The sequence below is a fragment of the Tursiops truncatus genome, chromosome 8 (genome assembly GCF_011762595.2).
Source record: "Tursiops truncatus isolate mTurTru1 chromosome 8, mTurTru1.mat.Y, whole genome shotgun sequence".
Classification (NCBI taxonomy): Eukaryota; Metazoa; Chordata; class Mammalia; order Artiodactyla; family Delphinidae; genus Tursiops; species Tursiops truncatus.
The window spans coordinates 85,440,720-85,570,714 of record NC_047041.1 but is presented as its reverse complement, the minus strand read 5'-3'; the positions used below and the strand labels follow the sequence as shown (position 1 = coordinate 85,570,714).

The 129,995-nt window shown below is 41.3% G+C and overlaps 1 protein-coding gene across 6 annotated transcripts; it reads right to left on the bottom strand.

The window, feature by feature from the left end:
• Positions 1–10,806: 10,806 nt before the first annotated feature.
• Positions 10,807–129,753, bottom strand: TRIM44 (tripartite motif containing 44). 6 transcript variants are annotated; one of them, XR_012333520.1, is made up of 8 exons: positions 128,755–129,753; positions 109,277–109,354; positions 79,830–80,069; positions 67,649–67,668; positions 49,667–49,733; positions 21,150–21,439; positions 15,613–15,693; positions 10,807–12,496 (listed from the first exon to the last, which is right to left on the bottom strand). XR_012333520.1 is itself a non-coding variant. In XM_019948347.3 (6 exons), the coding sequence occupies exons 1-5, from the start codon at positions 129,424–129,426 to the stop codon at positions 49,658–49,660; spliced, it is 1,086 nt and encodes a 361-aa protein (XP_019803906.1). In that variant the 5' UTR covers positions 129,427–129,753; the 3' UTR covers positions 16,833–21,439; positions 49,617–49,657. The 6 variants fall into 6 exon arrangements, 4 of the variants coding, with proteins under 4 accessions (XP_019803906.1, XP_073664877.1, XP_019803908.1 ...); XR_012333519.1 differs by having other exon boundaries at positions 10,807–15,693; XM_019948347.3 differs by lacking the exons at positions 10,807–12,496; positions 15,613–15,693 and having other exon boundaries at positions 16,833–21,439; positions 49,617–49,733.
• Positions 129,754–129,995: the final 242 nt, after the last annotated feature.

The window sequence follows — 129,995 nt, the reverse complement described above, 5'->3', positions numbered from 1 at the left end:
ATGGGTTTTCTGTTTAAGACTCCTTAGAGTAGCAAGAGGACTAGGTCAGCAGTGAGCAGGGCCGAGATCTAGGTGGCCCCCGCTCATGACCGGAGGCACAATAAACTGAGCCTGTGTTGTATGCCAGGCTGCCAGGCACTGTGCTAAAGGCTTCATGAACATCACAGCAAACTCTCAAAGGAACTTATTATTATTTTCATTCGCTGGCCCCAAAACAAAAACACAGAGAGGTTAAATTGCTTGTTAAATGTAGAAACATGATTCAAAATCAAGACTGGCTACAAAGGCCAAGCTCCTTCCTTTACTCCAGTGGTTGACTTTTGGAGGCCTGCAACCTGATTTTGACTCACTGAGACCTCAAGATTTTTGTAAAAAAAATGAAACCAGTGGCCAACATCTTAAAAGTGTGCAATTTCACATAAAAGCCTGAATGCTTGACTTCTGTTGAAAAATTGGAAGGTTGGAAATGCTGGGCCCACATTCTCACATGGCAATGATTGACTAAAACTGAGTAATGGCCGCCTCCTTTAAATGAAGGATTTGTTCTCATTGTTGCCACAGTCCCCACCACTCCCTATTGGCCCAACACTGAGGCTGAGAATCAGTTGCCATTTCTTATCTGTCTATACCATTGGTTCTCTTACACTCAGTCCACTTTCCTTATTTATGTTGCCTGCTTGGCTCTGGTAGGCATTTGGGTTTGTGTTTCCAAAGTGCCCACTTCACTGATGGTATAAGATCATCCACTGGGGTGAGAGAAGCAGATATTCGACCTTTTATTAATAGGTATGATCTCAATCATTTTAATGTTTATTTTTATGCTTTATAATATACTTAATATATCAATACAATAGTCATGGCTATATTTTATAAATAAATTATGCATATACATTCGGGGTATTTGTTCAGAATTCATCTTTCTGATAAGGCTCTGAGAAAGAAAAGTTTGAAGATCACTGCTCTTAATCACTACCTTTGTACTAGCTGTGAGACACTGTGAAAATCCCTTTGACTTTCTAGGCCTAGATTTTTTCCACTGGAAAATGGAGATATTGATACTATCTATCTTGAAGAGCTGTTTCAAAATTCTAACCCCCCAGCAACCAATAAAGTGCTGAGCAATAAAAGCAGAAAGTCACCCTCGGAGAAGTGACTTAGCACAGCTGGCCATGTGGTGGCAGCTCCTCCTCTGTGAATGTCAACCTGGAAGGGGAATTGGAAGCTTCCCTGTAGGGTGTCCAGTCATAAAGCCTGGGCTGCTGGCAACCTGGTCCAACCCCTGCACAGCAACAAGGATTGATTTTCAGGTTTACTAGTGCTGTTGATGTGCTCCTGGAGCAGACAACAGCTCTGCTCTCATTAAAGAGAAGCAGCTGCCCCATTTCTGTTCACCTTGCCCTCACCTCCAGCCTACACCTGGCATCCCAGGGAGAAGTCTCCCCATTTCCTTCATCCCCATTGGCCTCCTTTGTTCTTGGGTTCATTCTGGCTTGGAGAGAGTCAAGATTTAAAGGGGGGCTCAGAAACACAGGGGAGGGTGTCAGTGGAATGCTCGCCCTAGTATGGACATGTCAAAGCTCCCTCCCAAGAAAAGAGGTGATGCTGAGACCAGGCACTCCATAGATTCTCAAGGGCAGCTCTGCCCTTTGGTGGGCTCAGGGGGTTAGACAGACCCTGAGTGCTGACTGAGCTTCTGGAACAGGATGCTCCAGGCACTCACTTCGTTCCTTCCAATCACCAAGGGTGACTGCAGAATTGTTCAAATCCCCGTGGTACGGAGAGGTAATGTTAGCCAGGTCCACTGCCCACTAAGGAGTCTAGTGAAGATGACCAAATGCCCTGCTTTGCCTGGGACTGAAAGGTTCCCTGGGATGTGGGATTTTCAGTGCTAAAACTGGGACAATTCACGGCAAGCCAGAAAGATCGGACATCCCAGATGGAGCCACAGTTCAAACCCTCACCATCTGTCTCCAGAGCCCACGCACTGAACTGCTCCTCTGCAGTGCCCCGAGTGAGGACAGTGAGAGCCACTGGGGCATGTGCAGTGTGACAGGCAGTGAACACCTGCAGGAGGAAAGAGAAAGAGCCTCGAATATAGGGACAAGTTCTCCATGTTGCTTCTCCGTCTGGGAGTGGGGCAGGAGAGAGGAGAGAGGGTGGCCCTGTATCCAGGCTGTTTGCAAGATGAGATTCCAGTAGGAACTACTGTTTATGGAGCATCTTTACATTTATAACTTCAGTCCAAAGCCTTGGGAGGGAGGTTTTCGCAGATGAGGAAACTGAGGCTCTGAGATGCTCAGGAGTCTGCTCAATGCCTGCTACAGTCCCTTCAGGCTGCTATGACAAAATACCACAGACTGGGAAGCTGATGAACAGCAGAAATGTATTGCCCAGAGTTCTGGAGGCTGGAAGTCTGAGATCAGGGTGCTGACATGGTGGATGAGGGCCCTCTTCTGGGTCACAGATTTCTCATTGTATCCTCACATGACGGAAGGGGCTAGGGAAATACATGAGATCTCCTTTATATGAGTACTAACCCAATTCGCGAGGGCTGTACCCTCATGACCAAATCACTTCCCAAAGCGCCCCACCTGCCAATACTATCACCTTTAGGGGTTAGGATTTCAACATACGAATTTAGCAGGGAGGACACAAACATTATACCATAGCAGTACCGCTCCCCGCCACCCCCCTAGTTGAAAGTGGTGGAGTCTGCACTTGACCTCAGGTCTGTTTGCTTCCAGGGCCTGTACCTTTACCATGAGGCAACACTGTTTCTCCTTCTCCAGGAGGACTTTCTTAAAACATCAAATCATTTCAGGTGATTATTATAAGCCAGGAGCTGGCAGGGTTGGGAAGTAGGTGGTGGGAAGTTTTGTTAAATCTTTCTGTGCCTTTTGAGTATTCTCGAGTTTCCATTATTGGTTGGCAGGGAGAGTGAGGCTAACTTCAGTGTCTTACATTTCCTGCTTATTAACACCTGGTCAGGAAAGGTCGTCAAATCTGTTAAGGGCAACGAGGTCTTGGCGGTGGATTTCAATTAACCACCAGAAACTCTCCCATCCACAACAAACCCAGACAGTCTTTGGCTGAATTTAGCTCAGAAGATACAGGAGGTGGGAGGCTGCTTAAGCCTTGTCTGAACCTTTTCTAGTGCAGTGAGTGGTGTTACCACACATGTGCATGCTCTGGGTTTAATTTATCAGTGTTACTGATTGTAAAAAAAAAAAAAAAAAAAAAGTTATACTTTGCAACACTGCCTATGGGCAAGAATCAAAATTAAAGTGTTATTTAAAATACAGGAGAGAGATCAATAGTCACTTAAATAGCTTTAAAAAGTATAAGACCCCCCACTGGCTGTAAAATACTACCACCTTGGGAGATCCATTCCAAAGAAGAGTTTTTTCCTAGGTCCTGAAAATATACATAGATGCAGTCTTCTCATATCTGAGTAAAAGTTATTCATTTATTCATTTCACAAACATTTATTGAATGTCTCCTGTGGGCCGGGCCCTGAGCTAGGTGCTGTGAGGATATAAAGAAAGATGAAATTGACTAGGATCTTTCCCTCATCAAGTCCCCAATTCATTAAAGGGGATAAGACACAAAAATTAACATATTATTGGGTAGAAATAAAGAAATGGAGAGCATTCCAAGCAGGGGGAGTGGCCTGAGCAAAGATCTAGAGGAGGGAAAACAAGTACACTTGGAAAGCTAGTAAACTAGTCTGGCTCACAGAGCACAAGGGAAACAAATGAGAGAAAACGGCAGGAAAGAAGTACCCCCCTGATGTCAGACCTCATTCCTGAGGATATAGAGATGTGTATATAAGCCAGAGGTAGGTCCCAGGAAGACCTGATGATGGCCAACTTCAAGAGTCTTAAATGTTGATACATCAAAACCCAAAGAATGACACAAACTCGGGAAACTGCCAAACTGGGGGGCACAGATGACAAGGTCAGAAGTTCAGCTGAGAGACAGCTTGGTAGGGGCTGGAGGAGATGTAACGTATTTCAAGGGCAGAACAGGAATTTAACCTAGAGGTGGGCTTTGGAGGACGGAAAGAATTTCTTTGGTGGGAGAGGAGGGCCCAGGGCACCCTGAGCAAAGAAATTGCCCTCAAAGCGTGGGAAAGAAGGAGGGATGCCTGGGTCGGGTGAGTCCCTGGTCTGACAAGCACAGAAAGGGGCTGCTCTAACTTCTTCCCCTTTTGGACAAGTGACAGATTGGGGTGAGGAAGTGTGGCCCCGGTTTTGGAGGCAGACAGATCCAGGTTGGGCTCAACTCCAGCTCTGTCACTGATTCATTTTAAGGCACCTCTGTGTACCTCCCTTGGCCTTGTTTTCCTCATTTGCAGAAAGGCCTTAACCAGGCTTCCCTAGTGGGGTTGCTGTGAGGGTTAGAGCCTTATGTCAATTAGAGCATTTTGGGCACAGGTCATGGCGCGTCTGTCCCAAGTTGCCTTGCCTTCTGCTTTGCCTCCCCAGGTTGGCTTCCTCCTCGGGAGCCTGGGTCACCCAGGCACCTGTTGACCCAAAATTATTAAAACAGCAAATTATTTTCCTAGCAAAATTTTGCAAAGAATTGCAATTCAGGGACGTGCAATCTATGGTGAACCACAGGCATGCCCAGAGAACAAAGGAAGGGAGCCTGCTTTTATGGGGAAAAGCAGGGAATTAGGAGGGGCTGTTCTAAATGAAAGTTCATTGGAGAAAGGTAGAAGTTCAGGGTGGCAGTGGCTTCTCACTGACTGAACTGGGGTGTTTCTCATTGGCCGGGTTGTTGCTGAGCAAGGAGAAATTCTTCCCTGGGGATAGTCCAGTAGTTGCACTTCCTGCTTGGGGGTGCAAGGTATTCTTCTTCCTGTGGGCCATGCAATTGACCTTGAGTAGCAGGGCGTGAGAGCTCCCCTTTCTGGCCTCCTAACTCCATTTTAAATGGAGGTTCCTGTGTATTAATTTTCATACAAGAAATTGTATGAAAGAAGAGAGATGGGGCCTTGGGGTCTGGATTAAGGTAGCTCCCTTATAGAATGTATTTTCTGGGTAAACATGAAAATTGGATTAAGCCAAGCACGTCATTGTAGATAAGGAAAATCGGTGCCATGTGGGCTGAACTGTTTATAGTCTTAACTACAGAAATGGAGGAACTATTTATACCTGTGAGTTCTGCTGTCTCAAACCACGGCCATCCGCTCCTCGCTTCAAGTTCACATAGCCATCACTATGAAGAGTCAGTCACAGTGGGTGAAAAGCAACTAATGTCAGACCCCTGCTGGCCTAGTCTGGCACTGCATGGGGAAACACAGCCTCCTATTCATATTAAGGGGGAAATTAGCTACAGGGGCAAGACCTGAGATGGCAAGAATTCAGTCTTGCCTCACTTTCTTTGTAGGTGTCAATATTCATCAAAAAGTGTGTCAAAATGGGAGCTTAAGATCAGACTTGACTTACAACGGCTCTTAAGAGGCAGCCGGGGATAATAACCTCCCTTCAGGGCAGTTTGGAGCTTGAATCTGCCTGTCCGGCCAGCTTGCTCTTCATTGCTAACAGCATGTAGTGTAGCACTTGTTTTTCAACATGCTTTCAAACTCACTGCTTGTTGCATAGTTTAACCTCTAGAGGCGGCAGAGGTTTTCTCTCCAGCTTTTTCATTCTGCCTCATTTGCAAGGAGGAAGAACTCTGAAGGGTTACGGTCAAAATGGAGTGCTCAAGGATGTATATAATGGGGTCACTATAATAGGAAGTAGAGTTTGCAGGTATAAGGACTGCCCAGAGTTACAACGTGTTTCCTTCTTGTGGTCTGTGCTCTCTCCTCTTCTTTCATTAAACTGAAATAAAATGAAGGCTGCCCCTGCAAGGAAAGTGGGATCTAGGGAAAGCAAGCACAGAGCAGTCCAGGGATAGAGAGAAAAAACCCAAACAAAACAAGAACCTCAGATGAAGAGTGACAGCTCTTGTTTTGAGGAAGAGCATCTTGATTAGTGCTCCTGGCTGGGAGAAATCAGACACAGCAGGAATGAGGATTTCATTTTGGAGGAGCAGAGGTTGGAAAGTGGCAAAGTGGCTGAGGTGCCTGGCTCAACTCCCAAGCTAGTGTTTTTGCTACAGGGAACAGGTGAACCCCAGGGAGCAGACCAGGGGATTGGGATTGGGGGGCAGTAAGAGACGGGGAAGGTCATTCCACTTTTTCTATTTTAACATGGCCTAGGAGATGAATTTTTCTTCCTCTCATGGTAGAAAGCTCTGATGAGGGCTTCCAATGGCCAAAAGTGAGGTCCTTAACTCATTTGCTCTGCCCTAGTGGCCCCATGACTTAAAGGTCATAAGAAGAAGATGGGATTGCACCAGGAACCAGGGCATCTTTCAGCCAAGCCTCTTGATTCCTTCCTCTTCAGGGCTTGTGCCTCTTCAGTTTGTCTTGAGTGATGCAAATCCACTCTTCCCAGTAAAACGAAATCATCATCTCATTAGATCCCAGAGAATATTCTGTGATTGCAGGAAGGAAAGCTGTAATTGCCAATCTAAACATGGAGGCCTTGGTGATTTTCAAAAGCATTGCTGGCTGTGCTGAACAGGCAGTGCAAAACCCACCCTCGATTTTCTGTACAGTAGTCCTCTACATGGAAGAACTCTAAGATACTTAGCTAGTCTCCTATTGATGGATACTTAGGTCATTACCACATTTTTCCCATTAAATACGATGCTATATGGACATTCTTATGCAAAAATCTTTGTACATGTGCCATATTTCTTTCAGTTAGACTTCTAGACATGAGATTGGATAAAACTAAATTTCCTTTAAAAGGCTTTTTTGTACTTCATCAATCAATTTATAATAATGCTAATATCAATCACAGCTATCTTATTTCTTGAGGGGTTACTATATGGCAGGTGTTATACTAAGCACTTTTCATACATTATCTTATTGGTCATCTCATCAATCCAGAATGGTAGGTTCTATTATTATCCTCATTTTAGAGATGAGGAAATAGAGACACAAGGCATGTACGTTACTTGTTTAAAGTAACGTAATAAATGCCAAACCTAGGCATTCTGACCCATTATTTTACTCAAAAGAGAACCTACCTCTATTTTAGAAAGAGAGAACTTGGTAAAATGTGAGGTGAGCTTGGCAACCACTGCTGGGAAAGGAATCCAGTTGGAAGCATATTATTGGAAGTGTCACCATCTTGAGTCTTCATTAGCAAATCTTTGAGTTTGGTGTTAGTACAAGGACCTCAAGCTCAAGGTCACAAGAGGATTTCTTTCCAGCTGTGCCTATGAAACCTTTTTTTTTTTTTTTTTTTGCGTTACGCGGGCCTCTCACTGTTGTGGCCTCTCCCTGTTGTGGCCTCTCCCGTTGCGGAGCACAGGCTCCAGATGCGCAGGCTCAGTGGCCATGGCTCATGGGCCCAGATGCTTTGCGGCATGTGGGATCTTCCTGGACCGGGGCACGAACCCATGTCCCCTGCATCAGCAGGCGGACTCTCAACCACTGCGCCACCAGGGAAGCCCCTGAAACCTCATTTTTAAATGCATAATTCAATTGACCTAGTAGTTGTTCCATTTAATCTCTGCCAAACAATCGGTTGATTTTTTTTCCCTCCATTACCTGGCTGTCTTGGTGTTCTGTTGTGTAAGGCTATAGAGTACCTGAAGTGGGATGGTGGGTAAATCCAGTTCAAGGCCATAGGTTTTGTGCATTCTTAGAAACGGAATCTCTCCATAGGTGTGCAACATCGTGATGACAACTGGGGACCATTCAGGCAATAGCTTTTGTCCAGGCGTGTTTGTGTCCATGAGCTCCTCTGGACAATGCCTTTGTCCCTGGGAGAGAAAGGGTCAGAGGGGACTACGGAAAGGGGTGAGAAGAAGGAGGCAGAGGAAAGACAGCTGCTCCAGCAAGTGGGGATATTTATTCCTTACAATTGCTCAATGCTCTTGCTACATTCCAGTGGATATAATAACCTCCTAAGAAAATACTGCCCTGTGTCTCTTCCTTACTTGGAAGGCACTGAACTCAGTAGGAGAGAGCCTGTGACCACATGAGAGTGTCACACACACTTTCTATATAAGGAACAGGGTCATCACTAAATCACCAGCCTGATGATACACACACACATATACACATGACATATGACCAGTCTGTTCAGGGTGAGGGCTGGTGTAAAAACTTCACTAGAATTGTAATGAGGTCGAAAATTGTACTTTTTTTTTTTTTGCAGTACGCGGGCCCCTCACTGTTGTGGCCTCTCCCGTTGCGGAGCACAGGCTCCGGATGTGCAGGCTCAGAGGCCATGGCCGCTCTGCGGCATGTGGGATCCTCCCCGACTGGTGCACGAACCCGTGTCCCCTGCATCGGCAGGCGGACTGTCAACCACTGCGCCACCAGGGAAGCCCCAAAATTGTACTTTTAAGAAGTCCTTTCAGGGAGATAATGTGTGGAGTTGGAAGTCATTTGTTAGTGGATGGGGTGAGACTGCAAAAGAGTACGTTGGAATAACAACAGAGGATCCCTAAATGGTCTTTTCTAAAAAAGGGGGTCAGGGCTTTTGTCTCTATGAGTGTGGAATGCAGGTAGGGATAGCCTCGACTGCTTGCCCACCACACTCACAGAAAGGTGCCTACCACCCTTTCCTCTAAATAAATGTTGACCTAATATTTAAAGAATAGCAGTTTGGAGGGGTGCCAAGCCGGTATTCTTCCTGATGTGCCCACATCTCCTTCTGGTGTTGCCACACGTGTGCATGTGCACGCACATGCGCACGCGCACACACACACACATTCACTGGCATCTCCCACCCCTGTGCTGCTGCCTGCCACACTGATGCCCCCACGAGTGCACCTGAAGGTTCAAGGCTAAAGTGCCAAGGAAGGCATTTGAGAATGGTCCACAGTCAACTCCTTCAGAGGCCAGACACAACTGCCGTGACCCTTTTTAATAACCTTACACCTTAATTACCTAGTCCAGAAAATGGATGTAACCATTAAGCTGGAATAAAAGGTCTGGCCAACGCACAAGGCTTACTGAGCACCTTCACCCTGGTGCCTGGTGTACTGCTATGGTAGAGGTCTCAATCAAGCAGCCAGTGCTGCCTTTACTCGTCACAAAAGTGACCCCAGAATGCAGCCTGGAAAAGAGAACTGGGGTGTGGGAGAGGGAGAGAACCAGAGAGAGAGAAAACTATGTATATACACACACACAGAGAAGGAGAGAGAAAGGGAAAGCGAGAGAGAACCATAGCTTGGTTCCCGATGTTGCCACTCTGAGGAGGAAGTCTGCACTGTGCCGAACGCTAATGTCTGTGCAGGCCTGAGACTAAGAACTCCAGCCTATGCAACGCTTCCCTTTAGTATCAAAGAGGGAATCTTGGGGTGTTTCCTAGAATGTTCTAATGTAGGCTCTTGGGCCAATAAACAGACTTTCTCTTCTGGGAGACACTGGCCAAATCTGTGCAAGAACTCAGGCTTCCCAACAGCTATATGACCTTAGGCAAATCATTTAGTCTCTTTGGGCCTCAGTTTTTTCACCAGTTAAATGAGGTCAGTTGGACTCATCCCTAAATCAGTGTTTCCTAAAATTGTTAGACGGAATGCCAGAAAACTGTACTCTACCCCTTCCTGAAATTCCACAGTGCAACTGAACATATTAAGAGGTCTGAGAAGGCCCACAGAAAAGAAACCTGCTCAGCTTTGTTCAGCCCATTGTGCCACTTCCCCGTTTACTCGACTACGGTACCTTTGGTCATGGCTTATGCACATCTGGCGTCAGTCTGCTTGGCCTGCTGTAACAAACTACTATCAACTGGATGGCTCTTCAACAAGAGTTTATTTCTCATAGTTCTGCAGGCTGGAAGTCTGAATCCTGGTCAGGTTCTGGTGACAGCCCTCTTGTGGGCTGCAGACTGCTGACTTCTCCTTGTGTCCTCACATGAGAGCTCCACCCTCAGGACCTAATTACTCCATAAAGGCCCCACCTCCTAACACCATCACATCGGGGATTAGGATTTCAACACAGGAATTTGGGGATAACTGGAATATTCAGCCCAAAGCATTGGGGGAAATGTCACTCTCCACAGAGTCCACATGAGTCTAGCTCTCCTGGCCAGCCCCAGTTCACGTGTCCCCCCGGCCCCCTGAACCCCACTGCTGCTTGCACGTGTGCATGTACATGTGTACACATACGTGCACACACACAGAGGAAGAGAAGCTGGGATTCTTAGAGGAAGCATCTTGCCGTTCTCGCTGTCACTTCTTGCTTTGCTAAAATCTTACAATGTTAGATCTGGAAGAGGCAGAAAGATCCTCCAATCTAGTGGATTCTAGTCCTCATTTTATGAGTATTTAGAGAGGGAAATTGACCTGCCAAATGCTGCATAGCTTATTGGTGGCAGAGTAGGAATGGCAGTTAGGTTTCCTAACTCTCTTCCCTCTGTAGGTAAGTGACCTACTCTTCTACTCTAAGTGACTCAAAGACCTTTTGAGTGCTCTGGTCACTTATGCTGGGGCAGATGTAGCTAAAGGTGTTTCCCAGTTTTCTGCATCAAGATGTAATTAATACCTGGAGTAACTCTGGACACGAATGCTATCAAGATATCAGTCAGCAAGTCCACAAACATTTTTGAACATCTATTTTGGGTCAGGCAATTTCATCAACATTGCTAATACATCAGTGAACAAACAATACAAGCTTCAAAGAGGTACAGACAGTAACCATATGAACAAATAAATACATATAACTTGAGATCCTTATAACTGACATGAAAGCATAATTGGGTGGGTGTGGTAGAGAGGGCTAAGAAGTAGCCTTGGGGAGAAGGTAGAGGCTGCGCAGACAAGCCAGTGTGGGACAACATGAGGGCAGGCTCCATCTACAGCCCCAAGAGGACTCCAATTTGATGAGTGATGCTCATCACAATACACAGTGGTCATAAGCTACCACTTATAAGTTCCTCCTATGTGTCAGGCACTGTACTAAGCCCCATAGATCCAGCTGCTTCTTTAATTCCTCAGAGTTAGTTAAGGATAGAGCCAGTACTAGAACCAAGTCTGTCTGCTTCTGAAACCTAGTTATTTATTAGGAGAAAGCTCATTCCATTTTCCAAGGACAGAAGACCACACATTGTTCTTTTTCCTGGAGATGCAACACTGGGGTTAAGTGGTTCTTAACGTTAACAGTTCCTCCCTAACAACTTAGGCTACATTTTACTTTTCACTTCATTCCATCACTCTTAGTTCCATCCTCCAGAGACCCTCCCCCACACCACACACAAAATCAGTTACATCCTATTATCTGATGCCAGTTATGTTGATACCTCAGAAGGGAGAAAAGTATGTTTTTAGGAGTGGAGATTTTGTTTTTTTCCATTCTGTTCCCTCCCAGGAGGGAATCTCAATATTGTTTCTGAAATCAGACATTGTGTGTGGGTTTGGAACTGAGTGGGTAAGGGGATGGATATGTACCACACCTTATTTATTTTCTCTTCTGTGCAAGGAAGGGTCTCAGCTGTTTCTCCTCCCAAATTGAATTCTCTTACTCTTGAAGAATGACCCAAGCAAAGACATTTCCCAAACATCTGAAATCTGAGACTTGTGCCTGGAATCCATGAGGCTCATGGTTTCCAGATGGAGAGACCAGAAGAAGAGGAGGTGGGGGAACAGAGGAAGGAGGGCGGAGGATAAAAGGCAAGGGGAAGCCTGAACTCTGGATCACTCTGCCTGTGAACCGGGCCAGGCCTCTCATTTGTTCTGCAAGTCTGCCATCTGAGAACGTGCCAGGCCCAAAGAAACGCAGCAGCTGTGCACATCCTCGTGAGACTGTTCCAGTGATTACTAGGAAGTAAGTCATCGTGAAATTGTCCCTTCTGAGGGCGGTGACTAACCTCAGTAGCACAATACAAAAGAAAGCCCATGGCTTGGCTATGAAGAGGGGCATAAACACTCCAGACGGATTTCCTCACCATCTCGGAAACGACAAAACACAGACACTTCTAGAAATCTTGGCTTCTTTACACCACTTAACCAGATGCAACAGTGGACCCCCAGGTGACCTAATTCTTCCTCCACATGTCTTGTCCTCATGCCAGAGGTGGGGAAAGAGGTTTAAAAGGCAACCTAGTTTTGAGTAAATTAACAGGCAAGTATAGTTTGGCCATAAGTTGGCTAGGTATGGTCTCAGAAGGAATGCTCTTTTTTGATCAGACAGGCCAGTATCTTCTAGGGAAAAAAGGAGTTTGGGGAAAAGAGATCAGAACCCCTGTTAGCAGATGGAAATTGGTTTTTTAAGTGCTGAGAAAATACCCATTTTTATTGTTATCAGTGGTTTCTTTACCATCATGGCCACCCATAATCACCCCACTGACAGAGTCACCACCACCACCACCACCAAGCCAAAGAGCAATCTTACTTGTCTATCATGGTTCTTCCCACTTGGAATAGGGTGAATCTGATACTAGGATATAGCCATCCAACTGGGTCAAAAGGTCCTAGAAGCCTGAATGTGTGGAGAGAAACCAAATACAGAAAAGTTACTTCCAATTAACACCTGCAATCTCCAGATGTCCTAATAAAAATGGTGAGGCAGCAAATGGCGACCTTCAAGCCAGAGAACTACACTTGGACTCAATGTTTTCAAGAGCCAAGCCAAGTATTCAATCTCCTCATACCCTGATCTTCTGGCCTGGGACATGTAAGTGTTCAACTACATTCTGGCTTGGGGGAGAAAGCAAGCAGAGGTGAACGTATTCTGTACTGGCATGACTTCAACAGACCATTCATCTCACCCTGAGGTATGAAGGGATATTGCCTGCCTCCTCAGGCTGAGCAGTGCCCACAATTTATGAACTTCTTCACAGTATGATGTGAATCTGGGGCCTGAGCCAGGCATTATCATCAGGAAAAGGTGGACAATTTCCCTCTCCCTCCCCACTCCTTTTCCTATTGCTGATTGTACTGTTCAGACATGAACTATGATTTAACGCCTTCTGCTGCTAAGGGTGTTACAAAATATTGGTTGCAATGTAGTCATAAAAAGTGTTTAAGTAAAAGAAAGAGAAAGAAAGAAAACAAGAAAGTAGAAAAAAGAGAAAATTATAGCAAATGTCAAAACTCATCATTACCACAAGCACATGGATAGGCAGGGAAAAATCTTTGCCTGTGTACCAAACGGAATGCAGCTGATTAACTTACATCATTTCTATACACAATCAACAGTGTTGAAAGCAGTGCATCTTGCGATAAAGGATAGTTCCAGTCACATGTTTCTCAATTTCTTTATCTCAGGGTCATCGGATCAGGGCCAGATTGCCACAAAGGGCTCAATGACCCATGGGAAGTGAATCATGTTTTCATTCCAGGGTTTAATATATGCATTACATCACTATTAGAAGCAAGCGACTCTGTGGTCGATGGCTCCAACGTGGATTAAGGTCAAAAGTGGCCCTGGAGACCAAATTCCCTAGTGAGCGTTTGCCACACAGCTCCATGTGTCCTTTGCTTCTGAATTCTTCCTTCTCCTAGCAACAACTACTAAATACCAGCTTCCCAGGCTGGTATTATGTCCACATTAAGATTTATTTTTCTTTCAGCAAAGAACTGGAGAAATACAAGAAAGAACCTGGTATTACAGGTTAAATTGTGTTACACCCAACTTGTGGTGAGGGTCCAGTTTCTTCTTATTATACCCCAATTTTGCTGTAATGACTATTGCTTGAAATAAATGGGGAATTGACAGGGGCTGAGAGATAACAGGGATGCTTAAGTGATTTTTATAGTAGCAGTATTTGTTGTAACAGGATTTGACCTGTATTCTGGTTATTAGTTTTATTCATCAATTGGAAACTTGGCACTTCCATTGTTCATGCCATTATATGCAAAGCACTGTAGCATGAAAGTCACTTACAAAGCTATGAAAAAACTCTCTAAACAAGAGGCTCCTGGAACAATAAAACCTCAGGTGGGGGATGTTTTGTCTTAACTAGATGTTCTGGATAGTCCAAGGTTTATTCCTTTAACCCCTAAAAGGGGAATTTGTTTCATTTTTCTTTACCTTTGTGATAGAAATATTTCTAAAATGTTTGATATGCAAATTCTTGCTTTCTCCTGAGCATAACTTAGTTTCTTTAGGTGTGACGCTCAGGGTCATCACTTTGAGTATAATTACACAGTCCTATGATATGAGGTGTTTAGAAACTGAGATGTGTAAAGAGCTATTTTGGGCACTAAATGCCCCCCTAAAACAGAGCTTTTTGAGCTCTTCAGTCTACTTAAACTTTTTCTGTCTTCTCTATTGCTGTCAACTCCTTCTCCTTCTTGAGTTAAGTTTCCTCTAGAAATCTGTTTTGTGCCCTTAAATTTAATCTGCTGTAGGCTTGGAAACCAGACAGCAAACATTTAGAACTATGTGTGAAGCAGGAATAAATAGGTTCTGAGTAGGTGCTTTATGGGTAGACAGATGGCCTTTCTCTTATGTGTTTGCTTCATACTATTTATTTCAACTGGTCAGAAGTCTTGTTTACTCACTTCTTAGTTCTCAGTCATTTTTGAATGGGTCCAGCAGAGGTTTCAGATTTTTCCAGTTCTGTCTCAATTACTGTCAAACCACTTATGCAGATTTCATGTTTAAGAAATAGGGATAGGTGAAGCTGACTGAGCCATAGGTAAATGAGTTGTGACTGACTCCCTAAAATGGTATGAAGGTTGTGGGCCATTTTTGTAAGGCAAATGGTATGCTACAGCCATGAGGGTTCAACTCAGTAAATGAACTATAAAACAGACAAGCTCCCTCTGCAGTCCCTTTCCAAGAATATGAAGCTGGCCTACTGTCAAACTGTTGGAGACGCCTTCAACATGTTTAATTAAATTACAGGCTCAGTGCCAGAGTTGGCTGACTTTGGGGATTCTAAGACTATGGCAAAAGAAGCCATGGCTTTGCCTCTCCTGGTGATTTCATTATTTATGGCCTTGGAATAAAGGAGATAAAGCAAGTCTAAAAGCTTCCTCCTTCCAAAAGTGCAGTTTCAGGTCAGAAGAGAATTTCACTGCTCACCTTAACCCTCCTTCCCTCACTGTACACTGTACTTTGCAAACTGTACAAAACAAGACCTAAAAAAGACAAACTCCTTCGCCCCAAGGCCATACTGTATGTGTTTGCAGAGAGGGGGTGGATGGGTGAAGGTTATTCACCAGCATCAGCTGGAATCTGATGCAGATTCCAGCTAGGAGAGGAGAGCTTTAGAGCCAGGGTGTAAAGTCTGCTAGACCTGGGTTTAAATCCTAGCTTCCCATTTATTAGGGTGTGACCTTGGGCACCGTATTTAACTCTGATTCCTGAGCAATAAAATAGAGGATGATAATATTAGCGCTGTGAGAATTAAATAACATAAAAGGCAACTAGGACAGTGCCTGGCCCAGAAAAAGACCTCACTAAACGGTAGCTATTATTATTAACAAAATGAATGATTTAACCTGGAGACTCTAATATTTAACGAGTACAGATACTCAATGCAGCCAATTATTGACTTTAAGCCGCCTTTCGTTTTGTTTTCTTTTCTGTGACACCTTCTTCTCTTGTTAATACTGGCAGCCTGACTTTCTGTTGGGTGTACTTACCTCTGGTGCCTTGTTAAGGCCAGGAGATATTCTAGACCAGCTGCAATTTCACTTTTATGAGTGTAAAGGAAATGGGGCCACCTGTAAGTTGGACCAAGCAAAGATCAATGAAACAAAATAAAGAGTTGTAGCTTTCAGAGGGAAAGACAATAAAATGAAAAAGGGCTGAGGCAATGGGATGCGGTATTGAGACACTGGCACCAGGAAGTAGGGAAGAAAACCTCCAAACACATTGTGGTTTGTTAAAACACCGAGACTCCCAAGTACTACAGTGCCTGGCAATCCCATCCCACCAGGCAGAAGTGTGCTTAGCAACTGGGGAGGGAGGAAGTGGGCCTAATGATTGTTACAGGGGACAAGAGTCTCCCGGCCTGGCTTTATCAGCGTGGCTCACCGCATGACCTTGAGTGACTGACTCCCTCTAGAACCCTATCTTGAACAATTTCTCCAAAGTTCACATACAGCCTCTAGCTAACTAAAGGGGTTTGATGGAGACAAATCTGTTAAAAAATTTTTTTACAGCAGGGTTCATAAACTGCAGCTCCTCCAGACACTTGCTGGTGGGTTGTAAGGATGGATTTTAAAAATTGAATTGTAATGCCTTTAGGTAGGAATTGTACCTTCTAATTCATACAGTATCTACTATATTGAGTTTTCACATTTTGCCTCTTGATTTCAATGCATCCTCTGCTCCTGATATTACAAACAGGACTAGAATTGCTTCATTTAGAACTTAATTCTATCTCTTCATCAGTTATATCAAATGTGTACTTCTAAGGTTCCCCAAAGATGATTTTGCTGGCCTAACTGTAATTTGCTCTATGAAGGTTTTTTTCCTAGCAAATATGGTAAAAATTAAAGTTTGACCACCACTCTGGCTAATCCAAATTGTAAAGCTTTAACGTTATTTGAAAACATCATTCAGGACCAAGCATTCTTTACTTTATAATCTACTTTGCTCAGAAAATTTAACCTAGGCATGGATCACTTCACTTTGAGGAGAAAACATTTCTTTAAATAACAATGACTTTAAGTCTGTCCTTTTGCCACTCCCAGAGATCTCCTAAGCTATGCTAGAGAAGTCAGGGGCAAATGAGCGTCCCACCTCTCATAACCAAAACACCATCATCTCCAGCATGATCACAGTTAACAATGCCGATCACCATGAATGTTTACACCTAGCAGGGTCCTTTGTGCACAACTCTGAGAGACAAATGGTATTTCCAGTAATAGTTTATTGATTTCCAAATGCACAGGGGCACTGAGTCCAAACATCCTGGGAGAGCAGTAAATCTTTCTTACAAAATAATTTACAGTATGAAAATGATATACTGAAACATTAACTCAAATGTGTAATTCCCGTGAAAGACTGAGTGTTCCCTTGTTTAATGTAAAGTGTGAAAGAGGAAGGTGACTGAGGAGGGAATGTGACTGTGCACAGGAAAACAGGCAGAGGACAATGGGTTCGTTGGTTCTCCCTATCCACGCGGTGTGGCCTGTCACTGTAGAAAGATTGGTCAGGTTTAAGTCCCATTAAGTATAAATCTACTGTCCCCTCAAGGTCATATCAAGGCTAGCATGGGCTCTGCGGCACTTTTTGTACCAGTATACCCACTAGTGTCTTAATTTATTTTTATTTTCCTGCCCTGGCGCGAACAAGCGCGTGTTCTTGTGTGTTCTTGGTTCCAAATGCTACTGTTTTCCTAGGCAGTCCCCAAGGGCCTTACAACTCTTGGAATGGGCTGTGGTGGGGCTTCAGAAACACCGTTGGGTAAGGCAATATTAATGAGATCTGAAGTCTCCCCTGCAGGCCTGCAGGCCTTCTTTTCTCTCAGGGCTGGGCTGAGTCCATTCATAATGAGATAGATTTGTTTTTTAAACAGAAAATTCCAGTTGTGCTAGGCACACCGTAAACATGCAACTAATTTTCTTATCGAAAAGCATGTGTTGAAGAGCTACTGAGTGTGGCATTTCAGGTATTGGCAAGAGAATATTTTCTAGGTGGAGGAGAGGACTTCCTAAGCCCTGCCACTCCTATCGGTCGTGAATTCTGCAGCCGTGCCCTCAGGCCTGACTAGAGTGGTTAGACTCTCAGGTCACCCAAAATTCTGGGTGTCCAAATTTCCCATATCATTAGACACCTTGGAGTAGGGCTGGAGTGCGATTTCCCTCAGGGCTGTCACCTTGGCTCAGTGCTTTAGGAGCTGACAACCTTTGCCAAGGAGTTGCTCTTCTTGTTAGCATCTTGTAAGCAAGCAACTAAGCCCCATTATCTGGTGACACTTGTAATCAGGGCTGGCAGAAACCTCTGCGGTGGTATGCGAGATAATGAAGCAGCGGCTGCTCTGAATTTCTCTCACTTGTTAAACTGTGTGTGTGTGTGTGTGTGTGTGTGTGTGTGGGGTGTGTGTGTGTGTGTGTGTGTGTGTGTGTGTGTGTACACATCAGGTGTTAGCAGGAAAGTCTAGGTTCACAGGACTTTGAATTACCACATCCTCACAGACTGGCTAGGTTTACTAAAATATGAAGATTTCCTTTTCTGCAGCAGTGTAGCAGCTGACATTTTCAAATAAAGTTAGAGAGCAGAACACTCCTCACTTCTACTATTTCTGAGAAGTTCCATACTCCTGAAGGTCAAAGAACACTGTATTTATGGGGAATAGCACCAAAAAGGAAAGGTATCCTCCAACTTCTGGGGGCAGGCTCAAGTTAGCAATATGTACTTAATGTATCTGCTAAAGTAGAAGAATAAGGCTAACTTGCTGCCATTTCTGAGCCTCAACTATAGCCATAAAATGTAACTTTGAAAAAGAATCCATAGAGTGGAGTGGTCAGACTGCAGGGGGGGAACCTGCAGCCTTTTTCTCTCTGTTTTAGGCATACACAGAGTTAGGAAGAGCCGGGTACAAAACCTAGCTCCAATACTTCCTAGCTGCGTAACTCAAGGCAAGTGACTCTTGCCCTCCAAATCTGCATTACCATCTGAGAAATGGGTCCTCATAGTTGGTCCTCAATATTTTAAGTCATTTCCCTTTCTAGGCTGTCAGAGCAGAGACTCCAAGCAATTCTTGGAATTGTCCTGGATTTAATGACAATCAAATGAAAGGACAATCCCCCTCTTAGCCTCCAGATACCCAACCTTTGGAAGGGAGCCAGGGATTGCTGTGAGGACCCAATTCATTCTGAAGACATTCATTACCTGCCTCCCTTGATGACTTCTCCCTAGGGATTTCTGCAAACCCTGCAGCCAGTTAGGGCACAGTTGTGAGCAACTCTTACTGACCTGGTAGGAGGGAAGTCTCATCATGCTGGGGCTTAAGGCCGAGAAGCATGCTCCAGCTTTAAGGAAGCTGGTGCCACTGCAGGAAGCATCTTAGTTCTTACACTGATAAATGCTGCCGGCAGGAACTCAGGAGCCTGGGCAGAAGCTGCTGAGCTGTGTTTAATGCTTCCCTGGTTAAAGTTTTATCAGGTGCTGAAAACAGCAGGAGCCCACAAAGCAAATCTGAAATCCTTTCTAAGTAAAAGCAAAAGTGCTTTCCTTGAGGATTACAGAGTATGATAATTTATTGAGACAGGCTGGCATGTGTTTGTATTTCCATTCATATCCATTGCATGAATGCCTGGGTTTCCCAAATACTGATTTAAAGTAATAACGTATGATCTGGTACGGAGGAGCCAGTGATCTGTCCACTGCTAAAATAAGGCTACTACTTGGAGATTAAACAATACTTACTGGGGAAAGACAACACAAGCTTCCAAATCCTAAATTCTTCTTAATATTCTGATTTTTAAACTCTTTTAAGAATGGCCACTCGTCCTCCTTTAGGAGTAGTTTCTTTGGATGTGGTTGGGGGTTGTAATTAGTGGTATGCCCAAATCACCAGTCTTTGTGGGCAGAAAGGTAAAGCACCGAAAATGTCTTAGTCATTTGCTGGCCACCGGTTGGAGAGAAAAATACTTTTTTTTTTTTTTTAAACAGCCCAAACTACTCTCAGCCCCAATGTCCCAACAACATATTTAGCGAGCAAGGGTAATCCTAACCCAGAAGCATATATACCTGGTAGCTTCCTGGCCTCAAAGAAACAATCATTTCATAGCATGCACAGGACTGAACAGTGATATAGACAGGATTCCTATAGTAAGTAAGCATTGTTTCTCCCTCAAAACCATCCTGCACACACATATCGGTTGGCCCTAAAGCTCTGTGATAGGTATACAGGCAGGCAGGCAGGCAGGAAGAGGAACTCCCCTCAGTGCAGCTCCTTTGTTTCTGCCTCAGAGGCACTAGAAGTCTAGGTCCTGAGTCAACAGAAACCCTAAGGCTGCTTGGATGTAGTTCCAATTGTACTTCTCAGAAGCGAACACCAAAATACCACTAAAGGCAGAGGAGAGGGAACACAACCCCACTCGCTAATAAAAATTCTCTGTGAAGTCTCCTATTTTATCTTTACTGTTTATGTATACATTCTATTTCATAATATAATTGTGTTTGTTTTATCTAAAAATAATGTCATTCCCTGACTCCAAACCATTTGTTAAGTAAAACTCCTGTTTCAGAAGACGCATGTTTTTTAGTTTGCAGTTTTGTATTCCCTAGTACATCATTGCTTATTTAGGAGTAAAAAACTCGGTTGTAAGGAAATGTGCTTTGGGAGTGGGGAAAGACCAGAGTCCAACCACGGTGAGTCTCTGCTCACGTTACTTAAGAGGAGAGAGCCAGCGTGTGGGAGATGACCTGGAGGTGGGGAGAGCCAGGGGAAGAGGGGTCCCCGCTGGAGTAAAAGGAAGGTATATCTGCCAGGAGATGCAGCTCGATTCAACACACCACAGAGTGCCAAGAATTCTCCCCACACTGCATTTAAGCCAAATTAGGCTAAGCTGGGGGAGGGGGAGCAAAACCTACACTGAAAATTCCCATTTGTAATACACATTCCAGACTTTCATGCTGTGACAAGACCCATAAAACCTCAGAGTCCACTCAAATAATTCAGGTTCCATCAGATCCTTTAGTGACTATTTTGGAAACTTAGGCAGTTTGAGTTCAGAAATACTGATTTCGATTTCAACTTTTAGTCAGATCTCTTTGGTCCTTTTTTTTTGGGAAAAAAAAAAGTCATTTCTTTTCTATCTCTTCAATCTTTTTTTTTTTTTTTTTCATTTCCACAGCACTGAATTATGAATCTGAAATCCTGGATAACCTCATGTACTAAAAATATCTCTATATATTTCTAACTTTTAACTCTTTATCTGTTTTCAAGCCGTCCATATTATTTCATGAAACCACATTTTCACAGATGTATTAAATGGACTTTTAGAGACGAACTATGTGGGTTGATTCGCCCCTACTTTTCCCTCATTTATTCCATGCTTCAATATGAATAAAGTGTGGTTTTATTAGCAGGTAGGGAAACAAATTCTGACTGCCCTTCAAGATTATTCCAGATCCTTCTTAATGAAGTGATACTGTTTGGGTATACACTATGACAGGGGCTGGCTTTCCCGAGCAAGTTCAAAGCAGCCATCGAGGGATTTACCTGAAGGACCCTTTAATTGCTCCTGGTTGATCAAAGGGGCATTTTCCTTGACCTATCACGACAAGAGAATGAGAAGCACAGTCAGCAAGAGTAAAACTGGTCATTCCTTGGAGAGCTATGTGCCTGCTGTGGATCTGGGGAGGCATCTGGTGGAAGCACGTTTGTTGCTGGGCAGCTTTCACAGGAATCAGAAGCCATTACATATACGCCGTCACATACACACAAGGGGAAGGGATGATTTTCCACTGGGGATGGCAGGCCTTCATGTGTCTTCTTCTTCACTGGCACCACTACAAAGGAAAGGAGAACCAAGTGAGTTAAGACTTCACAAGAAGGGAGGCAGCCTAGTCTACTGACAGAAGGCACAGGCTCTGCTCTTAGACTCCCCTGGATTCCAGCCCTAACCCTACCACTGCTGGGCACTGTGGCCAGGGGCCAGTTACTTAGCCTCTCTATGTTCTGATTTCTTTATCTGACTGCAGAGATAATGATGATAATAAAACCTACTTTCTTAGGTTACTGGAGGAATAAATAATACATATAAAATGCCTGTGCCTGGTACACAGTAAGTGAATAGCTATTTAAAGGAGCAGGTGAGGGTCATAATATTTTTTTAACTTGACAAAATAAATTGCTGGTAAAAATCAGGAGTTTGACGTCCCCTAAGCCTTAAAGCCACCCATTGTTAGAAGAGAAAGGCAAAGAGAAGCCATCACTCTGCACACCAAACGGCACTTCTCACCTGGAATAAAGCCAAGGTTTTAATTCAGGCCACAGGGACAGTCACCGGGTTTAGATGTCACCTCCTCAGAGAAGGTATTCTATCTAAGTCAGGCTCCCTGGTTACTCTCCATCTCCATCTTATTTCTTTCATAGCCCTTATCATGTCCTATAAATCATCTGTTTGCTATTTACTCTCCCCTCTACCCCCACCAGAGCATAAAAGAATAGCAATATTGTCTATTTTATCGACTACTGTTTATCTACCACTAGGACTGTGCCAGGCATATAGAAGTGTTCAATAAATAGTTGTTGTAAAAAGACAGTGAGAAATAAAAACAGGAAGGGAGAGAAGGAAGGAGCTGAAAGAATGGTCAGTCATGACTGACTTGACCAGGGCATCCTAGACATCAGCAGTATTTCAGTGGCCAAAAAATGAGTTGTGAGTCTCAGAAGCATGGCTAGAACGTCAGCTGCTCAGGGTTAGAGCCTCCCTGGCTTGGTCCTGGGAGAGAACATTGTTGATACAAGCACTAGGGCAAGAAAAAGTCAGGGCCAGAAAAAGACTTACAAGGACACTTAGAAGGACAAAAGCAGCAAATGTGCCTAGTTTCTCCTCCTCCACTACTTCTAGAGGCCACTGTCCTTAAAATAATAACAAGAGCCAGCTTGATCAAGTGTGCCAGGGGCACTGAGCTAAGTGTTCCTCACCCATTCTTTCTATCAGTTCTCACAATAATCCTAGGATGTAGGGACTATTATTATTATTACTACTATCCCCATTTGGCAAATGAAGAAAGTGGAGCTCTGAGAGGTGTAAAATCCTCGGTCACATAGTAAGGCCTGCGTCCTTAAAACTTAAGGATTAGTTTCGGCTGGATAAAGTCTGAAGCAGGCAAGTTAGGGAGCTTGGAAGGGAGGTAAATCCCCCTTCCTCTGGTAGAGGCAGGAGTTAGGGAAGAGGACAGGCCTGGGGTGTACATCAGCGCCCTGCTATGACCTAGAAATGTTTTTTATCTCACAAGGGATTATCTACATCTATATAAAAATCTGTGCTTTTTTGCATCCCTCTGGGAAGGCCTTTAAGGGAAAATATCCTAGACAACGGACCTGTAGTACTTCTGCTCAGGGCAAAACATTTCGAGGCATGGAGCGTGAAATTAAGGCATGTGCACTCAGCAGCCAAAAGAACCAAGTCAGCAAGCCTCGCTATCCAAACTCTGCCCTATTTCCATTCCCTTTTCCTGCCTGCTGTCCGATCACGGGATGAAGGGTGCATGCTAGGAAGGGCTGGACAGTGGACCGTCGTTAAGGAGCAGTGCTTGGTGGCATCTGTCCCAAAGGGAACAAAAAGGGTCTTTCACGAAAGCGTCTCACTAGAATCAAGACCCCGTTGGAACCAGTGCCATTGTCTCCCCTTTGGTATTATAGCCAAAGCGAGCTCAACGTGCTTTTGTCAATTTTCCTTCAAACATGAGAGGTCTAGCACAAGCATGTGCCCCTTCCTTAAACTGCGGTTCATTATTTAGCATTCTTAACTTGAGATGCATAGTTTAAAGGGTTCATGAACCTACTGGAGTTGTACACAAAATTTTGTCTGTGTGTTCCTTGTCTGAGAGAGGCCATAATTTTCATCATATTCACGAAGAGGTCAACAACTCCACAAAATTGAGTATAATGAAATTATAAATAAACTAACTTCTTTTCGAGTTGCCAGGTCCCTTATTATAAGATGTGCAGAGTTGACTTGGGGAAAAGATCAGAAACCCTGACTGATAAAATCTTTTCTTATTATCCTAAAAGAGATCTGTTCTTGGGCCTGAATGACACAGCTCATCTCACAGTTTAAAAGCCTAAGACCTTGGAATTCTGGCATATCACTGGTTAATTTGACTATCTACTCTGTATTAGGCATAACACTAGGCACAACAATGAACAAGATGAAATCACAGTAGTTGCCCTCATGGACTTCAGAGCCTAGTAGCTGACAGAGGGAGGGGGAGAGAGAAAGAGAGATAGAAAGGGGAAGGGAGGGAGAGGGACATATTTTTGTCCAGAATAGCATCTTCAAATAAATCATACTCATTTTCATAATTAATGAAATTAATTAATTTTTTGCCACAATAAAGAAGAAAAAATCGTAACTGAATCTATAGCATACAGCTTTGTTCACCTTGTGTGTGTTCTCTCCTGGAGGGTCACACAGTATCATTAGTGTGAGATATCATCTGAATGTCCCTTCTTCACTCTGTATATAAGCTGATCTGTGTTCACAGGATTTTATCTTAAATAGTCTATAGGAGTCTACTTTCTCCAAGGGAAGTAACACAGCCTTCCACCTCAGCCACTTATCATCCTCCTCTGAAACATCTATCACTCACACTTACATTTATAATTGGAGTGATACTCAGAGGATATTGAAATTTTGAGTGTCTGTTCTGTTATTGTTGTTTTGAGAATAAACTAAGGGTGTTAGATAGATAGCCCATTCTGTAGTAGGTATTTACCATGAGAGAAGCAGCATTATATAATGGCTTTGAAGTCACCAAACTAAACTAGGTTCAAATCCCCGCTCTGGCACTAATGAGCTGTGCAACTTTGGATGAGCTGCTCAACCCCTCTGAGTCTCAGTTTCCTTGTGGTAATACTTACTGTATATCTTACAGGGTTATTGCGAGAGTTTTATGTATTTTATGCAATATAAGTACTTTAAAATGTTGGCTCCCTTCTTCAACCTGCTTTTCTTCTTATCCAGAATCAACACCTGCCTAACTTTCCTTCACCGTTGTTCTTCTGGCATCTGAAATGTTACATTCCAGAGCAAGTGCGCTCCTATCCCCAGATGTCCTTACATTTCTGGAATGCCCTTCTTTGCTTCCTTCGAGAGTTTTTAAAATGACAACTCCAGACCTACAGATACTAAATAGAAAGAAAGTCTGAATTCCATGGTTCTGACCCTTCTACTTGACAGGTCTCTTGAAAAGTCAGTCCCTGCCAAACACCGGTGAGGACATACTGAGCGAAGCCCAGTTAACTGGCCTCAGTCACAGACTGACCCAGTTTGAGAGTGCTAATGTGTCTAAAGGCAGCGGTTTTAAAACTGAGGTACACATACCTTTGTGGTACCTAATGATTTTCCAGGAGGTATTTGGTCATTGGTAGTTCAAAGGAAATTAATGTCCAGATCCTTACCTTCCATACATACTCATTGTTAAAACTGACCTCTCTAAGGGCTTCCCTGGTGGCGCAGTGGTTGAGCGTCCGCCTGCTGATGCAGGGGACGCGGGTTCGTGCCCCGGTCTGGGAAGATCCCACATGCCGCAGAGTGGCTGGGCCCGTGAGCCATGGCCGCTGAGCCTGTGCGTCCGGAGCCTGTGCTCCGCAACGGGAGAGGTCACAACAGTGAGAGGCCCGCATACCGCAAAAAAAAAAACCCAAAAAACTGACCTCTCCTGGAACGTGCTTGTGATCTACAAGTTCTCTCTTCAGCCACTCTCACTTTTTACAGTCACCTTACTCCTACTTCAGAAGAGAAATGCATACCCCTCATCCTCCCGAATCTCACCATGGGACAATTTTAGAATGCCTTGCTTCTAAGAGGAGTCCTATGAGAACAGGGTAAGAAATAGTGAAGGATATAATCCCTTATTCCATCCAGGTAATAAACTCTTGGCAAAGCTGTGTGCCCCTATCTGTCCATCCACAGATCTAAGAATTCATATTCAGAAATGAGATGGTTGTCATGAAGTGTGTACTAATATGTTTACTTTAATTGACAAAATGAAATCAGACTTGGATCTGACAGAAAGCAAGACTGATTTGGCTGGATGGTTTGACCATGAAAACCATCTTTGCCAATGAGATTACACAGTGAATCTCGCCTGGAAATTTAATATGCTAAATCTGCAGTGCCGAAGTTTTGACAAAAATGTATATAAAGCTCGTACTACGCAGTACGTCAGAGTTAACATCCTTCTCAACTATCTAAACTTGACATATAATTGCAGGAGTTAACTTAAAATGGGCAAGGAGGCACATAATGTTTTCTAAATTATTTTGGGGGGTATAAGAACAAAAAGTGTAGCTAAAGGAACTGAGAGTTCCTAAATCATGACCGGGAGAGTGATGTGACACTTAACACCCCCTAGGGGTAGGGGTCCGGGTGACAGAATGGGACGAAGGAGCCCAGCCAGCAGAATGCAGCGTCCCCTCTGCCAGTTGGGCACGCTGCCTCATGAGCAACCCTTTCTGTCTTGTTGTGCCTGTGAAATTGAACTGTTAGAGGCACGCCCCAAGCCCCAGTCCTATTCAGCCCCTAAGCACATGCTCATAGAGTGATTAAGATCAAGGAGTGTTTTCACTGCCTGACAAGCTTTAAGACAGTCCATACAGATAGGCAGCTCCGTTTTTCAGCTTCCGTCCCCAGAGATGGACACTTATAAGAGGAAGTTAATAAATGAGGTGGGTAGGCACTCTGATCTCGCAAGTTAGTCTCTTTTCCTGAGAATACAATACAACTTAATTTGATTTGGCATCACTTATATCGCTGAGTCCTTGGCTATTTATTCATTATTGATGTAAAAAGGATTATTCACTTAAGAGGATGGAGAAATTAAGAGGTATCAACAAGGAAGGAAGGCTAGATTCAGTTGAGATGCAAAAAGACAGATGTAGTATTCTCCAGAAAGGACGCCACATAGGTGTCTTATGAGGAAATAATGGGAAGTCTCCATTCACCATCTGAGGCTGCAGCTGCTCACTTCCAGTGAGAATGTGATCGGCCTAGCTGGGGGACGGGCCAAACGCCCTGACCCGGAAACACTCCTCCACCAGACAGAGCAGAGCTGCTACTTTTGTCTCCCATGTCACCTGTCCCAGTAGCCTGGGCTGAAAGTGAGGGGTTACTGTGCTATGAGGAATCAGAACTTACATATTTAGCTGCTGCCTGTGGAACTAATATAAATTAGTTTTAAGAGATGTAAGTGTACCTTTAAAAGAGATACAAGTACAAAATAAAGTAAAATGTCCTCCCCATTTATCCTGGGTTAACTGAGAAAAACATCAGAGGACTTCACAGCTCTAGTCCTGGCTTTGCTGTGTGACTCCGGGACCCAGTTTCCCCAGCAGAGAAATTAGGACACCTCGCGTTATAAGTGAAATTTACAAAAATTCAAACCAGACAAAAGCGAAGCTCCTTTCTGACTTACACATTTGCTGAGCTAATTAATTAGAGCTCATTTATACTGTTTTTTTCTCTTGCTTCCTATGCACTGCCCTCTTTCCCCATTCCTCTCCAACTCAATCTGAAGGCTGACCTCAACATTCCAAGTTCTTTCACCTCTTTTTCTGGCTGGGCCTAAATGCCAGGTTGATGAATTGTACTATTTGATCAATACCTAGTACACACCCTAGTACAGTGAGCTCTATGGGCAAATGATTTCCTGTGATTTCCCAATTCGTGGTTCTTAAAGTCTAAAGTGGTACCAACCCTTGTTGTGCCTTCCTTCTCAAATCACAGGAAACAGGGAGAAGGGCTCTTCTCTCTCTAGATCACGTTATACTTGATCTCATGAATCTTCTCTCCTTCAGTATGACCACTGTTCACAGACGGCCGACTTAATGTTCCAGGCACTGTGCTAAGCAATTTATATACACAATCTCACTAAGCCCTAACAGTAGCTTTAGGATAAGTATTATCATCTCCATCCTACAGATCAGAGTAGTGAGGCCAAGAGAAGCTACGTGACTTCTTTGAGGTACACAGCTTGTAAATGGTAGTTCCAGCTTATGCAGACTCCAGAACCCTCAGATATGAAAATGCACTCGTGTAAGAAGACAGACATAAACCTGATCTTCTGACCCCTGGTTACCCAGACAATAAGTGACAGCCACTGAAGATTAAGATCTCTGAGGTTCAATTTTTTACCTGAAAAATGGGATGATAATATCTATTTCCAAGGGGTGTTGTAATGAGTTGGAAAGTACTTGCAAGTTCTTCTTTAAGATGAAAAAATGCCAGAAAAGGGTAGGATGACTACAGAAGGAGAAGGAAGTAGACACTGGGTTTGTCTTTCAGCCCTCACAGCTGCCTCTGCCCCTATAGACCGACACAGGCACCTGTGAGACAGGTCTGGGGCTCCAGGGCGGCCGCAGGTCCACACATTGACCACAGTGCTAAGTTTTGATCTCCATGTACCTTGCAACCTGTTTACCGTTTTTATAGGGGGCTGCCCCTCTTGCACTCCACTTGGGGTGGTGGCCCGTTTCTATGGAGGATGGAAAGGCGCCAGCGGGCCTGTTCAGGCAGGGCCCTTTGATAGGGAGACACTTGAACAGAAGTAACAGGCAGGCTTCTTAGCCTGCCAGTGTCCCATGTGCTCTCAGAACTCCCTTCCTTAGGATTGAGTCTTCTGTTACTGCTACTGCTGGATTTATAATGGGATCAGTTCCAGTCTTTTTTCTTTTAATTCAAAAAGCAACTTTTTGTTTTTCGCTGATCTGTATTTTCTGTAGCAAACACGTATTGCTTCTATAAAAAGTAAAAAAAACCCATAGTGTTATCCACTGGTGATAATCAACATTAACACATTGAAATATATTCATCTATACCCCTCCTATGCATATGTAAAAATATATACTTCACAGGCTCTTTCATAATCTATTTTTTCATTCAACTATCAATCACGAATACCTTTATCAAGAAAGGTATTTCTGTAAGATTATGGTTCATGATTGAGTTGTATGGATTTATCGTACCTAATTACTGGACACAAATTACTTCTACCTTTTCACCATAACCTACACCTCTGTGACACATATTTACGTTGGTGAATCTCTAGGTTCACCCTTAATTATTTCCAAAGAAAAAAATTCCCAGATGGGAAAACTCCTGGGTCAAAGTAAAAATTACAAAGATAGTACAGAGGGTTCCAATATCTAGTTTCCTCTATTATTAACATCTTACATTAGTGCATTTGTTAGAATGAATCAACAAATTTGGTATACTAGTATTAATGCTAGTATTAACTGAAGTCTAGATTTTATTCAGATTCCTTTAATTTTTCCCTAATGTCCTTTTTCTGTTCCAGGTTTCACCTGAGATACCACATTATATTTAGTCATCAGGTCTCCTTAGTCTCCTCTTGGCTTTGACTGTTTCTTAGACTTTCTTGTTTTTGATGACCTTGACAGTTTTGAGGAGTATTGGTCAGGTATTTTTGTAGAATGTCCCTCATTTGGGATTTGTCTGATGCTTTTCTCATGATTAGGCCATGGTTACGGGCCTCGAGAAGGAAAAATCACAGAGGTAGAGCACCATTCTCATCACATCGTACCAAGGGCACATACTATTGATGACTTAGTGCTGTTGATGTTGACCTTGATTACCTGGCTCAGGTAATATTTGTTAAGGTTTTTCCACTGCAAAGTTACTTTTTTCCCCCTTCACATACTGTACTCTCTGGAAGGAAGTCACACCTAAGGAGTGAGGAGTTATGCTCCCCCTGGTTGAAGGTAGAGTATCTACAAAAATTATTTGAAATTCTTCTGAACATGAGATTTGTCTTTTATTCATTTATTTATTTACTGATCATTTGTTTGTATCAGTATGGACTCATGGATACTTATTTTTACACTCTGGGTTATAATCCAATACTACTTGATTTATTTTGTTGCTCTAACTGTTCAGCTTTGGCCTCTGGAAGCTCTTTTAGTCCACTCCTGTGGCCCCCGACAGGCCCTCACCAATGTAAGGGTTGTTCTGAGGTTTTGGGGGAGCACTTCTTTACTTTCTGACACTACAAAATGCTCCAGGCTCATCTTGTATATTTTCTGCTGCAGTCCTAGAATCAGATATTTCTCCAAGCAAAGGCTATGTATTGAATATTTTTAAAAGGATTTGACATATCCCTGTTAAATTGCCCTCCAGAAATCAACTTGCACTGATTTACAATCATTACTCATACAGGTATGAGAATGCCCATTCACCCACATCCTCGCGAATGTCTGGCGATGGGGGGGGGGGGGGTGTGGTGGTGTGTGTGTGTGTGTGTGTGTGTGTGTGTGTGTGTGTGTGTGTGTGTGTGTGTGTGTGTGTGTGTGTGTGTGTGTGTGTGTGTGTGTGTGTGTGTGTGTGTGTGTGTGTGTGTGTGTGTGTGTGTGTTTCTCCTGTTTCTCCTCTCTGAAAGAACTTCTATGTTATTATTTGGTTTCCTGTTGAACTTCAAGAGGAAAATGCCATGGGGGCTGCAAGCTTTCCCTTTTCTCTGCCTTTCTGTTGGTCTTCTCCAACCTCCCTTCCCTTCCCCACCACAGAACTGACGACCTCCTGTTGTGAGGGCTGAAAGGAACCCTTCTCAAAGCCTCTATTAGTGCCCAGGCAATTCCAGGGGGTAGGGGAGTGAAATGCAGAAAACAGCCCAAGGGTTTACCTTCCCTGTTTCCTGCACCTTCAGGAATTCCACCCGACCCAGTTTCCTCATCTTTTCTTGGCAAGTGAACAATGGAAACCAAATCTCAAGCAGTTTCCCTCCACAGAAATCTTAAACATAAGATTTAATAAAATGCTGGACTTCAAATTTCCTGTTGCCTCAGCTACTGTATCTTAGAAGTTACCAAAGAGGAGAAAAAATCAATCAATAAATACACTCTTGACATTAATCTCTAATCTCTGAATGAACAGTAGGCTTTTTTTTCAAGTGTCCCTTATTAGTTCTTAGTAGTTTTGAGTCCCATGGTGACCTTAAACTGAGGTCCAGAAGTTGTAGAAAGTCAGAAATTGGAAGGACACCAACTCTCAAAACCTACTTCTCATGTCACAGAGGGTTATGAATATGCATTTAAGAGACAGGAACACCTAGGTTTGAGTCACAGCTTTGTCATTTGCTAGCTGTGGGATTTTGAGTTCAGTGCTCTTACCTGGAAATGGAGGACAACTTAGTATCTACCTGAAAGAGTTACTGGAGATTAGATGAGGACTGACATATAGAGAGAGTGCTGGACATATAGAGAGAGAGCTTGGAATGGTACCGGGCACCTAGAAAGTGCTCAATACATTTTATGGTTAGATGAAGAAATCAAGGCTAAGAGACGCTAAAAGTTATACAGGGAGTTGATGGCGGTGAGATTAACTGAAAATCAGAGTTTCTGGTTCCTGAAAACACCATCATACCTGCAAGCCTCACTTATTAACAAAAGAGAAGAGCTGACCCTGCTGTCACACATGCACTACAGGCATCATTTTGTCAGTGAATGGGTTCAAGACTGCTTCTCAAGCCTGTTCTCTTGGTGTTTGATAATAGGCCGTTCGCTCATAACAATGGTCAAAAGCTATAATTAATTTATTGAGTGCTTTATATGTGCCAACCACTGTGCTCAAAACCTTAGAAGCACCATCTCCCTCTCCCACTGAGTCCACCAGCAAGTTCCGTCCACTCCCACCACACTTCTATCCTATGTCTATCCATTCCTCTTCTCCACTGCCACCACCATCTCTTGCTTGAACTGCGGCAGTTGACTTCCGACTGGTTTTCCTACTTCTATTCTTACTTCACTACTGTTTAGCTTTCAAACTGCATTCAGAGTAATATTTTTTAAATGTGCAACAGATTATGTCACTGCTCCACTTAAAAATCCTTCGATGGCTTCCTATATCCTTAGAATAAAGCCCATGGCCCACAAATCCCTACATGATTTGGCCGCTGCCTATCTCTAACCTATTTCACGCCACTTGCCAGACACATTGGCTGTCTCTCTGCCCCTCAAATAAGCAGAGTTTGTCCCTGTCTTAAGGCTTTTGCATTTGCTGTTAAGTTTCAAAAGCTCTCCCCTCACAGCTTGGAATGCTGGCTCCTTAACACTTGGGTCTCAGCTCCAATGTCACCTTCTCTGAGGCTCTCCCTGACCAAGCAATCTAGAGCAGCCACCCACCCTACCCCTGCGCTATGACTTTAGACTATTGTATTGTCTTCACAGCACTGATCACTATCTAAATTGTTTTGAGATGTAAGGGTCCTTAACTATTTTGTTCCCTGCTATATCACTAGTACCTGATAATGTGCCTGCCACCAGTAAAACCTCAACAGTTTTTCTGAGTGAATGATCAGAACAGCCCCCAAAAGAATTCTTGTTCCAGAAACATTCCAAGTCTTCCCAGGCAAACTGTGGGCAACTTGCTGGTCTCAGAGATACTGCCCAGGAATCTCACGGACAGCTTACTATATAGTAAGCCCAGGCTCCACTGATTTTCCAGCTCTCACTGCAATCACCAGGCACATACAGCCACTGGGGAGACCAGCTGTGGATTAAATGCTGTATCACAAGCGATGATTACTCTTACAAATGACTAAGCCTTACTGGTAAAGGATGTGTGTGTTTGATGGACAAGGAATGCTGTGTCACTGAGGGCAAAGCATAAGTAGTTCATGTCCAGCCCTTCCCAAGCAAGGACACTTGAAGAACCAATTCACCTCCATGAGGAAATGTTCTCACCTCCCTTATAAAACAGCTGCACGTTTGGCAACTTCCAGCCCTCTACAATCCAGCTGACTCAAGGCAGTCTTGGATTCCAAGACTTCAACCATTCGCCCCCTCACCCTAATGGTCTATGGAGGGAGAGACTCATCCAGGCCAAGATGGAAATAAAGGGATGTTTATTCACTGCTCCTCTCCTTCCTTTGGATGAAACATCAGCTGAGGTGCAGATCCAGGAGTGGGACAGCTGTGTTAGTTATTGTGGTGGTAGCGACAGATAGTGGAACACACAACTAAGAATCAGAGACATGGCTTCAAACCTCATTCCAGTACACAACAGCAGTATGACCTTGAGCGAGATGCCTCTTTAAACTAAAGTTTCCATGTCTGTAAAATGAAGATAATGATACCTATAAGTACTCGCTAAACGGATGCTACTATTATTTACTAGGCCCTGAACTAATCACTTCACCAACATTTTCACATTCAGTTTTCATAATAATAACCCTGTATAATAGCATTACCACTCTATTTTACAGATGAAAGAAGTGAGGAGTAGAGAAATGAATAACATCCCAAGTTCCACAGCTGGCAGAGCTGGAACTAGAGGGCCTGGTCCTTGTTTTTAACCATGGATGGTGGACTCAATGTTGAGTGAAGGCAGCTACGAGGGGACTTGTGAAACCAGCTTGGCTGCATTTATCCAGCTAGGTTACTGGTAATGCCTCATTACCAGTAGCATAGACGGTAACCTCTGGTGATTGCTAAAGATTTTTCCAAGGCCTCGGCAGACTCAAACTCTAAACCGTGTACTACAAAACTACCTCCCTGCTATGGGGGATCCCAATAGTCTTTTAAAGAAAGGTACAACCAGATGTTTTCAGTTTTTTCAACCACAGCCAGTCTGTGACTTTCCTATAGCAACCTGGCTGCAAGTTAGCCATTTCCCTCCGATTCTCACCTCAGTTCTTGTGAGCTCTAGCAAACAAGAGTCATGCAACCTTTTGCATGACTGCCGCCAAGTCACCATCCCCTGGACGGAGTCTCTCTGGGTCAGACATCAGTTTCAATTTCATTTGTCCTGAGGTGACAGGCACCCAGGTCTCACTCATTTAATTAGGTTACATAGAAAATATCTTTCAAGGCCTCAGCTGATTTTCACTGCACTGAACTAGAGAATAAAATTGGCATTAAGTCGAGATAATGCCTCCTTGTCTGCCTTCAGGGAACCGGTGATGAGGGTGGTCTGATAGATGCCTGCTTTGCCCTTGCAGCCTCCAGGGGTTCAGAGACTCAGCATGCCTACACGTGGCTGTATTGTAAATGCCAGTCTTTGCCACTTGAACTCCTCGGAGGCTGGGTCTGTTTCTCATTGACCATTTTACCTCGAGTGTTTAACAATATACCTGGCATTTAGGACACATCCGGTGGCTGCACACAGCATCTCTCACTACCTGCCTTGGCCTAGAAGGGATTTAGCTGGTGAAATGAAAGCTGGGGAAGGCTGACCTTCAGGGAAGAAAGCGGGTGCAGCAGGAAAGCAGACCTTCCTCCTAGGAGCGCTAAGACCTGCCTGCTAGGAGAGCGCCTGACGGAGGAGCACGGCATGCGAAGATCGCCCACTTTGAGGAAGGACCAGAATTCCCACCCAAGCCCGCTGAGCTGCATTGACTATAGCAAAGCATTTCAACCTCCCTAAGTCTCAGCCTCTTACCTGTGACACAGGTAATCATTCATTCGCTCTCTCAGTGAACCAATGTTTATCGAGTACTCACAATATATTAGGTACTGCAACAGGTGCTGGCGTTACAGTAGCGAGCCAGACTGACAAAGTCTGGTTCTCACGAAGTTTAATTTCTAGTAAAGAAGGCAACTAATAAGGGAGTAAACAAATTAATAATTTCAGATAGTGGAAAGCACAATGAAGAAAACAAAGCAGGATGCTGAGATAGAAAACGGTGGGTGCGTGTGTGTTGGGGGGCAACTCAGGAAGGCGAAACTATCAGGGTCTACTGCTCAGAGTTGAAAAGTATTAAATGAGATAATGGATGCAAAATATTTAGCATACTTACTAACAAGTAATGAGTACTCCACCAAAATTCAACTGTTGTTATATTACTTCCTCCTGAGTCAGCTGCCCCTCTTTCACCTCGCAGTGGCCGAGCCCCTACTACACGCCGGGGAGGGGCATGCAGAGGGGAATCAGACAGGAGCTCACAGTCTGGCAAAGAATGTAGCCTATGTGCTATGAGCAAAGGATGAAGTGGTAAATTCCACCTATGGAGTCAGAAAAGACTATCACTTAATGTTGACAGATGGATTGGTATTTTCCAGGAAGACTACAGAGCCAGAAGAAGGGCATGTCAGGTGGAAGGAAGAGCTTGAAAAAACTCCTGAAGATGAGAAACAGCCTGGCACGTGCAGAGAGCTGTGGAAAACTCAGGCTGAAGTGGGAGCGGGCACACTGAGAGAAGAAGTATCTCATCAGCAGCTTTTAATGCTTATCTTCATGGGTCATGCTTAAAGTGTCTCCTAAGAAGATGGGGTCGGGGGGATGTGGATGGGAAAGAACAGGAGATGAGAAGCGTGTCAGGGCTCCATACGGCATCTACCACATTGCTAACACTCCATAATGTGAATAAGGGCTATGTTGAAGATGTTCAGCCTGAGGTCTGTGTGACACTACCCAAGGCAGCACAAACAGATGTGTCAAGGGGGGAAACCAAACACCCAGTGGTAACTCAAAATAAATCCTGTGTCAGGGGAAGGCAGGCGTCAGGCTGCTCAAATGTGACTACATCATCAGCACAAGTCTGAGACTCAGCCTATAAGAGGAATGCAGGTGCCAGCGCATGATGCTGGGGGTCTGGAGTGAACGGACTCTTGCTCCCAAGCAGAGCCAAGGACTCCCTCTTTGCCAAAGCCAGACCCACTTGTCCAAGAGTCTAAGGCCCAGGCTGGGGACATGAGAGGGCCCTGTAATAGGGAAACAGGAAACTACAAGGAGGTTTCTTGTGCCAAGTTAATAACTCAGGCATCTCTGCCAGCACATTTTCTCTGAGATGAGTGTAACTGCAGAGGAGATGTTTGTGTAAGGGAACCATTCAGATAGAGCCCCGGTTCCCTGCCTGTTTACTACTCTGTCCTATCCCTGCCCTTGCAGTAAATGCTCTTGTCATGAGTCTCCCCAGGAAATGGAGAAGAAATTAAGGAAGCCATCTCCACCCCCAATATTCCAAAAGCTTATAATACAGGCAACAGGTCTGGACTGTAGGAATCTGCCCCTGCTGGGAGGAAGGCTGCTTAATGCAGACAGCCAAAGAGATGAATATCACATCCACTGTGCATTCAGCCAGTCTTACCAGAGGCTCTCCTTGGACTCCAGGTTAGTGCTGTCAGATGAGAGAGGGCACTAGTCTGGCCAGAAGAGAGGAAGATGACCCAAAACACATGAATAGACCAAGCGGGAGAGCCAAAGCAAAGTGAGAAAAGAGGAACTGAACACTACAGGTCTACATCCGTTTGCATGCCATTGCCCAATCACAAGACTGAACAAAGCCCACTGCTCTGACTCAAAGGGCTGCCCTAGGCAATGGAGGAAATCACATACACCCAACATGGCATCATGCAGAAAGCAGTCCAGCCTTTGTCACATTCAAAAGATCTCTGCATAAGTCAGTGAGTGTAAAGACCGTATCAGAGTCGTTCCTTTAGTCTAAGGTACTGCACTTTTGGCTTAGCCTCCAGAGTTAAAAATCAGTAGATATTACAAGACAAGAGTAGGCCATGGGATCACCGTAAGCCCCTTGAGCACACGTGAGTTTCTGGGTGAGTCAGCTGTCATCTCAGAAGCTGATGGGTTAAGATGGATGGTTAAGTTTTGCTGGGGAAAAAGAAGTAATACTCTTTAAAGGACCAGGACTAGGGTATAAGTATAGGATAATGAGGGAAGCAGATAAAGATTATTAAAGACACATTCTGCCTTCCTCCTAGGTTTTCCTGAAGCCAGCTCTGCTGTGACACTCCAATGACATAATCCTACCACTTCAGACCTGTTTCATGCATCTGCAGAAGAACCTGTTTATGGCTCAGTCTCAACATAAATCAGGTGTCATTAAGGTTTATTTATAATACCCAGAAAGCGACTGTTCTCAACTGGTCCAGTAATAGGGCTCAGCCGGAGCAGACAATCCAAACACCCCACCAGCCACCAGGGGGATGTTCTCCTTGGTATCGAGTAAGGCCCAGTCACCCTCTAGGCCTGCGTAGTCGAGGGGCATCTGCCAGCAATCTAGATGGCTCCCTGCTGCCAGACTCTCAACCCTGGCTTTCAGACTGAGAGGCGCAGGAAGGGCACAGAGAAACCAAGGTTTGAATCCAGTCCTTCCACTTATTACCTGGGTCCCCCTGGACAAAACTTACTCCACCGGGCCTCAGTTTCCTCATCTGTAAAACAGGGTTCATGGCTCACAGGTTTTTCATGAATGTAAGAGCATATGGCACATGGTAAATGCTCATCAAGGGACCGCTCTTGTCATGAAATGGTGCGCAAGACAGTGCCTGCACGTACCCAACTTTCCCCACATGTGGCTCGGTTCCCTTCTTCTTGCCTGGATTAGATCCTCTCTCAGGCTCCACATTCAAAGTCCCAATCAGAATTAAAGTTTATACACGACAGTAAGCATATCAGATGGCTCTTCTACACCAGCATGAGAAGTTAACAAAAGTGCATAGACCTTTTTCTTCTCCCACCCACTCCCCCGCTCACTACTTAAAACACGGCACAGGGTCCTCACCCAGCCCAGCACAGATGGGTCGTAGGGGCGGGGGGCGGGGGCGGGGAATGACAACAAAATAAATATTTCAGCTCACCACTTTGGGGAAAAGATGCGAGAATTTCTTTAGGGGTTATTTTTAAATTAAAAAACATTTGCTGTTAGACTATAAAGCCACTCCTCCCTAAAAATTATTTTTAGGGCCCTTGGCTGAAATCTATACAAAAGGAAAAAAAAGAAGTTAAAAAGAAGATGATAATTCTGTATATAGGAGTTTAAGAAAAGCCTATGGAACTACCTGTTTTATGTTCAGCTAGAAAGAGAAAGCTCTATTCCTTCTCAAAGTGCTTCTCCAATCTCTCTGAAGGCTGATTTCTTTTTTGTTTCACCAGCTTCACTCAGATATCACTGACATATCACATGGTGTAATTTAAGGTATATAATGTGATGATCTGATACATGTGCATATTGTGAAATGTTTACCACAATAAGGTTAGTTAACACATCCTTTACCTCACATTAATTACCATTTTGTTATTGTTGTTATGATCTAAGTCTGATTTCTGCTCAGAGCCTGGTGGGATGAAGGATTCTGGTGAGTACTCAGATGCCTCTTCTTGCCCACTGACGAGGATGGGCTCTGAAAACGGGGTTGGATGTGGGGACCAAGGCTGGAACCACTGGTCTATAAGAAAGACAATATGATCACCCACTCAACTTACTCATTTTAAATGGCATGAATGGTCACATGTGGCTGTAAAGGGCAACCTTGCTAGGGGTCAAAATGAGACTCTCAGATGAGGCCTAGCACAAGAATGTAAAACTCGTCTGGAGGAGGAGAGGAGGATAACTCCATGAATCTGACATAACTCCATACCAGAGGCTTTATTTTTTCTCTTTCATTCCAACTCCTCCCTCCCCTCTCCTCTGGTAAAGAACAGTAATAGCACTGAAATCCACAGATAATCCTTCAATCTCTGTGGCAGCTCCACTTCTAAACTCCTCCTTCACACTGACGGTTTTAACAGCTGCTAACAAGTCGTAACAAGGACCTCTCTTGCTCCAGCCTGGAATATCGATATCCCTTCTCTTTCCCTACTCAGATCATACCAGCGTTCAAGTCTACGTCTTTCATGAGGGTGTGATGACCCTCCAGCCTACAGAGACTACTCATCATTCCCCCTCAGACTCTCAGAGTCTGGGTCCTGCCTGTAGGGCCCAGGGGAACTTAGCGATTATACTGTTCATGGGGGAGTGGTAGAAACGCAGGATCCTGAGGGCTGGTGAGACCAGGTGAGATAAAAGCAACTAATTAAGAGAATATGCATGAAAACTGCCACGGAGGCAAGGCTAGAGGGGCAGAGTGGCAGCTGGAGCAGTGAGCCACGTCCGTAAACAGGATCATTCATTACAAAGTCCAACCTTCAGAAGGTCCAGGAAGGCTAGAAAGTAGAATGCAAGGTGGGAAGGACTGAAGCATTCAGGAGGGAGGCTGTGAACATGATGGGCACGGGAAGGCGGTCCTGGCTGTGTGGTTCGGGTCAAAGCGCCTGAAAGGTTCAAGAAAGTCACACAAGACTGGGCACGAAGCACTTAATGTGAAATCCATGTCCCTGGCATTGATCCCCACCACCACAGGCATCTCTTGTGGTGCTATTAACGTGGTGTGAGGCTTGCCTTCTTCTCCTCTGGATAGCGAGCAGCCCCTCAAAGGCATGTACTGCGACTTATCCCAACTCAGATTAGCAGTTTTGTGTCTAAGACTTGTGAAATGAAGATAAGGGCTTTGCATTTTTCCTCCATTTCCTGTACGTCAATCACCTTCCCCTTGGTGAAGACAGTCGGAATCAGAAGGTTAAAAAAAGTGGGAGGCAGTCTAGACGCCCTGGGGTGGGGGTCAGGCGGTGGGATAATGGCTGGTGGGCTCCAGTGTAGGCAGGATACTCCTAAGGGCACTGCACGCCTCTCACAGTGATAACACAGACACTGCAGAAATGTACTTCAAGCTGCCCTGTGTTCATTATCTTTGCTTTCATTTTGTTTTGGGTTGGTGTTGTTTAAGAATGTGGAAGTTTACCTGCCCCATAATCCTCTACTGATTATACTTCCACACTGGATAGAGGTGGCAAAAGGTGTGAGAGGAATCTTTGGAGCCACTCCTCCAGCTGCCTGCCAGTTGCTCTGGGATCCATCATCTTTGCTTTGCTGGAGCAGAGCCTGGCTCTCTCCTCTAGTCCCCACTGCTTTCCCAGAGGTCAGCCACAAGTTCACATCAAGCAACAAGCAGGGATTACAAACTGTGTGCCTGCTGGGAATATCTTTCTAGTGTCAAGCAACCATTAAAAGCACTTAAGGAAATCACAAGAGGGAGATGAGAGAATACTTTGGGGAGGCATGGTATAGGGAGGGCAGAAGGGAAAGCATCAGCCCACCTCCTGCCTTGGAGGGAAAAACAGGCCATAAAAAGCAAATTGGTTCTAAAGAATGGGGCTTCCTTAGGAAAACTACAGAACATTGTATCTTTCAACCAGTCTCCTGCTGGGGCCAAAACACTTCAGGGTGCCTGGGAAACTTTTGCTAATACAGAGTAAAATGACATTTTAAGCAACTATGTATTTAAAAAAAAACTATTCAATGAGCATGTATTATAATAGGTTCTAACATACAGTCTCTCATCCCATTTGGACTGCATCTTTGTGAAGAAGACACTATGATTCCCCATTTTACAGATGTGGAAACTCAGGTTCAGAGAGGTCAGTGGCTCAACCATGTTTGGAGTTCAGGTTTGTCTGACTGCAAAGCCAATATTCTTCCTACCAAAAAAAATATTGGGCTGTGACTCCTTACCAAGTCTGTATCATTCTGACCTACCTGTTGTTATGCCTGGATTAATTAGGTACTAGCTTGGGTGGTCTGTAGAGCCCAGTGGCCTTTCCTGTCCACTGATTAAAGGAAGAGTAAACCTATCTGTCTTAAGTGGGCTAACTGAGTCTCTGTGATGGAGTCTTTCTTCAATCTCTAGGTGTCAATAACCATCTAAAAGGGAAGGACTGGTTCTGAGATAAGCAGATAAGGTAACCTTGGGAAAGTCACTTTGCTCTCTGAGTTTAGTATCCTCATCTGTAAAATGGGTCTAATAAAACCTATGTAATACTAAATAAGACACCTTATTAAAAGCCTTAATATTATATCTGGCACAAGGTAAATACTTTATAAATGACAGCTATTATTGTAATTTCTGTTTTATTTCAGATCAACAGTTTTGGAAAATACACAGGTTTAGCATCAATTTGTTCCCATTCAGTAGACGCTGTTTATTGTTGAAAACTTTTTTTAAATCTTGAGTTTGTTTCATACCTAAGAACAACTATAACAAAAGAATGGCAGTGGAAGCACAGACAACTTGAGTTGAAGAAAGAGAGACATATTGTCTCTGGGGCTGGTCCTCTCCCTTTCTGTTCAGTCATCTTAGAGCAGACTATAAGCACAGGTATTTAGAGACTAGAAACTTATGCTATATACACATATGGCAGGAACCTTGAGCACTTTAGGAGGGGAAAGACATGTGTAGGATGAATTAATGCAAATGGCTTTGCTTCTAATTATATAGTCCCCTGAAGGCCCATTTGCTAGAGGAACTCTCTTAAGATGGGCAGCTCCTGGGGAGGGCAGTTCAGGCTGGTTCCCTGGCTTGCCAGCCATCTTAATCGAGCAGGTAGCAGCAAACTGAAGGAGAATCAGGCTGACGCTGTGTCCTCGCCCTTGCTCCTCACTCTGACCCCAACAGGGGCACAAAGACCCAGAGGTTCTTGGTGGGTTTTAATCTCCTGTACTCAAAGCTGCTCTGGTGGTAAACTGCGTCTTCTTCTGTTCTCTGTCCATGGAAACTTGAAGCCACTGCTGCTGGAGACAGCTTCTATCTGCATCCTCATTTCTGCACCCGTTTCAGAAAGGCTTTCTAGGTTTGAAGCAAGACTAAACCCTGCCAGGGCAAAAGTAAACTGTGCTTCAAATCACTGGCCCTGAGGAAATGGTGAACGATTTTTCTCTTAACTGTTTTACCGCTTTTCTTTCAGAGGATACAGCAAGCCATTCCAGTCATTTGAATTTGCAAGAATGGAGAATTTGGGACTCAGAGATTCAACTCACAGCTAGATACATTTGCGTTTTAACTAATCCCCCAAACAGTATATTTGGTTCTACAGAACTTCCTGTAAAATAGTGGGCTTTTCAGTATAGGACAAGTGCTAGTAGCTTTTTGGCATGAAGGAAGGAAAGAACAATAACTTCTTTAAGGTTATTGCACTGGTCTTAACTGGGCTTATATCTGTAGGTAGATTTGGGGAAACTAGTTCTCTCAAGTCTGTCTTTCAGGTATTGACAGAAGAGTCAGGTGATGCAGTATGTAAAAATTAAACCTCCAGAGACTCAGAGGAAACAAAGAAGGACAGGCATTGAAATTCCACAGCCTAGTTTTTTGATAGAGATTTTCAGCAATAAAAAGCTGGTGAGATGTAAGATTACTTAGAGACCTAGAAAGACATTTTGCTCTCCCCCAAGCGAAATTTTAGTCTTGCTTGCCGTTTTTTGTTAAAGGCAAAACCAAACATTTCCAGACCCCCTAATGGATTGCATACTGCAAATGTGTGTACAAACACACAAGCACACATGCACACACCCATACCCATTCTAAATTCAGTTTGCAACCTCTACTCCTTTAATTTGCCTTGCAACCACTGAGTCAGTAATCTTAAACTGAGTAACCAATTTTTATTAATGGGCAACTCCTGCATATCTAAAAGACTTAGCTGGAATAGGTGTGGTATAAAAACGTAGGATTTTACAGAAATTTAGGATACTCTTACATTCTGTAAACCACCACATCACCTCCTTTTAATTTCTAGAAACTTCGAATGAGGACTCACAATATTGGGCCTCCCAGGTTATCTTCCAGGTACCCTTTAAGGGCTAAGATCCCAAGTCTTGGAAAGGATATGTTTGTCATAGATATATCTAAAAAGATATCACCCCAAGAACCCCCTGCAGGCTGCAGGCTAAATGTCTGGCACCTTACGGCCTACATATTGTTTCAAACATAGGGGAGGCCGTTTCTCGTTTCTCGCATAGCTGAATACCCCACCCTCTCTGCACGAAGGGGCTACATTCTGCCACAGTCTGGCATTTCAGACTCTGTGACTAGTTACCATCCCTCTACTTCATAGACAGACTCTCATCATAAAGATCAGGTCACATAACTAAACCCAAACTGAGCACATTCTGCTCCCTGGTTGGCCTCACTATTTACCCTCAAAGTCAAAAAGGCTGTGACCGTGTGTGGCTGACTGATGGGGTGATTTGCTGTTACCAAGCATATCAACCTCGCTGGCTGTGCACATGAAGGCAAGAAGATCTTGGGGTACCCCCAAACCTGGCTCCCTCAATCAGCAAGGCTTTCCCTCTGCCTTTCTAACAACACCTGACTGTAATTTGTGCCCATTAAGTAGGCCCTTCTATTCCTAAGGAAACCTGCTTGTGCAGGTTTGCTGATGTGCACAGCACATTACTTCCAACGTGCCCTTCCAGGAAAGGGCCTGACTCCCACTTCTGGTGCACAATTCATTCTGACCCAAACATCCTATCTGCTGCATGAACGCAAAAACATATGCACACACACAGGGCATCCCTCGTTTTCTCTGGAGTAATGGGAGCCTGGGCAATACTTTATTCATTTACCCACATAAATTAGAATGGAGCACTGAAAACACCAGTGACATCTACACAGATAACAAAATGTATTCATTATGGTCGGTGCTATTACAGTGACAGGAAATGCATTCCTAATGGAGGACATTTGAAATAATGTGTTGCTGGATTCTGTGTCCATAAAAGCAATAATGAAGAAACAGGAGTGGGTCAAATAAAAGGAGTAAGAGGGGCACGGGGGGGTGAGGTCTGGGCAATGTCAGTGAGACGGCACATCCACTGGATTCACGGGAAGAGAGTTATGATAGTTTAAAGGCAGGAGAGGCAAGAAGGGCATCTGGCTGACATTCTGGAGAACTGAGGTTTGAATCCTGGCTCTGCTATATGCCAGCTGTGTGATCCTGGGGCAAGTCATGTCAATACCCCCTTAGTTATGTCAATATCCAGACTGCTCAGTTTTAAAAGGAGGAGCTACCTCACAGGACTGCATGAGGAGGACATGAGAGAGCATATGTAAAGTGCTCAGCTGCTCTGGTGGTAATAAGCATATGATCAACATTAGCTTTCCTTTTTCTTCTGGTTATCACGAAATAAATGCACAGCGCTGTGATTTCAGGCATCATCTAGCTCTCTGAATCTCCAAATCCAAGTTTCTTCTTCTGCAACGTGGAGCTAATAACACCTGCTCTCCCTACTGCGTGAGCTTATTATGAAGAGCAAGTGAAATGGAATGTTTGGCATATACTATTGATTGGCTGACTTAGTCATTCTCAACTCACTCTCCCTGCTGCGTTCTATTCTGGAGTGTGGAAGGGTTAAATATGTGCATACCGAGCCTGTACTGCAGTGGCGGGATGCGGACATGGAAGGAGCCCAGTTCAAGCCTGACACAGAAGGATAAGTCTTCCGGTGGTGGGCGGGGGCTGTGTGCTGGGAAAGCGTTTACTTTTCTGATTAATACAGACATGGCCCTTCTTTTGACCCCTTCTCCATGCTTGAACGTGGATATGACACCCAAAGCTGCAGCCCTTTTTCAATCATAAGGCAACAATCACGAAGGAAAAGCCCAGGGAGTCTCAGAGGCACATGGCAGTACTGACATCATTAGCCACTGAACCAAAGCCAGCAGTCACCTCCCTCCACACTTATTATGTGAAACAAATAAACCTTTGTTTGCTTAAGCTACTGATACCAGAGTTCTCTCTTACTCAAAGCTGAGCACAATTCCAATACAGTGCATTAAGTACTCCGGAGTATTAAAAGCCCCATATATATAAAGTACACAATCTTCCCTCTGCCAAGAAGTTCATTCCCTTGGACCCGTCTGGCTAATTTATATATATCCTTTAAGCATAGGTTTAGTAGTATCTCTTCTAGGAAGCTTTCCAATACCCTATCCCTCACATTTTTCCCACCCTTTGGACTTCTCAAAGCCTCCATACCACCCCTATCAGTGCACGTTACACTGCTTTGTAATGATCCGTTTACTTGTCTCTTTGCTCCACCAGTTGCTTAAAATGTCTCAACAGCAAGGATCCCTATTTTAGCCATTTAAAAAATTTCGTACCACTTGTCATAATACCTGGCACACAGTAGATAACTCATTAAGGATTTGTTGAAATACTGAATAAAACAACGAAAGAATGACCTGAAAGGGCATGAGGTAAATGATAGCCTGTGTAGCCTTAGTATCCATTCATATTTTTGAAACACTGCAAATAGCTTTCTAATTCCTATTATTACTTTCAGGGTACCTAGGTTGGGAAAGCATAGGTCTAGACAGTGATTTACCGTTTTCAGTCATTCCACTTGATCCTTATTTGAGTTCATGACATTCCCTTATTCCAGCCTCCTAAATTATTTTCTGCTGCATATTTATTGAGTCCATACTTATCTACACAAAACTAATTTTATTTCCTTCCTTGTTGTTTTAGAATTTACCCTTGTGATAACCAAAGACATCCTGGGAATAAATGTTATTTGGCACCAAAATAAATGTTCACACCATCCAGCAGCTCCCTTCCTAGGTGTCTTGAGTTCTGTCTGTGTGACTGGAGCTTCTGGAGGCGTCCTGCTGTCTCTGCCATATCTGTGTCCTTACCATCCTTGGACGCACAGTGTGCAGGTCCTCAGGCTGAGCCTAAAGTACGTGGTTCTCCAGCAGGAAACAGATGTAAACTCTCGTGTCCTCTCTCTTCCAATAAAGCCAGCTTGTCTCCATTACTTATATAGATCACAGTCTTCTTGAAGTAACATTACTAATCCCATTGCAAAATATCCAGAAAAATGCATTATGATTCAGATTATAAATCAGAAACATGTTCTATTATTAGGCACATTACATTAAAAAAAAGTCTAAAAGGTGAAGTGGTCTCCCTGTGACAGTCACCAGTGGCCAGCCTCAAGTCTGAACTCCCGTTCCCTTTGCCTCTGATGTTCACCATGCCCATTTTTGCTTGGCTGGCCCCTTTGTTCAGTCTGGTTTCAGCTGAAAAGTGACCTCCTTAGCCCTTCTTTGAACACCTTATCTGTAGCAGCTTCTTCTCCCCAGCTCCCTTCTATCGAGTCACCCTGTTTCATTTCCTTTCTAACACTGCTATCTGAAATTATTTTCTTTATTTAGTGGTTTACAAGTTTTTTGTCTATCTCTTCCCACTTGAATTAAATTCCACCAGAGAAGGGATCTCATCTGTCTTGTTCGCCCTGTATCCTCAGCAACAAGAGCTGTGTCTGGCATAATATAGGTGCTTAATAAACTGTGTTGAAAATGAATAAGAAGAAAATGGACAGTGTGTATTCACTCAGTGAATCCATTTTGCTGCCCTTTACTTGAGTTTCCCTTTGGGAGTGAGGATGAAGATGGGGTTGAGGGCTATCATGAATCCTTAGAGGTGGTGAGGTTAGCTTTGGGAGGCTATGTGGAGTTACGGAAAGAGCTAGAGTTCTGGTTCTGCCACTTTACTAATTGCAACATGTCCCTTACTCTCTCTGAGCTTCAGTTTTGTCATCTGAATGGTAAATTGTTTCAGAAGATCAGTATAACAATTAAATGAGACAGCGATGGCACATAGTAAATAAGTTAGTCCCCCTTTGCCTGTCCCTTAAGGCTGTAAAAAGAGGAAGTAGTCCAGGAGCCACAGGAAAGTGGTCTAATGCTTTTTCCCATTCTAGCAGTCACCTTAGCAACCGCGACGATTCTTCACGGAGATAATGTCAACCTGCTGTATCACGGAGGTTAGCCCACAGGCCAATTTTGAAGTCCTGAGTATATTCTCAAAACACTGAGCATGAGTCTACTTTGAAAGATTATTAGAAATTTATTCCTCTCTTCTCAACCTTACATCAACTTACATTAAACTGAGGCTGATGTTATTTCACAGAGGTAAGCTTATAAATCTGTTTTAAAGAGCTTTGGGTACTGATCCTGCCACAACGTGTGCTTCTTGTAGTGTCATCAAAAGCACACATTCAAAGCCATCAAAAATTTGTGGTCTCCAGGCCTGCTAGAGAAACTTCTGGTGACATCTTCTTTGATAGATATTTACTTGTTTGAACTCATGTAATTCCTTACACTCAATTTATTCTACCCATTCATTTGTTAACTCAACATGCATGAACTGAGCGCCAATTGCATGTTTAGCCCTAGTAGTAAGAGTTACTATATCCTAGCAGTTATTAAATGTTAAACACTGTGCCAAACCCCTTATGAGCATCAGGTCACCCCACGGGCATTATGATTATCCCCATTTTACAGACAAGAGAGCTAAACTGAGGAGTTTACATAAATTGCTTATGTGGACAATTAATGGTGGCTAGTACTTTAACCTAGGTCTTTCTGACACCAACCCCATTCTGTTTCACAATACTCTAGCAAGCAGGTCTTGAAAATACACTTGGTACTTATCAGGGTCTTAGATACATTCCTGAATTAAAAAGAAACAAGGCTAGACGACATGACCTTTCTCACGGTAGGCACTCCATCTTATTCTTCTTTGTATTCCCACCCCCTTAAACAATAATGAGAATGTGGCTCCTGTTTGCAAAGATGTAGTAGAGTCAAATAGACAAGTTTGCATGAAAGACCTTAAGAAGAAGCCCAAGACACAAAACTGTACAGGGTACAAAATGTGTGAGTGATTATAGCTAGAGAATGGGTTTTACTCTATAACCAAACAACAAAATGAGGAGACTGGATTAGCCTGGGCATTAGAGACTCAAATGCTTACAGGGGCCTAGTAGGTAATATGAATGAATGAAGTGAATAAATTGGGCCAGGTGGAGTCTGGTAAATTGCAAAGTACATACCCCATCTAAGGAGCCAGCTGGTCAATGTCATGGGTAAATATAGATCCAGTATTGTCAGAAATTTTGAATTTCCAAAAGAAGCTGAAAAAAATCTGCTTTTTGACATGAAATCTTTCAATTTTTAAATGCTGGTCAGTAATTCATAAATTCAAAAAAATACTTTATAAGGCAAACAAAACATATCCTTAGGCTAGATTTGACTGATGACCCATCAGTTTGCGGTTTTTGAATTAGACTATATTTCATAATCTTTTCATCACCAAGGATCCCCACGTACCCTCCAAAGGTTTCAGAATTTGGAACTCTGTCTAACATACAACGTTTCTGAATATTTAATTAGTTTTCTTGCACGAATTAAATAATCAATAACTGACAAATTAGGTCACCATGGGGGAAAACAGCTAACATAACTCTGCCCTGTTGCAGTTAAATGTAAGATTTCCCACTATAAGTTTTGAAATATTGAAAATAGTTCATAGACTTTTATTTCTATCTTCATAGATCCTTCTGGGGTCTGAAGAGCCCAGTTAGAAATTAAACATGTAGATTTCTAAGATCTGGTGACAGTGAGGCATAGTGGGAAAATGTGGGAACTGGAGTCAAACAGAATTGGGTTGAATCCTAGCTCTCCAGCTTAGTAGCTGAGTGAAGGTCAATAAATTATTTAGCATCTTTTACTTATTTGCAAAATGGGAATAATTTGTGATCCATGTTTTTCTCTTACCGTCACCATCTAATTAAAAGAAGCAGCCCAGGTAACAGCCCACTTAATACCATTATGATGATTAAAATAGTTCCAGCTCACAAATGAACAAAACAAAAGGTCATCTATCATGAACAGGAGCTATGATGACATGCACACTGATGGAGGAGGAGCACACCTATGACCTTCTATTACACCTTTCATCCAAGGAACTCCAAGTGCTTGATGACAGCCCGAAGTTAGAGCTGGAGAACCAGAAACTTGGTGTGTTTATGAGTCTTGCCTAAAGTCGTGCCCTGCCTTAGGTGAGCAGATGCCAGAGGGTCTACGCCTTAGTACCTCTTGCTAACTAACAAAAAAACTGCATCTTTGTTGCCACCACTAACATATGTATTAATAACTGAACTCATCACTATACGATTTTATTATTCACAAAATCATTCTCACAAAATCATTCAACACACATTTATCATGTGCTCCTCACAAGCACCCAGGCTGGGGAGGCACACGTCAGCCCCATTTTGTGAATCAGAAAACAGGTTCTAAGAAGTTGGAACTAGTTTATGGACCAAACTAGTTTATGGACCAAATTAGTAAGAGGCGGAAGTAACTCCAGTGACCTCAAATTCATGGTTTTTCTCATTAACCCGACCTATAAGAGGCCACAGCAAATGAGAAACAGGGGTGCTGTTAGGAGCCACGTGCTAGTTGAGTGAGCACTATTCTGTTTATCTGTGAAGTGCTAGGTGTATAAGAAATGGAACTTGTTCTGGGATGAACAAGAGATACAGGCACTTAGGGGCACTCTGTTGTCTAACTATAAAAAACTGTGTTAAGAAAAACTAAATTGTCATCTTAGATTACACACTAGCTTGCCTCTGTAGGGTCGCAGAGCAGAACATTGTTCAATTGTGCTTACCTTTTCCAATTTACCCTCCTGGCCTGCCCCCACCTGGGAGAAGAGAAGCCCTACAAACCACATGACTCCTCGGCCTCCCTGCCCCCCAACCTTTCCTACAGTAACTGACTAGACAGGCATGACCACCTAACTCAAGGGCAGCTAATTAATAGACATGAATTGGCTATATTTTCTCTTGGGACTGTGGTGAGGCAATGTTGAATCCTGCATCAGAAAACTGCTATATAGCAGGGGCCAAAGCGCTGCCAGGACAAGCTGAAATTATAAGGAAAGCAAACAGAGGATGCTACTCTGTGGGGTGGAGAGTAAAGCAGGAAGCAGAAAGAGACAAAGAAAGAACAGAGACTGAGAGAGCAACTTCTGGTCTTAACCAATTCCCACGCCTATGCCCATCAGGTACAGAAGTACTTCCTTTGATTGGGTCCTGTGAAATGCACCATGTCCTTTCCATACCCCATTGTGTTATCTGAGCGAGTGTGGGTGGATTTCTGTTCCTTACAATCAAATAGTCTCTGATTAATACAATAAGAAACAGGAGCCACAGTTATATCACAGAACAACTAAAAGAGTAAGAAATGGCTAAAAAAAAATCAAATCTTTCTTTTAGATCATACAGAAAGAGAGGAGAGAATGAATGAATGAGTCTTCAAAGTTGAAAAGACTCTATATTATGGCTGCCTCAAAATACTCCAAGTTTATTTCCATTATATCTATACTCTTTTTAGATATCTATACTCTTTTTAGAACGAAAAGGATTAAGGTTGGCAAAGCTCTCTTCTTATAAAATAAAGCACAATGCTGAGGACTTAAACAGTGATACAGTACATACTTTCCCCTCGCAAACCACAGTTCAAAATTCCCTTGTTACTCACAGAGTGTACAATTATGATGTCCATTCTCCACCTGCCATCAATCAACTTACTGCTGTATAGCTCTGTTCAGGGTACTGGTTCAAATGGGTCAACAACTGTGAAATCTTCTCTGATTCCCTAGGAAGAATTAGTTACTTTTTATTCTGCTTCCCATTGCACTTCACGCATCTATGTGGGTTCTCACACTGGTATATTATAATTCTTTGCTCATTTCTCAATCGGACTACAAGTGCTTTGAGGGCAGTGCCCATGGCTCATTCTTTAACCCTGTTGTGCCTCGCACAGTGTCTGACTTACAAGCTGGTGGAATAAATCAAGGCTCATTAACTTTGCCTCATGGGAGACTTCCTGGAAACAGTAATTAAGATTAAAAATTTTTTGTAACAAATCAACTGAGGTTACAACTACGCACACAAATTGTGTTTAACCATTTCAACTGAGTTAGCCTATAATTTTAGTTTCAAAAGAAGTACCAAAAGCATGTCAAAATTTAAATACCTGCTGAAAAGTTGCATTGCAAAACACTGCATGGAGTTGGGGATAGGAAGGAGGTTAAACACCTCAAACTGTTAAGTACAGCTCTCATCTTTGGTGAGCTCAGACTGTACCATTAATTTAATACTGAAAATTTAACTAAAATGACCACATGAAAAAAGTGCTGAACCCAGCATTTTGGCTGAAGTGGTTAAAATGCCAGGATATAGAGGTGGACTGAGTTTCCTGGAAACAAAGTTAATGGGACAAGCAGACACGGGTTGTTGGCAACTCAGCTTTGTAAACTACTTCTTATGATGCACGGTGAAACACTCACCTCTTTAATAACTGTACTTTCCTACTAGCAAAGCTGAGGGAGGGGGATAGGAAGCCATTAGCAAGTGTGAGGTGATGCTGAAAGGGTTCTGCTGAAGAACCCATGGTGTCATTTGTTCACTGTGTATTCTGCACTTTCAAACAAGGAGAGCAGAGACTTAAGAAGCTAAACTATGATCAAGGTACTACTTTTTTTAGTGGAGACCCAAATAATAAAGTAGAGTGCTGAGATTTCAAGGCTACAGTAGGTGCCTCCTGCCACCTCTCCCACTAAATTAAAGTTATCTGAATCCCAGGGAAGGAGCAACTTGACTTACTCATCTAGTCATTGATGGAGAAGTTGGAACAAAGACCTACCTGGGACCAGGAGAGACAATTCCTTCCTAATCTGCTTATGGAGAGCAAAGGGCAAGGAAGGTCCATCCTGCCTGAATCAAGTGATCCAAGAAGCAAAGGAGAAGAAAGATACGGCCATGTTGTTTTTTTTCAATGCAGTGACTGTTACATTAACCCTGCACAACAGAGAAGAGAGGCCAAATGACTACCAGACTCTCACCAATCAGACAAGTTACTCCTCTTCCCAAGGGAAGGAGTGAGTAAAGGATAAAAGAGAGGCAGAAGCATTCCCTTGAGAGGGAGGAAGAGTGGCAGAAATTTCTGATTCTGTGCATATGTGGTATGTGGTGGGAGAGGATAAGGTTTCTCTTCAGACACCCAGGCTGACATTGTGAAGGTATTATCATAACATGAAATACACTGGAAGAAGTGTAGAAAGATGTCAGGATACCAAAAGATGCTGGAGAAACGTTGTGCATAAGGCTACATTAGTCCCATGACCTCAAGGCTCTATGTGTTCCCAAGGACCCCACTTTGGAGATGAAAAATAAATTCTATCTCCTTTTTGGATTCACAACAAACTCAAGGAGAAAGTGACCTACGAGCAAAGGCAAAGAGGAAAGGCACGCAACCCAATGGGCTGAGACAAATGCAAACTGGAGTCATTATAACATCTTTCTCTCTAAGCCAACCTTCCCTCCCATAAACATCACTCCCAGTAGTCTGTGGTCTCCTAAGACAAAGACTCCAGAGTCTTAGCGCCAGAGAGGGATAGAGCTAGAGGGAACCTCAGGGGTCACATCAAATTCAGGTCTTTCATTTTATAAATGTTAAACTCAAGCCCAGAAGGTTCAATGACTTGCCTGAGTTTACATAACTAAGTAGCAGCAAAGCGAGGCTTGGAAGCCAGCGCTCTTGATTTAGATCTTTCTCTTTTATTTCTCAAATACAGCCACTCACTAAGTCCTCTCCAGTCCCCAAACCCACGTTTCCCCCACCTATTCTTTTCTCCCCACTGCTACTGTTCTAATCCAAGCCTAGAATCCTAGAACTTCAAGATCTTTCATGTGAATCACAGCAACGATATTCTAATCTTGTGGACCTTCGGGACTCTTCTCTCGATCTGAAGTCACTTCTCACTTGCCTCTAAAGTGATCCCCTGCTCACTGGGGTGGGCTGCACCATTTTGCCCCTGCTCTTTTCCCCTTGCCAGCATGTCCCATGCAGGGGCTGCTCTTTAGCCTTTGCCTTAGAATGAAGGAGAAGGGAGCAGAGCTGAAGCTGATCCACAGTGGACATGCAGTATGTGAGAGAAGTAAATGTTTGTTGTCACTGAGATTTCAGGGGCACTTACGTACCCATGCAGTTAGAACAGGGCCTTGCTCAAAGAAGGCACTCGGAAGATTTTTTTTTAACTGAATGAATGATCTCACTAATCCTCACAGTAATCTTATTTTAGATACTATTATCATCTTCCTATTGCAGATGAGAAAAGCAAGGCCTAAGGAATTTAAATAGCAGGGCTAGGGTTATATAGCTAGTAGGTGATGAGGCTGGAATTCAGACCCAGAACCTCTGACCCCAAAGCCCATATTCTTTAACCAGTGCATCACACTAATTCTGAGAACTCTTAAAACTGCTGGAGTCTAAAATACACATTCAGTTTTTAATTACGTATTATCTTAAAGCTGTCTGATTATTTCATATACTATATCATGCCTTGATATCCACAGGGAATTGATTCCAGGATGCCCCTCAGATACCAGAATCCATGATGTGCAAGTCCTTTATTTATATATAATGGGGTAGTACACACATATAATCTTCTGACTATCCTTTGCCATTTCCCCCTGGTTGCAGGCAAAGATTCCCTCCTAAAGACTTCTTTACTGACTGATGATGGTTGATTCAGGACAAGAGCTCACCCTTTACTTCCAGTTCTCAGGGAGTCAGAAGGCTGGCTTGAGCACTCCTCACCTTGACTCAAGAGCTCCAGAGGCAAAGACTGAATTTTAAACAGCTTTCAGGTCTGATGGAGATATAACTTTTGAAGGAGTAGATCACTTCCTTCTTCCCAGATGTCAGCCCTATCACTCAAAGGCAGGGAAGAAGAGAAATGCCTTCTAGAAAGATTGTTTTAAGGGAAGAAAGAGGAAACAGTCAGGCCTCAGTTAGAAAAGCAAGAGTCAGCACAAAAAATCTGTTTATTTTGGGAACTATCTCAGGATGACACATTTGAGTTTGCACCCTGCTTTTCCAGACAGCAAGCAGCCTGCACTACTGCTGGCTCAGACAGGCCGCTGTTCTCCAACCTCATCATGGACAAGGCACACAAGTCTGCAGCTGAAAGGGTGGCCACTGACATGAAAGCACCTCTGCAGCCCATCACTTGCCAAGGACAGGGAAAGAGCACTGCCCAAATCTCTCCACAGTCCTGAGTGCACAGTTTGCCCCATCCAAAGCTCTCACTGCTGCAGCCCTACCCTTCTCAGAAGGCTCAAGCAGAGCAGACAGGGCATGTGTGTAGCTTTAAGTGAAAAGAGCAAAGAAACTAGCCTGGAATACTTAAATTAAAACCCTTCATTAGAGCAGGTGTACATGGGTGAACTTTTATTTTTTTAATATTTATTTACTAAATTATCTATCTATCTACCTACCTACCTACCTCAGTGTAAGCCTACAGTGGTGATTTGAGAAGGCAGTAGAGAGAGTTGGCTAAGAATACAGACTCTACAGCCAGATGGCTTTGGTTCAAACCCTGGCGCTCTATCATTTACTGGCTATGTGATCTTGGGCAAATTATTTGGTCTTTCTGTGTTTAATTTTCCTTTCCTGGAAAATGGGGATAGTAACAGCCTCTACCCCTATGGGGCTATTATAAGGATTAAATGAACTCATGAAACGCAACACTCTTAGAAAAGTGCCTGGCACACAGCAAGACCTCAATCAGTGTTCGCTATTATGGCCATGATCATTATTATCTAAAGAAGAGCCAAGGATTCATGAGTCCTGGTCAGTCATTTTCCAAGTCTGGAACACAGCAAAGTACTGCTCATGTATATAGTTATCAAATAGTGTAACAGACTTGCTATGCCTACTACTGAGATAAAGAAAAATCAAGTACAGATGCTGCCATTCAGAAACTCACAGGCTGTTGGTGGATAACAAACGCAGATTCACAAATAACAGCTGCAGGTAAATGACCTGCACAAGGTGACAGACTGAGAATATAATCAAGTGAATCTAAGGTTTTCCTATTCCAAACGAGGGTTCTCTCTACAACTTTGAAAACAGGTTTTGCATAGCTATTTGTTTATTCAAAAATTAACTGAGTCCCTATAATGTTCTAGGCACTAACAGTACAGTGGTGAAAAAGACAAAGCTTTTACCCTCATAACATTTATTTTCTAGTGGGGAAGAAAGAAAATAATAAGTTAAATACATTTTCATGCAGTGACAAGTATATGCAGAAAACCAAAGCAGGTAAGGAAGGAATGAAGGTCTGAAGAGGCAACATTTCAGCAGAGGCCTAGATAATGTGAGAGAAGGAGCCATGTGAAGATCTGGGGATAAGCATCAGGTGGAAGGGAACCCAAGCACGAAGGCCCTGAAGTAGGAAGGAATGTGACCTCTGTCTGAAGGAGAGTAAGAAAGCTGCATAGCTGGAGTGAGCCGTGGGGTGAGCAGCAGATGTGAGGATGGTGGGAATCTCATCTTGTGTGACTTTATCGGTCCTCCTCCCCCCAGGTTACTCTGAAGCAAGTTCCAGACATGATATATGCATACTGGAGCATTCTAAATAGAATAATTACATGACTTCCTTTGTATCCTAAAAGATCATTCTAGCATCTATGTGAATAATGGAATGGAGGGGTTACAGTGAGGGGAAGGATGAGTAACAGTGGCAATGAGGGAACGACAGTAGAATTCTTGGAGAGAAATTACGTGGCCCGGACCGGTATAGTGAGGGAGTGGAGGTGAGAAGTCCTTATAGTTGAGGGTAAATCTGACAAAATTTGTTGATTAATTGGATTTGCAATGTGAAGAAAAGAGAGATATTGAGTATGACTCTTAGGTTATTGGCCTGAGACAAGATGATGCCATTTACTGCAAAGGAGAAGTCAAGGTCAGAAGCATGCTGGAGAGGGAGGAGAACGAGTTATGTTTTGAACAAAAGCAGCTATGAGAGCAAAGGCACAGGATGTATAACAAGAAGGCGTCACTCCAAGTCCTGACTCTTGCCACTCCTAGCTCTAGCTGGGCCACGTTGGACAGGTCACTTACTCTCATTCAATTTCCTCATCTATGTAACATGGGGATAGCAAAACCACCTCTCAGGTTTGCTCAAATAAGGAAATGAGATGTCTGTGTACACCCTGTAAATTGTAAAGGTGCTGAATCAAGGGTAATCTTCCTGTTTCCTTTGTTATTGCTGATAAATATTTGTTTAAATGACTCATACATGAACCTCAGGTTACAAACACAATTATGTCTTAACAAATAACATTATGAAAAGACAACTTTATATCACCCAGTTCTGTTTTGCTTGTTTAATGCTTATACTTTCTAAGGGTATAGGGCATCATTTGCATTTCTTATTTGCATACCTTACTATCATTCATGTAGGTTATCGCATTTGATCCTTAATATAGACAGAGTGGGTACTAGATGACTGATGAGAAAACTGAGGGACAGAGAAGTACTATCAAAGGCCTGACATCCTAGTCTTACTGCCTTCCTCTCTTGGTCTGTAAGTCAGAATACTGCGATCCTGGCGTATAATCCACTTGGCATCAGGGCCTGGTCATATCAGGGAAATTTCTGACACACAGAATGCTGAGCACCTCCATGACCACTGGTAAAAGAAACAAACACAACTACTTAGATGCAGCACTTAACAGTTTGCAAAATACTTTTATATATATTTTTTCTTAGTTCCTCCAACCTGTGGTAGGCATATGATAGCTATTAGATGTAAGAGGCACTGTCATGTAACAGAAGGATACGCCCACTTTATACACTGACTTAAAATAGGAAAAATGATATTTTTCTGTATTGCTTTGTATTTAGTAATGTTCCTCGTCACTGTCTGTTTCAGTCATTCATTCAACCAATATCTGAGGGTCTACTCCATACTAGGCAATGTGCTGGGTGCTTGGTATACACTGGAACTAAAACTTTTTTATTGTTAAAAAATGACACAAATTATGTTATTAAGACGAAAAGAACAAAAAACTTATTTATGATGGCTATTTTATTTTTGAATGGAATCACGGACATCCAAGATTCATTTTCATTTCAATTAAAAAAAAATATCCCAGTGGCCCTCTCTAGACTTTCTTTTGCCAGGAATCTGTACCAGTTTCAATTATTTGTACCTCTGATAGCTACACTCCCATTTGTATTAGACATAAATTACCTCAATAACAGTAGAGAAATGGTTCAGAAGACCTAGTTTTTTGGAGTACAACAAGATTTCAACCTAAGAGATGTGGACTCTTACTATATATTGCCTTACATTTCTTATACTCTCTTTCTAGATGGCAAATCATCAGCAGTAGGTCTCAACATCTAGTGGACGATGAGCCACATCCATTGAGGAACACTGTTTCTAAAGGATATTTATGTGATAGGGGTTAAAGGATCCTTATGGTCAATAAGTTTGGAAATGCTGGGTTAAACAAAGTAAATAAGTCTCATTATCACAGGACTGCTCGAAGACTTTATTATACCATGGTACTTGTGGAACTCCAAGAGGTGGGTAAATAAGCAGCATTTGCCAGACTTATTGGACCACGGAACCCTAGTTTAAAAGACTAAGTCAACAACTCAATCAGTGTTCAGTCTAATATACCTGGGAAGGCTCTGCACTGGGGGATTTCCATTTATAACTGCACATGACATGCCTCTTTTTAGTAGGGTGCTGATTCTTTAAGCTTGGGGAGAGCTGAGCAGACACAGAACAGATGTATGGCCCTGAAATGTGGAGGAGAGACCAATCACTATATAGTAAGCACCGTGAAAAAAGGGACCGTTTTTGGTTCTGATTTCTATGATAGTTGCAACACCTAGCGCTGCCTGGCACATAGCAGACATTGGAAATAATTTGTTAAATAAATGGCTAGATGGAATGAAACCTACAGAAATGAAAGGAGCTTATGTCAATTTCAGAATGAGTGGCTACATTGTTTTTCTGTCTTCAATGATTTTGATTCACATATCTAGACTCCTAGTCAGTGCTTAATTTATTTTCTTAGAACAAGACTGAGAATTATTCCAACCGCCTTTTGCATCATGACCCTACACTAATCTAATAAGAGAAAGGTTACATTGCTCTTTGTAGATGAACAGCACATTAATGAGATCTTCTTGAAATGATCCCACTTCCATTATGCAGACAAAATTACATTTTCCAGCACAATTATTGTGTCAGTCGAGCTCCCAAATTTTGATATTGTTTCACTTGCAAAGGCAACAACAACTTATTAGTTTGTCAAACCTCTGGAAAATCAAGGGGAAGCTCATAGTTTTAAGTAGTGATTATCAACCTATACTTCTCCTGCATTCTATCTTTTACACATTTTCCTACCAGCCAGAAGGACTAGGCGAGTTTTATTCCCTGTATTAGGTTTTAACAGAAGAAGTAATGGGTTTCTTTAAAATGTGTTTTTAAATTACATACCACTTACATTCCTCAATCCTTACTTGAGACTCTAGACTACAAGTTCTTTGAGGGCATGGACCTTGAATGTTTTGTGGAAAACTGTATTCTGAGCACCAAAGACAATGCCTGGAACAAAGTATGTGATCTGTAAATACTGCTGAATGAGCACCATGCTTCTCCTTTCACTGAGACTCGCTGTTTTAAAGGAAAATCTTCCTCCCTCTCCTTCTCTCTTCCCCCCCTTCTTCCCACCCCACCTCTCTCCCCCACCAACTCTCTCTTTGTCTCTCTTTCATACACACACGTGTACATTACACATACACTCTGGAATACAGGGAGGTCTTGCTACACACTGTGGCATTTTTCCCATGAACAATACATAAAACATGGAAGTTTGGTGAAAATATATCATCAGAGGAGTTTTGGACAGTCACTTTGCATTGTGTAATGTCATCTCCTCTTCTAAGCCTTAACATGCCCTGAGCCACAGAACAAGTTAGGAAGAAATCCTGACTCACACTTATTCATCTGGTCAGAGCTTGAGACACAGGGCTAACCTGTGAACTATGAGTCTGACAGATCTCAAACACATGATAGGACATTCTCCAACACTGCTTATCTAGTAATTTTTATTTTGTAGCTTACATTTATTCTACTAGAAAAAATATTATTTTCCTTTTTATTGTAAACTGTTTAATCTACTTAAGTCTGATATTATTCTAGATTGGGACCACGACTTCCCCATAGAGTAGTAGAGGTTTTATTTTAAAAACACAAATCAATAGGATAACAGGACTCAGTATATTGACTTAGTAGCTCTGTTACCTTGGGCAAAGTGCTGAACATGTCTAAGTCTGATATGAGAATAATAACAGCACTGTCCTCCTAGGTGGCTGTAAGGCTTAAATGAGATAGATGATCCATGCGGAATGCTTAGCTTACGTTCACTATTGCAATCTCTGAGGGGTTGATAGACTACTAGCCGTGATGATCAAGGACCTAAACAAGTTCATCATCTCCGCAAGTCTTCTTTTTATTTTCTTTCCAATATGCCACTCTCCCCTCATTCCATCCACAGAAGCAGAAACTCACAATGGGTAGGCCTTGTGGGTCCTGTTTTACCTCCAAGCGTGAATTCTTCCTGCAGAGTTTGGATAGCGCTTCTGGCTCGGTAATGTCATTTAGGGTAGTCATTTATCTGGTCCCCTGCATTTCTTTTTACAGCATATGTAACTTCCTCTTTCTTTATTTGGTTCCTTAAAGAGTCTTGATTGGCTGGGAACTCGACCCTTCATTTTCATTTATCAAAAATTCCTAACCAGAGGGGATGAGTGCTGAATCCCAAGGGCATGCTGGGCTGGAGCATCTGTGCCTGGCCTTTTTATCTATGCAGCTGGCTGGTAATTGCTAAGTTTTCCCTTCTGAAACAATTATCCCCCCATTTCTCTCCCCACCTCCACCCCACCCCCAGTTAATTATCAGTTCTAGAATTAAACTGCTTGCCTCTCCTGCTGTTGTCATGACAACAGTTGGCCTGCACCTGCCACTGGGTGAACAGTGGCTCTTTCAGAAGAGGTGATGGCAGTTGCCCGCTCCACAAAAGCCAGGGAGCAAACTAACGTTTACCTGTCTGGGGAGAGAAGTTCCTATTCATTCCACCTTAGGCATTTTCCTGGCAAGTTCCACCTCAACTTCTGTCTCATACAAACTGCTTGTTGGCACTCAATAAAGAAAATGAAAAAAATTTTTCTGATAAAAATGCCAAATCCCTGTTGGCTTGTCACAATTCCATCCATTAACTTTACTTATTCCCAGCCAAGATGTTGGAAGATGTGAATCTTCCATCTCCTGAGAAAGGCAGGGTAGTGTAGTGGTTGAAGGCACGGAATTTTAAGCCTGACAGATCTGGGTTCTAATCCTGGCTGACTTACTTTCTAACTGTGTGACCACGGCTTAGTCACTTAACTTCTTATAATATCAATTTCCTCATCTGTAAAAAGAAAATGAGAATAACTATATTTAACAGGTTTTTTAAGCTTTGAAATAATATACATAGGTCTAGCTCCTATTTTATGTTCGACACATAAGCAGGTATCACTATTAGAGCTGTTTAGCTGCTAGCCCTGAACAACCCTGAAAGTCAGGGCAAAGTTGGCAGCTTGGTCAGTTTTAACTGGTTCTTGTCTGAGTGGCAATACCTGCGAGATGGAATAAGACTGCACACTGCCCCACAGCATCTGGACCAAGATGCATCTGGCAGCCAGGGACAGCTGAGAAATGCTTCTTTGCCTACCTTCTCTGTAATTCTGTCAGCCCCTCCCTCTCTGTACAGTTTTTCTCATGCTCAATCTCACTTCCCTTTAAACAGAATTGATAGAACCAGAGGGGAAGGAGACATGTACTCACCAAGGAAACAAAATGCTTTTCTGTTTTACAACCACATTACAACCTACAGGGAACAACTGGTAGTGGTGCTAAGGAGTGGGGGAATGAGGCACTTATGTAAGAAAGTGTTTTTCTTCCCTAAAACGTCTGCTTGTGGCTAAAGAAGTATTTTTTTTTATGACCCTATAACCACTCATAGTAGGTCCTAGGTCCAAACAGGACAGGCCCTTGAATATTGGTCCTTGGCAAAGACCTCACCATTTAGGGTACCCCAGTTTTATCACAGCCTTTGGATACCTTTCTCAATGTTCTGAAACTACCTTCTTGCAGTTCTAATTTTAAAGAAACCTGCACTCAATGACTGTAAACTTCATACCGTCTTGAAAAGAAAAAAGAAAAAACCTAAAACAAAACAAAAAAACACACCCGCTTCTGCTCCCAACATCTGGTACAGACACGTGCTGTGGGTTTCCGGGTAAAGAGGTGAATGCAGTTCAGCCACATGGAACTTACAAAAAAAGGAAGGCTCCTTGGAAGTTATTGGGGAAATGGAATTATTCACCTCTTGCCTGCCTCTCACTGACAGAAAGTGAGAAGATGCTAGAGACCAGCACATTTCTCCTAAAATGAAAAGGACACCACTAACAACATTTTGCCGTGGCTGCCACAGGTGAGGGAGGGCATAACCAATGACATCAAATTTAGTTATTCTTAAGACACAGACTGGAGTTTTTTGACTTCCTAAAATCTATTATGCTTAGTGCCAGTCCAAAATGGCTACGAAGATAAACCAGGAAGAAGAGAACTAGGCTCCAACCAGGCTCTTCAGCACCAGATCTAACTCAGGGACAAATGTGACATCAATTTAATTCTTTGACTAGTTTCTAAGAAATATCTGTAGACTTAAATCTATTTGGAAAATGTTGGTGCTTTAGTATTCCTTATCTCCATCAATTTAGAAGGAACTGGGTATCTACTCTCCAAATTTGATTGTAAGTTAGAGGAAGGCTGGAGCTGTCAAAACAAGGTATAAATAAGATAAAAATCAAACAATTTCCTTTTATAATTACTTTATCCCAGTTGCTTGCTTTTCCATATAAAAGAAGAAACCCAAAAGGAGAACACTTTTAATGCTTCATAAAATACTTGTCCTTTAAGTATAGTAAAATGTGCTGCTTGATGGAGAAACTGAGGCACAGAGAAAGCAAACAATTTACACATAACTCATGAGATGTGACTACCGGAAGAGATCCATAAGATTCAAAAGTCCATCCATTTCTTCTATGAATAGGACCATGCTGTAGTCAAGCGGTAAAGCCTAACAGGAAACGGTACAAACCTTTTGGTGCCTCAAATGACACACAAGACCCTGTACAAGGGAGACTCAGCCTCCCTCTTCTCATCCCCTGCCAACAGTCCAGTCATGTAGCTCCTCACCATTCCCCATATAGCACATGCGTTTTCATTCCTCTGAGCCTTTAGAAATGCTGATCCCTGTGCTTGTATGGCCTTCCTACCCTTTGCATCTGCAAAACCCTACCCCTACACCCATCCTTCAAAGTCCAGCACAAATGCTATCTTTTCTGATTCTCTATCCTGAGTTAGTTGTATCCTATTCTACATCCAACATATTTATTATAGAGAATCTTTATACTGTAGTGGTTAAGAGCCCACATTCTCAAGTCAGCCTACTTGAATTTGAATTACTGGCTCTACCACTTTTTAGCTGAGTGACCTCGTTAGTGTATGTATAACCTCTCTGCAACTCAGTTTTCTCATTTGGCTGAGAAATGAAGATAATGTATTAGCCACTTGTTAGGACTGTTGTGAGAAATAAAAAATGTTTAAAATACTTCGTGGTACATGGTTGGCAATCAATAAATGCTTCCTTATAGTAATTTATAATTATAATAATAATTATTATATTGTACCTAAATGTGAAATTGTTTACTTAGTTCTCTCATTTGAACTAGACTTTGATATCTTTAAATGCAGGGACAAAGTCTTTTTCATCTGCGTATCTCTGAGGCCTAGCATGGGGCCTGGCAACACAGTAGACAATTGAAAATGAATGAAAAAATTCCTCTGCAATTTTTCTTGCTAAAGAGATTAGGAAACAGAGCTCCTAGAGGTAAATGTTATCCTGATAAGCTCTGAGGTCAAAGACATAAACAAGGTTAGCCTGTCAAGCATCATAACTACATATTGGATGGCAAACAAAAGTTGATTAGCATAAAACCACACCATGGAAAGTGACATCCAGGTCTCTTCCCACTGGGCCTTTTTTCTTAGCATTATGAAGCCAGAAAAGGCAGGCAGGTGTATGTCAGAATACAGGCTGCTCCTAGCTGGCATTTCCACTGTGAGGCAGATGAAATAAACTAGAGGTACCTCAGCTGACTTTTCCAGCTGTGAATGGATTCTCTGGTTATAGGCCAATATGCACAAAATAAAATAAAGTTGTGACTCTCGCAGGTAAATATCTGAAAATCAATTACTTTCAGAAGAAGGTTTGCTTTTATTATAGATAGGCAGTACAATGCATAGCATGGCTTCATCCTTCATCTGAGTGAGTAGAGGATAAATAATTCATATCAGCAGAGGAAAACAAAGTCAGCTCAGGCTCCATAAGAGGGAAATGTGACAGCTAAGAGACTCTCTGTACTGAAGACAAACTTAGATGTTGGAACCCCACTTCTGGATAACACACAGCCCTGACAGTTCCACTCTATGTCACAGGTATCAGAGACATTTTCTTTGGCTTCCAGCTAGGTTCTTCTGAAATGAAGATAATGTAAAAACAAAACCATACATTTGCAATCGGAGGACAAAAGAAACCTAAGCATATCACTGACTTAGACCCCTCTTATCTCTACAAACTAAGTCATCAGGAAGAGAAATGTCATATCTAAGAACATATATATGATTGTTATTTTAGAGGGGAGAAAAAGAGTACCTAGTATATAGCCCCAAGAAAATGTTTAAAGAAACAAAATTGAGAAATGTACAAAAAAATCTACCAAATTACAGAACCTAGAAGCAGATTCTTTTCATTTCATATTTAATATATGACTGTATTCCTCCACATATTTAATATATGATTGTATTCCTCCACTGTATTTATATCCCAAAAAACTGGGTGCAGAGTGGGGGAAAGAAAGGCTAGTATTTACAGGGAAGTAAAAACAGACTACAAAGAAGCAAGGAGGTTAAAGGACTTGCCCAAGGTCACACCGTTGGTCCCAGGTAAACCAAGGATAGAAGGCAGGTCTGCTGACTCTCCTTGAGCTCCTATTCCTTCAGAACTCATTGCCCATTTGATCAGAGAATCAGCATGGGTCAGATTCACACTGATCTCAGCAGGAGCTTTTTGCCTGAATAAGAGCCAGCTCTAAAGATGAAAAGTTCTACCAAAATCTTAAGTATGGCTGTTACTGTTAAAAAGCCTTTTTCTTCTTAGTTAAAAAAAATTCACAGAAAATCTCAATCGCAAATCAAAATTTAAAACTGACCTTGCTCCTGTGTCCTCTGAACACAAGAGTTTAAGGGTCCTTCCCTCTCTGACTTCCTTCCACTACACAACAGCTCTAAGGCAGCAGAGCCCACTGCCACCCCCTCTCCGTGAACATACATTACTTCTCAGCAGGCTCCGGCAGGAGCACAGAAGGAGCCAATCTGCGAGGGCGCAAACACAACATCTCCCATAATAGCACGAGGAGACAGAAAATTGCTGTCAAAAGTGTAAACTGCTTTTTTTTTGCTTGGAAAAAAAGAATCACTCTGGGCTTCAAAGACACCCTCTTCAAAGGTGACTCTACAGTGGTTAATATCCACGTTCCACATATTAGGACTTTTGCTCCTCCATACGCTCCAAGAAACCTTGTCATCTGCACGACTGTATCATGAGTGTGAAGAGTAACTACTGGATGGAGGGGCAACTGGCAGCTAATTCTGCAGGGTCAAAGGAAGGCTTGCTTACCTGTTCCCCCGGGAGTCTAAAAGCACCCCTTTTGCTGCTGACCCTCAGGGGACACTGTGTGAGGATGAGATGAAGAAATATCCCCTCATAATGACAGAGGCTAAGGAGAGGAGAGGTAGCGTGCAGCAAACAGAGGCCACATCATTTCAACGTCAAAGCCAGTAAGAACTCCTAGGTGAGAGGAACAAGACCAAAGTGATGTGCTGACAAGTGGGCGTGAATCCTCTTATTCATTCAGGGTCACAGAGAGAAGTGTGCTGGCCTCTCAGAGACAGGTGGTTGAAGGCATGAGCTCTGAAGCCAGACTAGATTCAAGTCCTAGCTCTGCTTCTACTAGCTGTGTGATCTAGGGCAAGTTAATCTTTCTGGGCATTCATGTCCTCATTTTACAAGTAGAATAATAACTACATCATTAGCTTTACATGAGGGTTAAAAGAGAATATATATAAAACACTGTACGTAGTAAAACTTAAACAGCAGCTTTGCCTATTATTGTTGTTAATTACAGGACAAATACACAATAAAAATCAGAACAAGGCACAGACATGACCAAAAGCACAAATACTTGGCCACCTCACGTCAAACAGCTTGGGAAGTCAAAACTGAAAACAAAAAAAAAAGGCAGGGAGACTCTAGCTGGTAGAATGGAGAAAAATACAGATCTATTATAGACAAATAATTTTCAAAAGGATAGGAATTTTCCTTTGTTCTGACCACCATGGAGAGTGGCTGGAATTCAATTCTCCCTGGACTTCTGTGCAGACAGCAGGGAAGTGGCTGTGTGGAAAGAATACTAGCAAAGGAGACACAGGCATGAAAATCCAAGCAGACCTGGAACGCAGGGTCTCCAGATTCATTTCTCTTCCATCCCCTGTGCAGGCAGACCCACACTCCTTCCTGTTTTCCTTACACATCAAACTCTCATTTAACACCGTCAGCAATACAAAAGCCTTTGGAACAAAACTCTGGCTTACTGAGACAGTAAAGTATATCATAAAAGAGAAATTTCAGATCAAAGGCAATCTGCCCTGAAGTGTTAATTGGAAGAAACTGAGCCAAATGGTAGTTCAGCACAAACTGAATGGAACCAACAAGTATGAATTTAAAGGGTAAAAGGAAAATTCGACTCATCTTTCCTCTTTCTGCCAAATTGGAACATGATTTTTTTCAAGTGCTCATTTTACCAATAAAGTCCCAGTCCAAGAGAATCCCTACTGATATCCACGGCAGCCTGGCTCGAGGGAGACAGCGTGACATCTTGGTTGCTAGTAAAGAAACTCTATACTTCACCACAATCTTGTCAAAATGACAAGAAGGAATCTGCAATTAAACTCTGAAGCCAGTATCTCACACTGAATAGTATCTTTGAAGGGAGTTAATCTCTTCACAAGGTCCCTGTATTCTTCTAATCAACATGACTCTGGCATGTAGCCATAAAGACAAGATGAACATGTCCATCCTTATCAGGCTCTCCCAAGACAGAAATGCCATTTCTATCCTGTGGAGTCTGCTCGCTACATCTGCTAAGGTGTTTTCTTTATACTGGTCTTGTTTGAACTCTCTTTCTGAGGAAGAAAAGGTCTAGGGCTCTGCTTGGTCTGGATTTTAAGGAGCTGGAGCTAGAGCTAGTTTTGAGCGAAGAGGCAGAGTGCCAAGGAGATAATTTAAAGAGTTTATCTAAACCAAAGGTCTGTGTAAAATGGTGAGAACTTGGTCAATAGCTAGAGAAGATGTTGATATAAGCTCCCATCACTAGCCTAATCTAACTAGTCTCCCAGGCTCTGACCCACCTCCAATTCATTTCCCATCCTGCAGGCAGAGGAGACTTCCTAAATGCAAATCTCCTCAGGTTAATCCATGTTTTAAATTATTTAATGCCCTCCCACACTCTGCGGGAGAGAAGGAGGCCTGTAAGGCCCTCAGTGATCTGGACTCTGCTTTCTTTCCTCCGCTCTTCTCTTGTCTGGAGCTATTACACAAGTTGTTTCCTATCCATAGGACAGCTCTATCTCTGCCTCTCCTTTGTCTGCCTTCTCATCCTTCAGACCTCCGTTTACACATAACCTTTTCTGGTGAGCTTCCCTTCCTAAAGCAGCCTAAACTTCACTTAATCATAGTACACTCCCCAAAGTAGAAGTGCCCAGTTATATGCCTGTCTCTCCTACTAGACTTAGGATCCACAAGGCAGGGACCATGTCTGTCTTAATTTTCATTATATGCCCAATATATAGCACAGGACCTATACACTGGGTCATGAGAAAGGGAGGAAGGGAGGAAAAAAATGAACCACAACATAAAGGGAGCCTGTTCCTGAGAATGGGGGGAGGATGGAATTTAAAGGGATTCCCTGAAGCTCTGCAGGTTTAAAGCGGGATGCCTGTAGCTTTAGCCACAGAGGACAAGGAACAAGATCTAGGCTGAGAACTACAGTTCTCAAGGGAAGGAAGCAGCAGGAGATGCTTTTGGCACTAACATTTGGCACTAAGAGAGAGGATCAGGATATGGGGAGGGAGAAAGGAAAAAGAAGAAACTGTATTTGTTGATTTGTAAATAAAACCAAAGGGCCAAATCCTGGCTCCAGTAAGGTAACCTTGGACAACTCATTAAGCTTCTTTCAATGAGAAGCTTGAATTAGATAAGTGATCTTCTTTTTTTTTTTTTTTTTTGCGGTACACAGGCCTCTCACTGTTGTGGCCTCTCCCGTTGCGGAGCACAGGCTCCGGACGCGCAGGCTCAGTGGCCATGGCTCACGGGCCCAGCCGCTCCGCAGCATGTGGGATCTTCCTGGACCGGGTCACGAACCCGCGTCCCCTGCATCGGCAGGCGGACTCTCAACTACTGCGCCACCAGGGAAGCCCTAGATAAGTGATTTTCAAACTGAGTTCTCAGGAACCCTAGGTTTCTGCAGCAGCCCCTCAGGCTCTATTGGAAGGAAGAGAGAAGTTTCACCAGTAGATGTGGCCCCAACTTTAACCAAACAAAAAAAATGTTTTGCATACATTGGAGTTCTACTTAAAGCCCATTTGAAAAAAAGGTGTTTCTACTAAAACTAAAGTTTGAATAGCTGTGGCCTGGATGAATGTTCTGATACCTCCCAGACTTAACAGTCCTGGATCCTACATGACAGAGGGGACCCAACTGGACACGGCATTTTACTTTGTACAAATGCCCCTTGATTGTGTTCACAGCATAGCTATAGCATTTCCTAGAGCTTGTTCTCACTGCCTGAGCAGAAAGACAGCAAAGGTAAGTAAACTAAAGTCCAGGTTCACTACAAGCCTGAGGCAATGATAAAATGCACTTTTAAATTTCATGTGGTGAAACAGAAGCACAAAGAAACATTTTTTTTTTCCTAAACAAAGTTTTGTATACCTATGACCTCAGATTCACTGTATAGGTGTCTTGAGTCAGACCCAAGGATGTTACAGGTCAGAAATAAAGAATATTGAAACCAGAGTCCATTAAAAGAAAAAAAAAAAAAAGGCAATCCAATTCCAATCAAGAAAGAACAATGCAAAAGTTTACCTATTCAGTCTACCTGATACCTAATTACCATTCAAATATAGTACCTACTTGTTTCAACAAGGTATTCTGAAGGTGCTACAGAATAAAGCAAAGTTACTGTCATTACATACTTTAAAGACTATCTTTATCTGAAGGTTACAGACAGGAAATGGCATAGATGGGGAGGGAGATGGGAATCTTACAAAATAAGATCTTCAAAGCCCTGGAATAAGATGGAGATCCCTTTTCTGTGCTGGTCCTTGGCTGGTCATATTTCACGGGGGCATTAGAAGGCCACAAATGTCACTCTACTTCAATTCTGAGAACAGACAAACAACAATAATGTGATCTTACCTGGGTCCTTCCTCGTCGCCCTGAAAGAAAGAGAAAGAAACAGCATAAGAAATCAGGATCAGTAGAGACTGATTTAGATTTCTTTCTTTTCCCTCTTCCCTCCCAACCCGAAAGCAAGGCTTGTACATTTATTGTAACAGAGACAAGCCAGTAGACATCTAAGGGCTAAGACAAGGGCTAATATAACCCAATGTTCAAACCGCCCAGCAGAGATGAACTAATAATTTGCCCTTGTAAGCAGAGAGGTGAATGCATAGACCTAGGAGGCCTAAATAATAGCCTTGCCTTTTTATTTGTATGGCTGGCAGTATTTAGTTCTGAGCAAACTGACAGCCCAAAATAGCAGCAGGTCTTAAGCAAAAGCTGACCAGCTCCAAAAGCATCAAGCTGTTTCCCTAAAAGACTCACCTCTGCCTTGGCCTAGCATTTTTTTTCTCCAAACAAGAACGCAGAAAAACTCTAATGTAGAGCACACTATGGTGCAAAAGGCTCCGAACTGGGACTCAGGAAATTGGAATTCTACTCCAAGCTCCATTATTTATTAGCTATGTGCTCTTGGGCAAGCCGATTAACTAATTAATCTGGACCTTGGTCTTCTCCTTTGTAAAAGGACAGTTCTGACGTTTGATGATCCACATCATTCTTCAGCCAAACAATGACTTTTTTCTTTTTCTCATTCACTCTTTACAAAAACAATGTGTGAGGGCAATTTTACCAGGTACTGTATTCTGTGAGCCTAACTTTAACAGTGATCACAGCAGATTTCTTTGAGCCTCTTTTTCGGACCAAACCAGATTTTTCAAATGACACTCAAGCCTTTTCCAAGGGACCTCACTCATCCTTTTGGGGACAGAGCATCTTTTACATCCTCCTCTTTAGTCATTCAGGATTGGTTTCAATAGACTGTATCTCCTAGTTGGAGATAACTCCCCAGACAACTTATTTGATTGATGGATGGACTGATTGGATGATTCTATAGGTAAGGTATAAAGGAGAATGAGCTCTGGAGTCAGACACTGGATTCAAATCTTGACTCCATTATTGCTTGCTGTGTTACCCTGGTCAAATTATTTTGCCTCTCTTAACTACAGTTTTCTAATTTGTAAAATAGGGGTAAAAATTGTCCCTATAACACAGGATGAGTATGAGGATTAAGTGAAATAATGTGCACAAATGTCAAGCACAGTGCCTAAGATACAGAATGCACTTAATAAAGGTTATTATCAATATCACTAACAATTCAGTATGATTCATTAAGAAGCTATTACGTGCGGGTGCTGAGGGTAAAAGATAAAACACCCATAATGATCTATCCTTCTAGGAGCTCCCATTCCGGAGCAGGGGAAACAGACAGAAAATGAACTATGACTAAATGTCTTAAGGGTGCTACCAAAGACATAAACTGAATGCTGAGGAAGTGATAAACACTGCCTCTCCTGGAGAAGGGGGAGAAGGCTTTACAGAGAAGGTGACATATATACTGTCACTTGAGGGATAAGCAGGATTTTCCCAGGCCAACAGAAGATAAATGGGAAGAGCACTGGAGTAGCAAGAGCAAAGGCACAGCAGTTTAAAAAAATGTAGGTTTAAGGAATTCTGAGTTCTGTGAAACTAGAGTACGGGGATGTATACGTGTGTGTCTTGGGCAGGGGATGTGGAGGTGGCAGTGGTGTGGGGCTGAGGGGCTGGGAATGCAACAGAGGTAAAGGGAGATTGCCAGGGCACAGGCCTATAAAGGGCCCTGGCAGCCAAGAAGGTGATTTGTAACAGATTATATTCAGTACACCGGAGGTTGGATAAAGGCATTTTTAGTAGACTGTTAAGAATTTGCAGTATTCGTGAGGGCGCTAATCATCTAATGAAAGAGAAGTGGGGCAAGTGGTGGAAGGAGGGGACATAAACCTCTGCAGTTTACTTGACTGGCACATTTCATGGGAACTATAATCTAGTGAGAAAAATTCATATAATTTAAATTTAATATGAGTTACATTAACTATCAATGACATAATTAAACCTCAACACAATTTTTAAATTATCTTTGGATTTTAAAACATAATTATCTAGGAGAACTGTATGGGAAAAAGTATCCGAACCTTCTTCCATGATTTACAGCAAGTCCTCACAATCACATATCTTGGTACAATGGTTAAGAGACAGGCTTTCTGAGTTAGAGAAACATGGCTTCAAATTCTGGTTCGTCAATTCCAACAGTGAAGCTTTTGGGAATTTACTTAACTTTCCCAAGGTTCAGTTTCCTCATCTACACATGGAAATCCTAATTCTTACCTGACAGGGTGGCTATATGGATTAAAATAAGTGAGAAAATATGTATAAAACATTACGTAAGTATCTAGCATAAGTGTTCAACAAATGGTGGTCATTACTGTACTTCCCTGAAATGTTAATTAATAACATTTCTAGGGAGAGTGGGGAAAAACAGAGAAGATGGAATACAAGACTTTGCTTTACATTCATCCATTTCTGCTGCTTATAGGTAAGTGGTTATTTTCAAAAATAATAATCACTATCACAAAGCATGGGGAAAACCAAGGTGAGAGTTTCACTTATGAAGAAATGAATGAAAGAATATACACACATATAATTATAAGGCAATTCTGAACAGGTCAGCAGACATTCAGAGGATTGCTAATCTTGCTTGTAAAAGGTGTGCCCATACTCTCCTCACTACCTGAAATGCACATCCCTATTCTGAGATCCTAGTTAATTCCCATCCATCCTTTAAGGTCAAGCCTCACTCGGAAAATTTTCCTGACAGATTGAGTGGAGTAACCCTACTCTGTCCTCCACATCTGTATAGGTCACATTTCTGGGCTAGTTCTTAAAGCAGAAAACTGACAATGATAGCACCATACAGTGTCTCCCTCTTTGGATTTCAGCTCCTTGAGAATAGAAACTGTATATTGTTCATCTCTTTATTCTCTACACCTAGCACAGCACAAGGCATATAGTAAATAATTATTCAAGAGAGGAAAAGAAGAGAGGGCAAGATATAAATAGGATTTAACATTAATTTCTACCCCCATTACAAGTAAATTCTGATTTCAGAGAGTATTAGAACTGAAAGTCTGTTAAACAACAACTTCCATTTCAATGACTTGTTAGATTAAGCAATGCTCCCAGCTCCCTCTGTAAAATATCCTGAGTGCTCTTGGCTGTTAGGTTACACTCTATCTAGTACAACCTTCCATTTCTACTTCCACCAATGAAGATGTATGTTCACCAAGAATCAAACAAGTTTGCTCCTAAGCCTGCTTATATCAATGGAACTTGTAATTATGATGACATGTTTTACTAAATAACAAAAAATGAGTGCAAGAGATAACTGTTGCTCCATGAGTTGGTGCTTCCATGAAAATTAAGTTGAATGCTTCCAAAGCAGTCAATAAAGATGAATTACTTAACAATTGCTGTCAATTTTGATGTAGGTGAGACACATGCAAAATATTAGAAAATATAAAGTATAAAAGTCTAACACCTCACACTGGTCAGAATGACCATCATTAAAAAGTCTACAAATAATAAATGCTGAAGAGGGTGTGGAGAAAAGGGAATCCTCCTACATTGTTGGTGGGGATATAAATTGGTACAGCCACTATGGAGAACAGTATGGAGGTTCCCTAAAAAACTAAAAATAGAGTTACTATATGATCTAACAAACCCACTCCTGGGCATACATCCAGAAAAGATGAAAATATTAATTCGAAAAGATATATGCACTCCAATGTTCACAGCAACACTATTTACAATAGCCAAGACATGGAAGCAACCTAAGTGTCCATCAACAGATAAATGGATAAAGAAGATGTGGCATATACACACACACACACACACACACACACACACACACACACACACACACACACAATGGACTATCACTCAGCCATAAAAAGAATGAAATAATGCCATTTGCAGCAACATGGATGGACTTAGAGATTATCATACTAAGTGAAGTAAGTCAGACAGAGAAAGCCAAATATCATATGATATCATTTATATGTGGAACCTAAAAAAATGATACCAATGAACTTATTTACAAAACAGAAACGAACTCACAGACATAGAAAACAAACTTATGGTTACTAAAGGGGAAAGGGGTGGGGAGGGATAAATTAGGAGTTTGGGATTAACAGATATACAGTACTAATATATAAAATAAACAAGGACTGACTGTAGAGCTCAGGGAACTATATTCAATACCTTGTAATAACCTGTAACGGAAAAGAATCTGAAAAAGAATATAACTGAACACTTCGCTATACATCTGAAACTACCACAACATTGTAAATCAACTATACTTCAATTTTTAAAATGGCATTTAAAAAGTCTAGGATTCTACATTCCACTTTCTTCAAATGTTATCCTCCTCACTTATAGAGAGACTGAAATTGGACCTTACAAATGATAGAGCATGGGTATGGTTAATGCCAGAAATATGACACTCCACTCCAAACAGCAAACCCATATTCTCAAAGAAAAGACCCTGACTTGGAATCAAAAAAATATACAGATCTTTATTTCAAGTTTAAAATAAATGTTTAGGGTATTCATGTATCATTTTTAATGCTTAAACTAACTTCTTCTAAGATTATCTCACTGCAGCTCAGTACTCTTCTCTCAAAACTAGACAAAAGATGGAAATTCTCATGATATGCAAGTAAAAATAAAGACACATTTTTAAAATACTTGACTTTGGCAAAGAGTTTTATAAAAGATATAACTAAATTCAGGCAAAAAATGAGAGATTTTAAAAACTGGTGATAAAAATACACACTGATATAATTGTTCTATGGACAGTTTATAAATACGCACAAGCCTAAAAATGTACATACCTTTGACTCAATAATTACTTATGATTTATAAACTAAAACATTCACTACAATGTTATAAATGACAATAAGAAGCTGGAAATAACTTAAAATGAGGTAAAAGTCAAATTTGTATCACTGGTTCAGGGTTCGAACATTATGTTTATGAAGGATTTCTAATAATATGAAGAAAACTGAAAATATGACATTAAGAAAAAAATGGCATGAGGATGAAGGTGTTAACTAACTTTACTGGGGTAATCATTTTGCAATATATACACGTATCAAATCATCACATTGTACACCTTAAACTTACATATGTTATATGTCAACAATATCTCAATAAAGCTGGGGAAACACATACACACACACACACACAATTAAAAAATAGAATAAATATAACACCCAATGACAACTATCAAGTTAGTGTGTTATATTTATTTTCTGCTGTGTCTAAGAGTTCTAAACGTTTTATAATGATTAAAAAAGAAATAACTTTAGTTATTTGAAGAGGGGAAAGACCACATCTTATTGAAGAGAAGAAAGACCACAGGACATAGAACTGGTATTGAAACTCTTCCCCTACCCTATATTCTATAAGATGACCAAAAAAGATTTATTTAAAACGCATTTCAAAAAAAAATGTCACCAGGAAACCTTGTAATCTTTGGACTCCTTCAACCAGAAACTCTGTGATTCTACTTGACCTAATCAAATTCATCTATCCTAAAGGTTTCTTAAAACAGATACACTGTGTTAATGTTCTGGTTTTAGAATAATCTTCATGAATCAAAGGCAAATAGCACTTGGGCAGGTGGGATATCTAGACGCATTGTTTTTATCAGCTTTATTGAGGTATAATACCATAAAATTACCTGTTTTAAGTGTATATAAATAACTTTAAGTAAATTTAGAGTTATGCAACTATTATTACAAACTTGCTTAAAAACTATATATATATATACACACACACACAGATATGAAATTATCTTTTTTCCTTCTTAATTTCTTTAAAAGCATATAGCTTTAAGCTAAAATTATAACTGTCTTGCAGTGTTTGTAACATATGTAGATTATATACATGTGACAACTATAACATAAAGGATATGGAAAGAGGGTCAGTTGGTCTATACAATTTCAAGCTATCTACATTTTATGTGAAGTGGTTCAATATTAGTTTTAAGTAGGCTGAAAATTTAAGGATCTATATTATAATCCTTATGGAAACCACTAAAAATTAATGCAAAGTAACAGAGCTAAAAGGCCAATGGCTATATAACAATGGAATTCAAATAAATGTTTCAAAAATCCAAAAGAAAGCAGGAAAAGACAATGAGAGGAACAAAAACAGAAGAACAAACAGAAAACAAATTGTAAAATGGCAGACCTAAATTTAACCATATTAAGAATAACATTAAATGTTAATGGACATTACACTTGAATTAAAAGGCAGAGATTATCAGAATGGATAAATGACTAAGACCCAGCTATAGGCTGTCTGTCAGAGACATAATTTAACAATACAGACAGACTGAAAGCAAATGGATGGAAAGAGATAAACCACAAAAACAGTAGATTGGCTCTACTAACATTAGATAAAACTGTTATCAAGACAAAGAGTATTATCAGAGAAAAAGGGAATGTTCATAATGATTAAAGGGTTGTTGGTTCATCAGGAAGATGTAACAATCATAAATATGTATTTGCTTAATGATGGCGCTTCAAAATATCTAAAGAAAAGTTGACAGAATTAAAGAAAGGAATAGATAAACCCTAATCATACTTGGAAATTAAACATCCCTCTCTCAGCAGTTGATAGAAGTAGACATAAAAATCAGTAAAAACATATATCATCTGAACACCTAATTGATATTTAGTAGAACACTACCTCAAACTACAGAATACATATTCTTTTCAGGTGCACATATGCATTCACCAAGACCATATGTTGGGCCATAAAGCAAATCTCAGTTAAGTGTTAGAAGACGGAAATCATTCAGAATAGGTTCTCTGATCACAACGGAACTAAATTAGAAATGAGTAACAATAAGATAACGTAGGAAAATCCCTAATATTTAGAAACTAAACAATATACTCCTAAATAATCAATGAGCAAAAAGAAGAAATCACATGGTAAATGAAAAAATATTTCAAGTTGAACGATAATGAAAACACAACATAACCAAAGTTGTATGATTCAACTACAGCAGCAATTAGAGGGAAATGTACTGCTCTAAAAGTTTACATAAAAGAAGAAAGTAGTAAAATCTGTGATCTATGAAGCTAGATAAAAAAACAAGGTAGGGCTTCCCTCGTGGCGCAGTGGTTAAGAATCCGCCTACCAATGCAGGGGACACGGGTTCAAGCCCTGCTCTGGGAAGACCCCACATGCCGTAGAGCAACCAAGCCTGTACACCACAACTACTGAGCCCGTGCCCTAGAGCCCAAGTGCCACAACTACTGAAGCCTGCACGCCTAGAGCCCATGCTCTGCAACAAGAGAAGCCACCCAATGAGAAGCCCGCGCACCACAATGAAGAGTAGCCCCCACTCACTGCAACTACAGAAAAGCCCACGCACAGCAACAAAGACCCAACACAGCCAAAAAAAAAAAAAAAAAGTATAGATGATAACAAGTTAATTCTTAAACAAAAACAAAAAAAGGGTAAACTCAAGTTAAAAAAAAAAAAAGCAGGTGTAAACAAAATAGAAAACAAAGAGTGAAATTAACAAATCCAAAAGTTAATTCTTTAAAAAGACCAATAAAATTAATAAAATACAAGTTAGGCTGATCAAGGAGAAAAGGGGGAAGATCACAAATTATCAGTTAACGGAAATGAAAGATGGCTATAGACACATCAGAGGCTACAGACAGTTAAAAAATGATATGAAAATACTATAAACAACTTTATACTAGAAACTAAAACAACTTAGATGAAAATGACAAATTCCTTGAAAATTACAGCTAATACAAATTTTGAAAATTTTAAATCAATATAAAATGAAAAAATTTGACTAGTTCTATATTAAATAAACTGAATTGGTTATCAAAAACCTTCACATAAACTCCAGGACAGATTGTTTTGCTGGTAAATTCTATCAAATATTTAAGGAAGAAATAACATCAATCTTACATAAACTCTTACAGAAAACAGATGAGGAGGAAATACTTCTCAGCTTGTTTTCTGAGGCGAGCATAATCCTAATACCTGACAATCCTAAAGCCTGACAATTGCATTATAAAAATACAAATTTACAAATGAATATCCCTCTTTGAACACAGACATAAAAATCTCTAACAAAATATTAATAAATTGAACCCAGATAATACATTAATGATCAAGTGGGAGTTTATCTCAGGAATGAAAGGTTGATTTAATATTGTAAAATTAACCAATGTAATCAACCATCACAACAGAATAATGGAGAAAACCCACTTAATCATTTCAATGGCTACAGAAGAAAATCTTACATATACCACATTCATTTGAATTATTGTTCCCCATATCTAATGTGTCATTCCTCTCTGGCTACTCTGCTTTCAAGATTTTTTATTTGTCCTTAGTTTTTGGGAGTTTAACTTTGATGTGTCTGGGTATGGATTTCTTAGATTTATCTCACTTGGGTTCACTCAGCTTCTTAAATCTCTAGGTTTATGTTTTTCAATCAAATTTTAGGAGTATTGAGCCATTATTTCTTGAATTTTTTTTAGCTCTGTATTCCTTTTCCTCCCCTTACTGTACAAGTGACATGTATGTTAGATCTTTCTTCATTGTCCCATAGGTCCCTGAGACTCAATTCAATTATTTTTCAATCTTTTTTCTTGGTTGTTCAGATTGGATGTCTATTGATCTGTCTTCAAATTCACTGATTCTTTCCTCTGTCATTTCCAATTTGCCATTGAGTCAGTCCAGTGAAATTTTTATGTCAGTCACTATTTTGCAGTTCTAAAATTTCATTTGGTCTTTCTTTATATCTTCTATTTCTTTGCTGATTTTTTAAATTTTTCATTTGTTTCCAGTTTGTTATTGATTATTGAGACATTTTTATAATAGTGACTTTAAAATCCTTGTCTGATAATTCCAAATACTATGTCACCCTATGTAGGTGTTGGCATCTACTGATTTTCTTTCTCATTAGAGTTGAGATTTCATTGGTTCTTGGTATGATGAGTAACTATGGACTGTATCCTGGACATTATAAGACCTGGTTCCTGTTTAAATCTTCTATTCTAGCAGGTAGTCAACCTATTTAGGTCAGAACACATGTCCTAGACCACTTTTGTGGCTTATGGTTCAAATGTCAATTGAGTTTATAAAGCTTCTGCAGTGCCATTCTGGTCACCTCCCTCAGGTGACAGTGCTCCAATGGAGACTCTATAGTCTCCACTAGTGTTAGCTCAGGAGGAGGAAGGGCACAAACTCATCACTACACAGTAAAAGGGGATGGTATGAATCCACCCACTGACTCAGCTGGGGAGGGGCTTTACCTAGTTAATGCAGGGGTGGAAGGGAGGAGTTAAAGCTCCATCCACAGTCCCCATAGGGGTGGGCTGTTATTCCCTTCCTATTACTGTGGGGGAGGGGTATAAGTCAGAGTCCCACCTTCAGGCTCCATGGGAGGTGGGCACCATTCACTTCTGAGAGGGGCAGGTAGAAGTTAGACTTTTACCTAAAGGCTCCATGGAGAAAAAAGTGACACCTCATTGCTATAGGTGAGGGTATAAAATAGACTCCACTACTGTGGTGCCAATTGGGGCTGGGAAGGGATTCACTGCCAGAATATGCAGGTATTATTAAAAGGTTTCTCTTCAGCTGAACTGCCCTTTTCCCAGTCCTTTGGCTAGAGAGCAGGTTTTTCTTGGAGACGTTCTTTTTGCCTATGCTCATTAGCATTTCCAGTTTGCAGGGCACCCAGGCCAGGATATACAGGAAGCAAGAAACCCTCCCCCCGGGGTACTCATTGCTGTGTGGCTCCTCATATCCCAAGGTCCCTGGTCGGTCTGCCATCTTTCCTCCACTTTTGAGAGTCTTCTGGTAGGTGACTTAGTATTTTGTCCAGAAATTTTTACTGTGATTAATGGAAAGAGTAAAATGAAATGCATTTACTCCATCTTGTTCAGAACCAGAAGATGCAATTTGTTTTCAAATGCAAAGATAAGATGTATTGAAGAGTAGAAGGTTGGAAAGATGGCTATATATATAAAATGAATCAGTATAGTAAATTGTTAGTGGCAGAATCTTGGTGCAGGTATATGGGTGTAATCTGTAAAAACTCCTTTCAACTTTGCTGTACATTTGAAAATTTTCACAATAAAATCTTGTGCGGGGATCTTCTGATTAAATTAAAAATACAGGTAATTTAAAAAAATCTATACCATGCAAAGAGAAGAAAAGAATTCTGTTGAGTGAAAGAGAGGTACTGGAAATTTGCTCTGATCAATAAGTTAACAGATTAGCTGGAACGAGAGGCTATTAGATAATAACAGCTCTGGGTAAAAGCTCTAGCCAGATGTATGCTACTTCTCATTGTTAATAGCTTATTTTGTCCATCGCCTGGTACTTAGTCCTTGTCATCTTTATATCCCTGACAGTAATTCCATCAGAGTTAACAAGGATAGTGCAGTTGAGTCACTGAAGTACTTTAAAGGACAGTTAATGTTGGGGAAGGACTAAATCCATTATTTGAAATGAAAATAAAAGAGAGGGAGATGTCTTTAAAAATGAAATCTTTATTTTTGAAAAAACAACCTAATCAACACACAGAATAAATGTGGAAGGTCCAATCTGAGGGGAATTGGGGACAGTTATGCCAATGATCCCTTGAGTTAAGGTTGAACTTTTTAAGACACAAAATCTACTCCAATATTAAACAAAATATTTTAAATTAATTAATTAATTTTTAAAAAAGACACAAAGTGACCACCTCCACAGAGCAGAAGGTCTTAGGAATGCAAGGCTGCCTAGAGCACTGATTATCCTTATTCTTCCCACAGATATAAACGGGATGTTCGATATACAGCATATAGTAGGGAAAAAGCACAGGCATGGGAACAGGATGGACTGAATCCTGTCTCTCTTTTCTGCTAACTAAATGACACTGAGTCAATGACTGCACTTCTCAGCATCTCAATAGCCCATCTGTAAAATGGAGACAATGAGTGCTGAAATAAGGATTAAATGAAATGATAAATATAACATGCTCTCTTGCCTATCTAGAAACTTATTTAGGCACACACTTTGTTAATTCTGAGGAGGATGAAATAAAAAGAACAAGAGCTATTCTATTCCTTTCACACAGTGATGAAAATCAATCAAGAACCCTGGATGAGTGGAGCAGATAACTGTCCAATGGTCTCCTACGTTTCCTGTCAGGACAGCAAAGACAGTACCCGCCTCCTGGATTGTACCGTGGCTCTTCTGCTGACTGGTTTATTCTGTGGCTAGGCTTTCCTGGGCCGAGGCAAAACTGTTAGTTAAGGCTGAGCTCATTGAGTCAGCAGCTGTCCTAGAAACTTCACAGGACTCTCCTATGTTTCCTTCTAGAAGGGCCTACCCTAAACCTATCTGGTATAAGCTTGACCAGAATTTTCAACATAATGGTATGAAACCTCATAAACAATAGCTTCTCCCCAATGGCTGAAATATAAGTTTTATATTTTTTAAAAATGGCCACCTTAAATTTTCTTTTTTTATTAATATTCTAAATGCCTGAATATGTTGTTTGGTAAAATATCTAACATTCTTTTATTCCTATTACAAAATAACAATGAATGTAATGACTAAAACAGTGATTCAACATTCATCTTGTGTCTTTCATTCATACTTTTTTTGATCCTCACAATGCTCTAGCCCACATGCCTCTCTTAATCTAACAGTCATGCCCCCAATTTATGCAGTTAGCTCCATATAAAAGCCAGCCTGAGGCACCTTTTTACTATTCACAGAATCAGCCCAAAATCTTTTATTTTGGCCTGCTTTATGCTCCACTTCCTGACTTACTCTCACTCAGCCCATATTTATAGGCTCATTTCACAACTAGGGATCTGTCAATTGCCCTCTTCTCCGGCTGTGATTTCTGGCTTCCCTTATTAACTGTGAATAGTATTTGCCCCACTGACTATACTCCTTTAAGTCATGGTGTACAAATATTCTGCTAGGCCTAATTGCTGAGCACAGGCCCTAACAGCCAATACTTCCAAACTGGTTTACACACCAATCTAAACACTTATGCACTATCTAAGCTTTCAATCTATTCATGTTTAGGGACCAAATGGGGGAATTTCCAGAATTAACAAACATGGCAGTCAGTTTCTGCCTATTTCTTGTGCTAATTATTATAGGCATTCTCCTTTACCTCTGCCTTTGGCTCAGCTGATTCATTAGAGGTATCAAGTTGTTCCTTGGCTTGGGCCATCTGAGTCATCAATCTATCCATATGGGACTGGATGTCTGCCAGTATCTCAGTCACATGAGCTGTGGCCATTGCTTCCTGGATGTCCACTAAATGAAGGGCCTTCTGCTCCTCATCAGCAATCACTTTTTGAACTTTCTTAAATTCCTGCTGTATAAACACCTTCATCTGGTCCCGGGTTACCTGTAGAAAACAGACAATTAAGAGTAAGTTGGACACACAAAGAAATGGAAGAGTAGAGCTATTATTGTAAGTGCTAGGCAGTCCTGACCAAAACACAAACAAACCATGGGCCCTAAGGGATCCTGAAGTTTTGGGAATATCCTCTGAACAATGCTCCTCTAATATCGTTGATGAATTTCCCACTAATCTTTCTTACCTTTTTCATTCTTTAGGAAGTAATTCCTTATCCTTCCTTTTTACTTTTTCCTTTATTTATTTTTTGAATTTTATTTATTCTTTTATACAGCAGGTTCTTATTAGTCATCAGTTTTATCCACATCAGTGTATACATGTCAATCCCAATCTCCCAATTCATCACACCACGACCACCACCACCCCACGGCTCTCCCCCACCTTGGTGTCCATAAGTTTGTTCTCTACATCTGTGTCTCTATTTCTGCCCTGCAAACCAGTTCATCTGTACCATTTTTCTAGGTTCCACATATATGCGTTAATACACGATATTTGTTTTTCTCTTTCTGACTTACTTCACTCTGTATGACAGTCTCTAGACCCATCCACGTCTCAACAAATGACCCAATTTCGTTCCTTTTTATGGCTAAGTAATATTCCATTGTATATATGTACCACTTCTTCTTTATCCATTCGTCTGTCGATGGGCATTTAGGTTGCTTCCATGACGTGGCTATTGTAAATAGTGCTGCAATGAACACTGGGGTGCCTGTGTCTTTTTGAATTATGGTTTTCTCTGGGTATATGCCCAGTAGTGGGATTGCTGGATTACACGGTAATTCTATTTTTAGTTTTTTAAGGAACCTCCATACTGTTCTCCATAGTGGCTCTATCAATTTACATTCCCACCAACAGTGCAAGAGGGTTCCCTTTACTCCACACCCTCTCCAGCATTTGTTGTTTGTAGATTTTCTGATGATGCCCATTCTAACTGGTGTGAGGTGATACCTCATTGTAGTTCTGATTTGCATTTCTCTAATCATTAGTGATGTTGAGCAGCTTTTCATGTGCTTCTTGGCCATCTGTATGTCTTCTTTGGAGAAATGTCTATTTAGGTCTTCTGCCTATTTTTGCATTGGGTTGTTTCTTTTTTTGATATTGAGCTGCATGAGCTGTTTATATATTTTGGAGATTAATCCTTCATCCATTGATTCGTTTGCAAATATTTTCTCCCATTCTGACGGGTGTCTTCGTCTTCTTTATGGTTTCGTTTGCTGTGCAAAAGCTTTGAAGTTTCATTAGGTCCCATTTGTTTATTTTTGTTTTTATTTCCATTACTCTAGGAGGTGGATCAAAAAAGATCTTGCTGTGATTTATGTCAAAGAGTGTTCTTCCTATGATTTCCTCTAAGAGTTTTATAGTGTCCGGTCTTACATTTAGGTCTCTAATCCATTTTGGGTTTATTTTTGTGTATGGTGTTAGAGACTGTTCTAATTTCATTCTTTTACATCCAGTTTTCCCAGCACCACTTAATGAAGAGACTGTCTTTTCTCCATTGTATATCCTTGCCTCCTTTATCATAGATTAGTTGATCATAGGTGCATGGGTTCACCTCTGGGCTTTCTGTCTTGTTCCATTGACCTATGTTTCTGTTTTTGTGCCAGTACCATATTGTCTTGATTACTGTAGCTTTAGAGTATAGTCTAAAGTCAGGGAGTCTGATTCCTCCAGCTCCATTTTTTTTCCCTCAAGACTGCTTTGGCTCTTCGGGGTCTCTTGTGTCTCCATATAAATTTTAACATTTTTTGTTCTAGTTCCATAAAAAAATGCCATTGGTAATTTGATAGGGATTGCATTGGATCTGTAGATTGCTTTGGGTAGTATAGTCATTTTCACAATATTGATTCTTCCAATCCAAGAACATGGTATATCTCTCCATCTGTTGGTATCATCTTTAATTTCTTTCGTCAGGTTTTTTGTCTCCCTAGGTAGGTTTATTCCTAGGTATTTTACTCTTTTTGTTGCAATGGTAAATGGGAGTGTTCCTTAATTTCTCTTTCAGATTTTTCATCATTAGTGTATAGGAATGCAAGAGATTTCTGTGCATTAATTTTGTATCCTGTAACTTTACCAAATTCACTGATTAGCTCTAGTAGTTTTCTGGTGGCATCTTTAGGATTCTCTATATATAGTATCAATTCATCTGCAAAACAGTGACAGTTTTACTTCCTCTTTTCTAATTTGTATTCCTTTTATTTCTTTTTCTTCTCTGCCGTGGCTAGGACTTCCAAAAATATGTTGAATAATAAGGGTGAGAGTGGACATCCTTGTCTTGTTCCTGATCTTCGAGGAAATGCTTTCAGTTTTTCACCATTGAGTATGATGTTTGCTGTGGGTTTGTCGTAAATGGTCTTTATTATGTTGACATAGGTTCCTTCTATAACCACTTTCTGGAGAGTTTTCATCATAAATGGGTGTTGAACTTTGTCAAAAGCTTTTGCTGCATCTATTGAGATGGTCATATGGTTTTTGTTCTTCAATTTGTTAATATGGTGTATCACATTGATTGATTTGCATATATTGAAGAATCCTTGCATCCCTGGGATAAATCCCACTTGATCATGGTGTATGATCCTTTTAATGTGTTGCTGGATTCTGTTTGCTAGTATTTTGTTGAGGATTTTTGCATCTATATTCGTCAGTGATATTGGCCTGTAATTTTCTTTTTTTGTAGTATCTTTGTCTGGTTTTCATATCAGGGTGACGGTGACCTCATAGAATGAGTTTGGGAGTGTTCCTTCCTCTGCAATTTTTTTGAAAGAGTTTGAGAAGGATGGCTGTTAGCTCTTCTCTAAATGTTTGATAGAATTCACCTGTGAAGCCATCTGGTCCTGGACTTTTGTTTGTTGGAAGATTTCTAATCACAGTTTCAATTTCATTACTTGTGACTGGTCTGTTCATATTTTCTATTTCGTCCTGGTTCAGTCTTGGAAGGTTATACCTTTCTACAGTTGTCCATTTTATTGGCATAGAGTTGCCTGTAGTAGTCTCTTAGGATGCTTTGTATTTCCACAGTGTCTGCTGTAACTTCTCCTTTTTCATTTCTAATTTTATTGATTTGAGTCCTCTCCCTCTTTTTCTTAATGAGTCTCACTAATGGTTTATCAATTTTGTTTATCTTCTCAAAGAACCAGCTTTTAGTTTTATCCATCTTTGCTACTGTTTTGTTTCTATTTCATTTATTTCTGCTCTGATCTTTATGATTTCTTTCCTCTGCTAACTTTTGGTTTTGTTTGTCCTTCTTTCTCTAGTTCCTTTAGGTGTAACAGATTGTTTATTTGAGATTTTTCTTGTTTCTTGAGGTAGGCTTGTGTAGCTATAAAGTTCCCTCTTAGAACTGCTTTTGCTGCATCCCACAGGTTTTGGATCACCATGTTTTCATTGTCATTTGTCTCTAGGTATTTTTTGATTTCCTCTTTGATTTCCTCAGTGATCTTGTTGGTTATTTAGTAACATATTGTTTAGCCTCCATGTGTTTGTGTTTTTTATGTGTTTTTCCCTGTAATTCATTTCTAATCTTGTAGCGTTGTGGTCAGAAAAAATGCTTGAGATGATTTTAATTTTCTTAAATTCACTGAGGCTTGATTTGTGACCCAGGATGTGATCTATCCTGGAGAATGTTCCGTGTGCACTTGAGAAGAAAGTATAATCTGCTGTTTTAGGATGGAATGTCCTATAAATATCAATTAAATCTATCTGGTCTATTGTGTCATTTAAAGCTTCTGTTTCCTTATTTATTTTCATTTTGGATGATCTGTCCATTGGTGTAAGTGAGGTGTTGTTAAAGTCCCCCAGTACTATAGTGTTACTGTCGATTTCCTCTTTTATAGCTGTTAGCAGTTGCCTTATGTATTGAGGTGCTCCTATGTTGGGTGCATATATATTCATAATTCTTATGTCTTCTTCTTGGATTGATCCCTTGATCATTATGCAGTGTCCTTCCTTGTCTCTTGTAACATTCTTTATTTTAAAGTCTATTTTATCTGATATGAGTATCGCTACTCCAGCCTTCTTTTGATTTCCGTTGGCGTGGAATATCTTTTTCCATCCCCTCACTTTCAGTCTGAATGTGTCGGTAGGTCTGAAGTGGGTCTCTTGTAGACAGCATATATGTGGGTCTTGTTTTTGTATCCATTCAGCAAGCCTGTGTCTTTTGGTTGGAGCATCTAATCCATTCACGTTTAAGGTAATTATCGATATGTATGTTCCTATTACCATTTTCTTAATTGTTTTAGGTTTGTTTTTGTAGGTCCTTTTCTTCTCTTGTGTATTCCATTTAGAGAAGTTCCTTTAGCATTTGTTGTAGAGCTGGTTTGGTGGTGAATTCTCTTAGCTTTTGCTTGTCTGTAAAGCTTTCGATTTCTTCATCGAATCTGAATGAGATCCTTGCTGGGTAGAGTAATCTTGGTTGTAGGTTCTTCCCTTTCATCACTTTAAGTATATCATGCCACTCCCTTATGGCTTGTAGAGTTTCTGCTGAGAAATCAGCTGTTAACCTTATGGGAGTTCCTTGTATGTTATTTGTCATTTTTCCCTTGCTGCTTTTAATAATTTTTCTTTGTCTTTAATTTTTGCCGATTTGATTACTATGTGTCCCAGAGTGTTTCTCCTTGGGTTTATCCTGCCTGGGACTCTCTGCGCTTCCTGGAGTTGGGTGGCTTATTTCCTTTCCCATGTTAGGGAAGTTTTCCACTATAATCTCTTCAAATATTTTCTCGGGTCCTTTCTGTCTCTCATCTCCTTCTGGGACCCCTATAATGCGAATGTTGTTGTGTTTAATGTTGTCCCAGAGGTCTCTTAGGCTGTCTTCATTTCTTTTCATTCTTTTTTCTTTATTCTGTTCCACAGCAGTGAATTCCACATTCTGTCTTCCAGGTCACTTATCCGTTCTGCCTCAGTCATTCTGCTATTGATTCCTTCTAGTGTCGTTTTCAGTTCAGTTATTGTATTGTTCATCTCTGTTTGTTTGTTCTTCTTCTAGGTCTTTGTTAAACATTTCTTGCATCTTCTCGATCTTTGCCTCCATTCTTTTTCTGAGGTCCTGGATCATCTTCACCATCATTATTCTGAATTCTTTTTCTGGAAGATTGCCTATCTCCACTTCATTTAGTTGTTTTTCTGGGGTTTTATCTTGTTCCTTTATCTGGTACGTAGCCCTCTGCCTTTTCATCTTGTCTATCTTTCTGTGAATGTGGTTTTTGTTCCACAGGCTGCAGGATTGTAGTTCTTGTTTCTGCTGTCTGCCCTCTGGTGGATGAGGCTATCTAAGAGGCTTATGCAAGTTTCCTGATGGGAGCGACTGGTGGTGGGTAGAGCTGACTGTTGCTCTGGTGGGAAGAGCTCAGTAAAACTTTAATCCGATTGACTGCTGATGGGTGGGGCTCGGTTCCCTCCCTGTTGGTTGTTTGGCCTGAGGCAACCGAACACTGGAGCCTACCGGGGCTCTTTGGTGGGGCTAATGGCAGACTCTGGGAGGGCTCACGCCAAGGAGTACTTCCCAGAGCTTCTGCTGCCAGTGTACTTGTCCCCACGGTGAGACACAGCCACCCCCCGCCACTGCTGGAGACCCTCCAACATTGGCAGGTAGGTCTGGTTCAGTCTAGCCTGGGGTCACTGCTCCTTCCCCTGGGTCCTGATGTGTACACTACTTTGTGTGTGCCCTGCAAGAGTGGAGTCTCTGTTTCCCCCAGTTCTGTCGAAGTCCTGCAATCAAATCCCAGTAGCCTTCAAAGTCTGATTCTCTAGGAATTCCTCCTCCCATTGCCAGAAACCCAGGTTGGAAAGCCTGATGTGGGGCTCAGAACCTTCACTCCAGTGGGTGGACTTCTGTGGTATAAGTGTTCTCCAGTCTGTGAGTCACCCACCCAGCAGTTATGGGATTTGATTTTACTGTGATTGCGCCCCTGGTACCATCTCATTGTGGCTTCTCCTTTGTCTTTGGATGTGAGGTATCTTTTTTGGTGAGTTCCAGTGTCTTCCTGTTGATGACTGTCCAGCAACTAGCTGTGATTCTGGTGTTCTCACAAGAGAGAGTGAGAGCACGTCCTTCTACTCTGCCATCTTGGTTCCAATCTCTCCTTTGTTTATGTTTATACCAGTAATATATGATTACTTTTTAAAAATTTAATAGATGGGTGTATATAAAAAAAAAAAGAAAAAGAAATTCCTCTCCTCTCTCTATCCCAATACCTTTTTCCTTCTCAGGGGATAATTACTGTTAACAGTTTGATACATGCCCTTCCAGCCATTTTTCTATTTTAGTTATGTATCAATTCATATACAGGCATACCTTGGAGACACTGTGGGTTCTGTTCTAGACCACCACGGTAAAATGAATATTATAATAAACAGAGGCACACAAGTTTTTTGGTTTCTCAGTACATATAAAAGTTGTGTTTATACTATACTGTAGTCTATTAAGTATGCAATAGCATTATGTCTACAAAAATGTACATACCTTAATTAAAAATACTTTCTTGCTAAAAAATGCTAACCATCATTTGAGCCTTCAGCAAGTCATAATCTTTTTGCAATGGTAACATCAAGATCACTGATCACAGATCAACATAACAAGTACAATAATAATGAAAAAGTTTGAAATACTACAAGAATTACCAAAATGTGACATAGGGACATGAAGTAAGCAAATGCTATTAGAAAAATAGCACTGCTCGATGTAGGGTTGCTATAAACCTTCAATTTGTAAGACACACAGTATCTGCAAGGCACAATAAAGTGAAGTACAGTAGAACAAGGTATACCTGTATGTGTACAGACAATTATGTTGTTTTTATGTAAATGGATCATGGTGAACATATGGTTCTGTGTCTTGCTTTTCTACTTAAAATATGGTAGTACATACAGAGCAATTCATTCATTGTATTATTTTTAATGTCTGTATGATACAGGTATATACAGATATGGATATTTATATAGAGAGAGAAAAGGATAAATATATTCATTAAATATTTCCCTTCTTAATGGAAATACAGGATATTTCCAATTTTTTGCTTTTATGAACAGCAATGAACATCATTGGCTATACCTCTTAATATCCGTACATGAATTTCTTTAGAAACCTTTGGAGTCACTGAATTAATTTATATATATTCTAAAATTACTGACTGATACTGCCAAACTGCCCTCCAAAAAAGGATGCACCAATTACATTCCCACAACAATGTGTGAAAGCATTTGCCTACACCTTTACTGATATTGGATATCATCAAGTCTTTAAATCTTTACTCTCTGATGGGTGAAAATATATTACTGTTTTATTTTGCAACAACTATGCAGAATAATTAAAATATGACTCTAGGCTGTATTTGGCTAGGGCATAAGGCAAACAAAATGAGAAACTACCAAAATAAGAACTTCTAAACTCCACATCTTGCCAATAACTACACTTATTAATGTTTCCTCATAACCATATTTATTTTATGAGTACTTTTAAACAACTATGCATATTGAGTAGCTGAGGTAGGAAACAGGGAAGAGGTAGAACAGTAGACCAAAGGACAAAAGCCAATAGAGAATTTTAGAGCTAAAAGAGAAAGTGGCTGTCATCTAAGTGAACCCCTTTCTTTCACAGATAAGGAAACAGACCCAGTTGCAATCTTTTAGGAGACACAAAGTTCTCCAATCTTCTTGCTCCCAGTCTGGTGCTCTGTTCACTATAACAGTCTGTCAGAAGAGAAGTCTAACTGGGAAAACCTAAAAAGGAGATTGAGAAAGAGAAAGACTAAAGGAGAGGGTAAGATGAGGCCATTTTTTATTAGCCTCTTAAAAATTGAAATAGGCTTGATACTTTAAGCACCTTTTGTAACACTGCCATAAAAACGTCAATTCAAAATAAGGCCTGTAGGACATGTACCCATTCACATATCAAGTGACTAAGTGACATAAGCCCTCATGAATTCATATACTCTTTGCAGGTACTCTTCCTGGTGCTAAAGAAAAGGGGGGGGGGGTGTTAAATATTATTAATGTCCTGGCAAGTTCTTTATCAGATTGAGAACTGTGATTTGTGTTTATTTATATAATTCCTTTTTATTTTTAGTGTGTATATTTCAAGGCTGTTATGCTCTATGGTGATCATTTATCAGTGGACGTGGATCTCTACCCTTGAAATAAATTTGGTCTTATAAGACCTAGGAACTTCTCTTAGAGACTAACCTAGGAAGTTTTAGCTAAGGCATGAACTTTTCTGAATTCCTAAGAAAAGCTCTTCCAAGTGACTAAAAATGGACAGCATAATAAAAACTGACTCACAACCTATTTTACTAGACATCACATACACATGTGATTTGAAGTTAGGAAGTTGACATTACAGTCAGGAAAGGTGGGGACTACACTTCAGTAGGTGAATAAATCATGGTTTTTAAAAATTAAATTCTCTATTTTCCTTTACTTTACACAGGTTTTTCAACCTTTATTTTATGCAATTTATTTTTATACAGATCAGGCCACAAATGAGAATTGAAAGCAGAATAATTTACTCTATAAAAATTTTATGCTGCCTTCTCATTCCAGTTCTCTACTAATCAACAGACAGGTATTCTCCAACCTAGCTCAAAATGGCAAGAACAAATTCTGGGTCACGGCATTTATTTAAATCCAGAGCCCAAAGGAGAGACACCCTGGGGGATTAGGCAAGTGGTAGGTTGAGTACTCTGGAGAAAGGACTCCTACCAATAGCAGGAATGAAACAACTTACAAAAACTCCCTTTCAGGTTTCATTTCACCTCATCATTAAAACTCCATCCTGCTATAAACTTCACAGTTCTCCATGAGCAGCAGGCCCTTTGCATCAGCACCTGCTAGTTGGGAACCACTGACATCATTTGACTAGGTTTCCTAGAACTTCTTCAGCCTCTATCCTACAGCTCCCCAAAGGTGAGAGTGACAGTCCCATACTCTTGAGTATACCACACACAAGTTATGTCCACAGAGAAAATTCTTCACAAGCAGGGAAGACAGAAGGCTGGATATATCACAGAATGATAAAACTGGTGATGTAAAAGATTCCTTTTTTAAAATAGGATCTACTAGTAACTGTCAAATCTTTTTAAAGCCACAGAACTTCCCTTGCCCCAAAGTTTTAATGTAGAACCCCAAAGTATATAGAACCAAAAGTAAAACCACTCCGGTTAAAAGAAGAATCTCCCCTTCCTCCCTGAAGTACTTCCTAGGGCACTGGTAGTGCTCTCCAGGAAAATCACACCTGAGGGACCTGGGTCCTCCACAGCAGGGGTCCCCAGACCCCCAGTTAGGAACCGGGTTGCAGAGCAGGAAGTGAGCGGTGGGCAGGTGAGCAAGCAAAGCTTCATCTGTATTTACAGCCGCTCCCCATTGCTCACATTACCGCCTGAGCCCCACCTCCTGTCAGATCAGCGGCGGCATTAGATTCTCATAGGAGCGTGAACCCTACTGTGAACTGCACATGCGAGGGGTCTAGGTTGCGTGCTCCTTATGAGAATCTAATGCCTGATGATCTGAGGTGGAGCTGAGGCAGTGATGCTAGTGCTGGGGAGCGGCTGCAAATACAGTTTATCAGTAGCAGAGAGGTCTGACTGCACAGAGACCATAATAAATCAATTGCTTGCAGACTCATATCAAAACCTTATTGGTGAGTGGCAAGTGAAAACAAGCTCAGGGCTTCCACCGATTCTGCATCATGGTGAGTTGTATAATTATTTCATTATATATTACAATGTAATAATAACAGAAATAAAGTGCACAATAAATGTAATGTGCTTGAATCATCCTGAAACAACTCCCCCCTCACCAGTCTGTGGAAAAACTGTTTTCCACAAAACTGCTCCCTGGTGCCAAAAAGGTTGGGGACTGCTGCTCTACACAAACAAAACCGTAAAAAGAGTTTGTTCTCTTTGGTCAATTGATTGGTCCCTAAGTTGTTAAAACTTTAAAGCCCTAGGTTGTAAGCAAGTTGACATATGTTCGTTATGGTTGCATTAGGTGAAAAGCAGCTATTACTTAAATATAGCATTTTCTAAAATTACTTAAACACAGCATTGTAATTTGAAAAAATAAGCAGCTTATTTGTGAATTGTCAGAACTAACTAGTGAACATCTGATAGTTCTTACTAGAGCTGAGTCCAACTTTACAGGTTGGAAAAAAAAAGGTCCCAGAGAGGTACAGTAACAAAGTATGGTTTAGAAACCAACTTTCCTCTGGTCTAGTCAGTGTAGTTCCTGCTATAACACATTGCCTCTAATGATCCCTTTCTGCCTGCTTCAGGTTCTTCATATTTATTTCTTCTTAACTGAGATATTTCTTCAGTTAACAGGTTGCTTCTGTTGTTATCCCCACTAGGATGTTTGTTCCCCCGAAGTGAATCTTGGGATAAAGGATACACATTTGAAGAGCTAAGTCTCATTCCATGGTACTTTCTTTATGCTCTTATAGTTAATATTTCTAAGCTAGACCAGACCCAAGAGGCATGCAGACTGGCACTTTATATTAACACACACATAATTAAACACATAAAACCTTGAATTAAGAGCTTGTACTTAAAAAACACCAGCATTCAATGTGTTTGACATAGGCTGGAAGCCATTACCTCCCAGCTAGCTGGCCTCTAGGAAACCAAGGTTTTATTTACATTTTTATTATAGGCAGATTATAAAAACAACAAGCATAATAGCTAGAAAGCATGATGGCTTAAGAAAGATTTGTTCCAGAAAAACATTGCTGGGATGAACTGAGAAAGATGGAACAGGGTCAGGAGCAGGAAGCTACACAAAGGAAAAGCATCTGAGTCTACAATGATTGAAGCTTTCAGAAATACTTGTTCTCTTAGCCAAATTTCCTGCAAGTAACTTTAAAGGAGCCCATTCCAAAAATGACTAAAAAACTTGTGAAGTGCATGAAATAGAGTGTGAAGATGCTAAATACCTCCCCAAAGGTGAAAAAGTCCATTTTTACTCCCTTTTTCCTCTTCTGAATGACTACTATTCAAAAAGAGTATAATAAAAAAGCAGAAAATGGAACTTTTTCAATGCTGCAATCTGTCCTCACTCCCACAGCATGGCACCCTCTCAGCATGCCAGTGTCTATGGAAACTTCCAGGTAGGAAATCTCAAAGTTAAGCCTTCTGTATAGCCTGGGGTTTATTCTGGCATTTTACCTCAAGAGAGCTCCTTGCAAACCTCTGCCAGGCTTCAGTGAGGACAGACAAGGGAAGAGCTTCATCAACAAGTAGGACAGAGTCCTTTTTCAGTGGATGGCTGGATCTCCCATTTTCCTGTGTCTTTTGTGTATGAGTGGGAGAGCCACTATTTGTGAATAAAACAACTGTCCACTCCTAAGGCTTGGAAAATTATCCAACAGGCTAGAAACACAGCGGATAAGATCTATGAAAAAAACAAAAACTGTGAACTACATTCTATTACCAACATTCTGAGGGATGGCAAACATTTTCCTGACAACGTGGTTAGAAGCCTGGATTGCTTGGATTTTACAATGGGGCGTTGAGAAGGGTAGAGAAAACGTTATTAAAATGAACATTTAATCTCTTGCCAAACTACTTTTCTCATCTTCATCAGCAGCCTCTAGACAAAAGCAGTCATTTGTATCTTCTTTACCTCCTTTCCTCGTTTGGTTAAGAGTACCATGGGATCTCTACCTCAGTTATCACTTAGTTACTTCACGTATGCACTCAATGAAGTAATGTGATATTTACTGCTGCTGTATTATTATTTGTATTATAAAAGACTATAAGAAATATACCAAAATGTTGGAGAGTGGTTATCTCTGAGTGCTGGAATTAAGGGTACTTTTCTTTTTTTTAACTTTTCAGTCCAAATTTTCTACAATAATGTGTAACACTTATCTTTTCTTGAAGAGTAATTTTTTAAAAGAAATATGGCTCAAAAAGAAGTTAAATCCTCAGTAAGATATTAGCAATTCGAATCCAACAATGTATAAAAGGAATTATATACCACGACTAAGTGGGATTTATCCTGGGTATGCAAGGCTGGTTCAACATTTGAGAACCAGTTCATATGATCTACCATCAACAGGCTAAAGAAGAAAAATCACATGATCATATCAGTAGATGCAAAAAAAAGCTCCTGACAAAATCTAATGTCTATTTATGATAAAAACCATCAGCAAACTAGGAACAGAGAACTTTCTCAACTTCATAAAAAAATATACAAAAAATATATATATACAAAAAATCTACAGCTAACATCATACTTAATGGTGAGAAACTAGACCTTTCCTGCTAAGATCAAAAACAAGGTAAATAGGGCTTCCCTGGTGGTGCAGTGGTTGGGAGTCCGCCTGCCGATGCAGGGGACGCGGGTTTGTGCCCCGGTCCGGGAAGATCCCACATGCCGCGGAGCGGCTGGGCCCGTGAGCCATGGCCGCTGAGCCTGCGCGTCCGGAGCCTGTGCTCCGCAACGGGAGAGGCCACAACAGTGAGAGGCCCGCGTACCACAAAAAAAAAAAAAAACAAGGTAAGTATGTTTCCTCTTCTTTTCAAAAGACAAAAGGAAATAAAAGGTTTACACGTTGAGAAGGTAGAAATAAAACAGCCTTTGTTCACAATTGACATGATCATCTATGTAGAAAATCCAAAAGAATCATCAAAAAAAGCTCCTGGAACTAATAAGCAGTTATAACAAAGTTGCCAGATACAGAGCTAATATATAAAAGTCAATCACTTCCCTATATATGCCATCAGTGAACAAATAGAATTTGAATTTTAAAACACAATACCATTTATATTAGTACCCCCAAAATGAAATACTTAGGTATAAATTGAACAAAATATGTACAAAATCTGTATGAGGAAAACTAAAATGAAAGAAATCAAAGGAGAAAAAAAAGTAAAGACAGTCCATGTTCATAGACAGGAAGACTGAAAATTGTCAAGATGTCAGTTCTTCCCAACTTGATCTATGAATTCAATGCAGTCCCAATCAAAATCCCAGCAAGTTTTTTTATGGATATTAACAAACTGATTCTAAAGTTTACATGGAGAGGTAAAAGCCCCATAATAGTCAATACAATACTGAAGAAAAAGAACAAAGTCAGAAGACTGACACTACTCAACTTAAAGACTTACTATAAAGCTACAGTAATCAAGACAGTGTGGTATTGCTGAAAGAGCAAGCAAATATATCAGTGGAACAGAACAGAGCTCATAAGTAGATCCACATAAATACAGTCAGCTGATATTGAACAAAGGAGCACAGGCAATACAAATGGAGAAAACACAGTCTTTTTAACAAATGATGCTGAAACAACTGGATGTCCACATGCAAAAAAAAAAAAAAGAATCTAGCCAGGGATCTTATATCTTTCACAAAAATTAATTCAAAATAATCATGGACCAAAATGTAAAATGCAAAACTATAAAACTCCTAGAAGATAACATAGATGACCTTGGGTATGGTGATGACTTTTTAGATACAATTCCAAAGGCACTATCCATGAAAGAAATAATTGATAAGCTGGACTTCATTAAAATTAAAAAACTTGTTCTTTGAGAATGACACTTAAGAGAATGAGAAGGCAAGACACAGACTGGAAGAAAACACACCTGATAAAGGACTGTTATCAACATATACAAAGAACTCTTAAAACTCAACAATAAGAAAACCCAATTAAAAAATGAGCCAATGACCTGAACAGACATCTCATCAAAGAAGATATACAGATGACAAATAAGCATTGGAAAGATTCTCAGCATGATATGTCATCAGGGAAATGCAAATCAAAACAACACTGAGATACCACTACACACCTATTAGAATGGCCAAAATCGGAACAATCACAACACCAAATGCTGATGAGGATGTAGAGCAACTCTCATTCACTGCTGATGAGAATGCAAATGTACCACTTTTCCAAAGTGGTACAGCCACTTTGGAAAACAGGTTGGCAATTTCTTAGAAAACTACATACGCTTACCATGGGATCCAGCAATTATGCTCCTTGCTATTTACCCAAAGGAGCTGAACATTTAGGTCCACACAAAAACCTGCACATGGATGTTTACAGCTTTATTCACAATTGCCAAAACTTGGAAGCAACCAACATGTCTTTAAGTAGGTAAATGGATGAATAAACTGTGATACATTCAGACAACGGAATATTATTCAGTGTAAAAAAAAGAGCTATCAAGCCATGAAAAGACATGGAAGAACCTTAAATGCATATGACTAAATGAAAGAATTCAACCTGTATGAGATTCTAGAAAAGGCTATGGAGACAGTAATAAGATCAGTGGATGTCAGAGGTTTGGGGAGAGAGAAGGATGAACAGGCAGAACACAGAGGATTCTTAGGGCAGTGAAAATATTCTGTATGATACTGTAGTGGTAGATAATATGTCACTGTGCATTTTTCCAAACCCACAGAATGTACACCACCAAGAGTGAACCCTAATGTAAACTATGGACTTTGGGTAATAATGATGCAGTTTCACTGATTGTAACAAATACACCACTCTGGCGTGGGATACTGATGTTGGAGGCTGTATCTGTGGAGGCAGGGGGCATATGGGAATGCTATTTTTTGCTCAGTTTTGCTGAGAATCTAAAACTATTCTAAGAAATAAAGTCTATTTTTAAAAGTTAATACAATTAAAACAGAAAACGAAATAGCCACTGAAGTGGAGCCTAGAGAAGGTCTGGGGGTGGGCTGAGCATCCAAAGGGCCAGGCAGGACAATTCTTCTGCTTGAACCTTAGTCTCAAACATGTCAACATTTTATTCTTTGCCTTCCCAGTAAATACTAGACCTTTCCTTCCTAATCTGATTCCGCTTTTCTACCACAAATTAAAGGTTTTTAAAAGTCCTTTTCAACTAAAGTTAAAATAATGGCTTCCACAAGACCTAAGCACGTTTAGCATGTGCTGCTCCTGCCATTTGAACATTCCTCTATGGGACCCTCAGTCATCCTGGGGCTCCTCAAAAGAGCCAGGTTTAGTGTCTGGAAAAACTCTGAAAAAGGTCTAACTGATCCAATGAGTGACAGGCTCATCAATGACAAATAGACATCATCACAATATACTGGAGAGACATGTGCTTCAAAACCTTGTATAACCACAGCAGCACCAACCCTCATGATACTGCTCTTATCACAAAGTAGGAGATGGAGTTAGGAGTAAGGTGGGGAGAAACAGATGGCATGCCTAACTTTCGCCTGGTTCCTGTCACTGGACATTCTCTTGCCTTTTAATCTGCGACAAAGATACAGTCTTATGAATAATAACGATGAAGATATTAAGAGCGACCATGTGCAGGCAGCATTCCAGGTGCCATCACAGACGTGTTTCTGATTTAATCCTCAGGCAGGCAATACTACTTTCATTTTATGGTAGGGGAACTGAAGCCCACAGTGGTAAAGTCACTGGCCCGGAGTTACGCAGCAGGTAAGCTATGGAGCAAAGATTCACCTCAGGTCAGCCTTTTCCAGGTCAGGGCTCTGACAACCACTCTATCTAGTAACCTCCTCCTGAAAAGGAAACTGAGCCTCTGAGAACCATTATGAGACCACCAGAAAGCAACCTGGCACAGAAGAGAGCACTCAGAATGGGGAGTCAGAGGCCGTGGATGTTTTCAGAACCAACCAGCTGCGTGACTTTGGACAAGTCACTGAATCTCTCAGGGCCTCAGGTTCCTGAGCTATTAAAAATGAAAAGCTAAACTCAACCTTCCTTTTATCTCTAAAATGATATAGCTGCACAAAGTTTATACTCTTGGAACTAATTCACTAATCCAGATTTGCCTCTAATCACACTTGTTGCTAAAACAAGAGGGGCATCAGGGAACTAGGAATCTGACCTAGAAGTTGTTAGGGTAACACAGTCAAAATAAGAAGTAAAGAAGAATGCAGAATAACCCTTTTCCTATGGCAGTGCTGCCTCCCCTCCTACTTTTAACCACCAATCTTATTTAGAAAGTCACATAAAGCCTGCTGCCCGGTCTCCTCCAGCACTAAAGAGTCTACTAGTCACCAACTCCATTTGCTCTCACTACTGACCTGTCTGTATCATTTAGCACTGCTGATACCCCTCAGTCTTTAATTTCTCTCCTCTCACGGTTTCTATGACCTTGGACTTCCCCGGCTTTCTGTTTATCAGCTTCATCCCTGCAATTTTACACACACTCTCCAGACAGCTGTGATTGAGAAACTCTGAGAGTTTTTCAATCTTGGCACTACTGACATTTGGGGTCAGTATTTCTCTGTTGTGGGGAAATGTCCTGTGCACTGTAAAATACGTAGCAGCATCCCTGGCCTCTATGTAGTAGAGACAGTAGCACTGCTCCCCAGCCCCAATTATGACAACCAAAAGAGTCTCCAGGCATTGTTAAATGCCCTCTGGGTACAAAACTGCTTTCTCTCTATAACCTCCTCCTTAGCAGTTTCATCCCATCTTTGCAATTCAACTACCATCTCCATGCAGTTAGCTCCTAAGCCTGAGTTTTTTCTTGAGGTCTCTAGTCTCACCATTCCTTTTGATGTTTATCTCCACCTGGATACTTTCCTATTACTTAAACCATCAAGCATCAAACTGAATCCTCTCCCTCCTCCTCATGATTGTCACTGCTACCATTTTGGACACTTACATATTAGGCACTATTCTAAGCACTTTACATGTGTTACTTCAATTAATCATCACAATGATACCATGAGGTAGCAATTATTATTATATCAATTTCATAGATGAAGAAACTGAGGTACAGTGGGGATAAGAAACCTGCCCAAATTCACACACATAGTAGGTGGCAAAGGTGGAGTCTGAACCCACATAATTTGACTACATAATCTGCCTTCTAAACACAACATTATTCTTTCATATCTTCCCTTCAAACCTTGTCCTGTTCCCCTCTCCCCCTTAACGATACCACAGTTTAGGCAATCACCCAGGCTCTAAACTCTGGAATCAAGTTTTATTTTCTCCACTAGATAACAGGTGCCTTGACTTAATACCTGGAGGAGAAATTCAAACATCTTTGCTAGGGTCTGGCACATCATGGCGGTCAATACCTTCTGACTGAGTGTCAGAAGCCATCCCGCACCAGCCTCTCCACCACAGTCTGGCTGAAGAAGCCTCCCCCTTTACCTATGAACACCCCTTCTTGCACCCCTTTCCCACCACTCCCCACTAAATAAATATACCCATTCTCTAGACTCAAATGCTCCATTTAAGCTCCACCTGCCCCCCCACAACCTAGACCCTTTAATCCAGCCCCACTCTCACTTGAACCACTAATCTGCCGAAACACAATTCTAAGACACAGAGAGCTTCTGAGTGATTTGAAGAAACTATTTAGGATTCTGATCCTACCTCCAACTTGTTCCAGGCCAGCTTTCTCTCCTTTCTCATCTCCACTTGGCCCTGAATCCTTGGCTTCCTGATCTTTACCTCAAATCTCACCTTTCGCCCTTCAGACTTAGTAACTATATGTGCTCTTCAAGCTCTCCTTCTCCGTGTTTAGACCTCAGATTTGCCTTATATAGTCTTTGGCTTGGCTTGTACCTTTGACTTTCAGAATCGCATTCCCTTGGACAGGAACCCCACATTTCAGTCAGAACACTCCAGCCTTCCTCTATTTCTGCCAGCACGCTTCTCCCTGAGGCTACAAATTTTGGTACTTGAGCCTAAGTACGCTGTTGTTCTTTACCAGCTTCATGCATATGACCCTGTAATACGCTTCTTCTGAACCTCCTCCCTTTCATGGTTTTCCCTCCTTGACACACAAACATAAATACACAGGTACACGCGCACACACATACACAGAGCATTAGAGGCTCAGGACTATGTTTCCTAGAGGTTGTGTACTTGAAAGATCCTAATAAACACTTGAATCTACTAATCAGCTGTGAAGTGGATAGCAACTGTGTGCCCCAGTCATCTGAGACACAGTCACAGCAGACTGATAAGTAGCCCTAGTATGAGAGACGGAGATCTAACCACTATGGCTGTGTCATCATTGCCAAGCACTGTCTCCTCCCAGGACCGCCTGTTCATGCTGTCAGCTGCTATGAATTTATTGCCATGACAACTTGATGTGTAACCCAGCGTCATGGCACTGATCTGGAGGCACCAGAGAAGAGTTCAAGAGGGATGCTGAGCTCACTTTGAATGGATACTATTGCTTGCTCTTAAGACGCTTCTCTCTGCCTGACCCCAGGGTGGCAATAAAGAAAGCAATTATAAACTTCTGAGCAACACTTTTCCTGAGTGAAAAGAAAAAAACTTCTGGGTGTCCCCTGTAGAAATGTGAAAGTAGAAGAACGGGTCCCCTGAGACACCCAGGGCCTATAACAAACAAGAATATGAGTGAGAGCTTCTATTCCACCTTCTTTTCTAGCTTTCTTTCTGCCTTAACCTGTGTATAAAATAGAAAGACAACTTCTGCTTCAGAAGTTACTGTGTAGGAAGTGGGAAGTAGAAGGTGCCACTGAAAGCTTCAGGGGCAACTAAACAGAAATTATACTATTTTTAAACCTCTCAGACTTGAATATACAAAGAAAGCCTATTTTATCCACTGAAGATTCAAGCAATTACATTAAAACAAGACTCACCCCTCACCTCCATTTCAGTTCTCTAGCCACACACCTTTCCTGAAAAGCCACAGCTATCTGTATACTACAGAAACCACAAAACCAAAACAGCTGCCTGCCACCAAGAAGGGTCAGGAAAGGGCACTGAGATGTAGGTCTCATGTTTTCTGAGTCTTCTTTGCTACAGAGGGTCAAGAATAGTAAAGCTGGTGGAGTCTGTGGTGACAGAGAAAGACTGCAGTACTGGCTCTGCTAACTCTACGCTTCTGAAGCTCAGAAAGGTGAAAGTTTTTTCATAGATATTTTTGTGAAGTTTACACAAAATAATACATGGAAAGAACTTAGTACTCTCTGGGAACATAGACACATCAGCAGAACTGTTCTGCTGGTCCAGATAACAGTAACTGTGAGCATTTATTGTGGGTTTTTCCTATGGTACCCACCAAGCTCTCACAGATACAGAGCCCCAGCCAGTTCTCTTAGAGAAAGAGAACTTACGCCCTTGGGAGTACAGATTCAAATTTCCCAAAGGAACACAGGAAGGACTTCACACATCCTAGGCACTGAAGAGCACGGATGTCAATGAGAGGCTCCTAGCCCCTGTTTCAGTAGATAGCCACAGGTTGTGAGTGAGCCTTTTCCAGTTTGATAAGGTCAGATGCTGTCCACTTCCACAACACAGAAGCAAAGCACCGGAAGGACAGGTCACACCCTGCCCCTCAGCACCTGCACAGTCTGGAGATATAGTCAGCTCCCCAACCTCAAACTTGTCTCTATTATATTTGCTCTCTTTAGCCGACTGAAACCCTACTACACCCCCTTGAGCAGCTAACAATCTGCTAACCTAAGAACCATAGGGCTTGTTAAACAACTACAGTTTCTAAAATACTTTCTGGACCATCAAAAGCTGTGATACCAATCATCTTCCATCATTTCTTATCTCCTCCTCAAAAGTTTCCATTTGCAGGATACTCATTAATAAAAACATAATATTTGTCTCATTTTACTGATGAAACTGAAGGCTCAGACAAATCAAATGATGGACGTAATAAGTGCCAGTATTTGGACTCGGGTCATCTGGCTCCAATGTCTGTGCTCTTTCAACATAGAAGTAAAGGAAAGCATGGCATACTCAATCTAACATTTTTTCCCTAAAAGTCTGAACAAACTCTACATTTGTATACTATTGCCAACCCATCTTCTAAAACTAAAAAGTTAATAACTTCCTACAACTTCTACTAATTCCATATAGCAATCATAGAAAGGCAATTTATTGCAATCATTAACCCTGTGGCCTTGGACAAGTCAATATACCTCTTAAATGTTTCTTCATCTGTAAAATGGGGATTATAAATGTCTAATTAATCAGGTTGAGCTAGGAATTAAGGTGATATCATAGAATCTGTTTCACCTGCTAAAGAAGTAAACAAAAGCTATTCAGCAATGGGGTGGAGATCAACTGGATCACGGGTTGAACGGAAGTGTTCTACACAACCACAGAGCCCTGGCGGATTTTGCCCTTTGGCTAAATGCAGAGGCAATCAGGGGAGAGGCCAGTTTTCAAATTTTACATTCACACATACATACAAGCACTGACAAACAGACCTGGCTGACTGAGGTTGCATTCTGTAGCTTTAGCCTCAAGATATCAAAAAAGGGAAACCCCACATTTCTCCTTGAGTAAACCTGAATTTTATTTCCTAGCTGAATGAGGTTGAACTAAAAGGAAAAGGGGAGGGAGGGGGACAGGAAAGAAGGAGACCCTTAAATAAAACTCTGGGTGGTTTTTATCACTATTATCACAAAAAGTTCTATACCTAGCTACCCAGGCTCCTAAATTAAATGTCAAATACAATCCTACACTGGAAACGTGAAGTGTGGCTGCTATGGGGGAGCCCTGACAGCTCCACTCCCTTCTTCACGTTGGCCATGTAATAAGCCCTTTAAGCTCTGGCTAAGAGTAAATTATCAAGGCTCCTGTCAGTGCAGAGAGGAGCTGGAGCGGGGAAGAAGGACATCACAATGTGCTAATTTTATTAAGCCATTTAAAACTCAATCCCTTTGATTTCTAACAATGCTCCAGCCCACTAGGCAGCTCAGAGACCACGTCCACCTAGTTTTAAAATGCCTGGAGTTGATTTGTACGGTGCTTCAATTAGGAGCTCTGGGGCTCCAATAGAAAGAGAACAGCCAAAGGGTAAAGCCGAAGGGAAACGGAAAGTAGGGAGGGAACCAGAATCTCAGTGGTGTTTACTTTAAAGTGGGGCTATATCTCCTAATGTGTCTCTTAAATGCCACACATGATTTCTTTTGTGGCTCTTAATTTCTCTAATTTTCTTTTAATTTGACACCAGGCAGTTTTGCTAACTAGAGAGTTTGCTCCATAACAATAAACATAATTGCTTCTAGGCACTGATTTGTTTCCATTGGGAATATATGGACACACAGCTGCACACTCCCCAAGGCAGATATATTTGCCTTGACTTGAATGGGCAATAGACACAGAACCAACAACAGGCAGGGCGGCCATGCAAGGCCCACAGAGTCAGCCAGCCAGGCAGCAACACCTAGGGGGCTCAACTATGGAGATTTAACTCAATTTATTTGCATGTCATTATCACTCGAAGAGGCAGCAATGGCCCTTTAAAACCTGAAATCTGTGTCACTAATGCCGGGAAGTGTTAACTGATCAAAGTGCAGAATTCAGTTAGTTATGAACAGGTGGCTTATTTTTCTCCACCAGTATTAGAAGATCTCCTAAACTCCTGGAGGGGGTGAGGGGGGGAAACTACCCCCATGTACCCTTGCCCTTCTACTGGAAACAGTGGGGTGGGTCTCAGGACTAGGAGAAAGCTAGCAGCAGCCATCATTTACAGGATGTTGTCCTAAGCATTTTAAATGGATTATCTCATTTAATCTTCCTAACAACCCTATGAAGGATGTACTATTATCCTCTATTTTGCAGCTGAAAAACAAAAATACTGAGAAATGGAGAGGTTAAGCACAGGATCTGCTCAAGACTGCATAGTTATCAACTCTGGACAGTATCGGTCCCAGTGAGCTTTTAATAACTGTAAAATACTGCCTCCCCCTGACAGAGGCTAACATTAGATTTCTGAACCTCATTCCTGTCTAGAAGAGGAGAGGAGAAAGAAAAAGGACTATTCGCTGCTGACAATTCAAGTGAAGGCCTAAAAGAAGTGATTCAGACAGTAATCTCTCTCTCAACAGCTTTACTGAGATATAATTCACATTACCATACAATTCGGTGGTTTTTAGTATATTCAGAGAGTTGTGCGATCACCACAGTCAATTTCAGAACATTTTTATCACCACAAACAGAAAAAGGAATCACACAATATCAGGTCTTTTGTGAATGACTTCTTTCACTCAGCCTAATGCTTCTGAGGATTACCCTTGTTGCAGCATGTGTCAGGACTTGACTGCTTTTCATTGCCAAATAGTCTTCCACTGTGTGGATATACCACATTTTATTTACCCATACATTGGTTGTGTTGTTTCCACATCCTGGATAGTATGAATAATGCTGCTATGAACACTGGTGTGCAGTTTTTGTGTGGATGTATCTTTTTATTTCTCTTGGGTATATACTCCAGGATGGAATTGCTGGATCACACGGCAACTCTTATGTTTAACCTTCTGAGTAACTGGCAGGTCATATTCCAAAGTCACTATACCTTTTTACATCCCCCCCCAAAATTTATGAGAGTTCCAATTTTTCCACATCCTTGTCAAATGGACAAAACTTCTCTTTACTGGGAAAACTACAGAGCTATAGTCCTAAAAGCTGTCGACCTTCTTGAGCTCTGCTGTAATTGCCTGGGTGACCTTGGGCAAGAACCTTTACTACCCTGGCACCTCAGTGTCCTCACCTATAAAGTGGAGGGCCTGGAGCAAATGGCTTCAGACTTCCCACTGTGCCCTGCATTTATTCATTCTGTCACATGATGGGAGACACCCTGACCAGTGGGGAGGTAGATGCTGTGAAACAGATAGCTTGAAGCTGACTACTCGATTGTGTATCTGACTTTGCATTAACTCAGTTTCCATTGTGCCTGAATAACCTTAGACTGTGACTATCATGCCTGCCTCAAAAAACAAATAAACAAACTCACAGAATCTGCTTATGCTATTAGGAAGAAAAGAGAAATGCCTTATTATGTAAAGGTTCCACTTGGCAATAACGGCAGACTGGCATTCAGGATTTTAGTTTCCTAAATTGGGGTTCAAAGATAGAAATGGATTCAAATGATAAAATGTATATATTTATAAGAAATAATGTTAGGTGAAAAAAGCAGGACATAAACTATGTGTATGTGTGTGTGTGTGTGTGTGTGTGTGTGTGTGTATAGTTATAGTTTTATATATATATATACACACATAGAATAATAGTTATATAACTCTTGAACAACACTGGGGTTGGGGAGCCAGCCCGCTGACCCTCTATGCAGTTGAAAGTCGTTGTATGACTAAGAGTCAGCCCTCCGTTATGGGATTCCTCCAGACCCGCAGTTCTGGGTTCTGCATCCACAGATTCAACCAACTGCAGATCATGTAGTTTCGATACTATAGTATTTACCTTTTTTTTTTTTTTTTTTTTTTTTTGCGGTACGCGGGCCTCTCACTGCTGTGGCCTCTCCCATTGCAGAGCACAGGCTCCGGACGCGCAGGCTCAGCTCACGGGCCCAGCTGCTCCACGGCATGTGGGATCTTCCCGGACCGGGGCACGAACCCGCGTCCCCTGCATCGGCACGCAGACTCTCAACCACTGCGCCACTAGGGAAGCCCCTATAGTATTTACTATTGAAAAAAAATCCTCATGTAAGTGGACCCGTGCAGTTCAAACCATGTTGTTCAAAGGTCAATTATATATAGAATAATAGGACTCTTCTATCTGAAAGGCAAAGCACCATAATATTAATCAGCTTTCTCACTGCTGTGTTTCGAAGTATGGAGTATTGACCATGTGTACCAAGCTGCACACTAAAAAAGCAGAACTCAGAACTACCAAATTAGATGTTCTGAGTGAGGCTCAAGAATCCTCAATTTTAGAAAAAAGTACTGAAAGTTTACAAACTACTGCAGGTAGCAGAAGACTGGCTGATTTCTTCTTTCTACATTATAGTTGTCTGTATTTTCTACATTTTTCTACGAAGAACATGTATCACTTTTGTAACTGGGGGATGGGAAAAGGGGAAATCGTTTCGTTTTGATAAAGGCAGGGAGATGGTGAAGGAGGGCAAAGAGCTGGCTTCTCCTCTTCCTGCTGCCCAAGTGTCTACAGAGGATGAAAAGAGGTCACATTTGCTTCTGGGTGATTTCCATGCCTCAGAGCCTAGACTGGACCTGAGAAAGCACTGGTATTTTTCCCATTTGGTGTCCTTCACACATAAGGGGAAACTACTGAAGCACTTGCCTTAGTTCTCCATTTGGCCAGGGCTAAATGCTCTGGGGCTGTCATGGATCCTTTGTCATCTCCCCATATTTTCTCCAGTCCTGGGACTCTAGAATTGTGGGAAGCTGTGGCTGCAGGATCCAGTAAGGGAGGTAAAAGAAGGGTGCGAGGGAAAAATAGTTAGTGAAGAGTCATATTGCTAGGGATGACAGGCTATGTATAAATATCAACTTACCCATGGGTTCAACAACAGTGTGGGGGTGAATAACATGAAGGAAGATGAATCTGAAGTCCAGTCCTGTTCCCACCACTTACTAGCAAGTTGTTTAATCCCTGCAAGTCTTGGATTGCGTATCCATAAAACAGGGCAAATGATATTTCTTTTCATATGGTTGCTGTAATAGATAATGCATATCTATTACTAGGTACCACGCTAGCAGGGCTTGAGGATACAGAGATAAACACAATTCATGTCTTCCAAGATTACTTCTTTTTTATGTAAAGTGAAGAAATAGGTCAACAGGGACTTCCCTGGTGATCCAATGGTAAAGAATCCTCCTTCCAATGCAGGGGACGTGGGTTTGATCCCTGGTTGGGGAACTAAGATCCCACATGCCATGGGGCAACTAAGCCCATGCGCCACAACTACTGAGCTCACACGCCTCAACTAGAGAACCCACCTGCCACAAACTACAGAGCCACGTACTCTGGAGCCCGCGCCACAACTAGAGAAGAGAAAAGCTGCACACCACAATTAGAGAGAAGACCACACGCCGCAACAAGTGCCGCAACGAGTGCCGCAACGAGTGCCACAACGAAAGATCCCTCATGCCGCAACGAAGACCTGATGCAGACAAATAAATAAATAAATAAATGAAAAGAAACAGGTCAGTAATTCTAATAACCTTCCAATGAAAGAAACACTTTTGAATGAACCAACTTCATAACTGAGGCATCTCAATTCTCTCCTTTAGATGGATGAATAAATACTGCCCCAGTGAATACTTCTATCTTGAGGCAGGACAAGGACCAACACAAGGCCTGACTTGACCCAGGTGAATAACAGGACACTAACACCAAGAATTCAAGTTAGGTTTTGCTTATATCCATTACTATTTGTACATGCAAAACCTATCATTTTAACAATAGTCTGATTAGCACTGGAGTGGAGGACTGGGCTATGTTCCATGTCAGTGATATCAGCTATTAGAAAGGTCTGTAAGGTCCTCTTGCAATTATAAAATGCTCTGTAAATGCTAAATAAAAATAAAATAAGAAAACAATCCTCAGTTCTATTTAACTAATTTCATGTTGCTAGACAGATCTTTGGTTTCATACTTCAGTAAGAATACCTGTAGAAATCGAAAAAAAATAAGGAAAAGAACCTGATTATATTTTAGACAATCTTAGTATGATTAGATCCTATGTTTAATCCCACTCCAGTCACAGAGAATAATGTGAACCACTTGGCTCGAGTTTAAGATGATTTTTGGGAATAACTTATTAAATTAATATGAATTTGAGATACACAAACATGGTTTAAACTGTTTGTTTCAAGCACACACCAGCTATAGGAAACAGCGAATGGTGCACCTTACATGGAAAGAAAAGCAATCAATATATCATAGAAAAAATAGCTATTATTAACTGAATAATGAGAGGTTAGTTAGATTGAGCTTAGCATCTTATACTTTAGTTCAATACTTTCTGGGAGACTGAGCATGGGGAAGGAAAGGAAGGAAATCAATGTGTTTTCTAAGTTTCAGTTCCCTCTGGGTAAACTATGAAAGATAATTGCATAGTCACTACAAAGGAAAGCTGTAAAGAACTCAGATGCTCTAAATTTCCTAAAAATCTAGTCCGGACATATACACACATACATATCCCTGATTAACTACATCTTTTAATTTCCCCAAAGTCTAGCATAAATATAAGAAATCTAGCGACTAAAATGCTGCTTTGTGCAACAGATGTTTCTGAAAAGTCTGGCTGCAAAAAAAAGTTTGCAAACTGGATCAAGTCAAACGCATTAGGATTATTTAATAGACCACTTCCAATTAAACAAAATAAAGACTGTTATTAAAAATAATTTCTTTCCACTGTACACAAGTTCTGGATCCCTGGAGGTCTGCCCCCTTTAAAACAGGGCTCACCACGGCAACATGCACGCACACCACTTCATCTGGACCTGTGCCTTATTTAGCAACCATCTCTGGCTCTCATACCCATCCTTGGGCTCACCCCTAGTAGCTGGGATTTGATGTCTCCTGCTGTTCCTCTGGTTTGAGAACTCAGCCCACTCCTGGACCATGGCGATGGCCTTGATCATCCTCCTAATTCCTGACCAGGACTCCTTTCCCTTTTTTTGGCTTTGCTACTTCTCTGCTGGCCATAGCTGTTTAAAGGAACCCTGTCCTCTCAGGGAGCCCAAGCTGATGACTCAGTTTACCTCCCTTCCCCTCCCTTACTCCTTTGCTCCCTCAGCTCAATTTATTTGTTTTCTAAGCCTGGAATTTTATGTATTTCACTTTTTTCAAGGTTGAAATCATTTGGACTTACAAGGGCTCTTCTGGCTATTTGCTGAAAGAACGAAGAAAACCAAAACACAAGATGGCAGGAAAATAACCAAGGTCCAGCACAGTTTCTAGTTCCCCCAGACACACTGAATCAGAAACTCTGGGGGTGGGTCCAGTACTCTGTATTTTAGTAAGTCCCCCAGGCGATTTTCATGAACACTGAAGTTTAAGAACCATTGCTCTGAAGAAAAGAGGATTTCTGACAAATATTTTGGACAAAATGAGGCATCTCATTAAGAAGTCTATATTACTGACATAGAAGAATGTTTAAGATATTCTGTGTGATAAAACCACAGCTATGGTATAATTTTTGTAATACATCTTCGAAGCGTATTTCCACGTGAAAAAATGTCTAGGAGGTTACACACTAAGCTGTTAATAGTGGTTAATTTAAGGGAAATCCATTTTCCTTTTCCTTTATGGATAGCTGTATTTTTTTATTATTTATTATTTTTATTTATAGCTGTATTTTTTTATTTTTCCTTTACGGATAGCTGTATTTTTAATCTATAAGCATATATTATTTTATAATTTAATAAAAGGTTAATCTAGGCATCTTCCACTCCTCTCTGGCAAAACTGAGAGGTAAAAATTAACTCAGTCCCCGGTAGACCTCAGTGTCTGGACTAATACAGCTTTGTGAGGCTTTAGGGAATTCTAGAGGAAGTGAGGCAGAGAGAGTGTTCGGGGCTCCATGACTCAGTCAGTGCTTCTATGTAAAGCTGCTGTGCCAGAAAATGACAGGTCATAAAGCCTAGGAGATTCTGCTCTTCTTAAATAAGCCAACTTAAAAAAAGGATGGTGGGGTTTGGAGGGAAAACAGAACAGACTAAAAACTTAATGAGTTCTTTTGGAAGACACCAATTTGTTTCTGGGAAAATTTTCTTTGTTGCAGAAATTATGTATTTAAGTGTCCCATTTTGCATCCCCTTTTTGTGATCTAACAGTCATCCTGCAATTATGATGGTCCTTCTTCAAGCTGGCTCCAGGTAAAAATGGCATACACATATGTTAGGCTAGAAAGCGGCTTGAAAATAAAATAGATTAGTGGGAAATTATCCAGGGAGAGACAAAGAGAAGACGAAAGAAAGGTGAGTGTGTATAAACATATCCAAGATCAAGTGAGGTCCTAACAAATATCCTTTAGCTTATGATGCATCGTAGGAAAATCCTGAGGTTTCCACGGGTTGCTCTCATGGGGACTACTCAATTCTTTCAGCTCTGGCAAGTTTCCCATCAGAAGCACTATATGCATTCATAAAGGTTCCCAAAGCACTTTACCTGTATTATCACCATGCACAGAAGCCACTCAGTGTAATCTGTACACATTCTCTTGCTCTTCACTGTCTATAAGCATGTGGGTGTGGCAGAAAGAGGAAATACAGTTGTCTCCTTCAGGATAGCTGTTGTCCCAGAAACCAGAGAAACTCGGTAAAAAAAGCTTTCTGTTATCTTTAATAATTAATTGGTTCATCTTTACTAAAGGAAAACTACTTTCATATAAGTGGTTTTGAGGGAGGGAGGTCTTTCTACTTTGAGCTAAGAAAATCGACAAAAGTTACCCCAATGTGTTCTTATCAATAAAATGGGAAATAAAAGCTAATTTACAAGGTTACTGCAACGATCACAAGTGTGTCAGAGGAGAGGGACAATAACAAGTTAGTGCTTAATGGGGGCAGTTTCAGTTTGGGATGATGGAAAGAGTTCTGGAGATGGATGGTGGTGATGCTGCACAACAATGTGAATGTGCTTAAGGCTGCTGAGCTGCACAATTAAAAGTGGTTCAAATGGGAAATTTCATTATGTATATTTTACCACAAATTTTTTAAAAGGTATGTAAGGCTCCTAGCACAGTGCCCGGCTCTTATTAGGTGCTCAAGAAATGCTAGTCTTATTCCCCTTATAAAATTTTTTAATTAAAAAAAAGACAGTATAAAAAGCCAAATAAAATCACGCTCCTTTCCCTATTTAATTGTGAAAGGCTTTGACTCTCAGGCAAAGCCAGCTGGCACCAGTACCGGGTAGTGCCACAGCAAACGTCTGAGTAGGAGAAGGGAGGCTACATTAGTCATAATCCCTCTGGCACGTTCAGTTCCCAGTCCACCCACAACCCTGGTATGGCGTCTCCCAGAATATCAATCCTACAGCCCCCAACATCTTGCGAAGAAAGCTGGGAAGCTTAAACCATTTCCCAGACCAGACTCCAGCTCATGAGGGCAAAAGTATTCACAGTGGCAGCTGGCTCCCGTTAAGTGGGGGAGTGACAAGACGCTAGTACTGAACACCAACTGGATAGGCCTGAGCTTGTTCCAGTCCCCAGCATTAAGCTGATGGTATCTCTGATGCCTTTGGTTGGATTTAATGGACACAGAGGCCAGTAGTCTCGAAGGCCCGGTAAAAGAAGATTAAAAATGCACTTGTCTGCAGTTCAGAGAAAACAATGAACGATTATGTGTTGTAAATCATAAAATAGAGAAAGGGAAAAATAGATGACTTATCTTCAGGCATGTTAGAACATGGCTTTTGATGGGTAGGCTTAATTAGATCTTGATGCAATGTTCAGATAGATCATCATTAACATCCCTCGAATTTAGCTCAAGGAGAATGAAATACTTGGGGTACCAATATCCAATTAATTCCAAAACAATACTTACTTTAGGGTCTGAGCTCTTGAACTTTAACCTTTCCACCAACTCTATCATAGCCGCCTTCAGTCCGCCTGAATCTTTGCTCTAGAAGAAAGAAAAGTCAGGGGTCATCAGACAGCATTTTGTTGCTCTCTCGAACACAAACAGCATTTCATGGGACAATGAAACGGAAGGCAATTTCTTCTTATCACCCGAGAGGACTAAACGACTAAGAAAAGATGTGTTGCCCCTCTTCCTCTTCTCTATGGACAAAGAGGGTCAGGACATAAATTGCCCAGTGACCTGAGAGAACAATTGGAACGAAAATTAAATGCAATTTGTACAGGCTGACTCACTGCTTCATCTCAGGGCTCAACTGCACCAGTATTCACAGAGGGCTGAGGCTTTGCAAAAGAGATTTCTATCTGGGATGTCTATTTTATGACCAAGTGATTTTTATTTTAAACTTCTACATCACAAATACAGAAGTATGCAATATTAAATATTCTCACAAAAATAAAAACAAAGAAAATTCCCCAAGATTTAACCCTAATTGGAAATGGTATTTCAGTGTATTCAGTTGAATACAGGTTTTTGAGTCAGAAATATAAGGTTTCAAATTTGGGGTCGGCATTAACGAGTTGACTAACCTCAGGCAAATACTGACTTTCTTGAAAACTTCTCCCTCTTCGATAAAATGGGGATTATAAAAAGGGTTATTTTGAAGCTTAATTGAAATGCTGTTTGTAAAGGCGTTAGCACACTACGTGGCACACAGTAAGTGCTCAATAAATGTCACCTATTATATTGTTGTTATTACTGCATTATAATGATTTAGACTAGCAAAATCCAACAGAAATATAATGTAAGCCACAAATGCAAGCCACATATATAATTTTAAGTGTTTGAGTAGTCACAAAAATAAAAGGAAATTAATTTGAATACATTTTACTTAACTCAGTATATCCAAAATATTATCATTGCAACATGTAATTTCAACATGAGGTATTTTATACATTTTTTTCATACTAGGTCTTTGAAATCTAGTGTGTATTTCACACTTACAGCCCAATTCAATTTGGACTTACCACATTTCAAGTGCACCAAAGCCATCTATGGCTAGTGACTACTGTACCGGTCAGCACAGATTTAAAGCACAGACTAAAGCCACACTGCCTGGATTCAAGTCCCAAATCTACCACTAGATCTGTGTGACCTCAGGCAAGTCACTTAGCCTCTCAGCGCCTCAATTTCCTTATAGTATGAAGCTAATAATAGTACCCATTTCATAGGGTTGTAGAAAGACAACATGAGCTCATATACATCAAGGTACTTGGAACAGGGCCTGGCACATGCTAAAGACAATAGATGTACGAGACATATTTATTATTACTGTCTGTCTCCCTCACAATATTTTAAATTCCTTAAAGGTAAGAACTACACTTTTTACCTCTATCTGTGTTCAGCATCAAGAAGGTGTTCAAAAAAGTCTGCTGAATAAACAAATGAATATGCAATCTTAAGATATGAATGCCCTTATAATAATACATGTGTGTAGCACAATGTAAAGTCACATGAATTAGTTTATTTTCTTATCTCAACTCCTTGGGGATAGGATAGGATAATCACTCTCATTTTACCAGTGTTGGAAAGGAGGCATGAGTAAGTAAAATGACTTGTCATTTTTATGGGTATGGGACAATAAATAAGTACAATATAAACAAGTACTACAAATGTCTGTTCTTCAAAATTGGCCTCAGAATCAGTGATAGTTTCCAAATTTGGGGGGAAAATTCCAATTCCTCCAAAACAGGACCTACTTAGTAAGACTCCATCATATAGATTAAAACAGACTAAAGCCTAAATCCTTTTTTCCCCTCTAACCTCCTTTCTCTCCCAAGTCTACACAGTAAAAGTCTGATGTAACCTAAGACCGATATCTGCTTTAGATGTGCTCTCCAAACACAGCTTAGCTGACATTCCCATCCTAACTGTGGTTCTAAATTTTAATAATTTGTATTTTTAGTTTTACTTTTAAAATGATGACAACTTTCCAAATTTCTTCACCAATCTAAATCTTTCATCTCTGGTCTCACAGCAGACAGGTGGGAAAAGGAATCTGGAGGTCACACACCAGGGGAGTGCATGAGACCCAAAGTACCTAAAAAAGGGTTAAATTGCCAGACACAATCCTGCTTTTATGAGATGATCAGACAATAAAGACTGTCTGGTGATATCATTCCTCTAACCTGCTTCTCATTGGCTGGAACAAGCAGGTCACTTGTCCCTGGAAAACTCTTTTCCCCCACATCCCAGCTGCCAGCACCCATTTTAAGCTCTTCAGAAAGAGCCTTTGATATATTATGACTTTCCCCCTGGCTCTAGAGAACAGAAAGGAATGCACCAAACTGTGTCTTAAAACATTCAGAAGAGAAACAGGACGACGAAGGAATCCCTAAGAAGCAGACAGCCTGTTTGCAGGCAGATGTGCCTTGTGTGGAGAGATAAGGGAACCCTTAGCCTTCTTTCATAAAAACAGTGTGTCAGCAGAATCCTTCCTCCTTTTTACAAAGCATCCGCAGCACTGCCTACCCAGGGGAGTGACAGAGGAGAGGCACAGAGACTCTTCCTTCAGGAAATTCACCCATACTACCTCCCCACCCCTCTCTCTTTGAGAATATTCTCAGAGATAATTGGGGTCTGTATTGAGCCAGCCTCTAAACGGCTGGTGAAAAAACCTTCCCCAATAGCTTTTTTAACCCCTCCCCCACCAAATAAGCAGTTGGTCAGAAGGGAGAGGGTCCTCTGGGCAGACCCTCCTCTGACAGTGGCAGAGCTGGGTAAGAGTACAAATGGACAACCCTGGCCCCAAAGCCACTTCCTTTCTTTTCGCACACCCCAGTCCCTTCCTGCAACTCAAGGAGCATTGTACACAGATGTTCAAGCGAATACATCCAAGCTCTGGGCACATCTCTCTCCAACAGTCGCCTTGGCCACACCTGGGTCCTACAAACGCGCATATCAGGGGCGGGGTCTAATGGTTTGGTCCACCTTTGGGAGGATGGGCTCAGAAAGAGCCTCTGCAGGCCCTGGACGCAGTGTCAGGACATTTCATCAGGTAATTCTTGGGTCCTGGATACTTGGAGAGCGGTCTAGAAGGGGGCAGCCATGGCCAAAGGAAAGACCCTCAAAAGCATAGGGCAGGGGCACAGAGCTGTCTAGGTCTAAGGTGGTATTTGAGTATGAGTGGCCCCAAACCATCGGGTAGTATCATGTTTTAGTTAATTATTTGTTTGCAGAGGGCAGTCATCAGTCAAAAGGTAACTGGAATAGACAATACTTTCAGAGTTCCCTACTGTGGTGGAATGGAGGAGTTGCCTCTGAAACCTGTGTTCTAATTGAGAAGTTAGACGAATTCTAACCTTGTAGACATTTGGTTCCATAAATGGCCAGATTATGCTATGTCAGTCCCTGGGGGAAGCACTGTGAGTGAAGAAGTGAGATTCGCCTGATACCGCTCTTCCTCACCTCCATTCCACACAATGCATTCCAAGAACACAGGAGCTCAATGTGAGCCTATCTTGTTTATGTACCTCTTTCCTCCCCCAAGAAGAGTGTAGATTAAAACAAGACAAGCGCTATGTTGTGTAACACCCCTCAAAGTTTGATCCATCTATGGAGATGGGGGATGCTTCATAAAAGCCAACTCCTAGGGATGAATCATAATAAAGCCAAAGAAAGGACAAAATGCCTACATTTGAAGGTATTCTTTATTCTCCAAGGCACTTTCATATGCTCTTTCATTGGCATTTCACAATAAACCAAAAATTCTCACTTTACAGCTGGGAAAAATGGCTGGTGAAAATCAAATGAGAAACCCCCAAATCACAGAGCCCATACACTGTTTAACTAGCATTACACAGTAACACAATAACTAAAAGGTAGTGTATTCACAGTGTACAATAGAGAGAAATGGTTCTGTGGAAGTCAAATGATGTCCACCAAATCACAGAGCTAGTCAGTAGCAAAACCAGGATCAAAAAGATCTAAATGAAAAAGATTTATAACATATACAAGAGAAGAGGTTGGTATCAAGAATAATGCGGAAATACATAAGGGATTCCTGTAAATAAGAAAAAGCCAAATAAGCATAAAAAAAATCCCAACAAAGGATATGAACATAACAGAAATGCGAAACGGCTAACACACATATGAAAAGATGTAAAAGATGCTCTAACTTACTTGTAATTATCATTTCTTATCCATCACATTGAAAAAAAAAGTTTTGATTTGATAATACCGAGTGATGAGAGACTTTGGGCAGGCTGGGGATTTTCATATGTTGCTGATATAATATAATAAAGCTACTTTGAAATCACATGCCTAGCAAGTCCATTTTTCACTTTCTCCCCTTGAGAAGCACTAACATGGGCCAGGGAGGTATGAAAAACAGTATCTATGGCAGCACTGCTTGTAATACTGAAAAACGGGCAACATCCTAAACATCCATCAATAGTGGGTGGCCAAATAAACTATGGAATTAACAAATGGGATCTGATATAGCAAATAAAAAGAATGAGACACAACGCTGAATTTTTTAAAAGTTGCAAAACAATGCATACTATATCATTTATTTAAAAAGCATAAAACTATTCATTTTTATGGGTGATACATATGTATGTAAAAGACTAGAAAGCAATGACTGGAAGGACTAGTAGTGGGAATAGTAGTAGGAAGAGTCTTCGACTTACATAAATTTATTCCTATTATCTAATTAAGATTTAATATACAAAAAGGAAGGGAGGGAGGAAGAGAGGACAGATCTAGGGCTTCTGCTTCGAGTGTCTCTCTCCATGAGTTTGCCTAAGTATAAATACTGGGGCACTGTTCCTTTTGCATGCAAACATGAACCAAAGGTATAAGAAAGGGTTCTCTACCTAGTATTCATGTATCTATTTCCGGGAGTTTGAAATCCCCAAAGCTGTACACAGAATTTGCAATGTACATGCACTTTTCTATGAAAAGGGACTTGAGCGCTCCCCAAAGTCCCCCAAAAGTTTAACTTTCCTAGTGTAAAGGGCATTGCATAAAGAGAAAGGAGACTCAGGCTCCATTCCTACTAATTGCTATATGAGCTTGGAAAAGTCATTTTACATCTCTGAGTTTCTGTTTCTCAACCTGTAAATGAGGAAAATGGGCCAAATCAGAACCTACAGATTTGCAGGCTGCAGCCTACACAACTTTGGTTTTGTTGTGTTTTTAGAGTGTTGTCCCACACAGCATACTAGAAATTTTAAATTCATTGTCAACATTTAAAAACCAGGAGATACGACATAATAAAGATTTCCAGCTTCTTCTAAAAATCTGAAAGGTATGACTGTACTGGGCTCCCTCTCCCACATAGCAGCAACCGGCTGAAGCTGAGTAGCAACTACCCGCTTTAGGCAAGGCAAGCTCCCTCCAGTTTGCCATAGTTACCCTGGCTGGCTTCTCTCATTTACATTACCTTTCTGGTCCCTGTAGACATTTGAAGTTGCTACCCCTGCAAGAACTCCCTCTGAAAGTTTTCTGTCTCTAAGGGTCCTTGTGTTTGAACACCAAGGAAGTTGGCATGTTTTTCTTCAAAGGGGTTCAGAATACCTCATAAACACATGTCCATCCATTCACTCCAAAACACAGAAATAATACAGCTCATTCTAATGCAAACATTCTTTGAAAATGGGCAAGAGGCAGAAACAAAAGTGGAATATGGTAGGTAAAAGGGACATCAGAATAAGATCTTGACAACCAGTCTCTGTACTTTCATGGGAGTCAGTCTAGTCTAATGCCAATAACCAGCTGGGCACCAAAAGAAAAGTCATGTGTCAGTAGAAATGTAAGTGTAAATCACTTAATATCCTAAACTGGTTCCTAAATATTGAATTCTGTATTATAAAGAATCAGAAGATGCTGAGTTCAGAAAGAATACTGGCTGCGTATTTTGGTTTTTTCCTATCCCACTAGCCTTGTGTTGCTACCATGCTTAAAAAAAAAAAAATCAATCCAACTTTCTATCATTTTCACAAAAAGGTTTTTTTGGGAGAAACGGTGGAAAAGGACTGGGAGATAGAATATGTAAGAAGTCCTCCGAAGGAATCCAATCAGAAAGCAAAGCCCTGACAAAAGGAAATGAAACTGAATTTTAGTACGCCATAAAATTTTAGTTTCACCACGCCATGTCCAAAAATTCTTTACCATCTTCTTCACATGACTTGATTTTCCAACTCCAAATCCACTCCTATGTTAGGCAACCACCTTTATATAGTTGCTTAGATCCAAAATATTTTGGGGGCCTGAGCAAACCTACCCCCAAGTCTTTTCAGACCTAACTCTAAAACACAGGCCAAGTCCAACTACTCTTCACCATCTCCACTATTCCCTGTTTGGTCCTAATCCAAGGAGCAACACCACTCCCACTCGCCTACCCTACACTCCATTCCCCACACAGGCACCAGAGGGAAATTTTAAGAACGTGAATCAGATCACTCATTCTCCTGCTTAAACAGTCTATGGCTACTCAGAAGGAAATCCAGTATCTTTACCATGGCCTACTTGACAGTCTGACCTCATCTACTACCCGCTATCTGGAACCCTGACTCATTATCCTCCAGCCATCTTTTTTATCCTCAGTAAGCTTGTTCCATCTCAGTGCTTCTACACTCGCTTACTTCCTCCATTCAGATCACTATGCCACCAGATCTTCCCACCACTGGCTCTAACTATACCCAGTCCTTGTCAGATCCTTAAACAGCCTCTCTCTCATTCCCCATTCCAGCCACTCTCTTTCTCCTTCCCCTAGTTTGTTATTCATGGCATTTATCATTATTTTAAATGTTATTTACTGTTTAACTTGCTTGTGTCTGTTTTGCTCTGACAACAAAAGCTCCATGAGACCAGTACTTAGAATTGTTCACTGTTAAATTCCCTACAGCCCCAAATACTCCACCTGACTGAGTGAATAGATCAAAGGAAAAAAACACCACGCCACTAATTTCAAACAACATAGAAAAATATCTTAATGAAACTGTACCTCAAAAAATTGTGGTAAAAATTAAATGACATAATATGTAGGAAGTTTATAGCACAGAACCTGGTACCTACTAAGTTCTCAATAAATTTTAGTTATCATTGTTGTTATTGTTATTATTAAGTGATTAAGTCTATTGAGTGACTGACTGCTAAGTATCAAGTACTGAGCTAGAGAAGTGCTGAATGGAAAAAAATGAACAAAACAATCTGATACAATCAAAATACTCTGTAAAATATCTAGGAAGAAAAATCCAGATGGAAGGGAAAGAATAGTTTTTTTGTTTGTTTTTGTTTTGTTTGTTTGTTTGTTTTTTGTGGTACGCGGGCCTCTCACTGTTGTGGCCTCTCCCGCTGCGGAGCAACAGGCTCCGGACACGCAGGCTCAGCGGCCATGGCTCACAGGCGCAGCCGCTCCGCGGCACATGGGATCCTCCCGGACCAGGGCACGAACCCGTGTCCCCTGCATCGGCAGGCGGACTCTCAACCACTGCGCCACCAGGGAAGCCTGGGAAAGAATAGTTTTAATAGTCTGATTAGAATATTCATAAAGTATCTACTAAATACCTTCACAGAGATAATAAACATCAGGAGATTGCGTCAGTACAACTTAGAAAGGTTAAATGTAAGTGAGAATAATTAAGAGTAGAGGCTAAATGGGATGGGTGAATGAAAATGTCCTTTGGGGTTAGACCTGGATTCAAATCCTAATCCTTCCACTTACAAACTAGGTGAACTTCCACAAAGCTCAACCTCTTTGAGTATCAGTTTTCTCATCTGTAAAATGAGAATCAGAATAATACAGGTTATTGTGGGAGTTATATTGAGATCAACTGAAATAATGAGGTGAAAAGCACCTGACCTAAAGCCACTTAATAATTATTATTATTATTCTAATCTCGGGAAAGAGCCTCAAAATTCAACAGCAGATAAGAGTTTCTAGACTCTCTTAGTTTTATAACCTCAGCTAAAGGCTAGCATTTCCATTCTTCACACACATGAAGTCAGAGTCTTTCACTCAACACAGATTACCCTGCCAGGGTTCACAGAGACCCAAAGAACAGAGTGGAGAACAGTAGGGGTGCCTCTAACCTCTTTCCCCCACGACTGCCTACTGGAAAGAAAACAGAGGCTATTTTCTAACTAGAAAATAAAGGGTGTACTGCCCCTGCCTCCTCTCCACTTCTATAAAAATTTCCTACAGTTCAGAATGTAAAACAGAATTTAAAGAGGACAACCAGCAAGACTTGGAAACCTAAAATTAGACACACCAGCTGTGTTTTGGTTAGCTAGTGCACATGGCACCAGCAGGACACTGAAATATACAGGAGCCTCTTCTCTGAAGACAAGTTTTTCACCAGCCTATCTACCCACCAGCATAGAGCAGTCAGAAGGAACAGAAGGAGAGGGGGCTGAACAGCGTTCACCAAAAGAAACTTGGTGTCCGAACTTCTACTTCTGCCAGACTACCTGGTCTGGAATTGAACGCAGAATAGAACCTTAGTTGACTCTGTAAGGATAATAAGAGTCACTAATTGCTGAGGGATTATTATATTCCAGGCACTGTGCTAAGCTCTTTACATGTATCATCTTGTTTGTTCTTCACTACAACCCAAAAAGGAGAAATAATTATTATGCCCATGTTACAGATGAAGAAACCAAGATTCAGAGAGACTGAGTGAATTCTCCAACATGACACAGGTAATAAGTAGCAGAGCCAGGATTCAAACCCATAGACTGCAAAGCCAATTAAGGCAAGACTGCTTGGTCTTTCATATTCATTCTCCCATTCTTCCTTAGTAAGAGACTCCAGTTTTAGCTGGACACACCATGGCCTGAAGAAAAGACTGTTTCCCATCCTCCCTTGCAACTAGATAAGGCCATGGGACTGAACTCCAGCCAATGAAACATAAGCAGCAATGCATGCAACTTCTGGAGGGTTCTCTTAAAATAAAGGGGTGTTCCCATCTTCACTTTCCCGTGCCTGCTCTCCTGGAACTCAGATGTACTGGCTGGACCTCCAGGAGTCATCTTGGTCCATGACAAGAACCATACCCTAAGGATAGCAGAGCAGAGGTAGAAAGAGCCTAGATTCCTAATAACTGCATGGTTCCTCTATACCAGCTTTGGACTGCCTACATCCTTCTATACAAGAGAAAATAAAACATCCACCTTGTTTGAGCTGCTGTTATTTTGGATTTTTCCAAATTATTTCATTATTTCAGATGCAGTTAAACTTAATGTAAACACTGATATAGTAAATCACTATGCAACACTCTCTCTTTCAGTTCTTCATTGATGCCCTGTGACTATGTGAGATTATTATACTTCATATCATACATTTACCAAATATTTCATGTATATCTACTCTCCAACAGGCACTGTGCTAGGTGCTGGGAACACAAAGATGTGTAACATACAGTCCTAACGCTAGAAGAAGAGTTTATGACCCACGCAAGACAGAGACATGGTGGGAAGAAATAATATTGATGTAGTATACTGTATTTAATGCTATAATAGTACAGGCTGTTGCTATGGGAACACAGAGGACAGCTGCCTAACACTCTAGTCATATCTACCTAGTAAAATCCTATCCATCTTTGAAGGTCCACCTCAAATACCACTTCCTCTAAGAAATCTTTCCTGATTCCACATCTCCAGCTGAAAATAACTTCTCTTTTCTCTGAGTCCCCACGACATACTATTTGTACCTCTCTTCTAGTATTCATACGCAAATAAGCATGTGAAAAGACTATAAGCTTCCTGATGTCAGGCATCTTTCTTTATCAATATCCGTCATGTAGCACACCTTAAGTGCTCAAAAATTATTCACATAAATAAAATTAACTTAAAAACACCAGTTTTTGACAAAAAAGCTAACTATATGCTACAGTTTGGATGTAGTATAATGCTTTCTCTAATATCCTGTTGAAGTTAAAAGCAGATTGCTCTGCTACCCGATCAGAAACTAGCTAAATACATTTGAAGTGAGCTTAATTTATAATTAAATGTTCGACAAGAATAATTTAGCACACCACAATATACATCAGTCATTGCCTATATGGTTACTTGCCATAAATTATAGACTGAGCACTTAGAGTATCTGGAAGATTTTGCTTGGTTGGTTTCATTTTTTTTCATTCTTGACTCTTTTTTTTTTTTTTTTTTGCGATACACGGGCTTCTCACTGTTGTGGCCTCTCCTGTTGCAGAGCACAGGCTCCGGACACGCAGGCTCAGCGGCCATGGCTCACGGGCCCAGCTGCTCTGCGGCATGTGGGATCTTCCCGGACCGGGGCACGAACCCGTGTCCCCTGCATCGGCAGGCAGACTCCCAACCACTGCACCAACAGGGAAGCCCCTTGATTCATTTTTGACATCGGAAAAGGGCATCAATATTGATTTTTTTATCCCCCAATGTCATGTTGGCTTGATCCCTATCATAGTCGCACACACACCCACAAACAAGATTCTCATCTCTGCCCCACATATCCGCACTGAAGTTTTTGTTTCACCCCTTCTTGGTCTGTACTCTTGTCTTCTCTTCTGAGAGGTCCATTAGTCTCTGTGCTCCTTCCTGCTGCACAACAGATTTACTCCCTGGCTCTGGATATTAAACCCACAACAGGAACAGGAGCGTGAAACTGAGCTAGTTATCCCAGATTGAACTGTAACTTCAAGCAGAAGACACACTGCGCACTGACACTGACAGATCTCTGGCTTCTCAGTTTGGGTCCGATGCAAGGGAAGAGAAAAGGTGGGTGTTATCAGTGGACAGCAGGGCAACCTCCATATTGTGGGCTGTGGTCAAGAAAAGGTGGTGCCACAGACACATAGTCCTTTATCCCCAGAGGGGCTTAAGAATAATACACCTACTGCATCAGCAACCTTACCCTGAAAAGCAGTCATCTAATAGTACAATATGCCTATTAACCTATTAATCTATTCTGATTGAAAGGTCAGGGAAGAGAAAAAAGAGGGCACTGGATTCTTGGGAGAGAGCAGGGAAAGTATGGACCTTTTCCCTCAACAATCCTCTTGATAGTGTGTACCCTTAATTCTGTGGTCTTCCTCCTAAAAACAGTAACTCCAGTCTAACCACAACATGAAAAGAAGACAAATCCCAATAGAAAGACATTCTATAAAATATGTCTTTTTTATAGAATGATCATCCCCAAAGATTTTGATTTAAGGCTGGGCTGAGGCCAATCACAGGTATTTTCTAAAGAATCTCCCTCCACAGGTGATTCCAAAATGTGGCAACAAGGTGAGAAACACACTGTTTAACCTACCGTTTAACCCACCTGCCACTCCTCTTTCATTCCAATATACTCCAGAGTGACCTTTCTGCTGTCCCTCCAACACCCCAAGTTCACCTCTACCTTAAAGCCTTTGCATTCACCATTCTTTCCGCCTTAACCACTCTTCTCCCAGACTTTTTCTTAATTCTTAGATTATAAACTGTAATTTTAATAACAAAGATTGTGGGAAGAGTCCACGTCCCTAACTGAACATAATTAGATGACTCTTCCCCTCCACTTAACCCTGCAGAAGCCCTCTAGGCTCTCTTTAATGAAGTTCCATCACCATGAATGTTGAATCCCCTGAAAAACTGAGCTATTGTCAAAGAGATCCCCATAAGCTCACATTCCCTCCACAGTATTTTCACCTGTGTTAACAGCACATTACAATTGCCAGAACTACACTACTCCTCTCACTTCAAGAGCCATCTAATTCCTTTTTGAAGAGTCCTATGAACCAAACCGATCATCTCTGCTATGAATCACTGGACTTCGTGCAAAAGGCACTGAGTGGTAACACAATAGGAGGTTTTCTCTAGATCTCTGCAAGATCTCATAATTCAGGTCTCTGCCTTAATGTCACATGCTCAGAGACACCTTCCATGACTACTTGGTCAAAAGTAACTCCCTCCTGCCCTCCTGCCACATCACTCACTCTTTCGTTGCTATGACTTATTGTTTTCATAGTACACACTACCATCCAAAATTACCCTACCTTATCTCTCTCCCCAGCTAAAGGGTAAACTCCATAAAAGCTAGGGCCCTGTCTGTCCTCTTCACTGCATACGTCCCAGACTTATTACAGGTAAAGAAAGTACATTTTGAAGAGTAGACTGAGATGGAGAATCCCAGAACGGGAGGCCTCACTTTAACTTTCCATCAACCATTTGTGGCAGCTTCAATCATTCCCTTTACCTTAGTCTTAGCTTTTGTCTTATTCTATACAAATAAATAAGACACAGACTGAACCACTGTGTAGACAGCACTTAATGGTTTTATTAGAAGGTACTCCAAATCCTTTTAGTCAAGAATAAAAACATAAATAGGGAAATTACAGCAGACATTCAACCTTCTGCCTCCCTGCCAGAGCTTCTTATGAGCTGAGCACAGAGCCAGAGCCGCCGGCCATTACAAGACACAGCAGCGGCATACCCCCATCTCCAGCCCCTCCAGAGTCACAGCTGTCCGGAGAATATGCCTGTACCCTCCCGACCGCCCTGCCACTGGAGCCCCCTCGTTGGGGCGCCCCTGCAGTTGTTCTGTCACTTAACCAAACATTCTTCTTTCCAAATACCCATCTTAAAGACACACTCAAGGGCAAAGGGAGTGATTTCAAAACTTTTGGATCTGTCCATAACAAAGCCATGTTAAGAACTCCATAGATGCTTATAAGTACTTGCAGAACTCTGCCAATCATTTCTCCCTTTGCCATTTTATAAGACTCCACCTTTTCTTCAGGTGATCTTAGAGTGAACGAGACAAGTGTTTTTCAAACTACAGGACATGACCCATTAGGGTACAATGAAATCTATTTATTGGGAGAATCCAGAAATTTTTTTGAACAGAATAGAATACAAACAGAACACATCATATGCAATAACGTTAACAGTGCTCCGTTTGAGTTAAAGTATGTGTGTGTGCGTGTGTGTATGTAAACTAGACCACAATGTAAACTATATTTACATATAGTGGTTATCTGAACATAACCCCTACTGTAGGTTATGTTCAAAATAATTTTTTAAATTACTGGTCTAGAGTTCTGAATACATGTAATTGCACTTATACTGTTGAACAAAATGATTCATTAAATATAGCTATGAATGCAAATTCCCTTGACAACTTAAGAATTTTCATATGAAAATATCCATGAACCAGATCAAGCTCCTTTGTCAGACCCAATGACCCATTTTCAGAACCACAAATTACGGTCACAATAAGAGAAACCGGCATATCTGAGAGTTTATGAACCAGATGTGAGGTCATAATATGGGCTGTGTAACTATATTCCTACGATAAAACTGGAGCACAGGCTCAATTCAAATCTGGACCCACAGGATCCTTTGGAGACCAAATGCTCTGGAGCCACACTGGAAATACAGCACAAGAGGAAAGGTAGGACTTTAAAAGTCACTTCAGTGATTAGGGTTCAACTTATCCCTTCAAGGTGTTCACCTTAGTCCTTGAGGCATTAGCCTCCACGTTGCCTCTGCTCGGATCCCTTCTGGCTGTACAGTCACCCTGGTTTTCTGTCCATTCTGGCCCGCTCTGCAGTTTGCTTTACTCTAGCCCTCGCCAACAATTTGGCCTTCTACCACCAATATTAGCCACTCACAGCCCGGTTTGGCACTGAGATATCAAAACATATATTGTTCAAATCCCTCTCAACTCTGAACTTGTGCATTTAACTAGACTCCTCCTATTAATAATAATAAAAACAACAGCTAACATTTAAAGAGCACTTACAGTGTGTTAAGCATTGTTAAAGTGTTATCACAAACTAAGTTATTGTATTCTCACAAAAACACTACTTGATTTCTTAACTTTATACCCACTTTAGAGATACAGAAACAAGGCCAAACTGTTAAAATAACTTGTCCAAGGTCAAAAAGCAAGCGGCAGAGCTAGGATACTTCCTGTTCCTCTCTAATCCCACACTGTGTTTTATTTTTTCTTTATTAACAGTTATTACATGTTTATTTGAGCATTTGTTGCTCTCTATTTCCTTCCAACACAATGTATACTCCAGTAGAAGCAGGGACTTCTTCCATTTTGCTATATTCTCAATGCTTAGAAAGCACCTGCCCTTGGCCAATGCTCAATAAATACTTGGTGAATGAATGAATGAATGCAGTATAACAAAGATCCTCTTCTCTCACCATCATCATGCCAAGCCACTTTTAATATTCCAAGAGACCTACTTTCTTGTCAATAAGTAAATGTACACTGCCCTCAAAATATATGAAACCAGAGGTGAAATGAAACTAATTAAAGCTACAAACAAGCTCTAAACAAGTTCAAATTTTTATTGAATAAAAACGATCAGCCCTTCATCCTAGCTGCCTAACAGAGCAAATGGTATGCCCTTTCTGAGGGGGGAAAATATGACTCTAGTGTCTACAGTTCTTTTAAACACAATGTCTGGTATTGAATGAAAAATTATGAGATGAGAATAATCATGAAAATGTGGCATATAACCAAGAATCAGATCCCAAAAGATAAAGAGAAATGGATCTTTAAAAAAAACAACCAAACAGGCATTCTAGAGTTGAAAAACACAATATCATAAATTAAGAATTTAATGACTGACACTCACTAGAGTATTTGCAGCTAAAATGAATAAATAAATAGGCACCTCTATGGAATGATTTCCAAGACATACTGATAAGTGAAAAAAGCAAAACATAAAAGAGAATTTATATTGCCCCAAAACCCACAATTCCAGTTTCACCATGAGAAAAACATCAGACTAATCCAAACGGAGAGACAGTCTACCAAATACCTGACTGGCACTCCTCAAAACTATCATGATCATCGAAAACAAGAAAATGTAATATGGCCAGAGGACCCTGGTACAGAATCATTAGAGGAAAAACTGGTGAACGTCTAATAAGGTCTATAGTTAAGTAATACTGTTCCAGTGTTAACATAAGCAGAGTACAGGAAACAGCTCTACTGATCTGAGTACATTTACCGATCACAAGAAACTGGGATGTGCATTTGATTATAGGCAGAAAGTGAGGTGGGCAGGGGGAAAGAAGATAAAAGAAAGCAAAGCCTACAACATGCTCAGAGTGGGACATTTAAAGGAGACCCTTTCCATACAGACTTTTGACCCTCCTACCCCTGCCAAAGAGTAAAATTCTAGAGTAAAGACAAACTAAAGTTGCCGCTATCTCACCCTCCAAAGAGGAGTGTGGGGAGCCATGCCTTGGAGCCGAACAAAACGGGGCGGTGGGGGGATGGGGTGCAGGACAGGATGAAAGAAATTCTTTAAGAGGCTGTAAATTTGGACAGGCACCTCCTGAAAATCTGTTCCAAGAAATCTCTCATGCAATTAATTTAGTTTAAGGGGGTCCTAAACAAGCTGTACACTTAGGCCTTATCAGAAGCAAACTCAAATGCTCTTTCGAAGACTACAGCTTCAGGCCAAGGCTTGGGAAATCCCCACAAATAATTTTTCAAGGCAATGAAAAGCTACTCGAACATAACAAGCACAAAAGGAAAGAAGGAAACCTAAAAAACACCACAAAAACAATAGCTAGCAGAGAAAGGTCTATAAAGTCCTCAAATACTGGAATTATCAGTGACAGATTATAAATCAACATGCTTACTGTTCTTAAAGGAATAAAGAGGATAGCTACACCATGAAAAAAGATAATAAGAGGATATGATTCACAAATCTATACTAGTACATTTGAAAATTTAGACAAAATGGACAAACTTCTAGGAAAATGTAACTTATCAAAATTGACTTAAAGAAAAATACATAACCTGGACAGACCTATAACCACCAAATAAATTGAATCCACAGTCAATGGACTGGATACAAAACAAATGTATCCAATGTTGGATACAAAACAACAAAATTAATTCTTTCTCTCTCTTTTCAGATCCAGATGGCTTCCCTGGTCAGTTCTACCAATCATTCTAGGAAGAAATATTCCAATCTTATATAATACACTTCCAGAACATTAAAAGAGAGAGAAAATACATGAGAAGCAACACTTCCTGACTCATACTATGAAGTCAACATAACCTTGATAGCAAAATCTCATGAGGACGCTACAAGAAAGGAAATTTACAAGTTAACTTCTCCCATAAATATGAATGAAAAAATCCTACATAAATTATTAATAAACTAAATTCAAAAACATAAGGATACTTCATCACAACCAAGTTGAGTTTCTCCCAGAAATGCCAGGTTGTTTTAACTGTAAAATATACTAATGAAGGGATGGAAATAAGACCATATATATGTACACACCTGTATCTGAAAAAACAAACACTTGAACGATAAGCAAAAAACTAATAAAAGTGGTTACCAAAGGTGAAAAAGAGGCTTTTGAAACATGTGAACATAATACTGATTTTTAAATTTAATTTAATAAGTATATCAGTTAATGTAATTCATCACATCAATAAAAGAGTAAAATCACACGAACATGCAACAGATGCAGAAAAAGCATTTGATAAAATTCAATATCCATTCAATATTAAGAAAAACTCTTAAACTGGGACTAGAAGGGAACTTTCTTAATCTAATTAAATATATCTGTGGGGAAAAAACCCACTAGCACACTTGTGAAATGTTATGAATTATCCCTCAATTAAGAACAAGGCACAAATATTCACTATCCCTTCTATTCAACATTATACTGGAGGTCCTATCCAAAGCATTAAGGCAAGGGGAAAAAAAAAAAAAAAGAACAGGCATAAGGACTGAAAAGATACAAAAGCTTTCCCTCTTGCAAATAATATGATCATGTGTGTAGAATAAATTTACAGATTATTAGAATATGTAAGACAGTTTAATACGAAAATCAATATATGAAAGTTTATCATATTCCTATATACAATTAGAAAACAAAAATTAAAAACATTTTTTACAATACTATAAAACTGTAAGTATCCAGGAATAAATTTCAGAATGATGTCCAAGATCTTTCAGAAAAAAAAATTACAAAACTTTATTGTGAGGCAATAAAAAGACCTAAATAAATGGATCAGAAGACTTCATTTTGTAATGGTATTAATTCTCCATATATTGGTTTATAATTACAATACAATACAATACAAAAAAAAAAAAAAGTCCTGCAGGTTTGTTTTTTTTCTTAATACAGAACTTCATGGTATGATTCTAGGAAATGTAAAAGGCCAAGGCTGGCTGAGACACTCTTCTAGAAGAAGAGTGGACAGACTTGCTCTACCAGATATTAAGACATGTTACAAACCTATGGTAACTGAGAAAACATGTAGCTCATACAGGAATATACTAACAGACCAATGGTATAAAATACAAGAGCCAAGAAACACATCATACACATATGGGCACTTGATATATGACTGGTGACACAGCAGATCAGTACAGAAAGGATAGGCTTTTCAATAAATGCTGCTAGAGCAACTGGCTATCTGTACAGGGTAAAAAATGAAACTAAGCCCCTACCTCCACTACCCAAAAATCAATACTAAGTGGAACGAGACACAAAAAGCACTAATAGTAAAGAAAGTTATTGATAAATTCTACTACATTAAAATGAAGAACTTCTCTGTTCAAGGTACAATTTTTTAAAAAAGAAAAAGGAAAAACAGAGTAGAAGATATTTGTAACCCATATCAACCACAGTCAAAAATATAAATATAAAAACTCCTGTAAATTAGTGAGAAAAAGACAACCTAAATGAAACGAACAAAAGACCTGAATGAGTACTTCACAAAAGAAGAAATACAAAAGATACTCAAAGTCATCAGTGACCAGAGGAATGCAAATTTAAACCACAAGAAGATACCACTACATATCCATATGACTGACAAAAACTAAAAATTCTGTAATAACAAGTGTTGGTGAAAATACTGAGCAAAAGGAACTCTCTTACACTTTTCATGGCAATGCAAATTGGTGCAACCACTTTGGAAAATAGCTGACAACATCTAATATTATTGAAGATATGCACAGTGTGTTACCCAACAATCACACTCCTAGGTTTATATTCCATTTAAATGTATGTAGATGTGCAGCAGGAGACATGAACAAGAATGTTTATAGCAACACTGTTTATAATAACTAGAAGTTCCAGAATCTGGAAATCAAATGTTCACCCTTGACAGAATAGGTAACTTGCGGCATATTTATAAAATGGAATTCTATACAACAATGAATATGGACAAACCACAGCCACTCACTGGAAGAATCTCACAAACACAATGTTGAAAAAATAAAGCAAAACCCAAAAGAAAGCATGATAACAATACAATATCAATAGTGTCAAGTTCAAATAAGTTTAGAAATACATAAATGTGTGGTAAAAGTATAAAGATAAGCAAGGATATTATCACCACAAAAGTCAGGATAATGGTGACCTATGGAGAAGGGAGATGGTTATAACTAGAAAATTATAAAAAGGGCATGGGGCTTCAATATTGCTCCTAATATTCTATTTCTTAATCGGGGTGGAGGTTACATTAGTATTTGCTTTATAGTTATTTGTTAGACTGTGCGTATGTTTTTATACACTTTTGAGTGTGTATTTTACAATAAAAAAGAGAAAATCTTAATATAGGGGATTTTCATTATCAAAATATTTGTTATCCCAGTGCCAGCAACTGCAAAGTTGCTTCAGGAAACAAAAGATGTCATGATGACAACAATAACTAATGAACTGATCACTCAAACTTTCCTGCCTGGTTAACTCCAGCTGTCTCTCTCACTGATTGTAAATATCCACAATATAAATAAAAAGCAAATCATCTGCAAATTCATTCATTCAATAAATATTTATTAATATTTGTAAGATTTCCATACACAGTTCTAGGGGACCAGCAAGGTCCAAGATAAAGGCCCTGCCCTCCTGCAAAAGATAGAGGACAAGGGAACACCCACTCCCATCCCAATTTTGCCTCCACCTTCTCACCCTCCTTTCCAAACAACTACCAAACATGAAGAACCTAAAAGGAACTCAGAGGCACACATGAAATTATCATCAAAACCACAACCTTAGGGAGTCTTTTCACTATAGAGGAACCAACTGCTTGGATCCATCTGGTGAAACCATGGTTTACCAATTCCTTGTCAAGAGCCTTAACCAGTCTCAACAATGAAGATGTTGTGGGAATAGGCTTAAGTGGAGTCAAAATCCCAAGGAATGCTTTACCTGGGATACGGAGACGAGAAGCTTATAATTTTCCAGAAATTGTAAACTAGATTTTGTACATTTATTTTTCTAGGGTCAGAGTCCAGAACTTTCATCTTACTCTCAAAGGACGTCAATCAAAAAGAGTCAATAATCACTGCTCCCAACAAGATGAACAGACCAGCTTTTTAGGGACATGGTGAAAGTTAATGTGGCCACAGGGAGGCCCCCTGGGTTGAAACCCAGGTGTCCTGACCTCCTGGCCTATGCTCTGAATGACCAATACTTACTCTTAGTTCTTCGAAGGCTTCGTCTAGGGTGGAGAGCTGGTGGCCCTGATGTGCCCCAATGACTGGGCACAGGACACAGATGAGCTGCTTATCTTCCTGGCAATAGGTACTCAAATCGAGCCCATGGTCCGGACACTTCCTCTTGGCCACTCTCTCCGCTTCCATTTCTATTTCTGGGTCAAATTCGCTTTCTGCCTCAGTTTCTCCCTCCGCTTCCGATTCTCCTTCCTCCTGGTTGTCTTCCTCTGCTTCACTCTCTTGCTCATCCTCCATTTCTTCCTCACTGTCTTCCTCACTGTCTTCCTCACTCTCGTCTTCGCTCTCCTCCTCCGTCTGACTCTCTTCTTCGGACTCACAGTCTTCCTCGGACTCGCTCTCTTCCCCCGCCTCGCTTTCTAGGGCCTTCTCGTTCTCTACCTGGGCCTCGACTTCTTCCTCTCCCGCCCCATCCCCCCGGGCTCCCGGGGTCCAGGCCTGGGCGGCTTCGTGGACGTACTCGGCCAGGTGGTGCCTGGGGAACTTCTGCCCGTGCGCCTCCGCGTGGCGGCGGCAGTAGCAGAAGCCGCATTCCTGGCACACTTCCTCGGCTCCCGGAGCCTCGTCTGGCTCGCACTCATCACACGTGCCGTCGGGCGGCAGCTCCTCGAAGGCCGCGCCCCCTCCGGAGGCCATGTGGGAGCTGTGCCGCGGCCCGGGTCTCCGGGCTTCAGAGCTCGCTGCCTGGCCTCGGCGCGGCCTCCTCGCGTCCTCCTCCCCACCTGGGGCCCGTCCCGCAGACTGGCCGCGCCGTGTCCCGCAGCCTCGGCGCCGCTGCCGCCTGTTCCCAGCAGTCTGCACCCAGCCCAGGAGCACAGGGCCTCGCCGCCGGCTCGGCAGCCTGGCGGCCGCTGTGCTTCCTCCGGCGTTCTGGGCACTTCCGGCGCAGCCGCCCAGCGCCCCCGTCGGCCCCTGCGCCGCGCCGCCCGCTCGGCCCCCCCGCTGCCCCGGCGAGCGCGGTGCCGCCGGCCCCCGCGCCGCCCCGGTTCCACTTTCCCTGTCCCCGTCAGGCGGCCCGTTTTCACTTCCTGAGTCATTTAAAGTGGCAATGGCCCTTTTCTGCGTTTCCCGCAGGGGTTCAGCATCCCCGAAGGAGGGAGAGGATGGATGAGGTCTCTGATTCACTCCAGCTCACTCTGGAGGCGGGAATTGGGCCCCTCCTCCTCCACTTCCTCCCTGAGAGGTGCCAACCTGACTTTTCAAGG

What these genes read in the sequence shown, in the direction of transcription:
- TRIM44 (XM_073808776.1), bottom strand. Translation starts at nt 129,426, where the DNA reads ATGGCCTCCGGAGGGGGCGCGGCCTTCGAGGAGCTGCCGCCCGACGGC. An exon ending in AAGCCTTCGAAGAACTAAGA is followed by an intron (nt 109,355 to 128,754) that starts GTAAGTATTGGT and finishes TCTTTCTTCTAG; the next exon opens with AGCAAAGATTCAGGCGGACT. An exon ending in GGCGACGAGGAAGGACCCAG is followed by an intron (nt 49,734 to 67,648) that starts GTAAGATCACAT and finishes AATTCTTCCTAG; the next exon opens with GGAATCAGAGAAGATTTCAC.